Genomic DNA, 113,109 nt, shown 5'->3' with positions numbered 1-113,109 from the left:
ACCCTTGAAAACACACAACTTTTTTTTTTTTTTCTTGATTAAAAATAAAGAACTGAGGAGATTCAGGTCCAGGATTTTGTCTCAGCTTCTCTTAGAAAGCAAGAAAATCTGCTTTCACAAAAGCTGAATGTTCCTCCAGACTGCAGCACTGTATAGCATGGAGTGCAAGAAAAGGGTGCTCAGCCCCATTGTCTCCTCTCAAATCCTTTCTGTTTGCTCCTTTCCCCCCTGCAAGCCGGCAGATTCCTGCTGGCTGTGTAGCAGGGAGAGAACAGAATGGATGAGAGACCTTTTTGTTCCTTCTTGTTACACTTTTAACTGCCCAAAGCTAAACCAAATCCCAGTGCCATGTATTGGCACGAGTGAGGACACACACAGAGCATAAGCCTGCAAGTATTTCCAGCCACCTTCTCCCTTCCAGTAGCTATACAATTCCAGGTCTCACGTGATGGCTCCTTATACTGTAGGAGATAAGGGGGGGAAAAAAAAACAACACTTGGGAAAAGTGGAGAAAAGCTGTTATTGGGGTCTGTCCACAGCTCACGAGAACAATAAGAGCAGAGAATTGTTTGCAGAAAGAAGAGCTCTTGGGTTGCACGGTCAGGCAGACACACAGACAGACGTTAAAACATTTGCTCCATATGGCACAACTTCAGCAAGGCACGAGGAACAGCTCAACCATGCAGAAAACAGGCCTACAAAATGAGAGGCTGTTTGCGAGCAGTTTGCTGGTAGCACTCCAGGTGTCCTTTTGGTCAGAACATGCTTCCAGCAGTGGCTTGGACTCACCCTCCATACACTGGGTCAGGGAGCAGAGATGCAGTAAGAAAATCCTGGGAGGACTGGTGGGTTAGAACACCCCAGCTCTGCTGGGGAAGAAATGGTTTGCTCGCTTCTGAAGATGCTCTCCCATCAGGAAAATATAAGGGACCCAAGCCCCCAGAGCTGTTCTGAAATCTTACAGATCATCCTCTGAGTGTTTTTGAGCTGTTTGTCACTGAATGTCCTGCTGAGCATGTCCACTCTGCTCCACTTCCATTCCAACACACCTTCATGGTTCTCCACACGGGCAGAGCTGTCCAACTTCTTCCTGCAGTCTCTTCTGAGGCTGAAACACACAGAGAGCCAACGTGTGCAAGATAATCCAGGCGGTGACTGGGAAAGTTCAGCCCACATGGATGGCCCTTGGATGCCCCAACTTCTCAGAGGTGTTTGGAAGCCCACACGCAAGCTCAGAAACACCATGTCCAAACATGCTAGTCTTCAAACAGCTGGGAAGAGCTTGTAGTTGCTTCTTTTCAAAGAAATTAATTCCATGTCCATGAACGTTATCAGCACCTTCCCAGCTAAAACCAGTCAAGTGACTGGAATGGGGGCAGGCGGGAAAGGTCTCAGGGCAGGAGAGGCAGAGAAAGGCCCCTGGACTTGTAGAAATTCTTCTGGTTAGGGGAACTATTTTGTCTGGTTTGTCTGCTTTTAGCATCTGACCTGAACACTTTCTATAGCACCTGTCCTCTGGAGGCTGAGGGGATGTGTTTGGGGTCTTCAGCAGGCCCTGAGCTTCCTAATGGGGTACCGGAGACCCAGGTTCAGAGTGCCAGAGGGTGCTCGGCCTGGTGCTTGGGTTTTGGGTTGGACTTTGGCACAGTAGCTGCCCCCACATCCCCCTATACCAGTTCTTCTAGGGTTTCTGTTGTTAGACAGCTGTTGATCCCCTGTGTTTTCCCTCTGCTGCTGTACATAAAAGACCGTAGCTTGCCCATTTGACAGCCCAGCTGCTACCACAAGTTGACTCTGAATCAAGCAATTTCCCTGAGCATCTCTGTATCACCAAAGGCAAAAAATTGAGTTTGCTGAATCCAGCTGCCATTAAAACCTTGATGAAAGATTTCCAGAGGCTTTTCTATGAGTTTTTCTAGCATGAAAAGGTTGCTCCCCTCCTCTGACTGCTAGCTCAGTGAAGGCCACTTCTTTTTCCCTGCTCTTTGGCCACCCAGTGCAAGGAAAATTAGTTGCCGTCCACTCTTTTGAAGCAGCCTCTTTTATCTATGCAGCTTGTTCTTCCCTGGCACGCTGAAGCCTTCCTGCTCTTGTTTATAGTACAGCCCCTCCAACAGATTGCAGGGTCTCTTTTCTGCCTTCTGTCCTTCTTGGCTGGATTCCTCTCCACAGCTCCAGTCCAGAGCAATGGTCTGCACAGCACATGGCCTCCACTTGGCTGCCAGGCCACTGCCACACTCACAGGGCTGCTGCAGGGCTGGGACAGCTCTTGATCTTTTATGTGATACAGCCCAGGTGTGGAGGACATTTCATTGGCACTCAGAACAAAGATTTTAAAAAAAAAAAAAAAGAAAGAAAGAAAAAAAAAAAGAGAGAGAGAGAGAGAGAAAAAAAAAAGGAAAAAAAAAAAGAAAAAAAAAAAAAACATAAGGATGCAAATGGTGTTTCCAAAGCTACTGTGTTGCCAGCACTTAACACAACATGAGCTGTGATCCTGCTCGGGGAGGCACCGGCAATGTGGACTCTCTGATGTCCTATAGTATACTTGAGCTCAGGCCAGAGCATGTCCCTCTGCCCTACACAACTGCTTTATTTTTTTTCCTTTATTTTTTTACTTTTTTTCCCCAGACACTGAACAGATCTTTATCATGGTGAAACACAGCTGAACTGGCAGAAGGGTGCAAATGTAGAAGGGGAGACCCATGTGCACACAGAGTTTAATTGCATAAGCTTTATTTCCTTAGGAAACCAAGCTAAAGAAACAAAAGTTGCATTCCCAGTTCTATTCTGGAGCTTAAATTGCTGGCCTGGTTTTCAAGCTCAGAATAAGCAGCTAATCCTATCGCCTTAGTATTGATGTGAGGCCAACTTTTGAGATCCTGTTTGTTAAAGCTAACTCCAATTCTCTGCGTTTTCCCTTCTTGGTGCACAACAGACCCAGAGATACAGAGAAATTCTTTAAGCAGAATCATTAGAGGTCATTCATGGTAAATAATTAACTACCAATGTAATATTAATGGCCCTTTGCCCTTGCACAAGACCAGCACATCTCCTTGGAAGTTCTCAAAGCACATTTCAGACCAAGAGGACTTGGCCAAGAGGTTCTGAACTTCTTTGGGATGCAAAGTCTGATGCCAAAGGGGTTTCCAAGAGAGACACAGGGTTGTAGCACACTAGAGACTTGCTGGTGGATTCTGGTTCTGTTTGCCCACATCTGCTGTGGCCTTAGGAGCAACGTATCACCACTGATTTACTGAGGAACGTGGACTCAGCACAGGACTCTCTGCTACCTTAGTCTTCAGTCAACCAATGATGCAAGAAGGTTGCTCTCATCTTAGAAACCTCCATGAATGCTATGCATGGAAAGTGAGACAGAATCTGGCCTTGGCAAACTGCAGACTTAAGGACACACTTAACCTGAAGTGTGTACTTAAGCTTGTTATTAAGCCTCCCCCTTCAACAGAGATGATTTTCCTTTATATTGGGAGTCTCATCTGCTACAGAAGGGGGGAGTCACAAGGTGATTTGTTTGTGATATTTTGCATAGCAGCCTGATCTGAAAAGCACTTGCTGTCAGCTGCAGTATTTTGCTACCAGCTTGTCTCAGTGACTTCCACTGGGCTCCTTGGGATGGCAATTATTGCACGACAGAAAGTGCTCTTGAAGTGTCAGGACAGCATGCTCACAAGGTGCTGCTGCAGTCTCTGCCTGGGTGGTGCTATACATCTCTCCTTATAAATAGCAAGGGTTGTGGGCACTGGGAACACACACGCCTTTATTTATGGGGGTATTTCCCCATTTTGATCACAGTAAGAGTCGTGATAGCCAGATCCTGAGAAACAGCTCCAAAGGTTCTGCTTAAAAGAATGTGACTACAGAAAGCAGATGCTCATCAAGTTAAATAAGGAATTTAATTAGCCTGCATTTTATCTTGTTTTCAGCAATATGATGACAAATCGCATCTTAATAAAATAACATTAGGGAGCAGCACAATTCCAGTGCTTCAGGAAATGAGAAGCAGTATAAGTTATAGGCCTGTTCCCACCGAAGAAGGCATTCTCATTCAGAAATCTGACATGATGTTAAGATGGGTAATGTTTTAGCAAAATGGTCCTTTGGCATTTAGAAAGATTTACAGCCACTTCCAGTTTTAAAAGGCTGAATGTAGGGTGATAGGGGAGAAAGAAGTGGCATGAAGGACTCAAGGGAGTAGTAGGGCAATTAATATTTTTTTATTCCTCCAGGAATCGAGGAATACGGCACAGGCATGCAGGGTTCTTTACAGGTAAATAAGAAGAGTTGTCCTTTCCTTTTACGGGGCTATAACTAAATATAGATATTGTACACTGTACAACGAGCAGCAGTTTTGCTTTTGTCATGTAGTCAGATATGTCCACATTCAATTACAAGCTCGCATTTGATCGAGGAAATCAGTTTTGTGTAACATCATTAGCATAAGACTCACCCTGGGAAAGGTTCACGAAGGATCTATAGAAATTTCATTCCAGTCGTGGCTTGAAGGCTGGAAAAGTTTGTCTAAGCTCAGCTGTAACTTCTGGGACTCAAGAAACTAGCAATATTTGGAATATTCCCATCAAGTAAAAAGGGTTACAAAATGCAAGAGTTACAACAATTAAAGACGATGACAATTAGTTTCATTATAAGAATACAGGAACTATGCATGCCATTCAGAGTCCTTTCTTTTGTCTCTACCAGGGAGCAGATGCATGCTTTAATAGCTTGTGGGATTAGGTTTTTAATTGTCCACTATGAAATGCACTGTTTGATATCTCGAGGAAATAGATTTCACTTGCTGATCATGTGTTGTAACAACATTTATTCCTGGTGGTCCATTTGACATTTCCCATCTTTCAGATTCTCTGGATGCTCCATAGATCTTGTACTAGGAAAGGAAGAGAGTGCATGTGTTGTCTGATTAGGCCATGTCATGCGAGGGTACGCAGATACACAGTCAGTCCGTGCATTAATTTTATACATGTATGCAAACGTGTGTATATAAAAATACATATATATATATTTACTAATAGGGTCACTTTATGGTTTCATGACCTAATCTGTTAATCTGAGTTTATGCTGCTCTTGCTGATGATGGAAATCCTTCAGAGGTCATTGGTGAATTGGGAGTCTTCTGCCGGTAACTTCTTGGCCTCAGTTTGGGTTAGGATGATGAGGTCTACAAGCCCTTGCTCTCTGACAGCTGTTTACTGATGTATGTGAAATGAGTTTATGATTCTTGATACAGTTCCTAGAAAACAGACATTCATGCTGCAAAACACACCTTTGTTATTTAGACCCTCACCAAGACCAACTCGAGTGATGTTGACGACTCCGCTCATTGGTGTTGGGCAGCCTTGTATCAGATAACTGCATAAATATGGGTTGGGAGCAGGCCTCATCCTTTAACAGGCACCAAATTCCTTTTCAAATGGTCTTGCAGGAGCTAAATTTAAGACTGAGAGTGAAATAGTAAGATTTTCCCTTCTGTCTATCAGTGGAAAAATTTTCAAAATGTATTGACCTGGAAAATCCAAGCTCAGAAGCAGCAGCTGGGTTTTCAGCAAGTCCCTTGCTTCTTTCCCTGTTGTCCATCTGGATTCGTTGTAACACAGAGAAATCAAGCATTGCCTCAGAGGTCAAGTAAAGTTTGGAAATAGCCATCATTTCCATACAATTCTGCCAGGGTGGGTGGTGCTGCCCCATGCTTTGAGAACAGCACTTGCCAGATACGAAGGGCTCAGGTCTGCAAGGAATGGTGGGGTTGACTTTCCTCATTTGCAGAATTAGACCTTAAGCCCTCCTGGAGCAAATTGTGAAGCAATGCACAAATCAAATCAAGATGCTGACAGTGACTGCATCGCAGCACAAGATCATGCTGATAGAATTTGAGGCTAAGAGCACTGACATTCATGTCTAGCGATGTCTAATACATCATATGGTTGTAAAGTGACAACTGAGTCCTGGAGGACAAAGACTCACCCCCTGAAATGCCCCGCCAATATTTTCTACTCCACAAACAAGTTAAAGATCAAGTCTTGAAAATCATTTGATGGAGTCTGAACTTGATCTCTTAACGGCAGAACAGGTAGTTCCCTCTGCATGTGCACATGCTGACAGGTTTTATTTACGGTCATGACACCATGTGGTATTAATGATCCCCATGGATGCAACCAACTTTTTTATAGATTTTCCAAACTTTCACCAGTTGCTTAATTGGTGCGCAGTAATATAATAAATGGAACGTGTTCCTATAGGACACTCATACTTCAGACAAGCACCAGGCTATTTGCAAACAGAATTAAAAACAAACAGGAGAAACATTTTCTGTTGTCCCTGATTCATCCCCAATTTCAGCAACAAAGCTGATATATTGCCATGTGCTGATCCCACTACCTGGGATTTGTCCAGGTTGAGAACTTATTAGTGCTCATTTGAGGGAAGGGAGAAAGAGAGAGAACACAGCCTGCATAAATCAGATTAAAGTATTGACAACTCCTAGGCAATGCTCATTCCAGGAACAGGCTCACTACGTGATAACGCCACTGCTATAAAAGTGGTGCATTTTGAATGCGTGCCACTTTGCAAATACCTGCTGGGTCATGAGTTCCTGAGGCTTACTTCCTAGAAGAAAAAACGGGCTTCCTGGAAAAGACAAATACTCCAGATGAAGATTATCTGAATGATTTAATAGGTGAGAGACTCAACAGCCACCGGACCTTGCTTTGCCTGTAGCTGATAGTTCAGACCCATCTTGGGTCGGAGAACATTAGAAATTGTTACAGTTGTTATGGACTACATGAAAAAATAAGGTCTTGCCCCGGGCGAGGTACACAAAGGATTCCAGTACATACCATGATTAGCTTCAGCTGGCACATTAAGCAGGAAAGGCACAGTTAAATGCAAGCCTAGAAGAGCAAACCCCTGTCTCTCTTCTCAGCGTGGATGCTGGATGTCAGGACCATGAAATATTAATAGTCAGTGGATGTTAAGTGTCCCCCATCTCTGCCTGGTCCACAGACAATGTGCATCTGTCTCTGCTTTCAGCCACAGAGCTCAGCTCAAGCTGCAGACGCTGGTGCTTTTCGCCTGGGAGCCCTCGATGCACTCGGCAGCACAGCAGCTTTGCCACTGGTGTTTAGTCTGGGCTTGGCAGATGGCTCCAGCTTTGTGACTACCGCTCTGGCATCTTGCATTAGCACTGAAAACACTCTGTTAATTTTCATTTACATTCGATTATATTTTTTTTTTCCCACAAAGCAGAACACCAGCAAAGTGTTGGAGGTAGTGTGACATGACCAGACCAGCGATGGAGAGCAGGGTGGTGTGAAGGAACCAGGAGAGCTACAATTGAATATGGAGAGATCTTCAGTGGCTCTACCAGTATCCCAGCCCCTTTCCCTCTCCCTCCTTCATGCACACAAACAGGAATTTGAGCAGTGGTAGATGGGAAAAGAAAATAGATAAATAAAAGTGTCAGGAGGGACTTAACACTGACCCAGAAAATTTGTATCGCTTAAAATGAAAATGAATCAAGAAAATCCAAAAATATAGGGAAGGGATGGTCATGGAAGAGAACAAAAGGAGATTGGTTTTTGTTTCCATGCACATCAGGACTTGGGATTTCATCGGGACAGCAATTTTGTAAGAGCGCGTATTGCCAGTGCCACTGCTGGAGCAGCTCGGCCTCAGAGAAAAGACACCAGATGGGAAGGTTCTGCAGCTGAGATCCCCCATGGTTTTAATCTTTATCAGCCTAAATGAGGGCACCTCAAAGGACATCAGAGCTGGACAGGGGCAGCAGAATCCCAACATGTCAAGGATCCAGGCAAAGACACCCCATTTCCCTCTGCGAGCTTCCCCTATATCACGCACCCAAACCAGACCAGGGAGGAAGCTGTACCTCAGGGTACTCTGGGCCAGTTCTGTGGTGGTTTTCCAGTTTTCCAATAAGCTCAGTGCCCGGAGGAAACTCCTCTGCAGGGAACCTGAGCAGAGTCCAGGCACTGTACCAGGTCAGGGTGATGGCTGGGAGCAGGGGAAACAACAGCCACCAGCTTCTCCATAGGGCCACAGTGGCCTCGAGCACTGGTCCCTTTTCCTCCAGGGCTAGATGGGGAGATATCAGGGCCATCCATGGGCTCCTGGGGCCACTCTCCAGGCCCCCAGGCATGGCATGGGAGCCTTGCCCATGGCCACAGGCAGGAGCAGGGCTGGGATGGGGTGACGCTTAAATTTGGCCTTGCCTTCTGCATGGCAACCTTCATTTTCAGAACATGCTGGAAACTTTTTTTTCCTACAGCACTCTCTATCCTCCAGGGCATCCTTTCCTCCTCTCATTGCTAGTTTCTACACAAATGCAGGATCTTTGGTGCTTAGTCACTCCGCTGTTCCTGCTGTTTATTTCCTCCGACGGGCGTAATTCTCCGCTCGGGAGGCCTCTGCGAGTTGCTGTGGAGGAGCCGTGGGCCGTTGTCATCCTGTTTCCAGGGGGCAATAAACAGCAGCAGTCAAACTTCCATGTAACAAAGATCGTGTGGTTATTCAGCTGTAAAAAAAAAAAAAAAGAGAGAAGAAAAGCAGATATATATTGTGCGTGTGTTTATTTGCACATCACACAAAGATGTGCAAATTGCTCTCGGAGGAGAACCTTGCCATGAGGTAAAATAGGTCCCTACGTAGCACTTTGCTGCTGACTCAAATGAGTATTTTTTTCTCTGTCCGTGCCTCAGTTTCTCTATAGAAATCAAAGGGCTTATGGGTCTCCCCACACGTCAGGGCCAGGTGCTCAGTCATGCCCAGGCAGAAAGGCAGGGATGTGACTTTGGGGGTGACACGGGGAGGGAAGTGTTTCTCAGGGTAACAGCATGTGTTTTCTCCCTCATCTTCAATGAGACCAAGTGTCTGTCTGGGAGGAAGACCCAGAGAAACTGCGTTGGTCTCAAGGTGAAAGGGGCCGGTATTGGAGCCAGTAGGCCACCACAGTGACCTGCATCTGACCTGAGGAATAAAAACCCACCGAGACAGCTAAAGCCCCTTAGGAAAGGAAATCCCCTTCAACGGCAGGGAATTGATGCCTGAATGGAGGCCCTGGCTCAGAAACAAGCACTTTTGAGGGGCTGAGAGACTGAATACCTCAGTTCTGTGTGGCCAAGGCATCAAATACTGCATGACCCCTAGGGCCCAAGAGGATTTCCAGCCCATCAGGAGGGATGGTTCAGGCCTCTGCTCATCACCTTCCCAGAGGTGTTTTGGCACCATCTATCCCGAAAATGTTCCCCCGGCCATAAAGTGTAATTATAAAACCCCTTAACTACATTAAACTTTATTCTAAATCAATTAATTATCTCGGCGAGAAAATGTATATGGTTTTGAAATCTCTCTTTAATTAACACTAAGTCCATTTGGGAGTGGTAAATCTGGGCCATCACTTGGAGGTAGCATTCTCTCGCTTGACGTGCTCCTGAAGACCTGGCAGAGTCACTGTGGTGCTGGGGCTCCCTTGTGAACGCTGTCTCTGGGCCACATGCAGGGCCAAGACCCCTCCTTTCACAGCAAGGTTTCCAGGCTGATGTGCTCTTGTGGGGTCCCTCCTTAAAAATGTGAGGGTCAAAAATCAACTCTGCATTTCACTGGTGTAAATCCATTAGTTTTCCCCACTCACTGCTCTCTCGTGTTTCTCTGTTTCCATCTCCAACAGCCCGGCCTTTAAATCCTACAATATTCTCCACTGTGTGCCTTTCTCTGACCTCCAGTGTCTCCCCCCTTCTCAAGACCCTATATGCAGTAAGGTCACTTAGGGAAGACCTGAAACAGTCCTCATGTCTGGATCTTGGCCTCTGCCAACACAGAAACTCATCTCCTATTGATGAAACTAATAAGATTATCTGGCTTGTAAGTGACTTCACTGCCTCGTATTTATGCAGCGTACATGCATTTGCCTGCTGATCCAGAAACAAGCTGCTCTGGCTGAGGAAGTTATCTGGGCAGCCTAAGATGTTAAATCCTAAGATATGGATTTGTAAGACCTTGGGGAAACAGTGTCTAATGTTCAGCCTGGTCATTGTACTGAGGCAGAGCTGCAGCTCAAGAGGGGACCCGCCTCAGTGCAGGATTTATCTCCAGGACATCCCAGCACTGTGTGTGACAATTTTGTGCCAGGAATGAGTGCTTCCATCTACCAACCTGATTGTGCAGGGCACAGAGGGACCCACCATGGGAGAGATGCGGTGGGGCAGGCTGCATCCCAGGGCTGGATGTAAATTTGACATCCTGTGGTTCTCCGGTATCCTGTGGGGAAACAAATGTGTGGCACCATTTAAAACAGTTCCCCTTTTTTTGGTGGGAAGCTGAGACACCAGCAGCCTGGATGAGGCCTCTCCTTCTGGCCAAGCAGCAGTCTAGCTTTCTCCAGAGCTGCTTTCTCCAGAGCCTGGAGGCTCTGACCAGCAGAAATCCCCTGAGCCCCTGGCAGAGGTGAGACCTCAGGACCTTTGCTCTGTTCTTCCCCAGTGCATTTGGGGCTGGGGCTTCTTCGTGCTGTGAAGTGCAAATGGCCCAACAGCTTCTTCAGTTTCTCCCCAAAGGTTAAAGCGTCTCTGAGATGGATCTTTTGCTGAAAGGCCCTCCTGAGGATAGACATTCAGTCTTCCCATACAAAGTTGCTTCTATTTCCTTAAGCTGAGTACGGCAGTTTTGTGCCACAGTAAAATCATGATGATCCTGTGGGGAATATCCTCGGTGTTACTGTGTCTGATCGTGAATCCCGGTAGCTAAGCGAGCATCTGATGACACGCTAGAACCTATCAGTTCACCTTAATTTGGGGAGCACCCTGTATCTCTCAGGATCAGCCCCTAATGGACCTGTTTAACAACATTATTTTCTCTCTTAATCCCATGTCAGGCAAGCAGAGCTAGTTCTAGGAGTGTTGCATGTCACCAAAATAACTGATACATCTGAGAATGCAATTAGAGACTTGCAACAAATGTGAGTTGACTCAGGAGAGAGAGTAGTTGGAATACACAAGGGACTCGTGATTCCTGTGATTATATGTTTTCTCTTTTTTTTTTCCTTTTTTTTTTAATGTCTAAAATTCCATGTCCTTTTAGGTTTGGGATTTCATGACAATCAGTGCATTCCTAGATAGTTAAAACCACTCAGCATCTGGCTAAATGCCTACTGAAGCTATCCTGAAATGCAGCATCTATTGCAACTGCTCTGTTCAAGTTCTGACTAGTCATCGGCAGGGACAAGAAATTCCCTTGGTATTTGTTACCGTAGGACTTGATACCAGGAAAGCCCCATGCTTGCTGTTTCCTAGTCCTGAAGAGTAGTGCTCTGCTTTTTGCAGGTTTGAATTTGAAATCCTAAAGGAGGAAACGTGGGTCTGTCCCCATCAACCTTTGTGTTGTGTCCTCACATACTCCTCATGCACTATGACTAGCCTCAAGACAGCTTGCCTGAAAAAACAAAGACCTAAGCCCAAGGAAAAAGAGATGCGCAGTTGTGCTTCTTTGCTTGGACTCCTACTGCAGGGCATGGCTGATTTAAAAATAAATAAATAAAATCCCTTCTCTTCCCACAGCAGAGAGCAAGCTGCTGTGGAAGTAGAAAAATATGCTGTGTATCAGCTCAGAGGCAGACCACGATCCTCACAGGAAGAGAACAAATGCAAGTTCAGTCACCGCTTGGGGAAAAAGCAATAGCACGGGGACTCTCCGAGAGCAGAGCCATGCGTTTTGCTGCAGCCCAAGGCAGCAGAGAGACCAAGGCACAGCACTCCAGAAATTATTTCTGATCTCCTTGGCGAAGATCATTCCAATCAATACATGGATTATTTCTGGATGCTCGGAGGATGCGTAACCCCCCACCTGCTGAGCTCTGCTTCCCAGCAGCAGCATCCTTTGCGTCGGCACATATGCAACTGCCCAGCAAGAAAGAGAGACCAAAGAAAATGTGACAGAGCCCCCTCCAGCCCCCATCTGTATCTGCCCACAAGCTTCGTCAACTGAGTTATGGTAATTACATCACTTGAGATCTATTTAATATCTCCATCTAGGAAAAAGAACCGGGAAGTCTGGCTGTGACAAGCAATCAGAGGGTACTCAGCTGATGAGCAGCTCCCCATCACTGAGAGAGCAGTAGGAACCTTCGATGGATTGGATTTAAGTAATGGTGTGCCAGAGGGATGGGGCCCACACCACGGCAATCAGAGCTCCCCTGCACCATTAAGGAGCTGTAAGTGGAGCAGGAAGCGCAGTGCAGCTATTGACCGAGTAGGTGGGCATGAAAATGGGTTTAGGTAACTGTTTGCTTCCCGAGAGATGGAAAACACAAAGGGATGTTTCTCTGGCAGCTCTCTGATCCTGGCTGTCCACATCAGCATTTGTGTTGTTTGTCTCTCACATAGGCATGCACGATGACTGCTATGCTGTGTTCAGGCTGTAACGCTGCAGTCCACACAGAGTTTTCCTGCTTGCATTTGCCCTCTCAGTCTCTGCCTTTTTTTTTTTTTTTTCTTCTTCTTTTTTAATCTCTGGCCTGACAACATCAAAACAAACAAGCAAACAAAAAAGATTTCCAATATGATCTGATATCAGACTGCCACACAGGCGGATAAGTATCGCTGCCTGCTCCAGCCACCCTCTTCCTTCCTTCCTTTCTCCACCCCTCTGCACTGAGCAATGGCTTGCATGGAGAGGTGAGGATAACACAAAACCAGCAACTCATCTTTTTTCCTTGATGGGGCGGCAGCTAAGGGCCAGTGGGCCCACGCTCTGCTCCAGAAGATAAGAATTGGGATATCTGCTGTGAGACCGACCTGCAGCCTGACCCCCAAACCCATCCTGACACGGGATCTGGAGCAAACTCACCTCCAGGTCTGTGCTGAGTTACCTGGGTGTCTCTGCTCCTGCAGAGCACCAGGTCTGCAGAGGCCACCTCGTAACACGGCCTTGAGAGCCCATGGCGTGGATGGCAGCAGATGTGGTGCTGAGGCCTGGCCTGGATGGGTGTCTGATGGGTGCACCCCCTTTCCCAAGCCCTCTGCCCTATGCAGCTTAGAGGATGAAGATACTCTATGGGTTATTAACGCTACCGCTGTTCTTAACAATAATTAAGGGGGAAAGAGAGAGCATCGTGCCGGGATCCTGGCCTAATTTGAAGGAAGGAAGAAAAGCAGAGGAGATGTCTCGTTGAAGGAAGATCCTCACTGCCTGGTTCCTCTTCAGCAGCTGCAGAGCACAATCATTTCTCATTCCCAGATTTTGAAGAGTTCAGACATCCCAGACTTTTGTTCTTACTGTACCCAAGGAGGGCAGGCTAATCTGTGCCAACATCGGTGCCTCCAGTACGCTCCTTCCCAGTGTTACCCTCACAACTATTGATGGGCTCAAGAGACACAGGGTCAAAACTCCCAGAGACAGGTTCTTCTGCAGGAGGAGAAGGTGTTGCCCATTTTCTGCTCCACGCTGCTTGATGTGGAGCAAAGTTAGGCAGCCTGCATTGTCCCCCTGCTCTTCTGGGATCTCACCAAGGAGGCTGAGGCCAGCTCCTTCTGGCGTGAGCTTTCTAAGCAAGGCACCTCCATCCGTATCAAAGGACCTGAATGCATCATCCAAGTGTGAAAACATTGGCCACTGTCCCATTTACTGAAAGGAATAATAGTACCCACTCACCTCTGGGAAGCATAAGGAGCACCTCCGATTTATTCTTTGTTTTATTTATTTTGTCACATTTATCAGCCATTCAACTCTCTGGGCACACAGCCCATACATTAAAACCCTGAGTATAATACAAAGATCTCCTCTATCCTGAGCACATCCTTTCTGAAAAACCAGGCATGGGCAGGAGGGAAGGATGAAAGATGCTTTGCACACGCAAAGGATGACAACAATATATTTGTCTCCAATTCTGTTTATTGATGGAACCACTCTGAAAACGTTAGCGACATCAGGACAATGGGATGAGGGTAATAACAAGAGGGAGGGGGGGGTTGGATGGAAAGCCATGCTGGAGGTTGGGCACTGAGACAGCCTCTAGCCAGCCTGTCTCATGCTCAGGAAGTTCCTAAAATGCTCTTTCCATTATTATTCCTCTAATGACCCCATTAGACACATGTGAAATTCTGAGAAGCCTTAAATATGTTGTAGAGATCCACGCTGGCGAATCTGCCCAGCTTTTCTGAGAAACAGCAAGCTGCAATGATGAATGTTTTAACATTGCAGCATCCCAATGTGTAATTTATTTGCTGGAAATTAATTGCATGTGCTGGTTTCATTTTCCAGTAGCGAATAATCAGTTTTGCTCCCTTTTTAATTAGGTAGCAACGTAGATTCCTCTGCTGATCATGGCACGGGGTTTTTTGCATGTCTCATCTTATACTAAAGGAGGTTTCAAATCATTGTCTAGGGCCCAACACAACTTTTGAGTGGGATCAGATTCTCCGTCAGCTGCACCTCCTGGGTCACCACCGGTGCAGACCCCCTTTACATGCCCCAGCTTGAGAATCCAGCCTGGGTTTTGGTGGCCCTTCCACCCTTCCAACTAGGAGTTTGAAGAAACTCTGTGGAGAAGCCAAATGAAGGAGCCTGCAATCCCAGTGGTGCCGACATGATTTCACCAAAAAGCGTGTCCCATCTGGAGGCGGTCCGCTGGCCCACCAGCTGTGACACCGCACCGATGCTCGCAGGACCTCGTAGTCTAGAAGCCTTCGGATCATCTGTGTCATTAATAGGGTTGGTCCACACCACACCCAGCACCTCTGTGAGCTCTTCCAGCAGGACAGAGTGCCATCAGCAGCCTCGTGTTTGTTGGGCAGCCGGATGGGGCTGTGTGGACACACGGAGCACGTGAAGGCTGAGAAAGCCACCTCTGCTGACGTGTGCAGGGGAAAGCTTGATGGACTCCAGCAGCTGCTACTTAAAATGTTCGAATGGGATGGGTAGAGTAAAAACTCCCAGCTCCGGCTGCCCTTGGTCGCTTTCAGCAAACGTCGAATTAAGCGGCAGCGGTTGGATGGATTTTGCTTCCATCGGGGTACAAGGCACCCATGCTTCTGAAATACACTTTGCTGAAGCCAAACAAACCTTCCAGCGAACCAACGCTGCCGGGGTGAAACGAGAACAACCGCTTCCCATCGCTGCCAAGCCGCGAAATCCTCCGCCACTAATTAATCTGCAAGGGAAAAGTTAGTTAGCGGGGATTCCTGCTGCCTGCTGGGGGCTTGCCAAGCGGGCCCCTATCTCCGGGGCACCCCCAAAAAACGCTGGATTTCCTCATTCCCGGGGGCGAGCAGCCCGTGTGCTGGTGGTGGTGGTGGTGGCGGCGGCGGGAGCGCGCAGCGCGGGGGCGCGCCGAGGCGCCGTGCCCGCGCCCGCCGGAGCTGTCCGCGGCTCGTGGTGCTGAAGCCGCAGCGGCCGCCCAGCCCCTGCCTCCGCCCCCCGCCTTCCTCCCCGGCGGGGGCTCCTGCAGCCAGCCCGGGGCATCAAAGGCTGGGGAGGGTCCTCCCTTTGATTCTTCCTCTTCCTCCCCCCCCCTCCCCCCTTCCTCATCTTCACCCCGCCTTTTCTCTATTTTTTTAAATTTTTTTATTTTTTTTTTCTAAAAGCCGGGGGAGGGAGGAGAGCGCGGCCACGTTCCACCCCTCCCTTCCTGCGAATCCCCGCTTGCACTGCAAACAATCTGCCTTCCCCATTGCATCCAAGGGAGATAGCAACAGCAACATCATCACCGCAAGCCGGATGGGAGAGCAGAGAGGAGGCTGCTGAGGGAGAAAGGCACACACGCACACGCCAGCTCGGTGTTGCCAAAGCGGTAGGAGCCGCACGAAAAATAAGCCATGCTGCCCCGTGTGTCTGGCGCATTGTGCTCCACCGGAGCCTTTTAGGAGGAAGAAGAGAATTATCTGCTCCGATTTTTTATTTTTTTTTTATTTTTTTTTCCTGCCAGCGAGAGTGCGACAGACTTGCGATGGTTGAATGTCAATGCCTGTGAGAGAGAACAACAGTCAGAGGAGGAGGAGGACAGAAGGGGAGGAAAATGAAGGTGGGGACGGTGGTGGAGAGAAAGAAGGAGCCTCGTCCAATGCATCAAAAGGAGGTCCCTGCAATCGCCGATAGAGCCCTGGCCGCCTTGCCATCCACAATGGTCTGTACAAGCTGCCAATGCGTTTGATGACGTTCCTGTTTTGTGAAAGGAGGAAAGGAAACGTGACCATGTAAGATCCACGTTTCTCCGGTCAATTACATGCGAAGAATAGATCCGATTTCGACGGGTTTTTTGGTCCAGGATGGTAACAGCTTAGGGAATAATACAGCTGCCTTCCCTCGCCGATTTTGCTCTGATTATTTTTGGTGTGGTCCAGACAGCTGCTGGAAGAGAGAAGGTCAGAATATATAAATAAATATAAAAATATATATGATATATATAATATATATTATATATATATAATATATTTATCTCAGTACCTCTGGGATTAAGCTCATTGAATGCTAATTATTCCTTTCAGGACTTTTAATATTTACAATGAAATCTTTTAAATGCAACGCTAAAATCTGAAGCCACCTGGGAGTACAGTGTTGGAAACGTAGGGTGTTTTCCCACAAACAATGTGAAGGTCTTTTTGTCAAAGAGGCAATTTTGATAATAACGACAGCTACCAGTTTTGCATTTTGCTAGCCAGACTGGCTGCTATTTTGTCTGGGTGCACACCGGGTCTCGCGTGATTGAGTTCGATTTTTTTTTTTATTCAAAAAAAAAAGAAGAAGAAAAAAAAGGAAAATTACTTGAGATGCCAAATACTGTCGACGGAACCACGGCCTCCCTCATCCCCAAACCCACCGGAGACGCGGACCCTTCTTTTTTCCAGGCTTAGGAGTTGCCGGAGCAGAGCCGGGGCTGTCTCCCGGGAGCGCCGCACCCCGCGGTGCCCGCCGCCGCCCCTCGCCCCCGGACCCTTGGGCGTGGGAGCTGCCTGGGCGCCCCCCGCCGCTGCCAAACAAACTTGAGGAATCCACCCCGCCGGAGGGGGGAAGGGCGATAAAAAAAATCCCCCGGGAGCGTGGAGCCGGTCGCTTTATTTATTTAATTCTTTTTTTTTTTTTTTTTTTAAATTATTCCTACCGCTGTTGCTAGCCTCGCACGGTTGCTGCCGGGGATTTTCCCCCCCCTCCCCGCCCTCCGGCCCCTCTTTTGTCGTCTCCCAACCTGCGAGCGCATCCCTTCCCCGCAGCACTGAGACCCCAGCAGAGCCCCCCGACCTCGGGGCTCCCGGCTCCTGCCCTTTCTTTCCCCCCCCGTCTCCTCCAGCCCAGGCAAGGCACATGTTAATACCACCCGGCGCTCTCCTTTTCTGCTACTGCTGCTGCGGGCTCCTCCGTCCGAGACAGATGTTGCGAAACCAAGGCCTCCTCAAGTGCCGCTGCCGCATGCTCTTCAATGACCTGAAGGTCTTCTTGCTGCGGAGACCCCCCGCCCCTCCGCCGCCCTCGCCGCCGCCGCCGCTCCCCATGCCCGGGGGCGCAGAGGCGGGGGCCGGCGGCACCGCTCCGCCCGGGGGGCGCGGGGCCGGCTGGCGGGGGGCAGCGGGCAGCCCGGGAGCCGAGGAGTGGGGGAGCCCCGCCGGGGAGCCCCCGGCCTCCCTGCCCAGCAGTACCTCTTCGGATGACTTCGGCAAGGGCAAGGCCGAGGACCGCTACTCGCTGGGCAGCAGCGTCGACAGCGGCATCCGCACCCCGCTCTGTAGGATCTGCTTCCAGGGGCCCGAGCAGGTGAGGCCACGGAGGGCGGTTGGGGTTGGTTGGGGTTGGGGTTGGGGCGCCGGATGGGTTCTTCAAGGGAATATGGGGTGGGGGAAGGCTACGTGTCCCCCTCGCTGCAGCTCGTCTCCAGTCTTAGGGCCGTGGCGGGGACTCGCGGACTCGGTGTTGGGGGCTCTTTGTCCCCAAGTGGGGTCCTGGATGTGCTGCTCCCAGGAATGATGCCGAGGTTGTGTTTAACGTGCTGTTTGCTCTGAAAAATGCGACGGGTCTGTGTAAACACGTGGCGGGAGGCAAACCCACCTCGGCAGCAGCGCCTGGGAATGGCCAGCAAGAGCTCTGCAGGTTGGCCAACGCGGCCATGCTCCCGGCTGCACTACCTGGGGGAGGAAACTGCTGGCTGCAAGTGTGCCTGCTGGAGCTGCAGCCTGGAAATGCCCCTTGCTACAGCCCGAGGTTGGGCCGGGGAAGTTTTCTTCCACCAAACAGGAGAATGACACAAATGCAACCTCACCATAACATTAGGTGCCAACCCGGGGCGTTATTCTCCCCATTTAATGACAGCTGCAAGAGGCTCGTGTATTTTCAGGCTGGCAGTAGCACAGCAACATTTGTGCTCAACGTGTCACAACTGTAGGCAGCAGGGAAGGCTGCAGACCTCTGCTTGTAGGATCAAGCCCGGATAATATGCAGATAAACCTTATTGCCCAGAGTAGCTCTGTTACCTCTGGTGATCAGCGATCCTTGCACGAGCATGGGCTGTGAGGTTGGACTTGGCTGACACCCAGTCCTGTTTTAGGCGCGGATCCTGGCACAGAAGGTAATATCTTGAGACCTTGAGCAAAGCAGGCTTTGCTCCAAGTCTTCTTTTCCCTTGGTGGACCTGTGTGCTCTGCTAAGGAAAGCCAGCACACACCTGATGGTGGCCACACTTGGGCACACATCCTGCCAGCCCGGAGGGCAATGCCCACGTCTGCTGGGCAGTCATCGTGTTTTCCATGGTGCCAGCCCAAGGATGGGAGGGAGATTAGGGAAAGTGGGGAATGGGCTCACGTTCATCTTTGGAAGAAGCAGGGCCAGCCACTGACTCATCCTAACACCCCTAGGTCTCGCAGATCAGAGCTCAGTGGACTGTAGCCTCCTCTAAGAGCTTCTGCAGCTGACCGATAGCTGCGAGAGATGGTTTTCACCATAGGCTTTTAGATGTGGGCAGGGGAAATCATTCTTTTGCAGAGATGCTCTATGCCTTCCTCACTTGACTGCCTCCTCCCTGTCTCTTCTGAAAGTTGGAAGCCGTGCAACTCCCTGACTGGGAATTTGCATTATTCCACGTTTCTAGTACTCGTCCCTGGCTTACCATTCTGCTGTGTACACGAGACGTAGCGCCCGCAAGATTGGCTTGCGTGTGTGAACAAATAGAGCCGAAGCAGAATTAAAATAGAGGCAACTCGCATCCTTGGCGAACATCGATGCTTGAAAATAATTGGATGCTAATTTTCACACTTAAAACCTGTGTAGGTTGCATTGTAAAAGTGGGACTATTTGCTGACCATCTGCCAGCCTACCTGAGTGAGAAGCTGAGCAGACGTGACTGGCATCTAATAGAGTTTCAGCAGGATTTCTCTTCTTTGCTCCTCACAGTTCCTGACTGATATAATAAGACACTTACAGCTGGATTCTGCCAGTCGTCCTTGAGTAGTACCTCATTCTGCAAATAATTTCTTCTTCACCAGCACGTCGAGGAGCGCCTGAAACCCTTTGCCCTGCAGCAGCTGGGAAGTGCCAGTCACAATGTAGGCCCGAGGTGTGGGGCTTTAAAACGTGGTCAGATCCTGACACAGCTCCCTAGAAGTACAGTTCAGAACAACCGAGAGCTGAACCAGTGCTACTCGAGACCTGCAGTTTGGTTTATTTGTCCCTTACATCCGACAGGGCTAACTCCTGAATTCCATGTTCTTTCTTGTTATGGTAGTTACTGCTGGTTTAGCCTTTATTTCCCATTTGTTTTCCAGCTGAACAGCTGAGCACAGACCTTCGTGTTTCAGACCCTTGCAGCCATAGATGTCACAAATGCACATAATTCCATACCACCCTTGCCAAGATTGTCATGAAAATATATCCACTTGGAAACAAAATGTAATTGCTAGTTCTTTACTGTGCAGATTAATAACAATGACAGAAATAAGCAGTGTTTTATTTACCTGTCAAAAACATCTGAAACTGCTGCAGCTGTGGGCAAATTTGCAGGGCTGCATCACAGTACCAAGAACAAAAGCCTTCATTATAAATTGACTGTTAGGCGCTCTAAGCTTATTTACCCAGATAAAATGACAGTGAGTCTCCAAAAGATGTTTTAATCCTTTTTTTTTTTTTTTTTTTTTTTTTAATACAACAGCCAGAAAGGTTTCTTACTAATCTGGCTTCACAAGTGGATTTTATTTAATATCTAATGCAAACCAAAATCTGTAGGGATTTTCACTTTAAATTTATGATTGCCCAACATGCATAATACTTCAGGCTACTGAATTGCTTATATCTTAAGCTCCTCGTGTTTGTTTGCGGCTGCTATGGGTAAACTGATTCTTTCATTTAGAAATGTGCTGAGGGCTGTAGGAAGGAGTAAATCTCATTATTGTAAAACTGCTCCCATCCTTTCATGTTACTCGGGAGAAATCAGTAATGCAGATGAGAAAGAGTGGATCTGATGACCAGGTGAATGCAATGTCTGGGCTCCCATTTTGAGGGTACAAAGAGCAAGCTCTGCTTAGGGCTGGCAGTTGAAAGAGGCCAATTGCTTTTATTGAAGACTAGGGCATGAAAACTGGTGGGGTGGACTCTGCACTTGGGAATGGCATTGCCTGTCAGGGACTTGCTTGGCATTTTCAAATGTTTCACTCGGTAAATGTCCTGCACCGTTGTGTCAGCTAATTCTGAGGCTGTGGATGGAAAGGCGAAGCTTGGGGGAGAAAGTGAGAAAGCAAGATGCTGGAATATTTTCTTCTGTTTTGGTTAATGCTCTGTGTTTGCAGAATTGTGTCTGCTTTCCTGGATCTTTGACAATGTTCTGCAAGAGAAGGAAACTAAGATGAGCTCTGCTCTCACAGATGTTTCCTAGTGCTTGGTATAGATCCAAGCTGAAAGCAAACCATGGCGAGTAGCAGGAAAAGACACGGGTGAAAAGTCCCTTCACATCAGCAAAGTGTTTGCCCATGTCACAAGAAGTTAGCAGTACGGCAGGGTTTAGGATCTCCGAGTTGGTGCTGGCTGTGCCAAAAAAAAATAGAAAAGCTTTCTTAGATGAAACTGAGATCATTTGGAAATCAGCATCTCAAGGATTGCTTGTCAGTCAGAGTGTGCATGCATCCTTTCTTACCTGTCGGTTTCTGTCTGTGTTTCTCTACTTCTCTGTTCAGAGGAAAAATACCGTAAAGATGGGGATTTGAGAAGTCAGTGTGGATAGGATTGGTTGGCTGAGGAGGATCAGGGAGAACAGACTGCGACTCTTTTGCCAGCAGGCTGCTAGCTTGGACGTAGCTCAGTACTCAAAGGAAATGTTTGAAAATAGACTGTTCTTCTTCCCAAAGTCCCCTCCAGACTTTAGGGAAATCAGCTCATTAATATGTGAACACGAAGACCTACAAGGAAACTGGAAGGGAAGACAACTTACATGGATAGCAGGACATGCATTTCTATGTGATATGTCATTAGGCAGTGGAGCTCCTGGATGCAGGACATTAGCAGGACAAAGTGCTTAACTAAGTTTAATAACGGTTGTAAAGCCATGTGGATACCAAAGGATCTGGAGTCATCAGAATTAATGATAACACATCTGAAAGTAAAATTCGTGCTTTAGGTCTGAATCTCAAGATCAGGATAATACTGAAGAGGAGCAGAGCCCCAGGGCTGGTCTCTAGCCCCAGGGCTCCCCAGCCCCTTGTGCACAGCTGGTGAGATCTGCCCCTCCAGGTGCATGTCTGGGTTTCATGCCTGTGCACGTTCATGTGGGTCCCTGCCACACTCAGGATGTCTCTGGAGCTAAGATGTCCACATATGTGAAGAGAGTCACTTCCCCTACACCAGGACTGCACCAGGATACACGCAAAGCAGCTCTGCCCCCACCTGGCAATTCCTTCCTTGTTCCTGCTCCTCATTCCTCAGTCTGGATGAAAATCCTATTCTTGGTGGTCCCAAGTAGACGCAATGCCTGCTTAGTACCGCTGAGTCAGGATGTGCCACTGGAAATAACAAGTGACAACCTCAACCCCGTTCCTGTTGCAAACACAGGGACACGCAAAAGCCATCATTAGCTTGCTACCTGGTAGTGTCTGAAGTCATGAACTAAGCCAGGAAATATTACCACTCTACAGACTGGGTATCTCAGTAGTACAGAGGAGTGCAGTAAATCACTGGGATGCTTGATTTCTGATTTACAACATTGTAAGACAGGGCAGAATTAGGTACCTCCTTCCTAGAGTGAGATAAAGAGGAAAAGAGGTAACCTGTGGCAGAATTTAGGGCACGAGCGTGGTAATGAATGAGAGGAAGAAGAAACAACTGCACAAGTAGCATTACAAGCAAGTGGAAAGCCGGGCAAGCTGAGGAAAGGAGATGCAGGTGTTTGGTGGGATCTGTCTAAACTGGCTAGAACATCAGCACACTGTTTTCGAACATGTTGAATCACATAATGACAGTGCAGGCGTCCCATCCGAGTCCTTTTCATAGGTGTGTTCCCACATGATTCATTTACATGGTGTTAGAAGGAGAATTATTCATTGGAAAACAGCCAGTCCTGCTAAAAATGAAGTCTACGAGATCCTGGGATGCAGCCCTTTCGATTTCAATCTGTATATTGAAATACATGGCAGAAAGGGAAAGAGAAAGCTTCCTGTGACATTCAATCCACCTCTCTGCTTTCCTGTCTTTGACTTTCAACACCTCTCTGGCTAGTGTCCCCGGATCAAATCTCTACTGTGCAGGCAGAACTTTTTTGGCTTCAGCAAAAGCTTTGCTTGAGCCATCAACTGAATGGAGCCCAGGATGTCATCTATTTTAGATTTAGACTCTGTTGCCACAGAGTTGATTGGCAAAGCTCCCATTAACTTCAACAGCAAAAGGGTAGGCATCCAGTAGCAGGGACTTGACCCCTGTATTTCAATAATGTTGTGCACACAGCGGGGTTTCTATAAATAATACTGAAGGCCACTAATCCCATTGACTTTTAATTGCTCCAGGAGACAGGGTTTTCACCTTTTGTGCCTCCTGAAACTCCGATGCCTGACCCATTTATTTTAGTGCCACCAGCTAGCCTGAGGAGCAGTTTTTCTTTTCTTTCACTTTCCCCCATATAAAAGGCGTCGTGAAGGAACTTGTCTGTGTTTGTGTCACTGTTTCTTAAATATACATTTCAGGCCATGATTAACAGTGGCTGATGTCAGTTAGTGACAGAACAAGCAATGCAAAAGCATGTAGCTTCTTTGTTTGCATCTGTAAAGTCACTGTTATTCCCACAAAGGCAACACTTGCTCCTGCAAGGGCTCTGTTTGTACAAAACCGACTTGCATTCAGGTTGTCTTTCAAGCAAATATTCATTCACAGCATGGGCCTCCTGCGTGGCAGCCTTTTCCTCACATTGGTGTTTTTCCATTCAAGAAAGTCCAGAAGTCAGAAGTCCAGTTGTGCCAGAATCTGGATGATTGATAGTGTCTGTGATGCTCTGTGTCCTATGTGTCCACTGCGCACGCGGCTCCAAGTCAATGAAAGGTGAATGCATCTGTAAAGCTTCCAGCTTTGACTGCACTCCCAGAGACAGGCCTTGGTCCAAGGCTTCTGGATGGAAGCTGTCCTTGTATCACTTCCCGAGGAGCTGGAAGTGCTCAGCAGCCCTTCAGGTTATGCCCACAGAGATCCATTGCCGAGGGGAGGAATAAACCAATTGGAGATCATGCTATATGCATTTATTTTTACGCAAGAGACAGCAGCTGAACTACCAGCCCCACACCTAAACCCCTGCTTTTGCTGGGCAGAGAAGGAGGACACACCAGTCTCCTTCTAAAGAGGCATTTCGATCTCCGCAGGCAGTTTACTACACTTTAGCTCCCAGCAGAATACCCGCCATGGGGAGGGATGATTTCATGATGTGGATTGAGTTAAAATAATCTGAGCTGAAAAGTGGGTTATGTTTTCCTCACTCCTAGTCCTGGAGTAAGAAAATAAGATAGACCACAGTCAGTATTGGTCCATATCTGTGGCTGACCTGTCTCTCTTATTGCTGATTACTAAAGTCAAAAAGCCAAGTGAAGGTGTTAGCTGTTAGACTATAAGCTCATCAGATCTCCTCTACACCTACTGGCTGATTTCAGTCAGGTTTGGCAGGGAGTGGAGATCTGAAAGGTGTTAAATTCCTGCAAGTTTCAAGAAAACCAGTTGGATGAAGAAGAAGAAAACTAGTAGTGTCCTGTGTGGGAAAGGTTGAGCCATTGTCTCTGACTCTATACATGGTAGAGTCCATGCAGCAGGACAGAGCTTCAGCTGGAACCAAAGCTTTAACAGCATCATGTACCCCATTAGACAAGGGAAAAAAAAGAAAAAAGGGTATGGTTTCCATGGAAAACCAGACTCAAATAATACAGAATAGCTTGTTAACTTTTTTCCTTTTCCTTTGTTAATCAGGGTTACTTGCCTAAAAGGAGTTGCTTGATGTTGAAGACTTACTTAGCTTCCCCCATCCTTTAACAACTGACCTTTTATCCTTTTCTGCTTTATCAGTGGTTACAGTAGAACAGATTAGTTTGTTGGCAGTGAAGAGTGATGAGTGATGGCTTTCCTCTGGTGAGGAAAATAAGAGCAAGACCTGGAAACCTATGCGGGTAATAAATCTGCTGTTGCTCTACCCGTTTGTGAAAAGTGATGAGATAAGGCAAAATGTTGGTGGGCAGACTGGTTCCAATGACAAGGCCCAGGTCCTGAAATCCTCACACATCAGTTCTTCTGTCATGGTTTTAAGTTCTTTGGTGGTTCTCTCTCAATTCCTTCTCTTCACCTTGGTCAAAGTCCAAAGCTACACCAGACCGTGGTGTATCTCACCAGACCACCCATCCCATCTGGCTCTGCTCTGTATAGGTTCTCCGGTGGTCTATGTCACTGTCTTATCCAAGCACCCTCTATTTGCAGCTCAAACACTGGTGGTGCATTAAGTGTCATCTCCCATAACAGTCACATAAGTTTAACCTGCTTCCCTGGGTGGCAATGAAGGAAGGGATGGTGCAGAACGGAAGAAGGGTAACCAAAAATATGTTTTGCAATTTGTTTTATTCTTTTCTATGGAGGCCAAAGACTGCTACTGTCTTTGTGGTGTCCCATTGTGACATGTCACTCTTAGCAGATGTTTACCAGGAGTTGGCTAACATTATGTTTATGTTAAAGGCGAGGTCACCTTTGCAGAAAATACAAATCATTTGGAATCACCTTTAAAGTCTGTAGTGCACTGAGCATTTTGGAATGTCTGCCATCATGTGATGAAGGCAGCCCAGCAGCTGTAGCCTCTGTGAAGTCTTTTCCTGTGACTACTGGAATAACCTCTGCTGCTGTGTGGGTTTAGCTTCTGTTACTTAATCCATGCACTGATCCTGCCCAAGCACTAGGCAATGCCCAGGTCTCAAGAGATCAATTAGTCCACCTATCCAAAATCCTGACAGAGGCTGTTCTAACCAGTTCTTAAGGGTAAGCGTGGCTGGAGACTCCAGTTGTCCCTAGGCACTCTGTTCTAGGACTTCACGATCCTTCTTGTTAGCAAATTTTACATAAAGTCTGACCTGAATCCTTCCTGCTGCAGCCCATTTCTTCTCGCACTGCCCATTAGGATGGCAGCAGATTATTTTTGCCTTTTGCTTTTCTTTTCCAAGTGGCAAGTAATTGAAGGTGTTACCCAGTAGTTGGATGTAAATATAGCAAAAATTGATCTGCTGAGGACTTAGCAAGTTGAAGTGACACCTAAAGGCATGATGCTTCGTGTTCCTCTGTAGGCCAAACAATCGCAAATCTACGTTTGCTCTTATGATATGCTTTCTAGACCTCTGATCATCCTTGGTGTTCTCCTCTGGATTTTCACCAGATGGTCCATATTTTGCTTTAAATGCACTGACTGAAGTAAGAAACAGTCATCCAGTTGAGTTCTTGTCAATGCTGAGCCATGCAGAAAGGTTTTGAGTCCTCTTTAACAGATAATCTACGCCATCCATTTCAGGGTGATATTTCCCCGCTCTTTTAATTAATTTATTTTTTTCGAGCAGCAAAAAGTTATTGATTGTTTTCAACTCATGAACCCATATAATCTCCATGTCCTTCAGAACTGCTCCCTGGTCAGTTCTCCATCCTGGATCTGTGCAGTTGAAATTGCTGCCTTGGTGGAGGAGCTATATGTGGCCCTACTGAATTTCGTCATTTTTTTCAGTCTTCTCCATAGCAGCAGCCCCTTCCAGGTAGGCCTGCAGAAGCAGTACACACTCACCGTATTGAATCTTCCATGTCATTAATGACTTGATCTCTTCTCCCCTGAGTCTTGGAGAGAGCTGGGAGGAAGAGGCTGGAGGAGCAGCTTTAAGGATCCCCTGTCTGTCAGAGATGAGCCTTGTGGATGGGACTGTTCCTGTCACTGCTCACATATAGCCATGTGTAGGATGGGAGAAGGGATCCCCACTATTTCATTTCAGGTGTCTATGCTCTGCACCCAGCTAAAGTTACTCCCAGTAAGGCTGAATATGATCTTTCTTGGCAAATCCTCCATCCAGTCCTGCCTGAAATGTTGATCCAGCTACCTATTTCTCTCCTGCTTCTGCAGTCACTTTGTCACTGGTGGGACGGCTAACATTTCCTCCACAGTCCCTTAATGACTTCCACAAAGCTCCTTTCTCTTTGTCCTTCCCATTTTTCTCCAGCTTGTCTACTTCCTCCATTATGCCAGCCCTTAAGGCAGGTTTCATTCATTTCAGTCCAACCCCAGAGGTCTTTCTATTTCCCAGACTTCTCTTGCTGAATGATCTGGCATCACCTCAGATTTCTTTTATCCAGCATTTTCCTCTGTGTCCACCTTTTTTTCTGCCTTTTCTTGGGCCGGCACTGTCACTCAGGGCATTAACCTTACCCTCAGCTTAAGCTTCTTTCATTTCCCAGCTATGTGTACAGGTTGTGCTCAGATCTTTTGGTGCTTTCTTTCGTGTCACACAAACACTTGCTCAGATCCTCATCTCTTGACTTCATTTCTGTGATCTTTTTTTCTCCAACCTTCCCAGCGCAGACATTGCCTTCCTTTAGTTGAGTCAAGACCAAGATGTGAAGATCATTTTCTTTGATTGGTACTTTGATAGAAGAAAAGGTTCCCCCGAGAACCGCCACGTGCGCCTCCCCTCCCAACAGCGCTCGCTGTCATTACCCAGGTGGATCCTGTCCAGTTTTTACTCCAGTTCCCAGTCATTGGCAAAGCCAAAAAAAACTTGTAAATGGAACCAATGAAGACACATTACACAGCATGGACACTCAGATATCCTGCTGATATTTCACTTATGTCACATCAGCATCTTCCCTGGCAATTTCATGTGGGTGATGAACTAAAAGTTCAAGGGGGGTTTGCGTTTTCCACAAGTACAGGGCCATGAGCTAAACCTGCTCCTCCAAACACCCCAGAACCTTTAGTTATGTCAGGCCTTCTTCTCAGTCTTGCATGACCTTGCCCTGTCCAGTGGATGAAGTTCTTTCCATCTCCTTTTCCCCTGGTTAAGCGCAGTAGGACCTGTCAGGATTAAAGGTGCTGGGGAAGCTGATTATTATCCCATTCCAAGTGATATTAAAAGAACATTAAGATGGATCAGATGAGCATTCAAGAAAAGTAGGTAATAATAAAGTATTATATCAGCAGAGAAATGGCAGTTAAGTAATTAAAGAGAAGGGTTTGCACAAGAGGCAGAAGTAAAGGTATGGGTGCTTCTGGCCTCTAGACCATTCTTTATTTTAATACTGTGGTAACCTTTAGAGGGTGTCATTATGTCAAGCACTGTACCAAGAAGGGAAGCAAGGCTTTTCCTGTGCTAGAGAGTACACAATTTAGCACACAGAAAAAAAAAAAAAAAAAAAAAAAAAGAAAAAGAAACAACAACAACAAACATTTCCTTAACATTGAAGAGAGGTGAATTCTGACAAGACTTAAGGCTGGAGGGGTATTATTGGACTGGTATAGTCTGAACCTCCTTATAATTGCAGTGAAAGAAGTTCAACCAGTGAAATTCATGCTTGAAGGTTACTAGCTGAGCAAGGGCTAGAGGAGAAATACCCCATCCTAATTTCAAAATGTCTAACAATGGGAAGTTGTTGCAGTGCCCAAGGAGAAAATGTGGGGAAACAGAGAACTGAAATTCTTTGCATGTAAACTTTTGTCTTTTCTGTCACAGAAAGGACCAAATACTTTGTGCAAAAAGCCAGCTTCTGTAACCCTTGGGCTGCCTGGCAGAGGTTTCCCTCATGGAGAAGCTTTGTGTTTGAAGAGAGTTTTACTCCACATCAGATTAAAAACAAGAAAGTTTCAGACTGGGCAAACATGCATGGGATTCAGCAAGTTAGGAAAAAATCAGTTCATAGCCTCCTCTGACATATGAGAGCAGAAATGTTGTCACCTACATTTAACCCACATTTGGAAAATTTTCTTCATAGGCAGGATGGCTACATCATTTCTAAGAAAAAGCTTTCTACAGCCCCCATAGCCTGCAGGGAGGACTCCCGCATAAAATTCAGCTTACTAAACTGCCATGACCTGACCCAGCTGCCATCAGCTTTCTCTTTCCCAGTCCTCATGGGTTTCTTTCTTGCCCTTCATGCAAACATGAAAATCTACAGAAGAGCCCCTGGCCGTGCTATCTTGCAGCTATTCAAGAGATTTCCTCTCTCACCTTTTACTTTATGTTGCCAGGCAAGAAGAGCTTCACCTCTTCAGAGGTGTGCTCAAGCATATGATGGTGTGCTCAAAGATAAGGGGATGGTGCCAATTCTGAGTGTCATAGCTCAGGTCAAACAAAATTACAAGACCACAGAATTATTTAGGGTGCAGGAAGCTCTGGAGGCCATCATCTCCAACCTCCTGCTCAAGCAATTCCTCCTAGGTCAGGTTGCACAGGGCATTGTCAAGCTGAGAGCTGGGTACCTCCAGGGATGGTTGTTGCACCTACCTCTCTGGGCCCCTGGTCCGGTATTTGAATTCCCTCCTGGTGATTTTTTTTTTTCTGATTTCTAATCAGAATGTCTTATGTTCCAAATTGCGTCTGTTGCCTCTTGTCTTAAAACCATGTACCTTCGAGAAGAGTCTAGCTCTGTCTTCACTCTGATTTTCCGTGAGAAGGCTGAAGACAGCAATAAGATCTCCCCTTAGCCTTTACAGTGAATTTAGGAGGAGGTATACAAAAGATAGGATTAAATGTCTGCTCTAGCTCCCCAGGGTGGATTTGGACAGGGGTTGAAATTTTTGTAATGGTAGTCAGATAAATATCAAGGGAAACTAGCTGCCCAGCCACAGATTGAAGAACGAGAACAAACATTGCTAATAATAGCTAAGGCTCCGATATTTCTGTTTGTCATAGCCAAGACATTTCTTGATCCAATAATCACTAAACCTCCAAGAGGTGATACTATTTCAAAACCAAGTCACAGGAAAACCGGTCGTAGAAAAGCTTGATTGAGCAAGAACTATTTCTGTTTAAATTGAACAGAAGGATAAGCAAAAAGAGATTTGTAACTAAGGTTTTCAACTTCTCAAAAGTAGATTTTGAAAAATTAGGAATCTTTAAAAATATGCAATATAGCAGAAATTTATTTTACATTGTCTAATGACTACCAAAACAGCCATTAGTCTCTTTATAACAAACAAAAGCATTCTGTTACAATTGCTGCTTTCTGGCAGCTCACAGTCATTCTCCCTTCTATGGGCTATTTTTGCTTTCTGCTTTCACTTAATTTGACTGGAAAGCTGGAAAGCTTCAAAGCCTGTCCCAAGATGTATTTTAATAAAAATAATAAAAAAAAAAAGAATATTCTTCTCTACCTCTAGCTTGCTTTTCTAAGCAACAGTGCTTATCCATGTAAGTTCTGTTTATAAATCCATTAGATGCACTCAATAACAGTTAGACTTCTTTGCCAAAGTCAGCCACCTTTGACAAATAAAGGGTTAAGAATTCTCAAGCTCTTATGAATTTCATGAAAACATGTGGCCAAGTGGGACATATCCCCATGCTGGGTTTGTGATGCCATGGAATAGAACTGTCATTAAGAGGTTCACCCCTACCAGACATCAAAGAAGCCACCTTACTCCCAGGTACAAATGTGAGAGAACCTACACTTCTTTTGGCTCCATTGCCCATTGCTCTCAGAATTTTTTATTTATTTATTTTTTTCTCTGTTCTGTTAGAAGAGGCAAGAAAAAGATCCATCTGCTAACAGAGGCTGAGCATAGTAAGTTTGAATATCTACGTATTTCAGAAAATGATACATTTCGGAAAACCAAGGAGCTGCATAGTAAAAGTTTTGGATCTTCTCCACTGATCACAGTCCAGGATTTGTTATTTCAATCATTCTCTTCCGAGAGCACTTCACAACAGGGTGGTCGCACCCACCCAAAACAGTTACCCCTCAGACAGTGCAGACATGAAGGTTAGTGTATTGCCACACAGGAAGCCCTGAAAGCCTGAACCAGCATCTTTGGTACTTGGTTGATGGCAGCACCTCTTCCCCAAGCCTGCAGAGCCGTGTGTGGCACTCAGTGGCTGTAGCAAACCCAACTGGAGCGGGGAGCCAGGTGCTGGGGTGGGGGGCAATTTCAGACCACTTGAGTGAGTATGCACTGTATGGGATAATATATCAGAAATATATCAGAAATATATCAGAAATAATTCTGTCCTACTTAGTGAGAGGAGGAGCTTTGATAAGAGGCAGCCAAAGTGCCTCTGTAAGTGGGAAAGTGAAGTAAGCTGCTGGAACTCTTCAGAAGTTGATATCGTTGTGGTAAACCAAGGGCAGTGCCGAGACGCTTACAAGGCTACAGCCTTGCGGATTTGCACAGAGCAGTCCAAGAGGCTCCACATCAGAGATTATTTGCAAACGCAAGGCATACAAATGTGTGTGTGTGTAACCGAGCTGCTCTGTGTGTGTTCAGGAGGATCAGAAACATACGGGGTGAATGTTGCAATCTCCTCTGAAGCTGGCAGGAGGTTTGCTACCATATCAGGGCTCTGCTTTCTGTTTGGGTTGGATCCGGTTATTTTTCCCTTTAGTGGATGTGAGGAGACCACTGAGATCAAGTTTCTCTGGTGAAGCAGAAAGTGCAGGCGGGTGATCATGGCAGACTGGGAGCCAGAAAATGTGTGCTCTGCTTCTCCAACCAGCACCAGGCTGTGTTGTACCTGCTGGAGCTTCCCCTGTGTGTTCCTGAGGGGACCCCCCCACCACCAGGAGAGCCCAGTTACATTCACCTTCCACAGCCCTTACTTCTTTGTGTCACTCCCAGTTCTCCCATCCCTGTTTGTGTAACTCCTTCCGCAGGATTTATCACTTCACCCCTCTCCAGGTAATGTCCCTTTGACAAACCAGGGGGATTTAGCTCACTGTCTTTTCTCACCAGACAATCCTCTGCCCCCAAGCGCTACGATCAGAGCAGCAGTGCCAGCCCTGCAAGGCTACAAGGGAGGTTTTCACCTTCTCTAACTACATCCTGAATGTTCCCCGTTTTTCAGCATGCTCTGCATTTCAGCCTGATTAGGCTATTTGTTCTGTTGTATTGCAGAAACAAGGAGTGGTACTTAGGCACAGGAGAGTATGTTCCCTCTGTATCCTGTAAAATAAGATAAAATTTGCTCAGCTGGAAATGAAACAACCTGGAGTTCAAAATTCACTTCCACGGACAGCTGTTCTGCATTTTCCATATGCTTACCAGCCATCAGCACTGGCCAAGGTCTCTCCCCCAGAGTAAATGCCCCCAAGGCACTTAGCCATTTGTATGCTGGAGATGCCGATGAGGCAACAAGAGGCTGTACAAGCACATGGAGATGGGGAAAAACATCCAGATCTCTGCCATTCAGCCTGCCTTAGTCCATTGAGTCACCTGTCTCAGACTGCCCTGTTGTCTTCTGTTCCCAGAGGTGAAATAAAATCTCTGAGTCCTCCTTGCCGACACTCTGCTGCTAGAGTTCGGTAACCCTCTGACACAGCCTCGGATGATGTACCAGGTCCCTCAGTTATGGGTGGGTGGCAGCATGAATAATAGCCCTTCCCAAGATTTATATGCTGTGGGGGGAGAGGGAGGGATCTTTGCCATATATATATCTACCTATAAATGCATGTGGCATAACTGCTGGGACCCAGCTGCACTCACATGACTGTCTTTAATCTGTTTCCTTTTAAATCACTGTGTCTACATTGCCTTGAGCTGTTTTTCTTCCATCCTGAAGTGCACACACAGCATTTGAGGTAGGTACCTTCAGTGCACTGCTCCCTCCTGGACTATAAAACCCTCCAGGGTTTTCATGAGATGCTGGAGGTCGGGGACTTGGGTTCCCACTAACACACTTCCAGACCCCTCTGTATTTCAAGGATCAGTGTGATTTCCAAGCAGCAGCCACACACTGTCGCAGTGTGCAGTGAGCCCAGTGCTCATTATTAGGCAGGGATTTGCTGTGCACAGATTTGCGGCAGTGCAGTGGAAGGCAGATGCCACGTGGCTGAGCCAAATTGGATAGAGAAGGAGATTAAATGGTCACTTGTGGGTCAGCTTTTCCTGCAGAGGGTGGCCTGGAGCCATGGTGCACATCTGGGCTGTTAAGCAGAAGCAGCAGTTTCAGGCTATTGCAAGGCACTTTCTTGGAGGTCTCTCTGGAGCTCACCACAGGACTGGAGACACCACACACCAACCAAGAGCTCCCCATCCAGGGATGTTCCCCTGCAGAAAGCAGTCATTTTGGAAGGTGACTACTCCTCGCTTGTACTCAGAGACCAGCTCCTCGGCTGTTTCTGCCAGTACTGTATGCGTGGCACGTCCAGTGCAGCTCGTGGTGATTTGCAGTTTGGGGTGATTTGCAGTTTGTCACAACTGGGCTGAATCACACCAGCCCACGGGCTAGGCCTGAGTGTCTTTTGTTGTTTTTCTAACCCCTATACTGGTGCTCCGTGTCCATCCACTGAAAATTATCTTTCCATCTGGCTGGTCAGCCGTCAGGTTCACCAGGCTGGCCTGGACATATTTAAGACATTATGACTTGGAGACCAGGAACTAAGAGGCTGAGGTGAGCATTTGGGATACATAGATCTGATGTGCTATGCAGAGTTGAGCACATTCAGACACTGGGATGGATGTCAGGGCTTGACTGTGAAACAGCAGTGAGCCATTGCTGGACAATACAAGTGGTAAAGAAAACTTCTGGATCGGGACAGTTTTTAACCCATGTGGGGACTCCTCTCAGCAAACAGCACATCATGAAATGGAGGAAAAGCACACAGCCTGCCCCCGTGAGTGCCCAGAAAAGGGCAGCTCTGCTTTGTGAGGAGCCAGGCTTTGCCTTTCTGCTGGGGAAAAAAAAAGGTACAACAAAGGGTGAGGGGAACTGAGCAGCAAACACAGCCCTGTAAGCTGATAGTTACCCTAGAAATCAGTATTAGCAAAGACCAGGTATTAGGGTCAAGGTGGCAGCTCGGTCACTGGTTACTAAACGAGCCCCAGCCCAGGTGCAGGGAGGACACATTTAGAGTAGTTTCACAGGGACAGCTTGACTGGAGGTCCCTCTTCCAGTTCAAGTGGATGAAGGAAGATGAACAACAACCCAAGAATCTCAGCTTCTCCTCTGAGCTCTGTAAACAATCCCTGATCCTGGGCACATCATCAATGCGAGATGCAGCTCCAGACTGCAGACACCTCACCGTGAGTGTCGCAACGTAGGTGTTTGCATGTGGACTGGGTGTCTAGGCAGTGAAAATCAAGAGCTTGACTCATGCCCACACAATGATTTCTTAGTGGAAAACATCTCAAGGTAGGTAATTGAATCGTGCCCCTAGTCAATACAGTCAGTGGAGCTGGAGAGCTAGACACCTACATTTGCTCAGCTGACTCACTCGTGGGGCTGCACTGTCAGCATTGACTAGACCTCCATCGATTATACGGAGCACAGATACCCACTGCGCATATAGCTACTGCTTCTAGATATAGTCTGTCTGGACCTGGATTCACCTATGGTGATACATGCAGCCATTTCATCCCCTCATAAAACGAAAGTAGGAATCTTCAGTTCCCCCTAGGAAAGCTGTAAAGATCCTTCCTCACCTGTACCACACCTAAACCCCTCCGTGAATGCAGAGTGATTGCGTTATTGTAAGTAAGCAGTAATTTGGATATGCACACAAAACATTGAAGAGTAGTAAACAGATGGGAGACGCTGCCAAGTAAGGCCACGCTGAAGCGGTGAGCGAAAATAAGTGTTAGAGACGGTCTGACATCTTTATAAGGAGACAGACGTGGCCAGGGTTTGAAGTGTACAGCAATGAAATGGGGTCAGGGAGGTGAGCTGCCTTTCCTCGGCCAAGTTCTCCTCCTGTGGGGCAGTCCCTTCTGCACTCGGACTAGCAAGTGCTCCTCTCTGCTGGCCTCACTGGGAGTTTTCGAGATGATCCCAGCCTGACCCAGCTCTAGTGGCCAAGGCAGGGAAGATGATCCTGTTTATGATGAGCTGCTGTGTGGGAGAGAAGAGATTTTAAACACATCCTTGAAGTCACCAGGTTACACCAGCTCTGGGCTGAGTTGAACTGACAGGTACTAATTACGGAGAGAAAAATGACTCACTAAAAACCAATAATAATTGTCTTACGTCTAATTAAAATGGATGATTTACAGTCAAATAGAAGACTCCAGTCTAGGCACAGGGGACACGCAGGATGTGATGGACAACCTGCAGCCCCACGTAGCTCTTGCAGAAAGAAAAGTTCAGGAGCTGTGCGAGGCGTCCTCTATTTCAATTAACTGGAGCCCAGAAAGGCTTTTCTGCAAACCTAGGCAGAAACTGCACGTCAGGACTTCCCGGCACAACGCTGAAAGTCCAGCCTGATGCTGCTAGCAGCAAAACTTCCCTGGCTTCTGAGGAGTCAATATATTCCCTTTTCTGGAGTATGTATTTGATATATATTCAATATATTCCAGTTCTGGAACTGGAAACGCTCCCATGGGGAGGGGAGAACATCGGCGTCTCGTAGAGAAATGGTGAGGGGGGCAGGCGTAGTAAGCGTGTGACAGGCATTTCTGAAAATTCACGTGCCTGTTGAAGGCGTTAAAACCATTTCCTGTTGGTGTGATAAGAACGTATGAAATATCTGGAGGGATTTACACGTGCGTGGATTATAAGGAAAGCTCTTGTATTTTGAAGGATTACATATTTTATTAGAGTATACGCTGCATAAGTAGTACTGAGAAGGGTTCCTGTGTATGTGTGTGCTGTGAAGGAGTAGCAAGCAAAAGGCAAGTGGTTGTCCGTGGTTGTAGGTGTAATTTGGATGAATAGGCACAGTTTCCCTCTTTTTGGCATACAGAATTTGCTCAGCTCCACAAAGTGACCTGTGGCCTGTATGATATCTGAGCTGGCAGCGTTGAGGCTCTCCCTCTTCGGGTGTAAATGCCTCCACCACACTTCATGGGCATCAGAGCTCAGGGGACCCGTCTCTGGATCCCAACTCACTTTTTAACCTTGGGCAGGTCACTTCCAATCCCTGTTTGGGGAGAGATTGCTCAGCAGACCTCGGTGCTGAATTTCAAGCTGCTGGGCCCACTCAGCAACCAGAGATGTCTGCTGGGGAGCAAGGCACTCAGCACCTCTGGAAACCGCACAGTCAGTTCAATGTCATTTTCTTCCAGAAAAAAAGTTGGCTTGGCCTTTTAGTTACTGTTACCTTTCCATGCGTATGTTGATAATTCCTTGTCATTGGGCCATTCCTGTTGGTAAAGCACTTTAAGGTCCCTTTGTACAGTTCAAGGCCAGCGTGGGACATGCACTTCCCTGAGACAGAGATGTCCTGTTTGCCTCCTCTCCTCTCTCTTTCTCTCTTGCAATTGCTTGAAAGTTCCCTCAGGATCTTGGTTTTATGGCTTGCCCTGGACTAAGAATAGTAACAGCTTTAATCCAGGGGACTTCTCTAATCCTGGGGTCTGAGTGGGAGGCGAGTGATTGCTCTGAGCAGCAAGCCCATTCCTGCAAAGTGTTTCATTCTCTCAGCATCACTGTTGAGGAAGGACGAGATTAGAAGGATATCACTGGCAAAGTGACTAAGAGATTTATATTATTCATAGGCTTGGCTCATACTTAAGGAATTTACATTATTGGGATTTTTCAAAATCTGAGCTGGCTGAATCTGTCCTTCTTCCAGCAGCATCACAGACATTCAAGGGCTGTTTTTCTGTTTCTAGTTCATACCTTCCAGCACAGATGCATTGCTCTCATTTCTTTCTCTGTTGTTTTTCCACGATTGTTCCCAAATAGCAGGAGTCGCACAGCCTCCGCCAAGTCCCTAAGAAATTACCATAAGGCAATTCAGTGTCAAGATATTTTCCCAGATATTCAGCCTGTTTTTTTGTTTTGTTTTGTTTTGTTTTGTTTTTTTTCTTTTGCTTAATTAATTTCTTCCTGATTTGTCTGGTTAATACTGTTGGGAAGGATTAAGAGGGGTACATCTCCCTCTGACACCGACATGTCTGGATATTTATAACAAAGAAGAGTTGGATCTCCTTGAAATTTCTAGGTTAGAGAGCTCCTCTAGAAAGGGAGCTGGGCCTGATCACAGGATGGAGGAAGATGTTTCGGTGCATCTGTCCTGAGTGGAAACCCTCAGGAGGGGATCTCAGGGAGCCCTGTGGTGGGATGCCAGCGCTAGCTCTCAGCTTGCAACACTAAGGGAAGTCCTGGAGTGCCTTTTCTCTGCTAGCAGCCTGTATTCAGCCAGCCTACTTCTGAAATTTTATCAGGAAAAAAAGCCATACTCCTCTGCTAATAAAGGCTGACACCTTGTTGGTGGCTTCAGAGAGGTGACAGGCTGGGTTGGGTGCAGGGAGGGGGTGGCAGGACTGGGCTGACACAGACAACTTGCTCTGAGGAAAGACTGCACGGTACGAGACGTGCAGTGCTGGAAGCAAAATGTCCGTGGTGAACAAAGTCAGACTGAAGTCAGCTCAGAAACTGTGTCCTCCCAGCGTGGTGTCTCCCTGCTCAGTGACTGAACCAGGAGCCGCAGGGACGTGCCCATGAAAAATAAAGGAGTTACTGAAGTTAAATGAGAGAAGGTGGGTGTCACTGAAAGGAGGCAAAATCTACAGCCCTTTCCTCAGCATATCAGTGACTTTCTGGTCTCTTGGTGGTGTGTGTTCACGAACAAGCTGAGCCTGTCTAAGCCCATGCTGCTACAGTGAGCAGCAACCTCAGCATTGCATTTCCACCCTTCCCGAGGTTTAGCACCACTGACCATGCAGCCAGGGACTTGATCCAACAAGAATCCTTTTTTTTTTTTTTTTTCCTTTTGAATTTTGATTAGCTTTTGCTTGGACCAGCTCCTGGATCTGATGGACAACCCAGCCACCAAGCACCAGCACAGAGGGGCAGGGGGCGAGGGGAAGGGAGAGATGGCAGCACGGACTTGGGCCGAGTGTGGAACTGCGTCTTAATGCAAGGATTTAGCTACTCCTTTCTAACAATGATGAAATTTAAGTATATTTGAAGATACACCATGGCAATTTCAAGGAGATTATCGTAAATTCAGCCCAGTGAGAAAGAGCAAGTTTGGGCTCAGCTCTTCTAGAAAACAAGCTCCCTGCCTGGCCTGAGATCTGTAAAACTATCCCAGGAGGGTGTCCCTTTCTAACCCTGTAAAAAGGAGAAGAAATCCAGTGGCACTGGGGGCATGGAGCCATGCTATTTGTGCTCTCACACACTGTATTTTTTTCCCATGCGACCCCGAAGTTGTTCCCACTCCTTGCAAGCGGTTGGTCTCTCTCCACATCTCATAGAGCAGGAACCCAGGGTCCAGGACAGACACATGGACACATTGCACTTGCCTGCCTTCAGATGTGGCTGTGCCTGCAGCTTTCCCAGTGGTGTCCCAGCTCCTGTCTTATTGACCTTTAAACGCCTCATCTGGCCCGGCGTGAGAGCCTGCCGTAATGAGCACAGCAAAGGCAAGGCCTCGTTGCTGCTTCCCCCCAGCAGCAGAGCGGGGCTGGTGATGGGGCCATGCACTGAGCTCCCCATGGTGATGCCACCCTCATGGTGACTCTTTAAAATATTCTTTAAAAATGTTACTAATTTCCTCTTTTTGGAATTTTCTCCCATGCTGATTTGGATCAGGTTCCTGCCCCAAATCCTCGGTTCATGGAGGAGCCGTCCTCCTGGTGTCGGCTCGGGGCTGGGCTCGTGCTCAGGCTGCCCTGAAAGGAGAGGAGGCACCAGGGAACGGGTACGAGGCCCCCGGGGAGCTAGACCCAAGCAGAAGTGTGAAATGTCGCTGTGCTGGTGGGGAAGGAGGAAGAAAGTGTGCTAATGCTTTCGAGAAGCACGGTCAGGCCGCAGACTTCATTTCTCAGCCATCCACCTCGCTGTGCTGCTCGGCAAACCGCAAATAGTAACACCTCCCTCCCGCCCGCCCTCCGGAGAGTAGGGAAGCAAAATTAACTATTGCAAAGCCCGCCAGCCATAGGAAACAAAGAGCCCAGAACCTTTCCACGGTGTCAATTCTCACCTTTGACATATTTCAGGCTTTTCATTTAAAAACCCAAAAAAAAAAAAAAGGAAAAGGAGAGACGAGCCAACTGCCGGCGTGCAGAGCTGGGCGCGTGTGCAGGGCGGGTTTTGGCTCAAAGCAGGTCCTCGGCTTGCAGAAAGGAGCCCGGCCTCGCGTTGTGCTGTAAGAGACAGAGCACAAAAGGATGCGCTCTGCGACGAAGCAGCGCTGCCTTTCTCTGCCACCATTGTTCCACCTTCGTTAGGGCAGCGCGCCGGCGGCAGCAATTAGGCAGAACGCGTTTTGTTCTCGCCCAGAGCACGGGCGTCAGCGCGGCTCTCGTGGAAAGGTTGCTTTTTGCTGCGAAAACGTGGCTTGGCTCGGGGATTTGCTTTGTTAAGCGGTGCTGCCACGCCGGGCAGGTTTTGTTAGGAAGGCGATGAATGCGAAGCTGCGGAGGGGGGGGTATGGTCCGGTTAAAATGCAGCGTGGTGGGAAGGACGGATGCTGGCACTTGGAAGTTCATGGTGCAAATCCCAGCTCCACCAGAGACACCTCCCACGTGTCCTCCAGTGCATCCCTGCCCCGTGCGCCAGCACCCGGGGACACCGTGCTGTCCCTTCTCCCTGGGGAGCCCACAAAGGTAAAGGCATCGCCCATCACACGTCCCCCAGACAGCAAGAAAAAGGGAGACACGCACATGCTCCAGATAGCCACTATTAACCTTGCCTTATTTTATATATTTTTACAGCTGCGGCAGATGTCTGTGCGCCTCCCTGGAGGGACATTAGGTACTTAGAGCCCTTTCAGAGCTGCCTAGAGGAGCTGATGGCTTCTGCCCTGGCTCCGCCAGGCTCCCTGCTCACGGGCAGGCTGATTGAAGCCGGCTGAAATGTCCCTGCCTTGAAAGGGAATCGCCTGCGAGAGCACGGCTGGATTGCAGCAGCCAGGTCAGTGCTGGCAGCCGCTCACCCAGCTCTAATTGCAAGCTGGGGACATAAATAAGACAAAGGATAAATAAGGAAGGATATGCTGGGAAGCCTCACAAGAGGAAATAAGGATATTATTATTGATTAATAAAGATAATAACAATAGTTGTTATCGACTCAGTGTTGCAGTGCCGGGCACACCAGCCATGTTGTGCTAATGCAGAAGCGAGAGGTGCAGCAACCCCTGCACACCAATCACGCAGCTCATTTGCTCTCGCTGAGCGGAGCTGGAGGGAGCACATTTGTAAAATGCAGCCTGAATATCACAAGCTAAAGTGACCTGTAGGATTTTCCCACTACAGCTGGCAGCAGCAGGCCAGAAATATTTTTTCCGTGGCATCAGAGCAGAGGGCTGTGGGGACCAGCCCTGCTGCCTGTGCCCATACATCCACCCCACAATTGCCTGGCCCCACCTGGGCTCCCCCTAGCAGAGCACAGATGATGCCCATGCCTGAGACTTGCTCTTCCAGGCAACCCGGATTGAGCAGGGACTCAAAACAGCCAGGAGCTGGATACCCTGGTGGGCAGCTCCCCACCCCATTCATGGCCCCAGCATGGGCTTCTCTAGTCCCGGTCCTGCCTCCCACTTTCTTCACTGGCTCGGCTTCCAAAATGCCAGTAGCTACATGGAAATCCCCGTGTCAGAGTAAAGGAATTTCCCAGCCCCTGGAGTTGTTTTGTAGGGCAGGTTTGGATGCAGGATAGCCAGAGCCCTGGCACATCCCATCTCTGCAGGTTGCAGCTGCTCCGTTTGCCCTGCTGGTGCCTCACCTTCCATTGTATGGGAAGTACAAATGAGAGTAGCCAGCTTTGAGAGGTGCTTGGATGCTTAATGCATTAAAGATCGCATGGCATTTAGATAGCCTTGGATGAAAGCAAATGGAAAATGGCTCCACGTGTCTATTAACATCTGCATTTCTTACCCTGCACTGTGTGCTGCCTCCCCAGGGCTACCAAGTCTCTCGCAGACCCAGTACAGGTCTCGTACTGGGCAGTGCAGGGATGCTGAACAACCTGGGGGGGAGTGCAGCTGAGCTGGCAGGTGACCCTGGTGCATGGGGATGGCAGCAGCCGTGACCCGGGTACCAGGCTCACAAGTGTTAGGGTGAGCATGTGTCAGGCTGTGTGGGATCAACCCCGGTTTGCTTCGTCCTCCCGCCCCTAAATGTGATGCAGGATGGCCTCATCTAATTGGGAAATTGCTTTATTTCCCATTCCTTCGGTGTTTTGGCACATCCCCTCGGCCACCCTGCTAGCGCGTGGATACGCGTGTGCGCGGAGGGGTGGTAAGCCCTTTGGAGCACGAAATGTGCTCGTTCTCCCCGCACGCGGTGAACCTGCGCTGCAAAGGGAGGTGGAATTAATTGCACAAACTGGAGAAGCTGCCTGACAGCATCACAGCGGTGGGGAGGCAAGTCTGCAAAGGGGTGAACTTTATCAAAAAGCTGAGAATCGGCTTAATCGGGAGGGTTTTGCTTCAGCCCTGAGTGGGTAGCCGGAGAGCAAACACATCTGAGGGCATTGGTGCCTGAAGGCACGTAGGGAAGTTGGCCACAGATAAATCCCTGGGAATGCAGGCTACAAACGAGGGCTTGAGATGGAGCTGAAATCCCAGATTTAAGAGTGAATGTTGCAGGTGGCAGCTCTTGGAGGAATCTGACCTGGCTCGGAGGATAAGGGCCCCTTAGCTGCCAATTCCAGGTGAGATTCAGGCTGGTGTTTCTGGTCCTAGAGCATGGAGCTACTGCTCCAGGGTAAGGCACGGTGCCAGCTGGAGTTGCCTTTACCGCAACACGGACCCTAATCTGCCCTCTGACCCTCTATCCACTGCAGGAGGCTTTATCAATTATCGCCATAAACCCCAACCATTTTGCAAAACGTACCAATTTGGGTTCCCCATGAGGACCCGTTCCTCTGCGCCCCCAACCTGGAGCCTGTCCCTCCTCAGTGGCACCATGGAGAGGTTTCCTCGCATACGAGCACCCAGGCTGATCACTCCAAGGCACACCGTACTGACAAACTGCCCCGTGGCTCTGCCTTTTGTTGTAGGGCTATCGCCACCTTGCCCGTGACATGCACATGAATCATTCTGCCCAGTGGTAGGGAACAGCCTCCTCCAGAACTGCTGCTGGTTACTCATGCACAGCAGTGCTACGTGCTGGCTTAGCGCCCCAGGTGTCCTCTCCAGCTGTAGCTTCAAGATGCAATTTGGAGGGGACTTAGACCTGCCCCGTGCCATAGCAGATTGGGGTCAAGGCCTTAAATGTGCAGAAAGAGGGGTAGCAAATCACCCCGGTGTCTTTATGGAGAGCAATGCTGCTCAGGGGTTCTGCTGAGCATAAGGAAGAACCAAAATTTCCATCCTTGCGTAAAATCCTCCAGGCTGATCTCAGCAGGGGCAGGACTGGGCAGCAGGACCCTCAGCCCCACTGCAGCTCAGAACTGCTTCACCACCTGACACAGGAAAATGAACTCGGGTTTGTTGTCAGCGGAGACTTTCTCCCCACACTAATCCGGTCTGGCAGGGGAGGCAGAGCGAGGTGCCAAAATGGGGCTTTTTTCATTTCTTTTCCATCCTCATTTTAAATGGCAGTTCAGCTGATGGGCAAAACACGGCCTAGAGTAGCATTTCAGGCAGCAGAAAATTAGTTCAGCTTTTACCCTCATTAGCTGATTGCCAGTAATTAACATTTTGTCATTAACTACAGATGTTTATGGCCTGGAAGAGAAGTTTGGGTGTCTCCACATTAGCTCTCAGAAATGCACTGATTATCTCCATTTAATTGGCTGGCTGTGCCTCAGTTTCCTTATCTGCTCAGGGAAAAAAAGATTCCCATGACTCATCCCCATCCTCCACTTCACATCCCAGCCTATAAGGGCTGTCAAAGGAGAACCTGCTGCCTTTGGATATGGGTCTTTTTAGGAAGTTCAGCTTCAGGAAATGGATTTTTTCACTCCCTTTAGCTTGCCAGCCCTGGCCTTTAATGAGCCTCATTGTCCAATAGATCATAATCTCCTTGGCATTAAGTATCTTTCCATTGAGTTCCTGGGGCTTTATTCAAACTATTATCTTCAAATGAGTGTAGATGCCCACAGGTTCATTAATGCCTGTGTGGTTTTTTTATCACAGCACCAGTCTCTTTTGCAACTGGTGACACTGAGGTGCTTTAATGAACCATAGCTGTGGCCCAGGTGGATCTTCCCACCCTGAAGACCCCACTTTGGGTCTGGAAACACACGTGCAGCCCAGCACGTGGGCCCCAAACCCAGTGGGATACTGCTCGGAGGTGGTGGCAGGCTTGGGTACGAGGGGACCGTGAGGTTTTTGGTTCAGAGGAGCTCGGCTGTTTGCAGCATGGGCAGGGCGAATTTGCCTGTGCCAGCAAAATGGCACATCGATTCAGCCTCACACACCTGCAAAGCTGCTTTGGCTGCCGAGGCTGTATTTATATCACAGCGGCACCCAAGCCGCGCTCTTAATAGGCGTCAGCATCAGCAGAAGCAGATCTGACAGCCCCCGGGGAGAGCGTGTCGGATGGATCAAGACGTGAGGGCATGAGAGGTGTCCGGGCTGGGGCTATTCAAGGCAGGATGGAAATGTTGGTGTGGGAGGTCAAGTACAAGCCTGTGTGGAGGGCAGGAGCAACGGGCTTCCTGTGATGATGCCCAATCCTTGGGTTTTCTTGCCCCGTTTCCTTCCCTTTTCCTTAGGTAAGGGGCGTGGTATGGTCACGCCTGACCTGGGTTGTGCTGGCTGTCCCACAAAAGCTTTTTCTCACTATTTTATTTTTTTAATAAAAAATTTGGTTCAGTCCATTGATTTTCCTACATTGGTGTTTTTTGTCTCTTCTATGTAGTTCCCTATTTTCAAGAAATAACAGCAAATTTATTATCCTGAAGACCTCTTGTTGTTGACAAATTTGGTCATTCATGGCCAAAGACTTAAAAAGGAATTGGTGGTACACAAATATTACCAGCAATGTAATAAACCCCAGTAACATTATTTTTATTAACCAATGCAGTAAACCCCATTAAACATTACAAATTGTGCTAAAAAAGGGACAAGCAGTGTGCTGGGATAACCAAAAAGACTCTGCAGTTCTGGCCAAAGGTTGCTAGCTCAGGAGTGACTGAGCACTGGTTTGAAAGCCTCCGTGCTAAGATCCTGTGGATGTCCTGGAGTTCAAGCTGCACAACCCGGACAGACCTTTGGAAGGCACTGGGAATGTCAGAGCAGGGCACCGAGTGGTGCACACATTTCTGCACACATTATTGCACAAGCGCATTATGCCCTGGGGAAGGGCTTCAAGGTTGGACTGCCAAGGTGTCTCAAAGGGTTTGGACACGAAGGTCTCTGGCAGGTGCTCCGTGTGCCAATGAGAATGGAAAATGCCTGTGGGACATCTCATTGCATAACCGTGAAAGAATTGCCTTGATTCTCTTGACAGCACTCCCGTGTCCCTTTGGTCACCAGATGGATACCAGCAGGACCATTTTGCTTCTGAGAAGTGCTTCAGTTATTCAGAGCATAACGATTTATCCAGAACAACCACTTCCAGGTGGGGCTGGAGAGGCATCTGGGACTCGACTGTGAGCCTGTGCAGCACATGGAGATCCTCGCCATGCCCCAGCAAGCATGAAAACAGGGATCACAATGTGAAAGCACATTGTGAATGGGGATCCAGATGTTCTGGCTGGCTCAAGGCACACTCACAGCCTCTGAGCAGATCCAGGAGGGAGGCAGAAATGCAAGCACCAAAGAGATCTGGGGAGAAAACAATGCAAAAAGAGCGTGGGAACAGACTAAAAGAGCAGGCAGGTTATTCTGGTCGTGTACGGGTGTGGAGCAGAGGTCACAGTTGCTGTAGGGCCCTTGAAAACTGAAGCAGGAGAGGAGGAGTATGTGCAGGTGATTAAGAGCCTGATTAACATCCTCCCATGGAGAATATGTGTAACCACACGATGCACAACTCATGGCTGGAAGGCAACAGCTATTATACCGAAATTCAGAAGCCTTTAGGAAGCAAAGGTAAATTCACAGATTTTCAAGTGGGTCTTTTATAAACCAGCTGTAGTGATTTCTATGTGAAACCGTAGCAGGTCCCCTCACTTCAGACCCGGTGACATCTATCATTTCAAACATAATGAGGTTTTGTTTAAGACTTAAGGAGCTGGGGGACCTGGTGCATCTCTCCATAGGTTCTTTAATGGCTAATTGCTTTCACTGCTTCAAACAAAAATGCACCTTATTTCTAGACTGTAGCTGCCCACCTTCATCTTCCATCCACGGGATCTCATTCTGCCTGTCTGCCGGATTAAAAAGCCCTCCACTGTTAAAAGCCTTCTCCCAGTGGTAGTACTTAACAGATTGCAGTCGCGTCACGTCTTCACCTTCTCTTCATTAAGCTAAGCAGATTAAGCTTCTCTCTCCACTCACCAGAGAGGCAGGTTTTCACAAACATGGACACGCAGCTCTGCTTTCCACGGCTGAAACTGGAGCAGGGCTGTGGGGACTCAGGATATGCTCCAGATGGCCCAGATGGCCAGACTAACCTTAAGTCTTGAGGATAAGGTGCTGGCTGTTTATGAGGCCCTGAGCATGCTCTGCGATGCTGATTTGCCAGAGTCTGGTCTGTGGAGATGAAGTATCGTGGAGTATGGTCTTGGAGACCTTTCCGCTCCACTGTATCCTCTTCCAGGATGTTTTTATAGGAATTGGAGGTCCAAGAACATTTCTTAACCTTCCTGACTTACAGTGGGTCCTCCCCATGTCTGGCACTCCTTGGGTTAATCTTGCACTTGGAAGTTTACTGATTTGCAGAAATCTCCTGTTTATTTCTTGTGTACACTTTGTTAAGGAGAGGCCCATATGTCCTGTCTGCTCAGCTAGCATGAAGAGGATTGACACAAATGAATGGTGCCATCCACAGCCTGATCATACTTGGCATCCTTGCATTTGGCAGAGGCTATGGATCTAGTTTTAAAAAAGAAGAAAGAAGAAAAAAATGTACGATGCTGTCAGCTCAGCTTTCCTAAAGGGCTTATTAGAAAGTATGTTGTAAGAATCTGCTCAGCATTTTTGTGATTTGATCAAGAGTACCCAGGAGGGATGAGTGAAGCAATCTGGAAGGAATAAGAATTGATCTGAGGCTCAGCCTGAAACTTATTGGGAGTCTGTAAGTTTGAGCAGATTCACGTAACTGTTCCCATCACTGGTTTTGTGAGCTCCTGCCTCAAACAGGAGGAGCAGGGTCCCAAATAACAGCAGAGCTGCTTTAAAACCAGGAGATGCCCTGCCTGACCAAGCAGGCCAAGCCTTGAAAGGGATCTCTAGCTGTGGGATTTCCGGCCAAGCCACACTCCTAGACCACATGTTCCTCCCCCGGTGTAAATGCACATTTTCTCATCCTGGCAGTCTGAGAACATGCTGTCACTGCTGCCACCCGGAGCAGTGGGTGGGATAGGCCTCTGAGCCTGGGGACTGAAAGGTGTCCAATTCTGCATCTTCGCATGTTGTTTGTGACGTTGCCTTTGAAACATGAATCCCTTTTTAGCTCACTCAGTTTAGTTCACTCAGATCATTTTTTGTCTCAGGTCCCCAAAGCCTTTCAGGTCCTCTTCTCTCTGAGGAGACTGGAAAGGGATGTCTGACCAAAACTTTGGAGACTGACCAAAATTTGCAAGGACGGAAGTGTCCTCAAGTGGGATGGCCAAGAAAGATGTAGTGAGGGAGAAGACTAAGAAGAAAAAAACTCCAGTCTTCAGTGGGGAGAAAAGGAGAGCTGTGGTTGGAAGTGATCCCAGTGTCACTGTAACAAGCCTGCCTGCTGCTTGGGGACCCCCTCAGAACAGACCAACAGACTGCCTGAAGCAGCATTATTGAGTTAAGCGGTTATCCCCCACCTGCCTCCAGTCCCCAGGGTGGTGTTAGGGCTTGTGTTTGCCTCAAGAAACCTGCTTTTGGTCAGAGTGGAAGTGCCCGGTCCCACCAGCAGGAGTGAAAACTCTCATGATGCTTTTGGAAAGGACATCCAAAGAACAGTGTCCTGGTGAAAGGGCATCCAAACAGCAATGTGCTGGCCACTCGCCAGGCTGGGGAAATCACTGCTCTTGCAGTCTGCCTACATCTCTCCTTGGAGATTTTAAATTGTTGGAGGCCTACCAACACTGGTAGCACTGAGGGTAAATTACTACTTTTAGTAGCAGTCTGTCGCCTCCCTGCTTTGGGCCCTAATCTAACATGTTTTTAGGTACCTACTGACATACGGACACCTCCTATCCAAGTGTCACGTAGGTAAGATATACACTGAGCAGAAAATTCAGTGCCTTCAGGTGGCATTGGACCTTGCAGAACAATTCATCTCCTTTCCCAGGGGGTGATATGGTGACGGCTGGGCAGCAGCCCAGGGAATGCCTCCCATGTGTCACACCATGCGATGGAGAAGTGGTTGCAGGATTTTACGCCTAGCGTGTGAAGCTCAGCAGATACAAGGCTACATGTTAATCGTGGAGTTGTGCAAATACCACCTGCAAAAACAGGGCCCAATTCTCTTCCTCTCCTGTTAGCACAGCAGAAGTGAAAGGTATTAGGTATGTTACCCACTGAGCTGAAGCGCAGATACACTCAGCTATGGACAACGTTCAGACTAAAAATAATTAATCCTTATGAATGCTGAGAAGGAGTTTAAGGAGCCACCTGTCTGTTTGATTATAAATCCCAACTAAATGCATTTACCACAGTCAATCAAATATGTCACTTAACACATGGTGTATTTCTTAATAAGCAATGAGATAATCAGGTGTCTGGGCAGGAAGAGTGGATCAGCGTTGGTCCTTAGAAGTCAGCGCTCCTGGGGTGGTTAAAATGCCCCCTCCATGCCCTGCTGGGCTTCTACAAAACACACAGGATAGAAAGTTCAGCCACTCCTACGTCAAGTCATGGGTGATAACTTGAAGCCTGAGGAGGCCTGTGAATGCTATACCTACTAAGACTACAGAAATTATTGCTCAGCTTTGAGGAAATCTTCTGCCACTGCCTTTTCCACAGAGAGATCAGGGGTGTTCACAGTATATAGCTGTATGGATTCACCTTCCTTTTTGCACCTTAAAATCACAGAATGTGGGAAGGCTGGGAAAACACAAGGTGTAAAAATAAAAGGGTTTCTTTGCAGAGTCAAAGAAATAGTGACCACGGCATGGGCAACCTCTTCTGGGGGAGCCTGGGCAGAGGATGGCTTCTAAGGTGGCCATGGGCATGAAGACCCCACATGATGAGAGGAAGTCATCAGCGACAGGTTTAGCCTAAGAAAGTAAAGTCTGAAGGAGAGAAGCTAGGTTATTCTGGCTCTCCTGGGGGTGGCAAACCACAGCATGAAAGAGAGATATAAGCTGGGTATTCAGGAAACAGGAGAAATTGCTTTTGGTTAGAAGAGAGCTTCTAACCAGCAAAGGCAAGTCCAAAGTAGAGCCTCTCAGTAAGAATAACAAGGAATGGCAAACAACTTTTATGAGGAGCCTGACTCTTTTATTCAGGATTCAGGCCTTTGTTGGGTGTCGTGTGACTTGATCTATCCAAGTTCAAAGTCTCTTCTACATAAATGCTCATTTCAGAAAAGTCTTATATGTATCAGCCTCCCAGAGCGTATACCCCAGAGCCTGTAATCCTATTGTTCACCAACGCAGCACCCATTTGCCAAAGATAACACATAAGCTGGCTACAGGTAGGAAGAAGGTAAGATAAGGTTTTACTTGAGAGAAGATTTGCGATCCCAACATTAAGTACATATTTCTTTATGTACAGCTGATAAATTCCAGCTGGGTTTGTTTGTTTTAGTCATTCCAGTCATCCACTAGCAAAAATAAAAATAACTTCAAACTTATGACTATTTCATCATCTCTGGTTTCTTCTTCCTGATCAAAAACTAGAGCTATAAATTTGTTCATCTTTGAAATCCACATCCAGATAAAGAAATGTTCCTCTGAACAAAGAGCATTAAATATGGGAAAGGTCTAGGTCTCCACACATGCTCTTCATCACACCAAAGTAGCCTGGTCTGCTGTCAGGAGGTGTGGAGAGGAGCTGAGAGTTGTTGTGGTCCAGCTCCTGCTCTTGCAAACAACGGCACAGCAAGCAGGTGCAGTGCCACGTCCTGGCTTTGCCTCAGCTCTCATAGCAAGAAGAAAAACAAGACACAAGTCATTCAGGGCCATATTTAAACTTCCACTCGCTGCGCAACTGGTGGTCTGCCAAGATATGGCTATCTAAGGACACCTCCAGTTAATCAGCAGACAAGTGGGTTTTGTCTTAGCTGTAGCTAATTACCTCTAACTAGTGCAGGCTCTTCAGAGGTAGCGTCGAGTGACGGTCCCATTGTCCCTCAGCCATCTGTGCAAGGCAGTGCGACCTCTCCAGTACCTGAAGCTATGAACGTACCTAAAGCCCTCTGCTAGAAAATAAGCAAAACACTCCCAGAAGCGCACCTGGGAATCAAGCTCTCTGCACAGGCCTAATCGAGGGGCACCAGATGATATTCCTCAAGCTCTCATTCCCTCTTTCTTCCACTCATACTCTTTGCTGAGTATCAGCCAGCTGTGTAAGGGCTTGCTGCCCAGCTCTTCTGTAGGTTCATTGCAGGACACCCCTCACCTCCACGTCACACTCCCAGCTCCTGCCCAGCTGGCACAGCCTCCCCAGGGCGCAGTGGACCCACTGCACAGGCTGCTTTGTCCACAGCTCCTTTGCCCCTCAGCTCCAGCATGGAGTTAGGAAAGAGCCCTCAGTTCTTCCCAGCTGAACACTTAATGGCTTGAGTGCGCCCTGCCCTCAGCCTGTGCTGTGGAGAGGTATAAATTACCCAGCCCCTACCAGCTGCATCGAGAGCATTAAATGACTCACTAGGCTTTTCTGCCAATTTGGGCTATTTTTTTTTTTAAATCTTTTTTATTATTATTTAGCCTGAAAAAGCATTTTTGGAATCCTCTTGTCTGCTTTTAACAGAATGCATTTAGATTTCCTTTTTTTTATTATTATTATTTTTTTTTAACCCAAGATTAAAGCAGGATTTTTTGTTTTTAAACTTGGGATGGTCATTATCTCTGTCAAAATTTTTGGTATGTCTGTGGTTTCTTTTCCGTGTACGTTAGAGAGCGATGGACTTGAAGCAAGAACAGGCGTCTTACATTTAGACACTGTGCCTGCCATGAAAACCATCTCTTTTTGAAACGAGATCTTGTTATCTCAAAGATGCCTCTTATTTCTGCTGTGGCAGCTGCCAGAGAAAAAGCATTCCCCTTCCAGCTCATGCAGTGTGGTTGTGGTGGTGTGTGTAGGAAGGGAGGAGCGTTTTTCTGGAAGGACCCTTTCCCCGGCTGCGGATGCCCTTCCAGCACAAAATCCTTGCAACTGGGACAAGGGACATCACGAGCAGGGAAGGTGGTGTTTGCTCCTCAGGGAAACACGGGAAGAGTAGTTGAGATGAATGGTGTGAGCGTGTTGCATTTTTAGGAAGTCTTTACTTTCACTCGGCGCTGGCTAAGGCTGCCATGCCTGTCTGGGGGGACAGAGGGCCTCTCAATGCCTCCGAGAGGAGCAGCACAGCGCTCAGTGCCCACCTACACAACAGCACATCGAGGTCTCATTCCCAGCCTTCCCTGAAGCCTTCGCCAGCCCTGGAGATGGAGGCGTGTGTGGATGAGACGGGTGCCTCTCGGTGCAGCTCTCCAAATTACATCACTGGAAAAAAAAAAAAAAAAAAAAAAAAAAACAAGGAATGTAGGCAGGGCGCAGGGGAGGCAAATTGGAAGGATGAGCCCAGGAGAAGGCAGGGGAGAGGAGCTCAGCAGGATGCCAGGAGCAGAGGCCAAAAGATCGCTCAGTGCTGTTGCCTCAGGCCTGCACACAGCCCAGGAGGAACAGAGCTTGGGGGTCCCGAGGACTGTGTGTGGCTGCGCTGGGACGTGTGGGTGTATTCGTTATCTGGCAGAGCCCGTGCAGCAGCAGTAGCATCTCTATCTAATATCCTGATTGTGATTAATGCTGTTACATGGCGTATCCAATGAATTTACAATGGCTTCCCACTTGTGGCAGCTCCCAGCCTGGCAAGTACATCAGCTCCTGCCTGGCAGGTGCTGGCACTGGTGCTGCTGGTCCCAAGAGCAGAGCTCCCCGCTGCGGTAACACGGTAGCTGGGGCACTAGCAAAAGGGCTGGAGGAGATGTGCAAAAGGCCCATGTTGGTGGCAAACCCAGCTTTATCACGGGACGAGCAGGATGGCCCAGAAATGACAGCAAAGGAACAGCTTGCTGGTTGAGTGGAGCAGAAGGCTTGGGGAAGTACGAGTTGCCCATCAGGATCAGGAGCCTGCATGCCTGCATCTCCCCTCTTCTGCTCCCAAAAGCCTTCCTGGTCCTTTGCCCACTGGCAGCCACGTGGGAACAAAGGAGGGTGGTGGGTCAACAGCCGTCAGTGCCTCCCAGATGGGTCTCCCTCTGCCTTCCCCTCCCCCAGGGACAAAGCCACCCTTTGGCATCCCCATCCCTGCTGCCCCCCCATTGCCATCACTCCGTGTGATGTCTATTTTTTTGTGGATGGTTTTTGATAGCTGATAACCTGTTACCATGACAACCAGCCTCTGTTGTGACATCGGTCTCGAAGCGAGCCCAGTCCCACGGTTTTCAAAGTTCCTGCATGTCTCGAGCAGTCAGAGGGCTGCCTTTGTGCCCTCATACATCCCTGGCATGGCTCCGAGGCCGAGAGGAGGAGGCTAAAGTTTCCCTTTAATGAGGGCAGTGGGTGCCTGGCTACATTTTTATGTATTAGTGACTCAGAGAAAGATTAAAAGAAAGAGGCTCCACTGAAGGATTAGCAGATTTGGGTATTCAACTATCTGTTTAAATTATTATCCCTTTAATTATGAGTATGATGAAAGTCCACTTGGTGAGGGATTAGAAAAGTCAGACGCAGCACTTGGGGCTCTTGTGCTAGCGCCTGGCTCTGGAGAAGATCTCCATGTCGTGCTTTTGTCTGCTCTGCTCTGCCCTTTTTCATATGAGGTGGGGAACAACTCATTTAAATGTGGGGCTGAGGCCTGGAGATTTTTTTTTATTTTTTATTTTTTTTTCTGCTCTGAACCCAGTGAGATCTCCCATGTGTAGGCAAGCAGGGGAAAAACAAAGGTGGGCAGGACCCCCATCCCCTTCCTGGCTCCCTGTCATCTCCCTTTGCTTCCAGCTCTGCTTGAACACGGTTTCTTTGTCTTCCCACCTCACGACATGATCAGAGCCTCGCCATCATTTGCAGAACCCCTCGGAGTCCTCACATACGCTCCAGACACAAAAATTATTAGTGTTTAAAACCCATTCGATCTTTGCTACGTGCAGTTCTTTTGCATCTGCTGCATTATTTTCCACTTAAAGAGCTTCAAGGACAGGACTCAGGTTCCTGCAGGTGACTGCCACCAAAGACACAACAGGTCAAACAGGGCCAGAAATGGGCAGCGTTTGGGAAAGGAGTGAACAGAAGGACAGGGATTTGCTTCTAGGAGGAAAGCTGAAATTTGGGCAGGAGTTAGGGATCAACCCACTTATGCCTGCAAAGCGCGTGCAGAGGGGCTGTAGGTCACTTTGGGGTGCTGTTACCCATTTTCCTGGCAAGCTAGCACGCTCCTTCCTGGCAGTCTGTGGAGGCTGGAGTGGGGAATCAACCAAGAGGCAGAGGTGAGCACCGGGGACCAGAAACAGGCCTCAGCTCATGGCTTGTTCTAGTTAAGCTGCCAGTCACCTGCACGGAGGACTCATGCACCCTCCAGAGGCTGAGGAGGGCCGGGAAGAGGGAGAAACATCTGGGCTCAGCAAGGCTGGGTTTTGGCAGAGCCCCATCCCACGGGACAGGCAGACCTTGCTGGCAGCTGAGAGAGGGACCCTACAGCCCTGTGTGAATTGTACCTGCCCTAGAGGTCTAGGGACAGCGTATCGGGAGCCCCAAACCCAGCCACTGCAGTGTGGGCTCGCAACACGTTTGACCGAATAAAATCTTTTTTTGGCTTTGGGTGTTTGGGGGTGGGGGAAGGAAGGGTAAATAACTGGCAAGAAATGGAAACGCAGCAATTAATAGGATTAAAGTGTCATGTTTTACAGGACTGCGTACATGATTTACTATAATGGGAGTTGTAATTATGAGCACTCCCAACTGACGGGGAAGGCGCAGCTCCGCGAGTCGGAGCGCCTTATCCAGCACGCCACAGCATCCCTGTGGGACGGGGAGGAAATGAGCAGCACAGCCTGGGAGCGGTGTCATTTTGGGAGAGGAGCTGTTACATCAGCTCGTAGGTGAAAGCTGAGTGGTCCCAGGTTGGGGGAATGGAAACCCCATCCAAAGCAGCATGGGCAGCTGAGCATCATCATCAGCATCAGACCACCAGGCTCCAGGTTATGCCACGGGGACCACAGCAGCGTTGCTTCCAAACAGTGATAACCGTGGTGTTGCTGAGCTGTTTGGTTTGTGGTTTTAGGAATCTGGTGGAATGAGAGGGGATGGCGTGCAAGGAGCACTACAACCAGAGGGGATGGCAGCTTAGGGGACTTAAAGGGCTCCTTGGGCAGGACTAAGACCCAGTGCCTCACACCACAGACATCTTCTGTGTCTCTGCATTCTCCCCAAGGTGGCTCCATGCTCAAAGGGAAGGTCTATAGGATATGCTTAAACCATTAACAAAAGCTGAATTTGACCTGCTAGTTTGCAGTCCTGGCACTGGTTTTGTGTTTCTGTTGTGCTGTGGCAGGTCCAGACTCAACTGGGACTGAACCAAGAGGCTGTGCTCCTCAGCACCACAGTGATTTACACCTGCTCCCATGCCAGCACTGTAGGAGCAAGGACATTCAGGCAGGATCTGCCCCTTTTGTTTGCCTGCCAGAAAGCAGTGGAGCTTCCCATAAATCGTTCCCTCAGTACCACAAGCACAGTCCATAAAGGTCTCATATTTCCAGAAAGGAAGCCAGGATCAGGTTCCCCATAAAGATCAGCCTTGGCATCGGCAAGTCTCCAGCTGCAAATAGGGTCAGGCTGCTCTCTGCATTGTCCAGAACACCAGAGCTGTGACCTCTGGCTCAGTAGGTCCCAAATTAGGGCTTTTCTTAGACAGTGGGGTCATGAGTCCCTTGGAAACACATTCACAAAGCTATGAAATGAAGCCAGAAATGGTCCAGGAAGCAGATCGTTCATATGAAAGTCCAGAGGGTGGGCCAGGTTTCCTCAAATCCAATTTAGCTGAGATTTTTGTATGTGTTTACTCTGAAATTCACAGCAAGGACTGAACGGGGCTCGTACAACATAGGCTTTGGCAAAAATAAGTGAGCAGCTCCGCCCTGGGGGGCTAATTCCCTATGGACAAAGAGAGCAGGAAAGCAAACCTTCTCCAGGAGGTGACATGCCCACCTTCCTGCGAGGTGCTCTGCAAAATCAGGCCCCTCCTAGCTCCGTGCAGGTGTTGCCCCTGCTCCAGTTCTCCTCCAGGCTGGTTTTCTGATGTCCAGCACAAAGCAGAGCAACCGCAAGCTCCCTGCCTCTTCAGGCAAAGGCTTTTCCTCCGTGTTTCAGTCGCAGCATTCAAAGTCACACTCTGCATGGATTTAAAGTCTCCCTCTCACTGATTTAAGTGTTTCACAGCTTGCAGAGCCTTAAATGAGTTGTGTATTATGAACAACAAATTACATCACAGCATGTGCAATTGGGCTCAGCCTAAACATGAAACACTCCTCATCCTGAGTCAGCGAGTTTTCCTGGATAACTTTTAAGGCCATTTGTGTTTAAATGTCATCCGCACAGAGGATTTGGGACCTGTCTCATCAAATGCTGAGGCCAGTAGCTGCCTGCTGAATGCCAGCAAGAGCAGAAAGGATGCCAGTTATCCCCACTCCTTTTGCCAAGGAGCTTATTGCTTTGTTCACAGAAGTTGTGTGTGCTGGGGCTATTATATGGGATACAATATTATACATCATAAAATACTACAGGAGATTGCAGTGGTTGGTGGCCGGAGATCTGCGCTCTGTTTTGGGTTTGACTCTCAAGTCCATATTTAGTCCCCTGGGGCATTTACTCCTCCCATGACTCAGTTTCCCCATTGGGAAATTGGAGACAGTGGTAGACCCTCCATATAAACTGCTATGATGCAGTTCTGGAAAACATTTCAAGAAAGAAGGATTATATTTCTCAATACAGTGTTAATAAATACTGCAATAGGAATCATTCGGTAGCCTTACATATAATTATATACGTTCCTTAATTATTGAGCAGATGTTTTAATAAAACATGAATCAAATAAAATCTATTCAAGGAAAATAGATGTGAAAAAATTCTTCCTGTAAATATGTACAAAAAATAATCTGTGTATTATTTAAAAATCAGAGCTGTCCCTTGCTCTATCTATAGAGAATAATTGAATAGAAAAATATTGAAGTTAGTAAACAGCAAATTAATAATTCACGCAGTATTTACAGTCACCGTAGACCATATTTTCTACCAAGTGCACGCTCTCTTTTCACCAGTCGACTGAAGAGATGCTGCAGTCGAAGGCACCGGTGGCCAGGCACTTTCGTGAGCTGTTTTGTGGCCAGGGGATGCTGCTGGGAGAGGACTTGTCAAGTTGTCCGTCTGGCATCGTGACTGATGGACACTTGCCAACGTGGAAAGCCAAACGCTGACCAGAGATCTGCAATGTTTCAGCTGCAGCATCTGGAGCAGAGCACATGCCCTGCTTCATTTGAGGGCTAATGATCTCATTTGCATGCTCTGCATCCTGGTGCCGGTATCACAGACTGGACCCAGCTTATGGCATGCAGAGAAATTGATTTTAAATGATTTTGTTCAATCCTGGCTCTGCAATGGTCAATGTTGGAGGTGATTGTCCTGTGTTAACATTAATTTAAGGTGCTCATTTAAAGAGGAAACAAGGGTAGGAACCCAACTATCCCCTAACCACCTGTGGGATCTTGGTGAACCACTCAGAGCCAGCTGGAAACCATCAGTGCAATGTGTGAGATCAGGGAAAAAAGGCCTAATTTGGGTCACCTGCTCTCCTGAGAGGCCTGAACCCTCCATACCTAGATACCGGGTGCTGAGGTCTTAGTGCTGAAACAGGGCTGTAAAGGGGGTGGTTGGAAAGTCATCGCTCAATTGTGGCAAGACAAGAAGGTGTCTGTGGAGCACCTTGTGGACAACCACCTTGTATCCCCCAAATCCATCAGCCTGGGCATCACTCCCATCCTTGTCCCCAGCCACGAAAGGAGGAAGCCTTCCTCTCTCCCCTTTTACCAGAACAACTCAGACAGATTTAATGTGGGCAGCAATTTGGGGAAGGGCTCCAGACTTGAACTCAGCAGTTTTTGGACTCCTTCTGTTAGGATCTTCTCCAACTTTCTGCCTTTTTTTTTTTTTCCCCTAACAACACTACCCAGGGCAGGTCTCTAGAGTTCAGTGTGTTTAAAAGCCATCCTTTTCTGGTGCTAAATCTTGGGGCTGAAAGCCTTTTTAGAGGCTCTTTGAACAGGTTTTTCTAAGATCTAGGCTTCCATTGTGCTCCTTCCCTTTCTTCAGGTCTGAAAATTAAGCGCTGCCTGACTTTTCCAGGAATTTATCCCCTGAGCGCTCAGGTTTCGCTTCCTTTCTGAAAACCCAGAACATTCACAGCATCGGTGAACTCAGGGGCCTGAAAACGGGGAAAAAAAATAAAGGTTTTTCCTTTCCAGCTCACTGTCAGGAGAGGAGCTGAACCTTCAGCCAGGATTTAGGAGAGGGCTCAGCCCACAGGGGTGGAGGTGTCTGCGCTGAGGAAGAGGAGGCAGAAACGTGCTCCCGGCCACACGACTCCAGGCCGCGAGCCTTCAGCGGGGGCGTCTGGATCTGCTGATGAGGGTGGGGAGGTGAATCACCAGAGACCGGCATCGGGGGTTATTTTTTCAATCAGGTTCCTCTCCCGTTTCCTCCCGAGAGCCCCTGAGCGGCAGCTCTCCGGCAGGGAATCGTGCGGTGCTGTCAGTCATTCATTACTGCCGGAGACATTACGTGCTGACGGCGGCCGCATAGGAGCAGGGGGTGTCTGAGGGACAGGAGGTAAATTTAACTCCATCTATCATCTCCCCCTCCTTACTGGGGTTTGCGTATCCACCTCGCAAAGCCAGGGCTATTATCTTCGTTTCTGTGACCAGATTTTAATGAGGCAAATCTTTTATTTCTGCTTTACATTCACTGAATGCCTGGATGCGGAGAGGAGGCATTGCACAAGGATTAAACCAGTAGCAAATCTGCCAAAGTGGCAAGCCAGAGCTGCCATCCACGTTCCCCATCCCAAATCTCCCACAGGGGCTGTGATGGCCACCTGGCTCCAACCCACAGTCTGGGATTGTAGTAGGGGATGGCGTCAGGGGTTTTGGGTGAAAGCTGCCCTTGAAAACCCACTTCTTACTCTTCAGGATTAAGGCTGTAAGACCACAGAGCACAAAAGATAGACATTGCTTTCACAAATGTTGCTTCACCACCCCTGCAGATGAAGGATCTGGGTAGAGATAATGACAGGAGACTCCACTTGTGCTCCGATGTGGTGAGAGCTGGTAGTGCTGAGACTAGAGATATGTTGGTTACATCCTGGTGGAAATGAACCCTTTGGTTCCCCTCCTCTTGTGAATTCGCTTGAACCCACAGAACCACATGAGATAAAACAGAGTGAAGCGAAATGATGTAAGCCATACAGCAGCACCCACTATTTTCCAATTCTCCATGCTCTCCCACATGTTTGATTCCCATCATCTGTAACCTTTTGCTTGGTCAAAGTCCCCACTACAAGCTTTGCCTTGGCCAGAGCAGGATCTGGAGAAAGATGCTGTGGGTTCTACATGGCTGTCCCTGGCAGTAAGATCTCCTCTAACATCCAGGTTGAACCTTCCCTTTCTTTTTTTTTTTTAAGGGGATGCTCCAACCCTTTATAGTTTTATCACTACAAATACTTCACATTGCTATCATAAGAACCCTTTTTCTGAGCCTTTGGCATGTATTTGATGTATTTAGCATCTGCTCCATGCTAATGCTGCTGTTTGTGTTTGCTTATGTGAGAGCACCAAAAGAACTGGTGAGGTACAGATTTTCTTTTGTTCTCCCAGAAATATAAAGGGCTTTATTCACACAGTAAAGATATATTTAAATCAACTGCAACAGAAAGTCCATCTCCTACTTTATATACATATAATGTAATTTCAGCTACAACCTAAAAATGAGGAAATTTATCCCTATGAAAGCTAATTATATTCAAAGACAATTAGTATAAATGAGATGTCAAGTGATCAAAAATATTTTTGCATTTATAAAAGATTTATATTCTACTCAGCCTGATTGTGCAGGAAAAAATAATATCACATTTCAGATTTCTTGATTGAATTTCTGCCACTGAGAGCCAAGAAGAGAAATTTCCAGGCGCACAGGGAAGGTGACCATGCTGCATCCTCTATACTTCCAGAAATGTCCAGAAACCAAGCAGAGTTGGCCCAGGGCACTATTCTCAGTGATTAATAATACTCAGGGATTAATAACAGATATGGCACAGTGAGGGAGCATCAAGACTAATTCATTGGCCATGGCTACTTAAAGGTTACTGCTACAGCTCACAGCCTGAGTCTTATTGGAGTATCATCACATCAAAAAGCAGGTGCCTGCATCTGCCTCAGCCTCCATTAGGGCTGCAGGGCAGGAATCATCTCCCCAAAAATAAGTCAAACCAACCCTGCCCTCTCTCACCTGTCTTGGCGGGCCCCTAAATCAGGGGCACAGGGAGACAGCCTCAGATAGAGATGTCTGCACAGGAACATTGCATGTTAGATGTGATAAATCTCACCCTCTGTATCTCTCAATTGAGGCATTTCTCTTGCTGTCAGTGCCTTTCTCAATATTCCTCTCTATTTCAGGTTTTTAAACAAAGGCTGATGTTGTTGCTATCTATAGGTTATGCAAATGAAACTTTTTCCCAAAAATACACTACCTTGCTTTGCTATGTTTCTAGATAGAAGGCAGCTAAATAACTAGATCACCTTGACTTGGCAAAGGAATAGTAGTGGGGAACTATAGGATATAAATATAAAATTAAGGGTAGAGTGGAAGAAGAGAACCCGTAACAATTAATTATTCACTGCTTCTTCCAATCTAAACCAAAGGAAGTCCAGATACCTGGTCTGAACACAATAACAGGAAAGTGATCCCACAGCGCATCAGCTAGGCAACTCATTTCCTCAGGATGTTGCAGGAGTGGAAAAAAAAAATAAGACACCTGAAAAATGGATTGGAAGTTATTAAACTCAGTAGTTCAGAAGTGACCTCTGTGAGCTTTTGGTATGGCCCCGTTCTTACAAAGATTGCTGGTGTGAAACATCAGCTCCAACCACTACTGCAACCCCAAGAGGGATGCTAATTAAAATGCAGTTCTCCAGTCCAGGGCAGAAGGTGCCTGGTGGTGATGGGAGGAGATTCAACAGATATTAGCAGCTTTAGAGGCAACATGGTCTTCTGTCAAAAAGACAAGGAGCCCAGCTGGACTCTAGGAAATGGGAGGCTGATCTGCTGTGTGGCCTCAGGCAAACCATTTCCTTGGTATTGTTCTTGACCCCAGTCTGTTTTATTAATACGATGGTAACCCCTGTAGGGCAGGAGCAATATTTTACCACTTGTGTGTTCATTTCTTAGGAGAAAACAACCCATCTCTCAGACAGGGCCTCTCATTGTGCTTGCAATATAGACCCAAATTGATAATTATGTCTTTTAAGGAAAAAAAATCCATTCCAAATGTGTATTTTACCCTGCATATTTGAAGCTGTTCCATTTACAGACACCCTCCATGTGTCACTCCACTTACAGACTCTGATGCAGATGGTTCAATTATTTATTAATTTGGTTTTCAAAATATCCTCAGAGCATTTCAGCAGGAGACACTTCCTTCAAGGTCCCATTTCCACTAGTCACTAAGAGTTTTGCTGTTGAATTTGATGGAGATCAGGATCGAGACTTCTCCCATCCTTTCTGACATTTCCTTTCACACACAAACAGCATCTGGGACCTGGAAAGGTCAGTTACTCTTGTGATGCACTGATATTTTTAAAATGTCTAAAACTGTGAGGGTTACAGCTTAAATTTCTACTTCCATCCCTAGAGTGTCCTCACATCCTCATAAGCCATGGCAGCATTGACATGAAAAAAGGCATGAAAAATTATGTAAATTCTGTGCTGAAAAGCTGGTTTTCTTTCTGCAGTTCATCCCAGAAGACTCAGGACATCTGGGATGTTGGCCACAGGCACTGGTTTTAGTGGCAGCTCTTTGGATTTTGCCCCACTCTTTGCCAGAACACGAAGCTGACCAGGCAGTTCATCCAACTACAGCTGGATTGGGCATGCCCATGACTCAGGGTTTTTCCTTGCTGTGACATTAAAGATGTCTCACTGAAGAATAAGCCATGGCCCATCTCCATCAACTAGCCATGGAGCAGGCCACCAGATGCATTGATGTGCTAGGACAGAGCATGGAAACCCAAAGGCCAAATTCATCCGAACCATGGGGGATTCAATCATCAGCTTGGGTATTATGTCCTTTCTGTACGAGGAAAAGAAAAAAAGGTAGGGGAAAGATGCACAAAAGGGGTCCAGAAGGCACTTGATCTATGCCAGCAAGCTCAGTGCCCTGCCCCACATGCAGGAGCAGCTGGAGAGGTATGGAGGACATGGACAGGTCCTTGTTTGGCCCCATGCCCTGACCCACCTCTCAGAGTGCCTGTCATCCAAATTCAGCCACAGCCAGGTTAAGCCCCCTTTTGTTGCACTGAGTAAATTTAGAAGCAGTTAGTAATTGGTACATTTGTCTCACACGCACTGAATTACAGCACAGAAAAAAAAAAAAAAAAAAGATTTACCAGGAATAAAATAATTGTGGAAAATGAAAGGAACTGTTTAATTACCTTCTGCAATGAATTATTTGGACAATCCAACATTTGAACCAAACAAAGGAGTTCTGCTGTTCAGAAGCGCAGGTTCCCCTGGCACTGGTCCCCCACCTCCTGGGTATGAGCATCACTACACCTCAGGAGGAAACAGACCATGTAATGCCACAGAGACATAACACAGGGCTTTGTTGAAGGAAATCTTCAGCTCGCCTGGGCTTTTGCTGCTGTGCCACTTCATGTTTTTCCTCTTGTTTTTTAAACTTCCTTGTAACCAGGGGTTTCTGCCATATAACACCATTTTGTGCTTTAGGAATAGCTCAGACCCTTGCTCTGCCACTAAAGCCAGAGGTGTGGCACCCTCTCAGAAAACCTAAGTCCCTAATGCACAAATATTAGTTTGATAAACATGAATTTTTCCAAGATAACTTCTGAAGTAGACTGGTCTCACAAGGCTCTGATTTACAAGGTACTGTACAAATAATATTCCTACACTTGCTACTGTAAAGTCCTGCAACACATCATAGGAAGGAAGACGTTCATTTCCTTGTGTCAGACATTTCTGCCCCCAGAAAACTGAAAACAGCAGAGAAAAGGTAACTGAGCTCCTTGAGGAAGCCTCGTATCAGCTCACCTGTAACACAGAGAAAGACCGTGGTGAAATAGTTGAACATCAAGGTATTTTTGAATGACCACAGTGCTTATGGGCTGGAAAAACACAAGTATGATCCTGCAACATGGTGAAAAACAGTCCCCTGCATCATCTGGGCAGTATTAATGCCTCTGTCTGGCAGCTGGGAGGGCCGAGCAAGGACAGTGCAAGGCACAGATCACCCCTTCCTAAAAGAGTGCTTCAGATCTGGGATCTTTGTGGATATGGCATACATGACAGTGGGCCAGAGTCAGAGCAAGGAGACAACCCTGCCCCGGAGAGCATCACCCAGGTTAAGGTGGCCTCATTTCTTCACTTTCTCACCTTGCTTTTCTTTGACCTTTGCTAAATAAGCAGTCTCCCTCCCTGGTCCTGCAGCTCTTAGCAGGCCACATGTACACTGGGCTACCTGTTCCTCTCCAGCCTTTTGGAGGACTTCTAGCACAGGCATTCTCCTCTCCTCCAAGTTTTGTAAGCTTGAGGCAGGGCAAGCAATCCTCAGGTAACCACTGAAAGCAACCAGCTCGAAACTTGCACACTTGTGAGGGATGAAGTAAACTTCAAATTGGTAAACAGCTTATTGCTGTTATTATCATTCAGCAGAGCTCCTAGCTCACTAATATAACTGGGTGATTTAATTCCAATTACCATTGAATTGATGGGAAACAATTGCTAAGGAGCATCCTCCAAAATCATTCTAGGTAGGTGGCACTTGCCTAGCAGACAGCTTTGAGCATCCCCCAAGTGAAACAAGTTTTGTTTCCACCCAAATAGGATTTAACAAGCCACTCAGGAGAACAGGGAAAGAGTCTAGGAGAAGAGTCATTGCTCTGAAGAAAACATCCCAAAGAAAAAAACAGCCTCTCCAGCCTGCTGCTGGCAGAACTTGCCCCTTGGATAATACAGGTCAAGAAGTAGTTTTATGAAAGTGTGAGAACTAGTTGCTTGGTTTCTTTGAAGAGTAGTATTACAGCCCCAAAGCTTACCTTGAATAACCCATCTGCTCTAATGTAGACCCATCCCAAGCAGTTGCTGAGCAGCAAGACTTTAGAGGAGGAAGAACAGAATATTTCAGCCAAACCCTAACCATCCCCCCCTTTCTGCTCTTAAAGGGTATACATGGGATGCTCAGGTTCATCTAATAATGAGGGACCAGGCTGGGGAAATGAGCCCGATGACGTGACACAAGTGTCTTTAATAACTAAATTAAGGAGAAGTCCTGGGTGGAAGTCCTGAGACCCATTTTGGGTATGTGTGTTGTTGCAGCAGCTGTAGGGTGGCACTTCACGAAAGCTTGCATGGCATGAGGGAAGGTAACATTTTGGAAACAAAATTTTAAAAAATCATCTGCTACTGCACATCCACTTCAAACAAGGAGACAAAAATCAGACTAAGGATTTGTGTGTGAATGTATTGAACAGGAAAAGTCCCCGACTACACAGATGTGCAGGGCTACGATAACTTCTTTTCCCTCAAAAGATCATTTCCCTTCCGTACAACATTGGCAGTGCTCTGACGGGCTTTCCACATAAACAGGTGGACAGGGCTGCCCAAATGGACAGAGCAGACATGGGCTGCCCTGGCACTCAAGGCCAGGACACGCTCTGACTGCCGTGGCAGCAAATACATGCCAGCAGAGCTCATTTTCCACACAGTCTGGTGGCTGGCCACATTTAATGACCTGCATTTCAACAGCCTCACTTATTCGAGATTTCAAAGCCCCCGACAAATGCTGATAAATGAAGCATCCGATCGGCTGTGTGCAGTGGATAAGCATCATTATCCCTGGATAAAGCCAGGCTCAGGGCATGGAAATTGCCCCAAACCCAATGCCACCGGAGCTGCAGGAGGGGCTGGGGCCTGCCCATGTCCACGAGGAGAGCTCACAGCTGCTGCAGCTCTTTCCCCTTCCCACAGCATCACCGTGGAGGGTGATGGCTGGTAATGAGTTTCTTTAGTCTTGCCTGAGTGCTCTCAGCTCTGCAGACACAACTTCTCCGTGTTCGGCACCAAAGAGCAGATGAGTAGCTGATTACACACTACCTTGCCCCGAACACAAATCTTCACAATTAGTGGGACTTCTCTGGGTAATACACATCTGTAAATAGCGATCATTTCTCTGCTCATCTCTTTACCAATCCCAGTTCTGCAAGGGCTGGGGAAAAAGAAACAGGAACTTGCAAAAACCTCTGAAAATCCTTCTAGAATAACAAAGTGCAGGAGTGGTGCGCTCACAGATCTCAGGGCCCAACCCTCAAGGCTATCAGCTGGGCCCGTGTCAACCTCATGAAGTGCAACAAGGCCAAGTGCAAGGTCCTGCACAATGGTCGGGGCTATGTCACTGTCACCCATCGTCGACACATGGTAGCTGGGATGAAACTTTTGGGTAAGAGTGTTAAATGTGGGAAGAAAGGAAAAAAAATGATGTTTTTAGCTCAGGGAAGGATGGAAGGCTGGGAAGGACATTGCCAAGACAAAAGAAAAACCCAACCAGGATGAGGCACTTGGACATGCCCTGTGCAGAAACACAACGTGCTAAGGTAACTACAAGTTTTTATGGAGCAGATGTGTTGTTTGAGAGGAAAGCAGCCTAATTCCTAGCCAAGGAATATGTGGGAAGGCCCTTCGCAGCCCAGAGACTGAATTAAATAATCTAATCCAGGTGTGGTAGGAAAAACTTCACATGTCAGAGAAAGGTTCCATATCTGATAGAGCAAAAGCTATGGGGAGGGAGCAGGAGAAGTGATCTGATAGCGTACAATAAAGACCAACAACAGAGAGGCTAATAATTCATATTTCAATAGGGCATCTTTCACGCTGAAGGATACAAATGAGTTTTTCCTTTTGGCCACTGTTTGAAATTCAGCCACCTCTGGAGCGGAACATAGCCATGCATAACATCTGACACTGCCTCAATGTTGATGTATCTGTTAATATGCAAATTGCCAATCAGTATATCTTCAAAAGGTTATTGCGGAGTCAGATAATAAATCAGCCCTATGTAATGCTTATTATCTGTATGCTGACAGTGCCAAAACCTCGGAGTCCTGGCATTGTTTATGTACGCACACGTCTCTGTGTGTCATTCAGTATGCCTGATATTGTTCTTCTGCAAAAGGAGGACCAAAAGAAAGAAATAGAAAATGGCCTTTGCAACCCACTTCACTGCAGTTACGGCTGTTCTGACATTAGTTTCTGCCTTTTCTCCTCTCCGTTTTATATTGTCTGCAAAAGGGAAGGCTGCCTGCATTCTCCAGGTGGAGGAGGAAAACACAAGGCTTTCCACCAGGAGGCATATGCAGGCAAAGTCTAAAACACGTAGATTCACACAGCTTTGGATACGGGAGGTCTTTGGCCAGGGCAGTACCAGAAAACCAGAATTAATGTAGCGCAGCTTCTCCCAGCACAGCACATCTGGCACCTTCATTCGGTCCTCTTGAGCTTCTCTCAGCTGGAAAGTTGTCATATGAGGCGAGGGGATTTGGGGGTTGAGCCTCCCGCTCTCCTTTCCCATGGTCAATTTTTGCTGCCGGCACCACAGACATCTCCCAGGCTGTCCTACAGCTCCTTCCCCTGACCCCACCAGGAGGTGTGACCAACTCTGCTGGGGAAACACTCGGTGCTGCTGGCTGGTTTCTAGCCCACTGCCAGGAAAGGCAGCTCAGCCTCGTGCAGGAGCTACAGCATTTCCAAAAGAGCTTTGCCTCTGGTGCATATTCTTTCCAGCAAGTGTTTTGACTTTTCTCCAAACATTTAAGTGACCTTCTGGCAAGATGTGAAGGCTGGGCTCTTCAGCTCCATCACCTACAGTCCCCAGGAGCCAGGATCCTCCCTTCTACTACTTTCCTGGTGTATTTTTATTTAGTATCTCTGCTTGCAGGGCTGCCTGGGACTTTAAAAAGAAATGCCTTCCCCACTAAGATACTCTGTAGTAATAAGGAACTTGATCTCGCACAAATTGGGATGTTCTGAGAACCGTTTTAATTTCTGCTAATCGGCAGATGAAAAATGAATTACTTCAGATGTCATGTACTGCCGCGTGAACCTCGTAACGTTTGGAAAAGCTGTAACAGAGTTACCCAGTAATTGAAGGGCTTTACATGACTGAACTTTGTAATTGCATATTCTTCTCCTTGGCTCTGGAAGGCAGAAAGGAAAAGCAGATCAGGCCTTGTTTTAATGAAACAGTTGAGTCCCACAGTGCTCCCAAAGCTAAAAGTAACCAAACTGCTCTCGTTATTAGGTATTGCAGCTCCCTACACCAGAGCATGTTGGGCCCCGGCACCCCTGGGTGCACCGCAGACCAGCTCCCAGCTGGGATATGCTGGGAGCACTGGGAAGATCCTCTGTGCTTTTGTCTTCACACCATTACTGGGTTCCTCTTATTTAACATGCATGCAGACCCACTGGTCCCCTGCCCGTTGTCCGGGCTGGGGGCCACTTGATGTTACAATGTCAAGCAAGGGCAAATATTGCAGAATTGGGATTCTCTCAGCTGTTACGGTAAAAGGTTTTTCAGCTTTCTTAGGGAAAAAAAAAATATATATATATATATATATATAAAAAAATAATCCATTGCTGTTTATTTCTTTATCTTTGAAAGCAGGATCTATCATCCGAAGAATCCAAGCAGCATCTATTTCTGTGGATACTCCACGGCTGCTCCTTAGTGGCTGATGGCATAACGTTGTCTGAGATGGCCATTAGCTGAGTATCGTTATGAACAGCTTCCCAGGGAAGTAGCTGCAAAGTTCAATTTGCTGAATTATGAGCACATCTCTGAGAAGAATTGCATTATATGGTACTTGCATGCTGAAAGCATTAACTTTATACTTTGAACTTTTAAAATACTCATTGATGGATCTGATGAGGATTGAAGAAGTAGAAAGGTGAAGGTCTCAATGGATTAGAGATAATAAGGAATAATTGGTATCTTTTTTCCAAGAAAAAGAAGTGGTATACTTAGTAGAATTCTATTTTCCTGAGGCTTTTTCACTAGAAGGAAAAAAAATAAAAAAAAAAATAAAAAGCCATTTGTATAAAAAAAATTAATGGAAAATCTCTGTAATTGGTACAAACCATAACTTAAGGGCACTTGATTTGTGCTGAAGAGCTATTTGGCTTCATGGAGTCACATCAGATTTACCCCAGCATCCTTGGGAGGTACACTCCTTGTATCTCATGCAGAATAAATCTAAGTGTTGTCTAAAAGACTTTATTTTTTAATTAAGAAGAAGCAGAGTGAAACAACAGTGAATTTCTCTTTCAGAAGAGACTAGATCATTCTGTCCCACAAAATGGATGGGGTCCACAAAAAAAAAAATCTCCAGAAGTTTAAAACCTGGGTGAAAGCCCAGGAGCTATAGACTCGGACACTTCTTCTCGGTGCTGAGACAGCTCCCGCTCTGTATTCAGCGCCAGTCGGCAGCTGAACGTGCTCCAACACCCAGGAGCTCAGGGGTATTCAGGTAGCTTGATTTCACATGCGCAGCGCCGTGATTTCTGTGCACCGAAGGCACTTCACTTAATCGGTGCTATTATCACACCTGATGAGGCACAGCAGGTGATATTTGAGATGCTTGCCTTTTGATGCCTTGCAACTGAGCAACATTTAGTAAGAATTACTTAAATCAGCTAATCAAAAACAAGTTCAATGACATTAGGATGAAGTGGGCTTCAGAACACCTAAGCAAAGTTATTTATCTTGTGGAAATCCTTCTTTAGAAGGAAAAGCGAATAATTCCCAATGTGATCTATAAGCTCTCTGCTCTTTGGGCAATGGATAAGCAGACGTAATTCCTGAAAAGCCTTTTGTTATTCCATATTTCAGGCAGTGTTTGAGTTTGCTCTTGTGGAACAGATCTTATAACCCTGTACAGCCTGGAGCCTGCCTCTTGGAGCCAGGGAAGCGGGGTGGTGGGGCTGCTCGCGGGTGGGATTTTGGTGCTGATGCATGCAGTCGGCGGTAAGGCGCAGGGCTGCCCTGGGGGTGACAGCGGCTTGCCCAGAAATCCACCTTCGACCCCATTCCCAGCAATGAGCGTGGCCCAAAGGGACCCTTAGGGACTGTCTTCCCCTCTCCCTCCTTCAGCAGGAGCTGTCCCTAAGCAGAGCCAGCCCCCTGCATCCCCACTGCCCTCCTTTCACAGCTGGGTGGGGTTTGCATCGCTCTCTGCCCTTCACCAGCCCAAAACCAGGGTGTCAAAATCCTCCAGAGCCCATTGAATAAAAAACGCCCTGTGATTCTCTGCTGCTTGGAAAAAATGTGTGTTTTCTGCTGCTTTAAAGTGCTTCTCCTTAAAGGAAATTGATGTTAAGCCATGAGACACCTGGTCCCACCTCCCTCTGGCCTTTCCCAGCGGAGGCAGGGATGCGCCCAGAGCTGGTGCACTGTGCCTGCCTGCAGGCAAATGCATCGGCAAGTTACTGTCAGCTAAATATTGAAACAGCTCGACTGAGCTCTTTTTCTTTCTTTGTTTCCTTTTATTTTTTTATTTTTTTTTTACAGAGCCCTGTGTGGGTGCTGCTCCAGGCAGCATCAGTACTCCCAGGCCAAAATCCCACACCAAAACCTTCGGGTGGGCAGCCACGGGCTGAAAACCTTTCCTCTGAGGCTCTGTGTGCCCTTCTGGCCTCCCAAAACCTTTCACCCCCATCCAGCCCCAAGCTGGAGGGCGATGGTTATCCTTCAGAGCAAGGCTCCCATGGCTTACAGACCTGGCCGTGAGGCTGGGAGCCATTTAGGAGTCCTGGAGAGATGCCACCCATGTGGCCGTGCTTGGTGATGTCCCCGCAATGTGGGAGACACTTGGGTCCACGTCTGGGACACATTGGGTCCACTCACTGAGCCCACACTCAGCATCAATCTCTGACAATACCAGAGAATTTAATTCAGCACACACATATTTATATCCTTTAATAGCTGAGAGAGAAAGCACAATGGAAACATGTGGCTTCAGGTTTTCGGAGGTAGTTATTAAGTGTCCCCTGTTGTCTGTGGCTGGCTGGCACAGCGCTCGCACACGGGAGGGGACACACGGGAAGCATTTGAGATGCTGGTAGCAATGCGCGTGTTTAGGTTTAAAAGGATGGAGGGGCAGCTCCTGTAAGTGAGTGTGAAGACAGAACGATTATTAGCACATATTTATTGGAGTTTACCAGCTCTGTAACAATGGGTTTCTCTTTGCCATCAGACTTAATTCCTCTGTAATTATGTTCCTAATATAGAAATCATTTGGCATTTATTTGCCATAATAAAACTTCCCATTGCATTTAAATTCAATGTGAAGTTAAGTGTATTTAGGAGACTCAGCTGAAGACCTGAAATTAAATATTCTTGGTTTCCTTTTCCAAATGAGCCAAACTCCGAGGAACCCTAGCAGTCGGGTCCACGAGGTGCCAGCCCTGCTTCCCCCTGCCCTGCTCCTCCCTGGGGCACTCATCCTGCAGGCGATGCTAACACCTGATGCCACTTTTCGGAGCTGAGCAGGGAAAAGGCTCAGCCGAGGAAACGCTGCGGGTGTTAGGACCACCACCAGCTGTCCCAGTTAGCAGTACAGCTCGCACTGGTTTTCAACCGCTGGCTCTAGCAGCTGGGGAAAGAGGAGGGTGTGAACAGGGCTTTTCCCAGCCGAGCTGGCACGTGGGTGACTCTGATGTAGGTCAGCACGGCTGGGGCTGGAAGAGCCCTCAAGTCCTTGCCCAATGCCACCACGGACCCCAGCCCATGGCGAGCAGCCACAGCTTCGGCAGCAGCCTGCGGATGGGTTCCCAGCACTGGTAAATGACAAATAAAATGGCCAGGGCACCACACTGCCATCAGCATGCAGGAGGGCTGACGCTGATCCTGACGTCAGTATTTTCTCCCTGGATATATCGAGCGTCAGAAGCGCGCGCTGGCAGCAATGTTTTTCCCATCCTTTCTCTGAATTCCTCCCAACAGGCGGAGAACAGCAGGGCCCAGGCAATCCTTAACCACTCTGCTGTGCCGCAACGGGCTCAGAGCGGGGTTTTGGAGGGAGAGGGGGACAGCCCCGGTTCATCTCCAGCTTCACCTCCTCCCTGGGGTGAAGCCAGGCCATCCTCTCCTCGCCTTGCTGCTCCTGAAGACAAGCTCCCATCCTGGATAACAAACAGCAGGGCAGGTGAATTCAAAGCCTGCTTGGTTGTTCTGGGGGGACAAGATGGTACTGAGCAAACTGAGGATGGATGAGCCAGGGAGCATTTCTCCTCCGGCTGCTGACAAAGCCAACATGCTGCTTCGGCTGATCCGAGCGAAGGGACGGAACTCTACAAAAGGAAAACTGCCAAAAAAAAATTAAAAAAAAAAATGTTGGGAACGATTTTCTCCCTTCAAAGGGTCCTTGGAGAACAGTCTCCAAATGGGATTGGTGGGAATGCCATTGTCTGAAGCAGTGGAGGGAGCGCTGTGCAGAGCAGTCTGCTGTAAACCTGCAGGAACAGACGTGGGGTTTAATTCCCAGCTCTCGGGGCTGCGAGCTGTGCCTTGCTCTGGGCTTGCTTTTGTGCCTTCTTCACAGAGGTCCCTGCGCAGTGATTCCTCCGTGCCTGTCACAGCCAATGGGCCGTTCCTAAGCTGGCTGTGCAGCCGGCGACAAGGCTCCTTCCCCTCTGCTGTACAAAGGATTTATTCCTTTAATATGCCCCCGGTGTTTATTTTTCTGCTGGTACACGAGCGCCTGTGCCCGCGTGTGCATGCGGCAGTGCTTTACGAACGCCTGCTGTGGGCAGAATTGGGCTTCGCAGTATGCAAAGATCGCCGTGTGCCACACACAAGGATATCATACTTCACACGGCTGGAGAAAATGCGATAAATCAGGTTTTTGCTGGATTGGCAAAAATGAAGAAATTGGGGGGTTCATCTCCACGGTCAGCCCTGAGCCCTTGCAGGAGGTGGCTGGGCTGTCTGGGGTGCAGCATCGCAGTTAGGGGAGGGGGACAAGGTCCCCACGGCGGTGTGGGATGTTTATGGGCATCTCTTGGCTCCGAAGAAGTCAGATTTCTTTGTCTCTTTTACTACAAAGACCAATAAGACACAGCAAGTCTCCCCTGTGCACCCCCACAGCTCGTTAGACAACACCCGGGTCATTCACTCGCTCCGTGGAGCCCCACAGGAGACCCTGGTGTGTGGTGTCCTGAATAAAAGTTCACGGATCCTAAAGCCTTCCTTGCCTCCCCCTCTTTTAGTCCCCTCTGGTGTGTGATGGAAATCAGTGGCAGGTAGAGCCGAGCCCGGTTTTGTAATGTAAACAGTTATTTACAGTTGTGCTGAAATTTCACGGAAGATGACATTTTTAGGTCACCTCGCTGAAGCAAATGAAATGATTAATGCGTTTGCATTAGGTTTCATAAAAAAAAGCATCACTCTTGCCCAGCGTGACTCTCGCTTCCTCGGGCCCTCAGACCCTGAAAGCGAAGGCAGCTTCCCACCGGGTTTGGCAGGAGCAGGATTTGGTCTCCTAACCTCAGGCAGCTGGGGGGTGGGCATCATTGCTGCATCCAGCAGCCTCAGGTGGTCACACTGGGGAGGACTACGGGGCTGATCAAGGTGTGTAAGAAGAGGAATCCTCTCTCTGACACCAGACGTGTGATGCCAGCCTTCCCCATCCTATTGACATTCTCATCCTGCCTTTAAAAGCTTTGAAACCTCGGGGCCCGGCTAAACGCCCAACTGGGGGCTCTGCTGTGGCTTCTAAACGCGGAGAGGTGGGGGGTAAAACTCTTATTTAGGTTCTTCCCTAAATAAGCGACAGCAAATGACTGTGAAATGAGCTCTGAGCTTGGTGTGAAGAGGGGAAAACAGTCCTGCGGTGAACAGGATGACAGCACCTGGGTCAGAATAATATCGGGGTTTGCTGGGTACCCCTGCTTGAGCTATACCAGGAGCAAGGGAGCGAGGCAGGAGGGCAGGGCTTTGGTCCCTGCTCGTGAACCAGCAGCCTTGCTCTGGCAGCAGAGAGCCAGAGGCCTGAGCAGTGGCACCCAGTTTCCAGCCGAGCCGCATCCAGTTGTTGAGGTCTGGTGTGGATGCTCTGGTGTCTAGGAAGAGCTGCGCTCGCGGAGCTTTTCCGCTAGCAGTGATATTAGGAGTCTCTCACCTACCCGGGTTTTTCTTTTCACAGAAACTGTAAAGTGTGAGTATCTCAGACCTCTACATCTCTGTCAAACTGTGTTTGCATCACCCGAGAATTACTGGAGGTAAAAACTGACGAAAGCAGCCCTATTACCCAAGCCAAACCAGGGGAAGCGGGACCGAGAGCGGATGGGTGGCTGAAGGAGCGCCTTGGCCAGCTTGTGTGCACGGCCTCCTTGCCGTGTGGGAGGAGGGAGCCCCGCTGACGCCGTCTCTCTTTTGCAGGGGGAGTTGCTGAGCCCGTGTCGATGCGACGGATCGGTGAAATGCACGCACCAGCCATGTCTGATCAAATGGATTAGTGAGAGGGGCTGCTGGAGCTGCGAGCTGTGTTACTACAAGTATCACGTCATTGCCATAAGCACAAAGAACCCTCTGCAGGTAAAGGTACTAGAGACATTTCAAAGTCTATTTATTCTTGTTCCTCTTTTTGTTTCTGGGAGCAACTAGGTTTTGGGTTTTGCCTCCTGGCACTGCGAGCCACGCGTCTGAGCCGTGTAGGAAGGGCTGTGGGGGCTGCTCCAATGAAGCCCCACGTCCTGCCTGGTGGTACTGGGGGCACCCCTCAAGGGTCTGCTCTCTCTGACCTTTGACAACTCCCACATCCATTTTCTTCCTGCTTAAAACACCAGTGTGGCTGTGGTAGTGCTGTAACAGCTCACAGCCCTTCAAATGCGTTTATTCTTTTGGAGACCACAGGTATGCCACCATCTCCCAGCACAGATGGGGAGACGAATTTGAAAGAGTGTTGGTGCAAGGGACGGAGGGGGTGAAGGGAGGGCTCTCAGTGGATACACACAGGTGTGCACACAGCAGGTAAAGCCCATCTTGATGTACGTGTCTGTGAAAGGCAGCCGAGGACCCGCCTTCTTTCTCCTGTGAGTTCAAAAGCACCGCAGCTTATTAAACCCCACTGCAGGCTGGTAATTCAAAACCAAGATACAGAACGGGGGAAAAAACTGTGTGACTGTTAAAAATGGGATAATTTATCCTTAATGGCTATTGATTTATTGCTGGAGCAACACCTGAAGATGGACTAATTGCTGCACGCCTTTGCTGAGCACCATTAGTGCCTCAGACGTAAGGAAGCATATTAGACTCAGGCACTACCATTTAATTAGCATCATCGGGGCTGGAGAGACATTGCAGCAGCATGCTGTGCTTTAGACACCAGGGCAGTGTCTGTAGGGATGTCTGTCTGTCCAGCACCTGGCTGCACTGGCTCTCTGGTCTTCTCTTTCTCCAACAGCCTTTGCCAGTGATGGTGCCCAGCTGTATGGGGTGGGGGACTCACAAATCCCTGCTCTCTCCTCCAAACTGCCCTCTCGGTGTGTCGTTCTCCGGGCCTGAGGTCACTGAACACAGTGAAGAAAGAGGCACAGCCCTCCAGGGCTCCATACTGAAATGAAGCAGCAAAATTAGTGGGACGTCGTGGGGCAATTTTGCTGGGGGGGAAGGAAAAGCCTCCCTGCTCTCTGCAAGTCCCTGCAGCTTCTGATTCGATTTTCCCTGTGCCGTGGCCTGGAGAGATCAGTAGTTTCATCCCAAGCCCCAGACCCAGGGTGCTTTAGTTTCTTGGCTCCGGTAACTCAGACCAGATTGAAACACAGGGTGGGAGATGTGGACACAGCAGCTTTTGTTTATTTCTGGAAATCTGGTCCGTGAGTGCCCTCGTGCTTCATGCACCTCGGGCTGGGGGAGCGATGCTGAGCAGTGCTTGTGGCCGCAGATTTGTGAGCGTGCGTGTGGCCAGCACTGCCTTTGACCTCCGGATGCTCGATGCAGAGGGGAGGAAGAAGCAACTGGAGTGAAAAGCCACTCGCTCTGGGATAAATACAGCCTGTGTGGAGCTGCAGCTGTGTGCCCAGTCACCCTGTCTGGTGTCAGCACGAAGGCACTGCTGCAAAGCAGGTGCTACACCAGCACCAGCACGTGAAATCCTGTGGGAACTGGTTCATGGACGAGACCCAGATTTCCCAAGAGGACAAAGGGGCTTGGGACCCCGTAACACATCACCCTGCACATCGCCGTGCTCCTCGGTGGTTCTCGCCACCCTCCAGCGTTGCAGAGCAGCACACCCAACACCCCCGTATTTCCCGGGATATGCATGGATGTACATCATTCTCTGCTCATTTTGACGTGTGCTGCACATTTTCTGGAGAGCCTAGGAGCACGGCATGGGCCAGATGTGCACGGCACGGGCAGAGAAGCTACAGCGAGGGGAGCACGGTTCATACATAATTAACACGGATTCCTTCCAGCCTCTGGGCTGTTATGCTGTCTCATACCAGAGAGGGGCCTCCAGCCCGGTATTTTGACAGAACAAATCTCTATAAATTAACCCGCCAGCCCTGGATTGCTGGGATTTAAGAGCAAAAGTCTTAAAGCAGCAACACTGCAAACCTGCTGAGACTGGAGGATTAAAGTTGTTGGAGAATCTGGCAAGTGTCTTGCCAAGCTGTGGTCAGCCAGCAAGTGAGCAAACACCTCCCGCAGGCTGTGGGCATTCAGAAGGTCCAGAGCCTTCATCTGTCCATCTGTCTGTCCATCTATCCATCCCCCCTGTCTTCCAGTACCTGAGATCCCATCCCAGTTCTCCTCTGGCTCTATTTTGACTTTGGAGATGCTCTGCTAAGAGCTGATGAGTGTTCATTTATATGGCCTCTTCATCGGGACCCCCACATCTGCAAGAAATGTGGCCGAGCTTCCAAAGTGTTTGAACTTCAGCCTGAACTCCTGAGCTAAAAAAGCTTGAGATGAGTTCACTGGGGTCTCCTGATTGTCCCAGCTTGCTGGGTCACTTGTCATGAGTATGAGCCCTGGCTGGTGCCTGCTGAGCTCTTCCCTCCAGCTGCAGCCTGCAAGCAAGAGGCACCGTGGGCTGTGGCTCATAACAGGAGCTTTCTAGGATGTCAGCGCTGTAGCCTGAATCTTACCAGATGCTCTGGCACACAGAGAAGAAGGAATTTCATCACAGCCCTGGTGCTTTGGTAATGGGCCCTCCTTCCTCCCTGCTCTCTTTCTTGCGCCTGAATAAGCCAAAGCACCTATAAATGTACAGCAAGGAAGCTACCACGGCTTTTAGGATAAATTTGCTTGGTGAAATCACAAAAAGTAAAGCCATCCTCCTAAAGATAATTGAGGAGGTTAGCCAGGGCCTCGGGACACCATTGAAGAGAGAGCCAGACCTAAGCCGTGATGGGAATGGGCCCCTCCATCCTTCTAGGAAAACCTCTGCTCGCTTGTGATCCTGGGTCTGAAGTGAAATCGCTGACTAGCAGAGCTCAGGATGTTAATGATACGTACTAAGGGGACGTGTCAGATACAGCAATAAAAATAAACCGAACTGCCTGAGGCAGGCATGGAGGAGCTCTCAGAGGAGTGTAGGAAGGCTTTTCTAGCAAGCAAGGCTTCTAAGCAAGCTGCTGCAGTAAGACGTAGATGTCTTCTGCAGGCAAATATGTGCCTTGGATCTGCTCACGCTGGTGCTTGGAGTCTTCGGAGGCTGCTGGTGCCAGAGAAAGGGAAATATGGATGAGGCCCTAAGTACTACATTAATGACATTATTAATTGGTGTTACATTAGCAGCAGCGAGGATTTTTGGTCACAAGGCTCCGAGCAGAAGCACTGAAGCAAACAGAGGAGCGGGCTTGTCCCAAGTACAAGCCGTCAAGTATGAAACAATGCAAGAGATCAAGTGTGACATGACAGCCAGGCACCAGTCCTATCCTGGCCTCTAGCTAAGGTTGTCACAGGCCTGGGATCCTAAGAGGCCTTTTCAGAGCCATGTGGGACCCAGAGGTTTGCAACCTGACCACCTGTAGGGCTTTCCACCTGCCTAAAATCACGGTCTTGGTTGACAACGTGGGTGAGCTGCCAGCAGGTAAAGGTGTGCTTCAGCAGAGCCCAGCAGCCAACTGGGCTCAACTCGTTATCAGCTGAGAAAGGCAGCGCTCGTTTTAGGTCTCTCCCCTGCAGGGTGGGATTGCTGGACACCGTGACATCGCGAGGGCTTGAACTTTTGAGCCAGAGATTTTGGAGGGAGGGGATTGCGTCTGCAGCCAGGCATCTGCACAAACAGCCTTGAGGGTTTCAGGCATGCTGCTAAAGGGACTCTGCAGCGTTACTGAGCCCTTTCTTGGCAGCTCTAGCAGCGTCCCACTAAATCGCTGTCTGCTGGCTGTACTAATTGTGGAGTGGGGTTAGGAGAACGGGTGACTTCTACAGGCTGCTGTGCAACCTGAAAGGCCCCGTGCTGTGATAGAGATGGGCTCCTAAGGCTGCTGGTGCAGGCATGCATCAGGCTTAGCTCCTACAGCTAAAATTCATCATGTTCCACCTCTGAGCCGCTCTTGGACTCTGGCTTGCTCTGTTCTTTCTCTCTGTACAAACCTCTTACCATGGAACGTGTAACAACATGGAAATAAAAGACAAAAAATAACGACCCCAGTTAGTGGTAGCTTGGGCTAGATGTGTGACACTCAATTGCAGTTCCCAGAATTTCCAGAGAGGAAAGACAACATTTATTATTTTGGGGCTTGGGGTTGTTTTCTTTTTTCTTTTTTTCTTTCTTTTTCTTTCTTTTCTTTTTTTTTTTTTTTTATCTTTCTTTTTTTTTCTTTCTTTTTTTTTCTTTCTTTTTTTTTCTTTCTTTCTTTTTTCTTTCTTTCTTTCCCTCTATTTTTTTTTTTTTTTTTGGTTATTTTTTCCCAGCATTCAGCTCTGACCCATTTACCTCTTTGCCAGAGGGTAACCACCTCCTGAGCAGAGTGCCACCTCCTGAACAGAGTCAGGACTGCTGCTGTGCGTGTCGCTGCCGCTCAGTGCCAGCTGCTGGGGGAGAGCCTCTTTCATAACCAGCACCGGGCAGCAGCCCTGCCTGTGTTCCAGCATCTCTGTTCCCATCCAAAGGGAGGTTTGAAGCTGGTGTTCAGGTGTAGCTTTTCTGTGCTCTGACTCACATCCCGTTTGAAAGTAGAATATATTTAATACCGTATCGATGCCTCTCTGTCTCTGCAAAACAGCGGTGCCAGCTGTACGCAGCTGCTAGCTGTAGAAAATATCTCCTCCTTCTTCTTCTCTCTTTAATTGCTACCTTGGAAGGACCTGTTGCTGCCACAGGCCTTGCAGTGTGCCAGACAGATGGTGAGGAGCCAGTCCATTACCTCCTCTCGAGAGAGAAATGATGCAGAATGATTCGGCTGGCACAGGCGCACGCAGGTCAGCATGAGGGACCTGCAGCAAAACCACGGCAGGCAGCACTAGGAAAGGCTCCCTGCACTCTCATCCCCTCAGCATCTGCTGAGTGGAAGGGGACAGGAGGTTTGGGGAGAGCTGCAAGAGTGAGGGTGCAACCCCACGCACCTACCCAACCCAGTGCCTCCTCATGCCTCTCGTCCTGGAGCTCTGAGCTGATGGCACCGTTGCGGATTTGTTCCTCTTCAAAAGCAGCCCTTTGCAGGGACTGCATTCAGTTCAAGGGTCTGGTGGCAATGCCATGCATGCCTTTCCCAGCACAACTCACCTTCTTGTCCTTCCAGCAGGGTTCAAAGTCCTCCCTACTGCCCAAAAATATGGGTGACTCCTGGCTGGCCTGGGCATTAAAGAGCGACATAGCAACTGAACTGCTTTCTTGCCCTGCAAAATGAGGGGATGGGGCTTGACAGGTGACCCTGGTGTCCCAGGATGTGTTTGACAAATGGGCAGGGTGCTCAGGACTCTCCAGAGCTGTCACCTCACAAGAACACTGAATTTGACCCGAATCCAGGCTAAACATTTTCAGTTCCTCTGAATCCTCTCCACCTGCATGACGTTGAAGTCTACTTTTATTTATCCTACTACCAGTCCTACTGAGATTTCAAGGGCATGTATCTTACTGCTAAAGGTGGCCTATATACTTTAATGCCAGGAGACACTATCTCTCCACGGCCAGTTTACGCATTTGATTTCTGATTTGCAGGAGGCATTGTGGACGATGTCCCCGAGTCTTGTCAGAGAAAGCAATTTCAGCTCTTGGTTTTTACTGGGCAGTTCTCTCAGAAGTGTAAATCTGAGTAAGGAGGTTTTATTCTAGATGACACAGAAAAGTCTGGGCTTAGGATATTTATACTGTAGCTTATACAAAGCTGTTTGACATAGTGAATGGATTTGGGGAAGTTACTTTTTTTTTTTTTTCTTTTTTTTTTCTTCTTCTGAGGAAGAAGCATTGCAGTTTACCTTGGAAAACAGCCTGAATGTGTCATCACCTAAAGGCAGGGAGCCTTGGCGGCAGCAACCTGTGTTGTTTGTAACATGTTTTGTGGGGTGTGTGTTGCCTCCACAAGAGCCTACCTAGTGTTGCCATCCCGTCACATTTCAAAGTAGCTCGGAGCCAGCTCATGGCTTACCTGGGAGGCCTACAAGCATGGAAAAGTATGGTTATCTGAGGCACTTCCCATGGTACCAGGATACCCTAGCCAAAGCTGGTGTCTGGCTTCCATTTGGGATAGCAACTGGATGTCCTGGCTTGTGATGGCCATCACAGATCCACTGTTCTGGAGATGGCATTTTCAGGGTCTTGCCCACAGACCTTCCTGACTCCTACTGGTCTTTGTGGCTTCCTGGTGAGATGCAGGATTCCTCCCTATTTGCTTTTCAGCAGCAGTGTCAAGAAACATGGGGCCGTGCACTGTCAAACAACTGCCACGCTCCACCCTAGAGGTGGACCAGGTGAAAGCATCTATGTGTAGGATACACATATAAGTCACAGGTGATCTTTGGGGTCTCCAGAACCACCACCACTAAGAAAAACAGCAGTGTCTATCATGTAACTACTTTCTTCTCTTTTTTTTTTTCCCTCCTCCCTCCCCCTTGCACCCTCTCCTCTCCCTGTTGCTGTCCCTTGCAGTGGCAAGCCATCTCTCTGACGGTCATTGAGAAGGTTCAGATAGCAGCGGCCATCCTGGGTTCCCTCTTCCTCATCGCCAGTATCTCGTGGCTCATCTGGTCGACCTTCAGTCCTTCAGCCAAGTGGCAGCGCCAGGACCTGCTCTTCCAGATCTGCTATGGAATGTACGGCTTCATGGACATTGTCTGTATAGGTGGGTGAATGCATCTCACGGCACAGCTGAGGGCACCAGCCCACCCGCTCACTGGCAGAGAGGAGTGGGAGATGGTGTGGAGAGCCGGCTGCTACAGCTCTGCTCCCAGATTGAACCTCCCCTGCTTTCCCCACTCCTTTTTTTTTTTCTTTTTTTTTTTTTTTTTAATACCTCTTTTTGCAGTGCTCTCTGCTTATATGTGCAGCCCTGGGGTATCTCCTTGGCTGGGCTGGCAGAGGGACCTGCAGCAACCCCAGAGGGAAACAAATTTATCTTCATTGGGCAAGGGAGTGGGGGGGGAGGCTGGGCAGTATTGATTAACAGTGGGAAAGAAACTCCTTCCTTTCTGGAACAGCTAATTTAGGGACTGCCCTGTGTGTGGGTACGGCAGGGTCCGGCCTGCACCTGGCAGCCAGCACCTCGCTCTCTCCACATGAAGTCCCAGCTCCTCAGTCTGGTCTCTCGGCCCGGCATGGGCAGCTGCCCCTTCTTTGGATGGGTTGAGAGCAAGACCTCTGCCCCCCCAAGCATCCTGGGCCTAGCAGGGTCTTTGAGCTGTAGGCCCGGTGCAGGCATGCAGGGTTGGGGAGGACATCGCTGGTGATACCTGAGGGCAGAGGAACCCACCAGCCAGGCCACTGAAAGAGCAGTGGTTACCGAAATAATCAAGCGAACACCAACCACCTCCAAACATGCTACTGAGTAATACCCACCCAAGCACAGGCCACCAGATCACGGCAATTCAAGTGACCCTGACAGGAAGATAAGAGGGCTCCAGAGAGCTCCTTACGTCTGGTTTCTTCCGTTGTTGGTATACATACAGAAGGAGCTTCCCCCACCAAAAAATAAAAAAAATATAAAAATAATAATTAAAAAAAAAAAAAAGTGGGACAAGACAGTACTCCTGCCTTGGTGGATTTGCGTTTGTATAGGTAGAGCCACTCCTGAAGAAAGGAGCACAGCCCCCAGGTCAACCCTCAGAAAGAGCAGGACAGACCAAAATTGGAGTACAGAAGTAAAACAAATGAAGCGTCAGGGAGAGAAACCTGAAACCCAGATTGGTGCTTCCCACTGTTGCCATCATTGCACTGACGAGAGCTGAGCTTGGCCTGCTCCTCCATGAGGTGCTGGTGCAGCGAGCACAGCTCTGCAGCAACAAGGGGTGGCCAAGGAGGGTGAAAGAGGGGCAGGTAGCACCCACATGCTGGCCACTGGTGACATCCTCTTATCGGTGGGATTGGGACTAGAAAAAAACAATCCCTGTGTGTGTGTGTGTCGCCTCGTTGGCAGAAGACAGCACTGGAGAGCTCTGGCCTGGGCGGACATCAGTAACATGATTAGCTGGCTTTGATAAAGCTTCAAGAGCTGAGGGGAACTGATTAGCTCATCTGTCAATAGACGCTAAATCCTCCCACATGGCAGAGAATAAACCATGCCAGCTATGAACTGAAGGGGAACTGGGCAGACAGATTCAGGTTTGAGTTTTTCTGCTGCTTCCTTCTTTACTTTTTTTAAGGATCTGGCCTCTGTTTCCCCTATCCACCTTCTATAGGGAGGTAAGAGCCCCCTTGCATCTCCAGTGGTATCACCAGTAAGCACACAGGCCTAAGCTGTGAGCTTTGATTTTTCCAGCCAAAGAGCAAGAGGCCGTCCCATTCCCAGGAATATTTCAGAGTTGTGGCTGAGGCCAGCCCTTTGCCTTACAGCCCGCCCTGCACAGCTGGCAGCTGTTGTGGGCCAGACATGACTGTTTTTCCCACAAACACAAAAGCAAGTGGAAAGCACTGCAGATGAAGTAACTTAGTGTGTCTGTATGTGGCTTCTCTTGCCCAGCACCTCAGAGCAGTGCCCACCCACAGCTGGCTCCAGTTGTGTTGTGTGCAGCTTGGTGCTGCCAAGCAGCCCACCCATGGTCAACCAGGAGAGATGATGTTTTGGGCCTTGAGAGCCTTTGTACACACTTCATACGTTTCCCTAGAAAAGCTGATATGTGCATGCAGCCAGCCCTCTGCCCCTACCGCTCTCCAGTGTAAAAGTTGCTTGCATTGTGCCCTCAGTGCTAGCTGAGATCTGCTGGTCCCTCTCCTCCCCTCCTCCTCCTCTTTCTCTACCCAGGTTGAAGCAAGTGACAAATGAGGGCTCCGCTGAGAGCTGTGACTCCCTGGCTGTCGACACCGTCAGGTCTCTTCTCTAAGTGACATCTCTCCAGCTCTGCTGCTTTCAGGGAGCTGCACTAGTGCTAGCCAAAAGGCCAGTCTGTCTGTGGAGAGGCCAGGCCAGGTCAGCAGAAAGAGCTGACCAAATGGTCCATGACTGGGTTTAATTTCTCATTCATTACAGCTTTCCTTGACTGTGATAGATGCAGCAGTGGCAGCTCCCTACAAGGCTCGCAGTGAGTTCCTCATTGCAGAACAGCTCTTTTCCCTCTCTTTATCCTTCTTCCAAACCTTGCAGCCTTGTGCAATGTCTTTGATCACTGCTGGGCAAAGCTGGCTCTGGAGATTCAGAGTTCTGCTCCCGACTGCCAGCATGGCCTGAAGCCTGCTGTTCCTCCACTTCTGCAAGTTCAGGATAAAACCTCTCACGGATAATTGTAGTGACAAGGATTCTTGAAATACCAGGGTGCTGTCTGTGCATTTCAGTGACTCTTCCTCCACAGCTCAGCCCTCTTCCCCTTTTGCTTTCCAGCCTGTGGGTGGATAGGAAGAATTTAGGAAACAAGAAATGCTCAGTGATGAGGAAACAGCAGGACATTAGATGCACTCGGTTCTGTTACACTTATGTTTTTTTTTCGGCTAATGTAACACACACGTTGTTTGTGCATTGTTTGGTAACAGGCTGGGCAGCCTTAGCTTGCAGAAGTTAAACTGCAGGACCTACACTAATTGCGTGATTTCCAATTGCTCTTTCCACCACTTCGACCCCAAGTTTTGCTTTCACTGGCAGAGAACTGGAGGTCTGAGAGACAAGGTATTGATTGAAGGGCAGGTGTGCTAAAGCAGAGCTCCTCAGCAGTTCCTGCCAGTTCACACTTTGGTTGCTCTTGGGTCTCTCAAGTCCATTGAGTAGCCAGTGCAACGTGTCCAGGAGAACAGCTTACTGTCACTGGAGGTACATGCACTCAGATGCATGTGCAAACTGGGATTCACACTGGTCATTTATTGTTGTTATCCTCACTCGAGCTGCATTTGCTCCGAAACAGTCTGATCTGCTCCAAACTGAGCTTTCAAAATACAGCTGTTAACTCAGAGGCTACTGAACCATGCATCAAAATCCAGAGACCGTGGCTTTGACCCTCAGCCACTCACATGCAGTAATGCACTACTTTGCTTTGGACTTTGCCAGATCCTAGCATGCTCAGCAAAGACAGCTGGAATAGACAGACAGCATTTGCTATCCCTTCACCCACCACGGAAACAAAACCACAACCAAAATACAATGAATCTGCTCCTCACAAGCAGCAAGACAGACGGTATGGCTCCAAGTGCCAGAAGTTATGGCCATCTGGGCAAGGCACGCGAGATGGTCTTTCAACATTGTTCTCCCCTGGCTCTCGGATACCAAACGGGAGGGCAGGATGCACTGGAAAGGTTTGCTTAGGATTTGTGGGAGTCTCCGACACTGGAATTTTATAAGAACCTGATAGAAAAAACATATGTCAAGAACAGGTTGCTGAGGGATGATCCCAGTTTGTGAAGGAGGAACAGACTAAACGCTTCTTGATACCCAGCCAGCCCCGATGTCTTTGATTCTGATCTCTCTCTCGTGTATGCTACTTCTGGCCATGTCTATAGGACAGATATGAGACCTGTATTAAACTACAAACTGGCTATGGTGCCAGCACAGGTATTGCTGTGCTACGAAGTCACCTACAACATAGGCACTTCAAATCGGTAGCCAGGAGGTGAATGAGAAGTGAGATGGGGACAGTTCATTTGATGAACTGCTTTCCCCACGGGTTCCTGAGAAGTAAATCCAGAAACCTGGCATAGAGAGGGATTAGCAGAAATGCAGGTATTGAAATGTAAAGATAAGTGGAGTGAGCCTGAGTTACTGAGTAGACAGAGTGGCAGCTTAGAGCTGGGCTGTAAATCCTGAGAGATACCTGCCTGTTAATTAAATGACAGTCCTTGGAGGGGGGAGGAGGGGGTTGTCTCTCTCTCTCTCTGTCAAGGTGCAATTAGGGAAAGTCGGCGTTTGTAGATTAAAGTGTCATTTGGGGTCAGAAGGACGGGAAACAATCTCCTGTTAAACAAAGAGTAACTGCCAGCTAATGAGAGCATGTCACAGACTAAGCTTCAGAAATCACCGGGTCTGCTCCGAGGGGGAAATGCAGCTCAGGAAGGCCATTAGCAGGCTGGTGCGTGCAGGGCTGTCACTGTCACGGTGTGTGTGCACAGTCCCACTTGTGCTCACACATATGATAGCCCCATGATTGGCATGTAGATGCAAAAGCAACCTGGTCAGCCTCTCCTGGGATCACTGGTGGGGCCTGATGCTTCATCCATGCCCAAGCACTCCTTGCACTCTGACTCACCCTGCCTTGGTGCTGACAGCCTCTCACTTTTGTAGGCACTAAATCCCCATGTTCTTTGAAGCTTTTCCCTCGCTTTCCTTGGCAGCCAGTCCCGGAGGGTATTTGCCTTCACAACAATAACTGCACTGCAGCTCGATAGCACAAGAGACAGGCGAAGCAGGACCATTCATCCTGCCAACGATTTCTGTTGGCACACCATGGTAATCCATTACAGATCAGGAAGTGTGTGCCCGCTGTTTTTAATCCCAGCTGCCAGCAAGTATAATCAAAAGCATCCAGTACGTCTGACGGCATCTCAGCACAACCGTAGGTAATAACATAAGAAATCAATAGCCAATTAAAACTGATCCACAGCGTTTGATCTTTCATAGTGCAATGGGAACAGTAATTAATGGCGCTTCCTTGAGACGGTCACAATTCAAGCTTCCTGCCAAGACTAATGTGGTTTTGTTTTAAATGAGCTTTGCTTCCTAGAGGAAATGCCAGGCTGAGGTAGCCTTGGGGTGTTTTCTAGCCAGGTCACTTGGGCTCTGATCATTCAAAGGATTTAGGAGCTAAAGTCCCAATAAAAATAAGGAGGAACTGAGAAGTTAAGTGTCTTCAGAGTCTTGGTCTTCATCTGTATTGATGATCTGGTTCTCAAAATGAACGGAGGTGTTTTCATTCAGGTCTGCGTAGTCCCCCAAAGCACAAAGTAGGAAGAATTGCTACAGCAATAGCAAATAAGTTTTGGGGAAGCCCATGTGTTCTTGATGACGCTCCATACATGGAGCACAACGCAGCGAAACTCAGCAGATGTCTTCAAAGGAGAAAACTGAGTCCAACCCAGACAGCAAACATCTGGCTTCAACATACCTGGAAGAGACCCATGTGAGTATGAAGAAGTCTTCCACTCCCTTCAGGTTAATGCACTGCTTGCCACACTGTTCACACTCTTTTTGACCCATTTGACAGGTGCAGGACGATCTAGGAGCATGGTCCCAGATTAGCCAGTTCCAAGAGGTCTCTTTATAAGCAGATGTAGCCAAGATGCCCCTGCAGTCTGAGAGGTCTCTCTCAGCTAGCATTGAAAATGCGGCCAACGGGCCAGGAGACAGAAAGGCAGTCCCATGAGGCGGAGGATAGACAGACCAGCATTTTTTAAATGACATTTCCCTGCTTTTGTTATTTCTCCTCATTCTGAACTCACTCTCTGTGTCTCAGCTCTCTGTTCTTGCTGTGGAAACCATGGGGAGGAGAGGGTCCTTCTATGGCAGTGTGATCCGAGGAACCCCCATCCTAATGCTTCTCCTCGAGTTATGGGATCTGGCAGCTCATGGGGTCTGGCTGGCTGGACAGTCAGCAATAAGCAGCACGCCTGTTTGGGAAACATGGATGGAAGTTGCCCCTCTAATTTTGTAATCAGGTCCCTCTTCCTCATCACCTTCTACCCCACGCTTTTTCCTGCTCTCATTCCCCAGATTAACATTATCCCTCCAGTTTTCCTTGGAGCTACAAGGAGCTAACTGGAGTCACCAGATCCAGCCCTATCAGCAGAGCAGGTGGCTGGGAAAAAAAGACAAGCAGCTCACTCCCCTTTTTACACCGTGAATCTTGGTTTGCATACATTTGGCCACCATGTGCATGCTCAAAAAATCTCCCAGCAAATCATTGATTTATCAGCTGTAAAGGGGAGCGTGGAGACAGGAGCAATGCCCACGGGGCGTGTGGTGGGGCTCTCGATCCAGATGGGCAGGGACCGTCCCTCAACACCAGTCAGCCAGGGCCCTGTCCCTGGGCCAGCAGCAGCAGAAGCGGGGCTGCACAGCTGATCTGTGCTGACCGACTTCTTGGCCGCTGTCCAGGAACAGAGGATGCTCGGCAAAGCCGAGAGATGCCACCCCTCCGTTCCTGAAAGATGGGACCTATTTTTATCTAATGCTGCATCGATTATTCAATAAGAGAGCAGAGCGGGCCAGCCAGCCTGCGTGCATGTGTGCTGCTTTCACCAGTGGGCATTTCTGCAGAGGCCGAACGCTCATCCTAAACTCCAGTGCAGCTCTGGCAGCCCTCTGTAAAGCAAGCATGTCACTGCTGAGCAAGAGCCACGGGGTTTGGACCTGGATCTGAGCTCCCTCCTTTTTTTCAGGGCAGGGCCTTGGCCTCCAGCATCATCATAGCAGCACCTGGCCTTTCACCTGTGTCCTTTCAGCTCCACAGTCCTTCACCACATCTATCTTCATACAGTTCCCCACTGTTGCAACAGGGCTCTGGAGATGTATTTTGTCACAAATAACCATATGGTGCTCTCTGCTCCAGTGGATCAATGTGTTTAGCATTTAGCGAGGGCAACATAATTAACATTTTTCTAAGGGGGAAAAGAAATCCTTCTGCCTCGTGAACTGCATCCCGTGCTTCGGAGGGTGATGTGTTATAATCAGAATGTCGCTGCCCTCTCACTCGATCGTTTGCTGGCAGCAAGTGCCTGATGTCACTGGGTTAAGTTCCCATCCCTGGGCAGAGGCAGAAGCACACACCTGCCTGTCATAGCTTCTACACCACAGCAGGAGATTCCCTCACAGGCAGCTGGCAGGACCTCCTGCACCAGCTGCATGAATTGTGCTGTGTAGTAAGGATGGGAAAAGTCCTCAGATCTGTGCCAGGCTATGCTTTTTCTGGCTGTTTTCTGCTCCTACCACAGCCTCCATCCCAGCATAGATGTTACTGCTGGAGGTGAGAGGCTGGAGTCCATGGCAGGCCACTGTAGCCACAGCAAGTCAACTCTGTAGTCAAAGATGGGACCATAGTGGGGTAAACCCTTGTGCAGAATGGATGAGGTCTGTCCCCAGCTCTTTAGGGAGCCAAAATAGAGGTAAGAAGAGATCAACATGAAGCCACGTTAACCAGCCCTGGGATCACTTCTTAAAGTAGTAACTAATTAGTTCTTCTCCTGGGGGTTGGCTACCTTACCAACACAGCCATCTTTCAGACCCAGACACAACAGCTCAGTGACAAAAATACTGCAAACAGGCCCACAGGTGATTTCAGGTCAAGCACTGCTGGTTTTCCTTACTAATAAGAAAAAGTCTTGGGTTTGCTAAGCTTATTCAGCCTGGAAGTTGCTCCCTGAAGCAGTGCTTTTCTTCCTGAAGCAAAACCCACTGGTGGCAGTCACAGCCTGAGTCTGTCTGCCCAGAGGCAGAGCTGGATCCACAATAACCCTGTGACAATGCAATGAAATAATAGACCTGGCCCTTGTCCTCTTGGCTCCTATCTCCTTCCTTAGTTCCGAATAGTTAGTGGAAGAGTGCTTTGGTGGCTGAAGTAGTCGTAACAGATCTTGATCATGCATCCCTTAGGAGAAAAAAAAAATAAGTAAATTAGAAATAAATAAATAAATAAATAAATAAATAAGCAGTGAAATCATACCCACTTTCCCTTACAGAATTTCATTTCCTATTAAAAATAGAGAGAGAGACATTAGTTCTGCCTTCAATAAGCAAATGTCCTATTTTGATCATTACTGAACAAAGCATTTTGATTTGGCATTTAGAGATGACTGCTCATGCTGAGTATTTTAAATTCAGCATCAGAACTGGAATACATTAAAAAAAAATCAAGTCTAAATGAAACATTCTCATCTGTCTGAAAACATATATGTATACTTCCATTCTGGGGGACAGCATGACTTTTTCAAGTCTTGCTCCAAGTTGGTGTGAAGCCAGATTTCAGAGCCCTACAAAAAACAGTGCTGTTGCTCAGCTTTGCCATTAAAGAAATGTCCCAGGAATGTCTAAGGATACAGCATGACTGCAAAGGCAACACCTCGGTCAAAGCATCTTTAGCTATAGGATAAAAATGGTCAGGACCCTGACCTGGAGGACTGACCACTGTGGCACAAATGTAGCATCCACCTCCTTGGACTTCTGTTAAGGGAACGTCTGGAAACCTGAAGATATAAGATACCCATAAAATCACCGGGATACCAGGGTGTGCATCTGGCCAGTGCTCTGTTCAGTCCAGTTTGATATAATTTTCTACTCCCCTCTCTTAAAGATCTAATTTTATCTGTCATATGCGCAACTGGTCTCATGCACAAAGTCCTTTCAAGATGTGGGGTGTTGCCATCCCCTCCATTTTAAATCTGGGAAGAAAAAATATACCCAAAGGGTCCATAACATCCTATCAATGAAGCAAGGAGGAGAAAATTTAAGAGAGCAGGGGGATATATGGATAATGCCTCTAAGCCCCATCCCTCTTGTACTGGCACAATTATGGGTAGACTCACAAGTGAGGAATGCTGCTGGAGATGTATGATTCAGGAGCAGGAGTGTTCTGCTGGTGGAGCTGGTCTTTATTTATTTCCTTTTTCCTAGAAGAGTCTCAGTTTTGTTTTTTGTGTTTTTTTGTTTGTTTGTTTGTTTGCTTTTTTTTTTTTTTTTTTTTTCAGCCTGCATAGCTAGAGACTGCCCTTTAATCCCGTGCTTTATCGTGTGCTGTGAATTAGATACCACAGGAGTACAAGAGCCCTCAAGGGCACAACATCCATTTTGCTGTAGCTGTCCACAGCTACATCTGAGCTTACTGGAATGCTTTTCTTTATGGTTTGTCTATTTCCTAAGTGAGGATTATGTAGAGTTTTATGTTCCCCATTTTTTGCTGTTTTTTCTTGTTTTGTTTGTTTGTTTTGTCCAGGTTTTGAGGCAGGGAGTAAAAGCGCTAGCCTGGGCAGGGCAGGAGAAAGTTGTGGAGGTTGGTAGCTCATATGCTTGGAGCTGAAAATGCTGTGGCATTTCTAGAGCGATGGTGCTGCTGCGTGTGGTTCCCGGGGTCAGCCCAGCTCCTCTGCCACAGATGGCATCCTGCAGAAAACCGATGTTGTTTTCCCGTTGCAAACAAACCACGTGGGAGTGCTAAGTGAAAAGGAATTTCCTGTCCTTTGGACACCTTCCACTAGCTCCTAAATTTTGCCAGCCTTTCCTCATTTGGGGCCTTACCAGCTCAGCCCAAGAAGGACCAACCCATGTGTTGTAGAGAAGCACAAGGCTGGGCAGTGGACGTGACTGAGGATGGCTGCCTGGGATGGATGGAGGTAGTGCCTCTCAGAGAAGCTGGCATCTGCCTGGCAGCCTTAAAAGCTCAGTGCTGCTCCTACAACGTATTGACAGCTCCCACCACAAGCCCTACAACAGCCAGTCCCTGCCTGTTCTCTCCATTCATCCCCAAAAGTGGATAAAGTGGATAAAGTATTCCTCCTCCTGCAGCTGCAGATGCTGTGTGTGTGGGATGGGTTGCTCCTGCTTCTGAGGGGAACCTGTAGCATCCCCTGTGCGTAGGGCTCACTGCTGCATACACGCCACACAAATACGCCACGTTGCAGTGTCGCGACCTGGAAATTGTCTCTTGCTGTACAGCTCAGCAGCATCCTGCAAAATCACAGTGCTGCCGGGAGGAGAAGCTCTCCCAGCTGTCACGCCGAGCCCTCCCATCAGTGCCTCAGGCGGATTTAATAAAAGAGCTGCCTCCTCTCCAGGAGGAAAGGAGGAAACGGCTCTGCCCCAGCACGGCATGGGGCGAGGTCTGCCATGATCACCCTCCATGGTAGAACAGCAACTGTGGTGACCTTCTGAGACGCCAGCGTGCTGGATCCTTCTCCCACCCATCAGGGCTCTTGCTGAGCCTGGGGGTGGTGTTAATGGCTGTGCAGAGCTTGGGGCCTAGCACAGCCACCCGCTGTGGGGCCTGCTGCTCCTGGTGCTCTGCCAGGCGGAGCGGAGGAGGCAGGGAAGGAGAAGGGCTCCTGCTGCCTTTGCGGGGTGTTCTGGCCCACCTGGGGATGAGGAAGTGTTGAGGCAGAGCTGTCCTTGAACCCCAGCTTGCACGAGAGGAGCCAAGCCATACCAAGCACAAGGTTTGCTGGTTCCTCAGCGACTGAAGGCTTGGGGGGCAGCCTGTTTGTGCTGTTTCCAGGGACTGGAAAGGGAAGAGTCCATGCCTGCAGAAAATACCTCACCGAGAGAGCTGGGAGCAGCTTGTCTGCATACACTGGTGGAGCACTCACCCTACATACTCTGCCCAGGCAACAGGTCTGGCCACAGGGGCCAGAAACTGGTTCAGTTTTGCCAGAGTCATGGCCTATGTGGCCTGCAGGGAGCCAAGCATGAGACGCACATTACAGCAAATACACTTAAAGGGTGATGGGGAGAAGAAGGAGAATTTTTTCCCCAGGCCCATGGGCTCCATGATGTCCAGTGACTGACAGCCACGAACAGGGCCTGGCCACGCAGCCACCCCCGCTTCTGCTCAGCCAAAGCACAGCTCAGCCTTCTGCATATTTAATCAGTCCTCTAGGTATTAAAAAAAAAAAAAGTGCATGGAGAATGACTGATAATAAAGTGCCTGATTATAATCAGCTATTATTTTTTTCCCCATATGGTAAGCATTCACCCAACCTTGAATTTTTATGAATTTTCAGTGCATGCTGTGTATCTTTCAATACTGGTCATTTCCCAGCTTGCATGCCCTCCTTGTGTAGTTCCAGCAATATTCAGAGCACACCTTTGCTAGACATCCTGTGGACTAGAAGTATTCTGCTCGCTGGGCAGACTACCAGAAATGTCTAAAGGATGGCACCAGAGGTCCCAGGTCATCCATTACCTGGACTTCTCCGGTATTCAGAGGAGACTGTCCATTAAGCTCTTGAAACATGCTGTGGACGAAACTTATGTTTTGGAAAACAGGTGAGAGTTGTGAAGGAATCTGTCCTTCCTACTTGATTTCGCCTGCAAGCAAAGAATCCCTGAAAATCTGAACGTAGCAGCAGTTTGTGCGAAAAGTGACTGTGCGATGAAAGCATTCCTGAGCTGAAGAGATCTATGATGTGAGGATAATGGACTCCAGAAAAGCAGCGGCAGCAGCCTCAGGGGACCAGAGCAGGGAGTGTCTCTTGGGAAGAGAATCTGAAGGATGAAAGAGCTGTGAACAGCTCGCAGTTGCCAAAAGGAATGATACTAAAGGCACAACAGCAAACTGTGTCTGTGCAGGGGAGAGCTCAGAAGCGTGGGAAGAGAGCACTGAGGCTGCATCAGGAGCTCTTTGAGGACCCAAAATCAGAAGCTGAAAACACAAAAAGGCAGAGAGAAGAGCCTGCAACTAATGGCAAGTCTCCAGGAATCACACGGCCATGGGGAGCAGTCAGACCTGAGCCTCAGGATGACCCTTCAGAGAGAGAGAGACAGCAGCAAGAAACGGGTCTGTAAGCTTATGCTAAGACAAGTCTAAGAGCCCAAATAATATTTGATGCAAAAAAGGCCAAACATTAAATGTTGCCTTTGTCTCAGTCTTCAAAACTTAACTAAAATAATTTTAATGAGGAGAAAGGAGCCCAGGGCAGAATCCGAAAAGAACAGACTCAAAAACATTGAGATGAGTTTGCTGTGTCCTTGTCAGCACATCCTAATGAACTTCAGAGGAAGCCGCAGGAGCAATCTCTGACCCGTGAGCACTTTATCCTCACGAACTCAGGGAGGATGCAGGAGGTGCCAGGCAGCTAGGGAAATGCAAGCAGAGTACCTAGCTTTAAATATAATCTCTATCATTAAAGGAGGTGTGAACAGAAAATCACACAAGTAAAGGGCAAATCGGTTTAACTGATTCATAGAAAGATACTGGAAGAAACCGTTAACTGATCAATTGATGAGAAAAGGAGTAAAACCTCATCCAGTCTGGGAGGATAACTCTCCTGGTGGCTAAGGAGGAAGCAGTGGTTTGATATCCCATGACTTGGGCAACGCGTTAGATGTTTTGCCTTCAGATTCCCCTAAATAAAACAGAGAAATGTGATTTAGATTAAAAAAACTGTAAAGCAGATGTACAACCAATTGAAAAACTGCTTTCACAGTAGTAGTCAGTGTTGTACTATAAACTGGAAACACATTTCAATTAGGACTGTTTTGGACTCTACTCCCTTTATTATTTTTATTAATGGCTTAGATAATGAAATAGAAAGTGCTGTTATAAAATTTGCAGATGACACCAGGCTTGGAAAGGCTGCAAGCACTCTGGAGGATCAGATCAGAATTTGAAATGATCTTGCCAAATTGGAGAAATCAACAAGATGAAATTCAATAAAGAAAAGTGCAAAGTGCTACCCTTAGGAAGGAGAAATCAAAATCCCAAACACAAGCTGGGCCAGGCAGTCACACTGCCAAAGACAGCGATGCTTTGACAAGACATCAGTTTGTTTCGTCAGGGTACTGAAAGGAAGGCAGGGTTACATTATTATTCTGCACCTTTGCTCTGGGGACTGCACCCTTTTCGGGATCTTGCTTGCAGAAAAGGGGGGACAAACTGAAGAGATTCTGGAGACGATGAACAGGAATGAGGAGAGGGCAGGAAAGACTTGATTCCCAACATGGTGAACTCTGATATTCACATCGCCCATCCCAAATCCAGCCAAGTGCAGAGTCCCACTGATGCCATGACATTACTTTCAAGGATAAATGTACCTCTCCCCACTCTCTGGTTTGCCCGCTTCCCCACTGCCTGCTGAGCACAGCTCTGCAGCCTTGAGCCTTGTCCCTTGGGGCTTTAGGATTTCAGGTTGTTTAAAGAACTTGTCAGACTCAGCTGGAACAGTCCCTGACTCAACGCAGAGGGATAACAGATACTAGGTGTCCCTTTCCCAGCCCATATTTTCAGGAAAAGGTCCATCTGGTGCTTTTTTTCCAGGTTTATCACCAAGAGCTACCTTGCACCATTAATGAGGGATAAAATACCAGGGATTGCACTGAAAAGTAGTATGGACTGAAAGGGCCCACTGGGAGCTTGGTGACTCATCTCCCGTGTACCACGAACTTGTGAAGTTGACAGAAGGCAGAGATTCATTGCTATTTCTAAAGCGCTTTTTGGCATGGAGCTATCTCATGGAGACTACGAGAATTTGGGGTGTGGAGGGCCAGCCTGACTTGAGCAAACACAGAGCTCAGAGCAAAAGTCAGTGCACTTTACTGTAGTGCACTAGAAACCTATAATGAGGGAACATCACTGAGCCTAAAGAGACCATCTGTGGCTGGGCATGTCCCCACAGAGCCCATCAGGGAAAAGTCACTCTCCTGGCTTTGTTTTTACACCACTCCTTGTGTGGTTGGCCCCTGCTGGCGGCAGGATGCTACCGTAGCCAGACCCCTTCTCTGAACTCGTACAGCCACTTTACTGCTATTAGGGGAAGATAAAAGGAGGATAAGGATGGAGCATGTAGGATGAGATAAAGGCAAAGAGATAAGTGAAGGCTGAGCTGCAGGAGCTTTGGAAACAAAGGTGGGGGAACTTGAAATTGCCACAAAAGATGAAAGAATGCAGGGAAAGAGAGTGAAGGGTTAGTGTGTGCAATGATGTCAGCAGAGGGAAAGCCCGGCAATGAAAGCCTTGTCTCCCAGGAGGATTGGTTTGCCTTGGCCTGAGCCATCGCTGCCGTGGATGCAAATATTAAGCTTTGATCAGAGCTGCCATAATCTTCCCCTGACACCCAGCAATGAAAGGGACTGAAACAGGCAAAAGCAAGGCAGCTCTCTGGCTGAGGTGAAACCGCGTTGTGTAAGGAAACCAAAGGGCAGAAGAGCTGCTGATGGTGGAAACGAGGTTTCCACCTTTTCACACAGCCCCTGCCCTATGCTCACACAGCAGGGCAGGGGCTTTATGAGAAGCAGGACAGAGTAACTGGCTAGAAGGGGCTGTGATTTTTGTTCCTGTAGATGAGTGACAGCGCAAGGGTAAAGTACGACACTGTCTGCAGAAACCTTCTCTTCATGGTTTCTCAGTGGCAAACAGGAGAAACAGTTTCTGCCCCAAGAACTTACCTGTCTCCTTCAAGAAAACGCACAGCGAGCATTGAAATGAGAGGAAGGTTAATTAGAAGCTGAAAGTCCTGGAGAAAAGATTGCTCGGTGGCAGAGGCTGACAATGTGCACAGGGTGACTGCTTGTCATTTCTGGGAAGCTGCTGCTCCAAAGCTCTTTTAAATTGAAGGCTCACAGCCACTCAGGTTAATCTCACAGGATGGTGGTACCTCAGCTGATTCCCCCTTGCCTATCCGGAGGCATTAACCCAGGTCTCTTCACATCTATTTTATGCCTGTGCTCTGCCAGCAGCCCCTCTGGCTACTCTCTTGACCAGTCTTGGGCAGGTATTGCAAGGCTCAGAGAAACCCTACAGTGATCAGCCTTGTCTCTGGGCCATGGTACTCACCGTGGTCACACTTCTCAAATCTTGCATGTTAAGCATGCAGAAGCTCAGTGTTAGCTGTGGCGATCAGTAGAACATGGGAATTGAACTGCTTTCACCAGCGCTAGCTTTGTTGCAGACTGCAATTTGATTATCTGGGAAAAAAAAATACGGAGACACCAGCCAGATCTGGGCATGAGAAAATGGGAATGAGAACAGCACATCTACAGTGCCCATGTTCTCTAGGAGCTTCATTCCACCACCACCACAAAAAGGGATTTCATACACCAGGCAACAATCTGGACCAACATGGATTTGTGTGAAACTCACAGAGATTTTCCCTCTGAAGAGGCCGTCTTTCACATAGGATGCCTTGAGAACAGATTTCGTGGAGCAGAAAAGGGAAAGATAAACTTGGGAGGAGTGGGAAAGGATTAGGACGCTACTGGCAACGCATCTAAAATTCTCACGTAGACATTTCTGAGTTCATAGAATTATACAATTGTTGGGTTGAAAGAGACCTTAAAGATCATCCAATTCCAGTCCCATGCCCAGCTTTCCTGTAGGTCCCGTTTAGGTACAGGATTAGGAGTGGGATGGACTGAGGTTTCCCTCCTCCATTAACTATAGTTTAAAGCCCTAGTTGAAAGAAGGGAAGTTCAAAAAGGAAGAAGCTCACACCAACCTGCTACTTTCCCTGCTTACAGAGAATTTGGCTTACAGAAAAATTGCTTCTAGCTGGTTGCTTCCAGTTGCATACAGTTCTTCCTGAAGGATTTTCCACTTACGTCTGGCCTTAAATTGAAAAGATTCAGCTCTGTTAACCAGACTGAACCTTGAGGGAGGGGTGTTTCTGGAAGGGGGTACACGCAGCTGAACATAGGAATTCCAATCCTAATTTAACTCAGGCAGACAAAATTTGTTTCAATGGGAGCATTAAGCTTCCTGCAGGTTGTTATAAACTGATGGACTCTTGCTTAATCTTAGCATTCAGTGTTGCAAATGAATCACTGTTACTTCCACCTCCCTGCCCACCCCTCTGCTTGGTTCCTTTTTAATTTTACAGCTTCCTGAGCCTGACACTGGGAAATCGATAAGTAATTTAGAGCCCCGTAAATACAGAGGGAAACAAGTTATTTTGTACTTTTATAAATATTTTGAAACCAAAATTATCTAAGAAAACAGGTGCTCAGTTGACTCAGCAACCCATCCATCAGCATCACACAGTTAATTGCATAAGATCATAAACATTTATAATTAGAAGGCAAACAAACAAGAATTTTATAAACAGCCCTCTTGAATCAGGCTGTGCATTAAATATTTGTGATAAGGTAATTAAGAATAGATTTACAATCCTGGCTCAGTGCTTAATACTTCGGAGAATGGATTTGATTCTATGGAGGATGTTCTACAGCCAAGGAGAAAATATTTGATTTTGGTTCTTTTATCCAAGGCTTAAAGAGGTCTCAAAGAAACATTGGCTCTGTCATTGATCAGACTGGAATTTCATTCATTACAGATCAGACAGCTCATTTAAATATGTGTCTAATGTCCCTTGCCTTGGGCCAATCCACTTTAGGCCTGCTTCAAAGCTGTCTCCTTGGCTGGATCTGTAGGCTTTCCCTAAGTCCCGCTTTTTATGGTCGTGCTTTGATCAGATGTCAGAATTCCCAACCACGTTCCAAAGCAGGGAGGAAAAAAGCAAATTTTTCTGTGATGGCATCACGCTATTTGGCTATGAAAAACTGACATCACTGCAGGACTACACCTGTGTAACTTCAGTGGTCTATGGGAACCAGAATAAGATCTCTCTTGTACTGTAAGTCTGAGTACCCACCTATATTTGCTGTCCCAGAATAGCCAGGCTTGAATACTTCAACTCATGGAATTTCTTCAGCAGCCAGTAAGGAGACTCAGCACCATATTAAGATGAATGTGAGAGTCTCCCTGAAGCTAAGCTGTGATCAAATCAGCAAGGTTTCTAATTATGCTTAGAATCAGAAAGGCTGGAAACTCGGATTGTAGTGAACCCAGAACTTACATTCAGTAAAATCAAATGTAGAAACCAGGTGGCTGAGAAACTAGGTGGCTGCACTCCATCAGTGAGTAAAGGGGAGGTCCGCCCTAAGTGTAGGATGACCTTCAGATTTTTTTTTATTATTATTCTTTTATACAGAATAGGTTTACTCTGATAGTCAGCTGTCATCAGAAACTAGAACAGTCTGGAAAAGCTGGGTGAAGGATAAAGCCCTAGCATCTGATCCATCAGAAATAGCAGCAAACCTCTTTATTCTGTGGTGACCTTCATCACCCCTCGCTGGTCAAGGCAACCTCCTCATTTTCACATTTGTATTTATGCTCCTGGAACAAGTAGGCAAGAGAGTTGCTCTTCCTGGAAATGTTTCTAATAATCCTGATGCTGACCAAGAATGGTGAAGCCATCGCTATTAAGAAAAATTAAATTATTTGTATGCTAACTCAACAAGTACATCTGCTGCTCTGGCTTCAGATACATGGGACTCAAAGACACTTCCCTAACAGACAGACCGCTGCAAAACCAGGACACCCAGACCCTCTCATTCTGCATAAATCCCATTCTCCGTTAAAGCTTATTAATTACATTGCAGTGTGTCAGCTAAGCCAGTCTACATGAGAAGTTGCAGCTTCGCTCAGCCTCAGTGGGTAAGAACAAGACAGGTGCTGCTGTTCCCATTGCATTCAAAGGGCCAAAGCCTGGTAGCTTGAAAATAAAAAAGCTTAATAGTCAAATAACGTCATCTTCAAAACAGCTTCGACCATTATCTAATCCTCCCAGCCTTCTTTCAAGTGTGGGGAGGATGACAGCAAGCTCTGGGAGGTGAGCTAACTGCGAGGTGGAGGGGCCTGAGCTGCTCGTTCTCTTCCAAATGTGAAGACCACGAGAAGGCAAGCGTCCCAAAGCCTGGCTGCCACCCCAGCGCTATCAGCTCTGCCGTATGCAGACGGGTGACGGGACGGACGCACCCTCTGCGTACTCAGAGCAGACACTGCGTGAGTGCATCATCTGCACTTTCTTCCAAGCCTGCTGTTTTCTCCCCTTGGAAGCAATAACGTCCGATGAGGTACCTGGTTTGCCAACCAGCAAATGCTTGCACAGGATGACAAACCGCTTACAGGTACAGCCTGCCCCGTGTTGTCTTTCATTGCCGTCTCTGGCCCCCATCTGCGTGTCTGCTCCAGCGCTGCGTGTGTGTGGGGAGATGTGGTCTGTGCCCGCTCATGACGTTGGTGCAGCAGACGTCACCGGCACGTCAGCTCCAGCTACACCCCCTCCAAGCACACGCCGCTAGCTCGGTGAATCATGCCTATGCAGCGTGCAAAAGTAGCCCAGCGATAGATAAACCTCGGGCGTTTATTGGTAAACAGACACTGTTTTTGCTGTAGGAGCATAACTCACTCTGCTGCATTTAAGACCTGTTTATTGATTGCTGAAATAAAGCTGTAATCCTTTTAATTCAGGGGAAAAGGGATCCAGCCGAGCAGGAGCACCGGTGCTCTGCCAGTCAGTAATTAAAAACATGATTTATCACTGAATATACACTGGCGGAGGGAGAACTGAGCTAACCAGCTAGCTAGAGGGCACGATGCTGGGGTAGGCTTATGGTTCTTTCTAAAGTTTTGTTCTGTTTTATGTTTATTTCTTTCCCCCTTCCCTCCAGGTCTAATAATACATGAAGGGCCCTCGGTTTACCGGATTTTTAAACGGTGGCAGGCGGTCAATCAGCAGTGGAAAGTGCTGAACTATGACAAAACAAAGGACATGGAGGAGCAAAAAACAGGGACCAGGACAAATCAGCGCCCCTCCTCCCAAACCACCCACTCGTCCTCCACTGGTGGTACAGCCACTAACTCCGCTCCAGCCGACAGCGGGGCCCGGGCTGCCGGCCAAGCCACAGGCACCCTCTCTGACCACCACTGTGCTTACACCATCCTGCATATACTCAGCCACCTGAGGCCTCACGAACAGAGGAGTCAGTCTAGTAGTAACAGAGAGCTCGTCATGAGGGTCACGACGGTCTGAGCCGAGGAATTCAGGAGGCCTTAACACGGAGCAGAGGAGACAAAGAACTCATAACGCAGAGGAGCATGGTGTGCCTTTTTCTTTCTCTTCCCTTTTTTTTTTTTTTTTTTTTTTTTTTTGTTTGTTTTCTTCTTCTTCTTCTGTTCCTTCTTTTCTTTTTCGGTAACTGCACAAGATATAAGAGGCGGCACCTGGCCAGCTGAGGAAAAAGCAGGTGGAGGGAAAGCTGCACACTCATGCTAAAGAGGTTAATGTTTTCCAGCCAGTTTAAAAAAAAATACAAAAAAACGAAACAAAACAGAAAAAAAAAAAAAAACACAAATCAAAAAAAAAAAAAAAAGAAAAAAAAAAGAAAACAACAACAAAACAAGTGCAATACAGACTAAAAACTGAGTAGGCAGAGTTCTGGGGAAGCAGAGGAACAGACGGTTTAGCATGTCTTACAAACCCTATTACCTGGAATAGGTAACGCTCTGTACACACACCCCATGCACACACACACGCACACACACGCACACGTGTGAGATTTACAAAAACAAGGAAGGGAATGAAATATTTGGAGTAGTTTTTTTTCCAGACTGTGATTAACCAGGGCTATGAGTCGTTTTGTTCATGAGTCACTATGGAACCTTGTTTGATTTACCATAGGATTTCTGAAGTGAAATGGCTGGGAACGTTTCAGTAGTGATTTACAGATTGAATCATCTCGCCAAGAAAATGTGACAAAACCCAGGTGTGCCCAAATTTCACCAAAACAAAAATCCTGATTTTTCGTAACGTTCCTGACAAAGGGTTTGTGAGGGTGGAGTTGGGAGGGGGGGAGGGCGTTCCATGACCTTTATTCGACGTATAGGCATTTCTGGCAAATTTTGTACAAACTCTCCACAGGTGTTTCAAGCACAAGTACTAGTGTGATTTATGCCTTCATTACCCCAAATCCAGCATCCAAATCGTCCCACTGACACACATCATTTTCCATGCAGACATCCCAGGTTAATTTCCTTCCATTTCACTCCAGTCACAAGAAGCTGACCCACCTCCGGGGGGTTCCTCCTACTTTGCTGATTCAGACACTCATACATCCGAGATGTACATTTTTTTCCAGTGTCTTTATCCCTGCTGCTCAATTTGTAACAATCTCACTCAGTCATGTAGGCTGAGCCTTTCACATCCAGTTTGTTTATTACAGAGTCTATTCCGTTCAATCATTCAACAGAGAGTTAGTCTGAAGAGGGAGCACAGTTGCTGATTGAATATATAACACTTCTAATAAGTCTCCTTCTCTGGGATATATCCACGAAGGTACTGGTTGCTCTTCAGGAACATTCTCTTTCAATGCACAATGGCTGAATCATTTGTGGATATTAAAGGGACACTGTCAAGTACTTTTTAAATAGTTTTTAGGGTTTGGGCTTTTTTTACTCTCCATTGTTTGTAATATTCTCTTACAATCTTGAAAATAAAATTTCTTTCCCTACTGATATTGTTCTTTTCCATTTGGGCACGTAGCGTTCTCTCTACTCACCCCATTCCTTTCACCATCCCTGTCCTTTCTCTCCACCTTTCATCTGCAACAGGAAGAAATCCATGTGACTGATTTCCTGCTCACTGTCCTCACTCCATGGAGGGTAACTCCCAGCTCTACGGGGTTGAGCCGTTTTGCCGCAAATCAAGTGTAAGAGTAGGAAACCTAAAAATACAGAGATCAGCTAATTGAGGGGCAACAGCTCAGCAGTCCCAAAACAATGAGCCTGCAGCAATCGAGCCTGAATCCAGCCCTCCCCAAAATCACTCTAAGGACTTCAGCCAAGCTGAAGCACTGAGCAACATTGCACGATGGCTGTGTCTGACTGCCCTTCGTCGTTGTACCAGCACCTCTCACAGCTTTTACCGGAGCCATGGCAAACGCAAGTCACCGGCTCCTTCGGCAGCTAGGCTGTCATGGGCCAGGTGTTTCTGGGCTGGGGAAGGTCTCAAACTTTAACCTCCAGGTTTGAACGTCCCAGCCATTCTGCAATGCTGAAGGTGGAGGTTAATGTCTTAAGGCAGGACATTTTTTTTTTCATCTAGATTACTTGACAGTGTCCCTTTGAATATCAGAATGCAACAGAACAGGTACTTCTCTGGCAGAGAGTGTGGGAGGTGAAACACCAGCCGAGAAAGCTGACTTACTGAGGACCAATGTGAACAGCCTGGTTTCTGAGGCCACTGTACCTTTATCTGACCAACCTTATTTATTATCTACCAAAGAGTGCTTTTGGCGGTGAGGTGAGGGGAGAGATGTTGGTGGGAGGAGGGAGAGGGAAGGGGCAATTCTGATCATCTGTAAAAGCAGCTACCCCTAGACTGAAAGTGTTGCAGTGAATGGTCTCTGGAAGAACCGCTTCTGATCCACAGTAGAGAGAGAAACCTGGTCAAAGGAAGCAAACTTAACAGCCTCTCGCCCCCATGCCTGTCCTGGAAACTGTGCTCATTCCCAGAGACAGGTAATTGTGGTGGTTTTGGGAAGGGGGAGGCAGACACCAACGAAGAGAAGGCTGTCAGACGTAATGTTGTTTCCCTCCCTGTCCTCCACTTGTTTAATATGGAGAAGTCAAATTCCTTTAATTTGGCAAAAGGCTAAAAGTTTTTAAAGTCAGAAGCACAACTGCCGTGAAGGAGTGGTGTGACCTAGTGGTCTGATCACACAGGACTCTGCGTACTCTCGCTCCAGCTCTGCCACCGACTCTGTAGCCTTGGGCTGTTTGGCTCAGTCCCCCACCCACACAAAAGGGGGAATAACAATACGTACCTACCTCACAGGGGTGTTGTGAGAATCCACGTTTTGTAAAGCCTGCTGACGTGCTAGGTAGTCCCGAGGCGCGTGGTTGGGGGTGAGCAGCACTGCCCTTTTGCTGGTTACAGCCTGAATCGCTCAGCAGGAGTCCCACGGGCCCTCTCCTGCTTGGAGATCCTCCTTGATCCGAAGCAGAGGGTGTCGTCCGAGTGCCCTCTCCTCCATTGCATGACATTTTAAGCAGCTGTGAGGTGCAGGGTAGTGACCAACATGAAGTCCTACTTGACCAGGGATTTGCTACAACGTTTTCTATATCTGTGGGGTTTGTTGGTTTGGTTTTTCCATATATTGTGCTTAGAAATAAACTTTCCACTTAGGGCTGGCGGTTCGGGGTCTCTTCTGTTGCATGGCAATGTATACAAGTCTTATTGTCTGTCTTACTGTGCAAATGATCCCGCAGCCCGATTTCAAAGATGGGTATGGTCTGAGCCTTTTCATAGCGGCAGAAGACTCAAAAGCCTGTCTAGATTGTTTAATATTTAAACACCACTATGAACTTGTCAATTGTATGTGTTCTGTGCAATACGAAGCATGTCATTACCTGGCTTGATGGGCAGAGGGGCTAAAGGAAGGTCAAAACTTGTTCAAAGAGCTTCATACACATGCCAGCTTGGAGCCGAAGGGCTGCCACCAGCAAAGCAAACTCGGTGAAGCCATTGCAAACTGTTTTCAGGACAGTTTATTCCAGAACAAGGTCATTCCGAGTTTATGAACTTCTAGGCTGCCGGCCTGAGAGAACAAGTGCAAATTTAGCGTGGGGTTTGGGCTTTGGGATTTTCTTTTTTACAACTCCCCAAAGAATTGATGGCAGAAATACCGAGGAGGATCTCTTCCTTCCATAGCACAGTTCTCTTGACTCCTACCACTTCCTTTTGCCATTCCCTTTGTGCTACTATGCAGGACTCTACAAGATGCAAATAGAGATAGTACACTCCTGAGACATGCAAAATACATTGTGTATCAGAGGATTCTAGCAGACAGAAGAGATGAGGTGGGCCCATGTTGCAGGTCTCTATTCTTCCCCCACGTCTTTCCTCCAGTCTTGTCTGCCGGGTTCCTAAAGAAATTTTATCTGTATTTTGTTACAGAGCAGCCACATCAGCTTCCACCCACAAACAAAGCTGAGTTTGGCAGCTGTTTCTCCCACTGGAGAAAAATTCCAGGTCCTATCACTGTGGAGACCCCTCAGTTCTTGGGCTTTGTGGTCCTCCAACAGCACTTGGGGTGGAGGACTATGTTCAGCCATCATCAGAAGTTGTGTGTGTGTGGTCCTGCTCATTCTTGTGATTTCTGCTAGTCTCCTGATTTTACATCTATTTTGACAGGTCTTTCTGGTAATGCTCTTCTAGTTATGCTCTTCTGAGATGTTCTGCTCTACGTCAGTTCTCACCACTGTTATCACCTATTACATCAGCGCTGGCCTCCAGCTTTCCCATTCTTGCCATGCCCTTTCTTGCTAGATATCCGCTACCAAGTCCTGACCCTCTTCCTCTGTGCCTGCAACGGCTCAAGCATATGCACCAAGGGTGATCAGAAAACACTGGGACCATTAAGATTCTGTATCAACAGTCAGGTTCAATAAAAGTCACTCAGTCCTCTTTGATATATATTTACTTTGCCAATCTTGGTGCTTGCTGTTAATTGGCTGCCACAGAAGACCATAATACCAGCAAAATCCATACACCCAGCTAACTCTTGGCTTCTTATTTCAAATATTGGAAGTGATGGGCTGTTTTACAAGTAAATCAGGTGTGTTCCCTGTTGTGGTTCCCTGAACAAGGTGCTGTAGAAGTTAATGTCCGACCAGACCATGATGGATGACCATCCAAGAACAAGTCAGCAGCAGAGCTTTGAGTAAATGGATGTGTCAGCTGCCCACTGCATTTTCAATTGGGGAGACAAGGAAAATACTGGTCGTGTTTGCCAGTCCCCTAACACTGCTCAAAGCATTTGTATCCGGCAGCAGTAAAACATCAGAGCCAACACCTGTACATGGAAAAAATCCTGAAGACTTCCCAGCTCTGAAGGCTACCCTACTGACATCTGGTAGGCAGTCATTCAAACTTCTTTTCTTTGTTTTCCTCAAGAGAAAAATGTTCACTTTGACTAAACAAAGCACCTCTGCTCTTCAGTAAAGGAGTAGGCTGCAGCATTTGCATTTCCAACCTGAGGATCACCCGCCAGGACTCCTGTACATCTCGTTGTGAGAATGCAAAGCCAGAAAACCTATTCCTTTCCCTTACTATTATCTGTCAGTTAAGGAGGGAAAATTTCTGCAGTAATTGACTCAATAGCAGTACAATTGCCTTAGTGGCAGGGTATCCTAACCTTCTCTTTGCTATTCACCTAACTTATAACTCCTCATTCTTGAGCCAGCAGACTCCTCACTCTCTCTGTTTCCCTAAACTCCAGCTCTGGAGATCCCCAGTCAGACACAGGCACTGGGTTCCTTACAGACTTGCTTTAAAGTCTTGCTTCATCCTTCATGCATTCAGACAAGCAAATTAATTTCATTGATAGACAATGACAAATTTGATTCCTGAGAGGAGAAATCAGCGTAGGAACTTATTGCGTTGACCTTCACCTCCCCTTCCACATTGAGGGAGATACAGTGAAAATATCAATTGGCTTTCATATGACAGCAATGAGCTGATAGCTCTAGGAACGTTTCCCTCAATAATGCAAGTCTGACATGCTGCCGTTACTGAAGGCAGTCTTTGATCTCACATCTATCACGTAGGATACAAGGAGAACAGAATCTGACACTTCTGCGCTGTTTACACAAACATCAAAAACTAGCTTAGTTCATTATTCAAATTACCTCCAGGTCAGTGGGTGAATTTCTCCTTTGATGAAAGAAGGATGTTTTCCAGAGATGGAATTGCAAGTTAAAATATATGTACACATATACATATATATTTATAAAAGTTATGCTGCAAACAGAAAGGAAAGAAAGAGGAAAACAAATAAACCTGAAAGAATACTTAACTGTATTGAAAAAGTCTTGACAGGAGCTAGGGAGTTACTGTCTGGAAAGTACTACGTATGACTTGACTTCAGGCAAAGAGAATACAGAAGAGTGAAATGCTTTTATGGGATCTCTGGCCTGCCTCTGGTTCGTCTTCATTACTGTATAGCATTTAATTAGCACACAAGTATGTGGAAAACAGACGCTCAGCTCCAGCAGTGGGAAACAGACTGAAGACTCCTCAAACTTATCTGAGCCATACTCAAACAAGCACAATGATGCAAAAGCACAAGCACCTGCCATTAAAAATGTTTGACAAGAGATGGATTTCCAGACAGATACCAGGATCCAGAGATAAATTATTTTGCAAGCTACATTGACAACATTTTTCTTAACTTGTTTACTTCCTATTGTTACCCCATTTTTTCAAGCACCTTGGGTAAAAGAAGAAAAAAAAAAAAAGAAAGAAAACAAAAAAGATTCTGATACCCGTGACATAAAGAATTAAATAACAGTAGAAAAGAGGTACTAAGGTGAGATGCTTCTTTATATATTATGTTGTGCATCACAATGTGCTTTGCCACACAGAATTAGTTTCTTGCTTGCTAAAAGAAAGTCTGAGTGATTGAGTCTGCTCATAATCAAGGAGCCTTCCTAGAGCATAACCTTCTATAGGAGACCACAGATTCCCCCTGGATAGGATAGCCAGCATCATTCAGAGGTGTTTTGCTTCCTCTTGTTCCCTTCTTTGGCAGGATGACCACCTGTTTGCTACTACATCTTATCTACACCATGTGAGCTGGTGTCTGTGGGCTCAAACACTGCATGAAGGTCAGGCATATCATTTGTGCATGGTCACTGCTCAAGAAGAAAGCTTTTTTCCAAGAGGGAGAAGGCTGCTGTTAGCAGGTCACTGTTGGGCAGCAGGAACATTTATCTGCTTATATCAGTTTTGATATCACCAATAACAAGAATGGCAAATGCCCAGCGTACCCTCACAAGTGACCTATTGCATCCTTTTACAGTTCAAGGTGGTGGCTCTCCTTATTGCTCTTCCTTACAAGACAGCTTTCCTTTAAAATCTAGCTTGCCACATTTCTCTGGAAGTTTTTCCACTGCACATTACAGAGGTTCAGTTTAGTCCTTTTTCCTAGAAGGACAGACAGACTTCTACCTAACCCACCTGATCTTCTTTCCTAACTACAGAGACAAAAAAATTGATGTCCTATAACAGTTGGTCTCAGTATCTGTGTTCCCTTTCCCTCACTACTCCCTAATCTTTGATTTCCCTTGGAAAGGGGCGATTCATTGCTACTAAATGGCACAGCATCTCTTTGAGATGGGAGCATGGACAGCCCTTCTCCTCCTTGCTGAGCTAAGAGGCACACAAACCTTCCTCCACCTCCCTCCAGGCTGGTGCGGCCAGCAGAACCCTTATTCAGAGTTTAGCTTCTTGACCCAGAAGAGCAATCGCTTTCAAACATTTCCTTCACTGGTGTAGAGCTGTGGAATAATGGCGCGGGGAATCTTTTGTTTCTTAGCCTCAGGGTAACGAGAGTGGATGATGTACCTGAGCCAAAAACACAGTGAAGACAAAGCACTTGTCTTTTGGATGGTGATAAAACTGGGTGAGGTTTGCCCAGATGAGAGAGGAGCAAGAATCTTTGTCAGGTTTATATGGCAGCAAAAGAAAATGGCCTTGTCCCTACTGTTTTTAGCTCATACACATCAGCTCTCCGTTATAAACAAACCCTCTGCAGGCAAAGCAGGCCAGGCTTAGGGAGAAAATCTTCCTCATACCAGAAGCACAACCAGCCCATAGCTATGCATCAACCCCTTCAGGACTTTTGCCCCAGCGAGGCTGAGAGTAAGAAGGGAGGTAGCTAATGGGGGTGGCAAGAACACTTCCCTGGATCGTCATCCCTAATGGGCACAGTCCCCAGTAGGCTAATTCGACATCTCATCACACCAGCCCCCTTTGAAATCACTCCCAAGGACTATGGACTGATCCTTCACTACTGCAGGGTCTGCCCAGGAGAGAGAGCAGTGTTTCTGCATGGATCTCCAAGGTCTTGGTAGGGTCCCGAACTGGGCCTGGAACAAATCCCCATGCCCACCGAGGGATGAGATGGGTCAGTGGTGTAACCACGCAGAAATGCTCTCGTTGAGATTTTCCACAAAGATGTCTGTGGGGTTGGGGAGGGAGAGGGGGTTGCTTTTGTTCAGGGCAGGAAGCACGGGGAAGGGAAGGCTGCGGTGTCCGAAACAATCAGCCACAAGGGAGGGGTTGACTGAGAGGAATGACCATGTCAACTGTGTTACTGTCCCGTCATTCTCCTGAACGCAGAATGGAAACTTCCAAGTGCTCTTCATGAGCTTACGTTTATTAGAAAACTATTCCTGGGTGTTTAAGGTTGTTTTCTAATGAAAATATACATAATAAAAAAAAAAAAGGCAAATGAAAGACTCTTGTTAATCTTTTCCTCTCCTTCTCTGTAACACACTGTGAAACTTACCGCCTCCTTTGTTTACTGCCATTCCTGGTCAATAAAACCTCTATCTTTCTGGCCACAATCTGCACAGGGCCCTATACAGCAAGCTTTCATCTTCTGCCTACACATCAGAGATCAAGACTTCATGTAAACGAATTTGGAAAACCAAACCAAACCAAACAAACAAACAAAAAAAATGTGGCTTGGCATTAACAGCACAACATGTTAGCACTTTGATTTACTATTTGTTCACAGCATTAAACAGCTAAAAATGTTTACCAAACACTACTATAAGGTTCATGTGTAGTGCCTTCCCTACGTGCAAGGGAGAAGCTCAAGGCAAGTGGGGTAAGTACCTGCAGCACTGAAGGAAATGCTGCTGCTTTCTGAATACCTGCTCTAGTGTGCTAAGTCCTTCCTGGGGACAATACAGAATGGCCCTTGACAATAAGCATCTCCCATCTAAACAGCACTGCAGTCAGCCCTTACTCCACAGCTGTATCATCCACAAATTGTTGTGTGAGCTTCAACACGCAGGGAAGGTTTTGGCATTGTGTACTAAAAGCTCTGAGCATCACTTTTTTTTTAGCTGATGTGCCCACAAGCACATTGCAACCAGCTGCATGCTCTTCCCCGTGGCAGAAGAAAGGCAGGGGCAGCTTTTCATCAGACACAGGGCTCACAAAAGACACACACACACAAGAAGCTCTGAAAACTCGTCTTCTGCTGAAGGGCCACAGAGCTTTCTCGTGGTTGGACACGTGAGGATTCTGCCCTGGAGAGGCTGACAGACTCTCTTCCTTGGTCTTTTCCTGGAAATGAGATAAGCTCTTTTTTTCTATTTTTTTTAATATTTATATATATACACACACACGCACAAAAGTGTATAGGAATACACAGAGAGAAGGGAACAAATAGAGAAAAAGAAATGGACAAGACAAAGAGCTGACTGGAAAGGAACAGCACGACTAATCAGAAAGTAGAAACATATGGAGGACAGAAGAAACAAGGGGAGGGGATATGACAACAGGAGCAGCCACAAGGGGAGAAGATAGGGAGCAGGGACAGGACTGGCAGAGAGAAGGGAGGAGTGTGGTGTGAAGAGGCTGGTGGCAACTATTGATTACTGCAGCAACAACACAGATGGTTTGGAGAAAAAGAGGGCATGACAGGCTCTAGAGGATCCTTCAGGAAAGGAAGAAGGAGCTATAAAACACTGGTAGACTGGACTTTGAGTTCTGTCCTGCCAGCTCTTCTATGAGTTCAGGACCAAAGCTGGGTCTTCTTTACATTGCAGCCTGGTTTGTTTTATTCTGTACACACAGACGCGTTGTTTTAAAAAAATAAATTTATATGGCCTGCACCTGATAAGACCGAAATTAATTTTCTACACCAGCCAGTCAGAGATATGCTGAATTGTAGTAGTTGTAACACTGTGGATTTCAGAAGATCTGGGATAGTGAAATGCCATTTTGCTCTAAAGAAGGTTTTCTGTAAAAGAAGGTTTTAGTGACACTGCAGCCTGGATTCCCTCGCACACAGACAGGAGTGTTGCCAAAACATTGGAATCTGAGCTCAAGCTGCAAAATTCACAGCAGAATTGTAAAAATCACAGGCTTGAGAGTAAAAAGAATTTCAGGCAAGGTGGTAACAGGAAGAGGTTTTAACCACAAGGAATGTGAAACTATTTTGGTTTGGATATGAGTGAAAGTTTCAAAGTCTATCCTGCAGTGAATCTAGGTGCAAGGAGGATATATTTACCTGAATCTTAAAGAAAAAATAATTTGTTTGAGTAATTTCAAGCCGTGCACAACGGTGTCTCCCCTGCAGAAATTACTGGTCAGTTCCAGATGTGATACAACTGCCTTCTGCTCCATGTCCAGAAGAGGATGGCAAACTGGAGATCTGCAATCTCAGTGATAAAATTCCGAAAGTAATGTAGGTCTATCAGACACCTAATGTATTAATTTCGAAAGATCACAACTTCATAATGTCACTAAAATCTCGTCACCCTTTGGAGCAGTCTCAGATTTGGGCACAATGGATCATTTTCAAGGTTACAAGCAGAGGGAGGCTAAATCACTTCACTAGATTCCCACTGTCACGTACAATCCACATGCTTGTCCTTTCCATTCAGATTCATTTTAAGGTGAAAGATGCCAGATGTGGAATTGTTTCTGATCACAGCATGTGGAATGACCCTGGAACCTACATCTGTCCTCAATCTCCAGAAACCACCTCTATGAGTTGAGTAATGCTTGGGTTGCACACACAGGGCATATATTTCATCCTACCTCCGGAGGTATGCAACCTAGGTATCTACAGCTACATCTCAACCAACTTTATATTCATCTAAAGGCCACTTGTCAAATTCTAAGCTGTTTTTGTAATCTTAAGAGAAAAATAGGAGCCTCCTAAGAATTATTCATCCCAATTGTATTCAGCACCAAACTGCCTACACAGTTGTCTAGTATGATTTGAGATGCTCGACTGGCCTCCAGTGTTTCAATTTTAAATTGACACCCATCTCTAAAATTAGGAACAAAGCACCCACCCCTCATTTTGCATGCACTGGGGAGCCAGCAGTCAAATTAGTTGTCTTTTTCCCTGACTTTATTAATCCTAGGAAATAAGTTAGGTTATTAATCATATTAATCATAGACCAACTTAGTAGGTTAGGCTGCCCAGGCTGAATGCAAGATGTGGTCCCTGAAACACTGGTTTATTCAATCATCTTACTTAAAAAAGGAGAAGGAAAGCTAAGGGATTTTTGAGGTGCTCTTACCATCCACAGATTCCAACCACCAAATATCTTAGCCATGCAATTAATTGTGCTTATGGCTTGCAGCTCCAGAAATGTTTTCTGGAGGAGAAAGAAAAAAAAAAAAAGAAAAAAAAAAGCTTAAAAAAGCACAACCACACACACACCAAAGGAAATAAAATACACACACACACACAAACCAACAAAAACCCTCTGTAGGCGTGGGTTAGGGCCCTCAAATTACTGCTACCTTCTAGGCCTGAATTCCTAAACACAAAAGGGAAAAACAGCCTTTCTTAAACAGCAAACTCTGCAAGGCTGTGAAGGAGACCTGGCAAAAAGCTGTTCTCTAAACAGCCAGGCAGCTGGTTCCGTGACTGCCACACTTTGTGGCTCGTGATACTGCGGAGAGCTCTAATCATTACACTGCATCTTGTATCAGAAGCATCTTTCAGAGCTTTGGGGAACTGCTTGTTTGCTTGTTTAAAGACTGCATACAGGGAGAAAAAAAAAAAACAAAAAACTGACAAAACAGAGAAGGGATGGTTGAGAGAGGGTGAACACTCAGTCAGAAGGGAGTCAGTACAGACACCCTACTCAACTAACTGGCCTGATGGAAAATATGGCCTCATGGAAAGAAGAGAAACCCTGGATTAGAAACCATCCCTGGGAATGTTTAACTAAAGCATTTGCCTGGTAGTCAAAGCAAACAAGAAGAATACAGGGATGCGTTGAGGCTTTAAAACACTGCTTGCAAGGTTGAAGGGGATCAGGGGATAAACACACCAGAACTATTGATGCCCGTTTTATTCTCCAGAGTAACCAGTCTATAAAGGGCAATTGGCCCACGTCCCCACACAACAAGCAGTGATGATTACTGACCACAATGAACTAGTGAGCAAAGTTCCTTAAACAAGGAAAAAGACCTTCGTGTTTTGCAGGGACAGCCTATTCCCTTTCCTGGGCTTGATTTGAACGCATCGTATTAGGCTAAGAGTACAGACCATGGGGTATTTGAAGCATTCATTGTACATCTCTAAGCGTACTTTTCAGAGCATGTGTAAAACAAAACAAAACAAACTTTACCTCTCCAGAAAAAAGGTCCACTGTTTCTTTGGTATCTGTCTCCACAGTTCTACCACACTTTTCTTGGGGCTTGTGGTGGCATTCACTGCTGTTACCAAGATGCACATGATTATGTAATGCAACTGTCTAGCATGTTGATTTAATCAGCTAGGGGAAAAAAAAAAAAAATGTTCCACATTCTATTAATAACCGGCAGTCAGCTCCCTCCCTCAATCCCCAAATTCCCACAGAAGGAGGATCACAGACAGATCCCTGCGAGCATAAACGAACAGCCTGACTGGATCAATACCATCCGTGGATCCAATTTTGCAATGAATTCCGGGTAATTAATCTGCCAAGGGAAGGGACTCTTAATTAAGGAAAGCCAGGCTGGTCTTTTCCCAAATCTTTTGATTAACAAAGCCCCCGGATTGGTTTGGCTGAGGATTTTTGTCTAAATTTTAATAGTTTTGTTGTTGCCGTTCCTACTAAATGGTTTTGAAAACAACTGTGCAGGCAGCAGAAGAGTCTTCAAGCAGCAGAGGGATAAATTCTTCACTTTGACTTCTCATCATCATACTAAGGCAAATGTTCTCGTTGTTTAGAATACGGCACCAGTGCTAGGGAAATGCACCAGCCTCACATCTTGGATGGACAGTGTCGTGGAGAGGCTGTCCCACCACCATGTAAAGTGGCCTCAGCTGGGCTAAGGTTAAGCTAACAACTTATCAAGACAGTTCCAACTTCTGAGACTGTTCCCTAGCACTAATTCATTAGTATGGGCAGAGCCTGCTCACCTTAGCCTGTTTGTAAAATGGGAATCAAATGCCTTTATCTCATGGTGATATTAAAATATTCACCATGAATCTTCAGTGGCATTCATGGCAGAGGACACATCTCAAACCACTTTGGCACAGCACGTTCAGAAAGACCCAGGAAACTCCCCCCAAAGGAGGGTTATCCCCCAGCAAGGGCTTTGTCAGCTGCAAGCAAAACTCTCCTGCAGCAATTTGAACATCCAGTTCTGACAGCCTAAGAACGTGTCTTCTTTTTATTTCCCCCAAGATAAGAAGGCTCATCTGTGAAAAATGTGACAATTGATCATGTTTCTGTCCTGATATGGTGCAAAGAGCCAGGAGACCAGACAGCTCAAGGCACAGGATGTTTCTGGAGGTCCTAGGAGAGCTGGGTGAGTGGCAATGAAATGCCAGAAATTTTCAAAGGGAACTCAGCTTTCACCAGCCCTGTTTATCTTCACAGGTCAAACCCTACTCACCTGTCTGAAGCCAAGGAGGGCCTCACATATTTATTGCCAAAAATTAGCATTTTCCCTGATGGTATCCTGGATACAGGGTAATTATGGTAAACACTGATGAAAATCATTTAACTCCTGCTATGGGGACAGCATGATGGCAGCTAGATTAAAGATGTCCTTTATAAACCGTCACAGAGCAAGAGAACATGATAATGAATGAGTTAATTACACCAGCATTCGAGGTTGATACTACCCATCTGCCGCTTTGATTAATTAAAACTCTGACAGACGACAATGAGGTCTTCTCAAGTCTGAAAGTAATTAATTGCCAAAGTCCTCAATAAATCTAACAGCATCACTGACCGAACTGGCGGAAGGGATCACTCTGAGCAGCTCCCGAACTGAGGCAGCAAAGCAGATTAGGGAGCCTGAAGCATCCTCAGCACGATGCATTACTGCATGGATGTAACACACAGCTGCGGCCAAGCAATTCCAACTTTCTCCTTGAACTCCTCCCCTCTCTCTCTCTTTCCTCTCAAGATCAGATGAAGGAGTCTCACTAATGGATACGAACTGCTAAAGGGGTTGGTAAGAAGACACTGGGCCCTTTTTGGCCTTTGTCCAGGCTTCCAAGCGATAGCGAACTGGTTCAATTTGTTTCTCTCGTATGTCTGCTCTCCTCAGACCAGTGGAAACCAGTCCTGACAGAGGGGCGTTTTGGAAATGCAACGGAGAGCTGAACTCTTCCAGTGCTTTCCCTGTTCATCACTCAAAGGATGACAAAATGCAGCAGCAGTTGCCCAGACACAAGTGGCAAATCAAGTCCCCTGTGAGCAGGAGAGACTCAGCACAGAGCAGGAACCTGAGGAGCCATACACAGGCTGGGGGGAGCAGGAGCATAGGCAGGGCAAAAGGAACAGAAGATGAACCTGATCAAAGGACTTCCTATTGTGAGAAATACCAGACTCCAGAACTGCTTTCCAAGGTAGGTAGAAATGGAAAGCACTGGTACACAACCGCTTAAGAGCAAAAAAGTCAACTGCAGAGAAAACTGGTCACAACCAGTACAGAGGGAAGAAAATCGTGCTTTTCACTTCTCACTCTTTGTCTACACTGAATGTGAATCTTGCAAAATAAGCCCAGCTAGGACACAGTGGGATTTTGAGGCAACACCACAAAAAATCACTTCCTTTTGCAGCAAACAGTGCTAGAGGACAACAAACCATCCTCAGTCAGACGTGTGGTTTTGAGACCTTTCACTACTAGGTGCTGCTTTTTCAGAGATGGAAGGGAAAAAATATTTCATGTTTCCTTGCATTTTTATCTTAGCTTACACATTGTTAAGCATCTGTTGCGTTTCACCTCGAACAGTTACAATTGAAGAACTAAAGCTTCTTCATAACACAGATCCAAGACAATGATTAATAACAATTATCAGCAGTGATTAGCTAATACGACCAGAATACAACAATCCCACTGCCTGCCAGTCATTTGCAGGCATCAGCACTGACGCATGGCAGCTGTTCTTATTAAATCCTGCCTCAGTCCTGAGGCCAGAAGGAGAATCCTCTTTGCAGCAACACCCTCAGTCGAATGCGATGCAGGCTGTAGCTTCCCATGCTGGAACGGGACAGGAAAGAGCGAGTTTAGAAATACTGAACTCAACACAGAAATCTGTTAGAGAGAGGGGTAAGTATGTCCTGGGTGCGTGGCTTTCCTGCTTTGTGCATTATTGCTGACCCTTTGGTGGAGTGACTGAAAAAGAACCACATATAAAAGGGTTATCAGGGGTAACTAAGCAAAGGACAAAAAAAAGGGGGTTACTTACAGTGTGCCTGTTTTAATTTACAGAAGCTGATCCTTGCAAAAGGGTTCCCTAAGGAAAGGAACTTGTAATGTGCAAGTGCAGGAAACAACAGACCGATTTTCCAGTTACAGGACGGGAAACTAGTTCAGGAAAGAACCCCCTGAAAGGGGCAGTAGGAAGGCACTTCCCACCAGATGAAATGGACGTTTGCAAAAACTACTAAATCTTTGTCTCCATGTACACAAAGGAGGCTGAGAGACAGATGTCACATACATACCTAGATTTCCCAGGAGAATAATGGAAGAGAAATTAGGACAGAACAGATGGTCCAGGAATTAAAATTTTGAAGGGTAACCCAAACACCCAAGGAGCTGCTCAGGTGAGCTGCCTCAAGGTATGCCTATATCACACGGTACAGAAGCTTACAGCTGTGCCCTATGCATCTCAGAAAAGCCCACGAGGTTGGGGTCATGCAAGTATCTCTTCAGAGCATTGAGTCCTGAGCCCAAAGGGCAAGAGAAGGCTAATGTTCTGCCAGGCCATTTTAAGCCATCTTCAGGAAGCAGATAAGAAGGCGCATCTCTGCAGATTATTTGATGACAGATACATACAGACGTGTGCATCCACTGCAGAGTGAATCCATCATTCAGCCTGAGATTTGGGTCAGGTTTTCTGGCTCAACCTGAAACTCAACTGATGACCACTCAAAAAAAAAAAATAAAAATAAAAAGGAAAGAAAGAGGGACGAGAATGGGG

At 47.4% G+C, this 113,109-nt stretch overlaps 1 protein-coding gene and 2 long non-coding RNA genes across 6 annotated transcripts in view; 2 read left to right on the top strand and 1 right to left on the bottom strand.

Annotated features, from left to right (window-relative positions):
- Window positions 1-13,916: 13,916 nt before the first annotated feature.
- MARCHF4 (membrane associated ring-CH-type finger 4) lies at window positions 13,917-97,539 on the top strand. Of its 3 annotated transcripts, XM_068687166.1 has the most exons (5): window positions 13,917-16,400; window positions 16,524-17,784; window positions 71,519-71,680; window positions 78,180-78,372; window positions 96,808-97,539. In XM_068687166.1, exons 2-5 carry the CDS (start codon window positions 17,338-17,340, stop codon window positions 97,167-97,169), a joined length of 1,164 nt encoding a protein of 387 aa, XP_068543267.1. In that variant the 5' UTR covers window positions 13,917-16,400; window positions 16,524-17,337; the 3' UTR covers window positions 97,170-97,539. The 3 variants fall into 3 exon arrangements, with proteins under 3 accessions (XP_068543267.1, XP_068543266.1, XP_068543268.1); XM_068687165.1 differs by having other exon boundaries at window positions 13,917-17,784; XM_068687167.1 differs by having other exon boundaries at window positions 13,920-17,784; window positions 71,519-71,674.
- LOC137858826 (uncharacterized) lies at window positions 54,930-62,358 on the bottom strand. Its single transcript, XR_011098040.1, has 2 exons — window positions 62,127-62,358; window positions 54,930-60,145 (listed from the first exon to the last, which is right to left on the bottom strand). It is a non-coding gene; the product is annotated as an uncharacterized lncRNA (long non-coding RNA).
- A 13,210-nt stretch (window positions 97,540-110,749) lies between the features above and the next one.
- Window positions 110,750-113,109, top strand: part of LOC137858700 (uncharacterized) — a 2,897-nt gene continuing 537 nt past the window's right edge. Inside the window, exons 1-3 of one of the 2 annotated variants that reach the window (XR_011097928.1) lie at window positions 110,795-111,134; window positions 111,231-111,531; window positions 112,398-113,109. The exon at window positions 112,398-113,109 is cut by the window's right edge and continues 537 nt beyond it. This is a non-coding gene — a long non-coding RNA (uncharacterized lncRNA). Of the gene's footprint in view, window positions 111,135-111,230 lie in introns of both variants that reach the window. The other variant, XR_011097927.1, reaches the window with a different exon arrangement.

This window comes from Anas acuta, chromosome 6, assembly GCF_963932015.1.
Source record: "Anas acuta chromosome 6, bAnaAcu1.1, whole genome shotgun sequence".
NCBI classification, from domain to species: Eukaryota; Metazoa; Chordata; class Aves; order Anseriformes; family Anatidae; genus Anas; species Anas acuta.
Note: the sequence above shows the minus strand (reverse complement) of the source record. Positions and strands in the feature narration are given on the sequence as shown.

Excerpts from the sequence above, each read along its gene's own strand:
- MARCHF4 (XM_068687166.1), top strand. The coding sequence starts at position 17,338 with ATGTTAATACCACCCGGCGCTCTCCTTTTCTGCTACTGCTGCTGCGGG. Across the intron at positions 17,785-71,518 it reads GCTTCCAGGGGCCCGAGCAG|GGGGAGTTGCTGAGCCCGTG; the intron begins GTGAGGCCACGG and ends TCTCTTTTGCAG. Across the intron at positions 78,373-96,807 it reads CATGGACATTGTCTGTATAG|GTCTAATAATACATGAAGGG; the intron begins GTGGGTGAATGC and ends CCTTCCCTCCAG.